The sequence below is a fragment of the Sander lucioperca genome, chromosome 15 (assembly GCF_008315115.2).
Source record: "Sander lucioperca isolate FBNREF2018 chromosome 15, SLUC_FBN_1.2, whole genome shotgun sequence".
In the NCBI taxonomy this organism is placed as follows: domain Eukaryota; kingdom Metazoa; phylum Chordata; class Actinopteri; order Perciformes; family Percidae; genus Sander; species Sander lucioperca.
In genome coordinates, this window is record NC_050187.1 from 26903739 (window position 1) to 27033385 (window position 129647).

General features: G+C 39.3%; 8 protein-coding genes and 1 long non-coding RNA gene across 20 annotated transcripts; 5 read left to right on the plus strand and 4 right to left on the minus strand.

Moving 5' to 3' along the window:
• Nucleotides 1–605: 605 nt before the first annotated feature.
• myoz1a (myozenin 1a) lies at nt 606–5530 on the plus strand. Of its 3 annotated transcripts, none has more exons than XM_031316123.2 (7): nt 606–731; nt 865–900; nt 2735–2821; nt 3079–3266; nt 3757–4036; nt 4404–4566; nt 4653–5530. In XM_031316123.2, the coding sequence occupies exons 3-7, from the start codon at nt 2737–2739 to the stop codon at nt 4882–4884; spliced, it is 948 nt and encodes a 315-aa protein (XP_031171983.1). In that variant the 5' UTR covers nt 606–731; nt 865–900; nt 2735–2736; the 3' UTR covers nt 4885–5530. The 3 variants fall into 3 exon arrangements, 2 of the variants coding, with proteins under 2 accessions (XP_031171983.1, XP_031171984.1); XR_004895250.1 differs by having other exon boundaries at nt 652–900; nt 4653–4940; nt 4971–5530; XM_031316124.2 differs by having other exon boundaries at nt 652–900.
• A 1418-nt stretch (nt 5531–6948) lies between these two features.
• hhat (hedgehog acyltransferase) lies at nt 6949–24491 on the plus strand. 8 transcript variants are annotated; one of them, XM_031315973.2, is made up of 13 exons: nt 6949–7104; nt 7152–7191; nt 8573–8719; nt 8817–8881; nt 9182–9295; nt 9391–9585; nt 10844–11056; nt 11443–11620; nt 12492–12642; nt 14019–14054; nt 17353–17554; nt 18090–18234; nt 21773–24491. In XM_031315973.2, exons 3-13 carry the CDS (start codon nt 8599–8601, stop codon nt 21856–21858), a joined length of 1506 nt encoding a protein of 501 aa, XP_031171833.1. In that variant the 5' UTR covers nt 6949–7104; nt 7152–7191; nt 8573–8598; the 3' UTR covers nt 21859–24491. The 8 variants fall into 8 exon arrangements, 6 of the variants coding, with proteins under 6 accessions (XP_031171833.1, XP_031171837.1, XP_031171836.1 ...); XR_004107766.2 differs by lacking the exon at nt 6949–7104 and adding an exon at nt 14369–14463 and having other exon boundaries at nt 7121–7191; nt 21773–21872; XM_035992136.1 differs by lacking the exons at nt 6949–7104; nt 7152–7191 and adding an exon at nt 7200–7322.
• A 2053-nt stretch (nt 24492–26544) lies between these two features.
• kcnh1a (potassium voltage-gated channel, subfamily H (eag-related), member 1a) lies at nt 26545–69046 on the minus strand. 2 transcript variants are annotated; one of them, XM_031315971.2, is made up of 13 exons: nt 68807–69046; nt 65975–66001; nt 63746–63869; nt 55670–55776; nt 55195–55323; nt 53706–53824; nt 53059–53451; nt 44596–44753; nt 42185–42453; nt 36833–37032; nt 34937–35189; nt 32641–32837; nt 26545–29873 (listed from the first exon to the last, which is right to left on the minus strand). In XM_031315971.2, exons 1-13 carry the CDS (start codon nt 68877–68879, stop codon nt 29007–29009), a joined length of 2916 nt encoding a protein of 971 aa, XP_031171831.1. In that variant the 5' UTR covers nt 68880–69046; the 3' UTR covers nt 26545–29006. The 2 variants fall into 2 exon arrangements, with proteins under 2 accessions (XP_031171831.1, XP_031171832.1); XM_031315972.2 differs by lacking the exon at nt 65975–66001.
• A 3886-nt stretch (nt 69047–72932) lies between these two features.
• On the minus strand, nt 72933–74958 carry mrpl57 (mitochondrial ribosomal protein L57). 2 transcript variants are annotated; one of them, XM_035992011.1, is made up of 2 exons: nt 74808–74958; nt 72933–73952 (listed from the first exon to the last, which is right to left on the minus strand). In XM_035992011.1, exon 2 carries the CDS (start codon nt 73935–73937, stop codon nt 73626–73628), a length of 312 nt encoding a protein of 103 aa, XP_035847904.1. In that variant the 5' UTR covers nt 73938–73952; nt 74808–74958; the 3' UTR covers nt 72933–73625. The 2 variants fall into 2 exon arrangements, with proteins under 2 accessions (XP_035847904.1, XP_035847905.1); XM_035992012.1 differs by having other exon boundaries at nt 72933–73955; nt 74792–74956.
• A 674-nt stretch (nt 74959–75632) lies between these two features.
• On the plus strand, nt 75633–84096 carry LOC116061623 (cytochrome P450 3A40-like). Its single transcript, XM_031315927.2, has 13 exons — nt 75633–75914; nt 76073–76166; nt 76858–76910; nt 77261–77360; nt 78656–78769; nt 81478–81563; nt 81677–81819; nt 81925–82049; nt 82205–82289; nt 82962–83122; nt 83250–83476; nt 83574–83736; nt 83827–84096. Exons 1-13 carry the CDS (start codon nt 75844–75846, stop codon nt 83899–83901), a joined length of 1497 nt encoding a protein of 498 aa, XP_031171787.1. The 5' UTR covers nt 75633–75843; the 3' UTR covers nt 83902–84096.
• Nucleotides 84097–86334: 2238 nt separating this feature from the next.
• desi2 (desumoylating isopeptidase 2) lies at nt 86335–107645 on the minus strand. The gene is made up of 5 exons (XM_031315929.2): nt 106976–107645; nt 95288–95360; nt 94959–95052; nt 93341–93482; nt 86335–89413 (listed from the first exon to the last, which is right to left on the minus strand). The coding sequence occupies exons 1-5, from the start codon at nt 107021–107023 to the stop codon at nt 89138–89140; spliced, it is 633 nt and encodes a 210-aa protein (XP_031171789.1). The 5' UTR covers nt 107024–107645; the 3' UTR covers nt 86335–89137.
• On the plus strand, nt 101757–103235 carry LOC116061626. The gene is made up of 2 exons (XR_004107754.2): nt 101757–101796; nt 103155–103235. It is a non-coding gene; the product is annotated as an uncharacterized LOC116061626 (long non-coding RNA).
• Nucleotides 107646–108017: 372 nt separating the features above from the next.
• Nucleotides 108018–114374, minus strand: mtrf1l (mitochondrial translational release factor 1-like). The gene is made up of 8 exons (XM_031315928.2): nt 113216–114374; nt 112681–112760; nt 112345–112449; nt 111920–111998; nt 111275–111438; nt 110644–110761; nt 109239–109375; nt 108018–108812 (listed from the first exon to the last, which is right to left on the minus strand). Exons 1-8 carry the CDS (start codon nt 113643–113645, stop codon nt 108603–108605), a joined length of 1323 nt encoding a protein of 440 aa, XP_031171788.1. The 5' UTR covers nt 113646–114374; the 3' UTR covers nt 108018–108602.
• Nucleotides 114375–116079: 1705 nt separating this feature from the next.
• fbxo5 (F-box protein 5) lies at nt 116080–121379 on the plus strand. Its single transcript, XM_031316148.2, has 6 exons — nt 116080–116232; nt 116812–117455; nt 118665–118835; nt 119160–119250; nt 120240–120461; nt 120856–121379. Exons 2-6 carry the CDS (start codon nt 116836–116838, stop codon nt 121114–121116), a joined length of 1365 nt encoding a protein of 454 aa, XP_031172008.2. The 5' UTR covers nt 116080–116232; nt 116812–116835; the 3' UTR covers nt 121117–121379.
• Nucleotides 121380–129647: the final 8268 nt, after the last annotated feature.

The following is a 129647-nucleotide window of genomic DNA, read 5'->3' on the forward strand; positions in this document are numbered from 1 at the left end:
TCTTTAATAACTACATAACCCAATACTTGTACTTTTACTTTCAGTACTTGAGTAGTACATTTTAAAATAAACTACTTGCAATACTTAAGTACAAAAAATGTTGAATACTTTAGTACTTCCACTTAAGTGTGGTGCTTAAAGAGCACTTCTACTCTACTCTACACTTCTACTCAAGTCACTTTTTTGATAGAGCACTTGTACTTTTACTCAAGTCTGGGTCTCTAGTACTTTATACATGCAGTCTGTGCATCTGCTTTAATGTTTATTGGCATTTGGATGCTCTCCAATTTATTTGCATGTGTTTGCACCAGTTGTTTTAGCCATGCAAACACTGTTAGACTATCTGACAGCTCTGTTTTCACGTCCATTATGTCCAGTAACATGATGCTTCAGATAAACTGAAAATGTGACAATCTAATGTCAGGTTAGAGTAATTTAGGGAGTGAAGGAGCTAACTCTGCACTTGTGTATACCCCAAACACACCCCAGAGTCCTTTGAGGTTATCTTATAGCTGAGTTCTGTTCCACTCGTTCTTTGCTACTAATTATAGGCGTCTGAACCATCTGTGAGAATGATTCTATTCCCTTAATGTCCCCATCAGCACTTTCAGCTGCCCCCCCACCCCTATTCATACTCCTACCCTACCTCAACCTCGTCCTCCGGTCTTGACACCAACACTGCTGCTACCCACACCCCTAACCCTCTGGAAGATCTGCCATCTGAGTGTAGGGTGGGTTTTGCACTTCCAGGGAACCTGGGTCCAGCCATACGTAGGGTCAGAGGCACTGAAGGATTTGTAAATTTGTGATCCAGATCACCACCATTGAGCCCTGGGTCTCTTTTTCTCTGTTTGGTATTTATAGGTCTGTCTCTCCTCCCAGGATTGCAACAAAAACCTGGTGAGTGGATATGCATCCCATTGGTGTGCTTTATTGTACTAAAACAGCTTGGATTTAAATTCAAACTACTATAAATATGGGATGAGGGAATAAAAATGTGCAACATGTTCCCAATCATAACTTTTGTGGCGTGTGCAGCTGATCTAAGGAAAAAAATGGAAGAGGACCTCATAAACTCAGTAAACATTATAACTTTGGTTGGATGCTTTTGATTCTACCAACGATTAAAGTAAAATGGCTCTGGGAGTGACTTTGCTGCTTTTAGATTTTCCCCGTACATCTTAAAATGAGCAAAGGAATGACTAAATGTGCTGACCATCCCTCTCTGTGGGCGTTGCAGATATTTTATATGGTGTTACAAAACCCTGACATGGGGGAGGTAAATCTGAGCACAAGAGGTCTCTAAGCTTGTAATTATTTAAGGCAACTAAAACAGTGTCTAAAACCCTCCTCGTTAACATCCACAACTACTCCAGATCTCACTTGTGTTGTGAGAGAGGTTCAAACATACATTTAGAATCGATTTCTGGAGGTGTGTATTGTGTCCTTAAGGGTTGTGTCAAGCCCATTTGATAGTTGAATGACGCCATTACATGTCGCTAAAATGTCTTGGCTGGAAATGGCTTTTAAAAATAGCTGCAGTGGGTTGAGTTACAGTCAGTGGCTGTGATGTGATGTTTTGCCACTTGACTGGGTCTTAAGGAAACTGTTGAGAGCTGAAGGTGCTGATATGCATGTAGCAAGACAAAAAAACGGTGTAAAATACAACACATAAGATAACGTAAGAACCAGATACATATCCTAGACTAGGAAGCCATTATAGGTTGTAAGAAATGTGGTTGTTAATGTTAATATGCTTCAATGGTGAGTGATATCTCGACCGATGAGACGGAGGAAAGTATTACTCCCACTTTCCCCCGCCTACATGTTCCTATGCAGGCTGCAGATTGGGGAATATGATCAGCTGCTATTTTATGATCCTACAGCCTTCAATTTTACTGCAGAATAGCAGCACATTGTTGACCAATACCTCCCTGAACCACAGCATTCTTCTGTTTATGTTGACTTAGCCTGTGTGCAGATCTTGTGTCCCCAAACAAAACTGAAGTACACATTAAGCTATATGTTTCCTTTGGGGCAGATATCTGTTTCGTTGGGGAATGTAGAAAATCTGAGGGCACTGACATCCCCCTTGAACTTGAAAAATGAGGAGGGCCCATGTTCTATGTCTGTCTGTCTGATACATTCAGGTCCCGTGGATTCACTTTCAGGGGTTGTTGATGGCTATACAACACCTACAGAACAGGCTTTACTGTAGGTGTTGACGGTAAAGAGTGATCTTGATAAGTTGGAGATAATCGCAAAGCAGTCAGGTTTCTTTCAAGTGTGTGAAATCCTAAAACTGTAGGAAAAACCCTCCCTTTAATGCATTTCATCCTTTGTCTGAACCTGCAGCTATGTAGATTTTGAGTAATATCACTGTCAAAAAGTTTTTTTGAATAGTAACAAGGTTACGTGAAATATAACTATTAATAATATGATATAATTCATGACATCAAGCAAAACTTCCTCAAGATGCTGCATTGAAAACATTGTTTGCTTTAGTTTTATTATGTAATAAACATTCTGAAATAGAAACAATGTTATTCATATTAAATTTATAGTTCAACAACTAAATGTTTTCTAAAGAAGTTTGACATTACTTTGTTTTTGTCTGTTGTGAGAAAGAGGTTCACTTCAATTACTTAATATGATCAAAAAACATATGTTCAAATGTACGTTTGTAACCATAATATGGTTACTGCTAACACTGAGTTATTTTCTGAACCTGCAGTCATGCCTCTGGGAAAACCTGCCCCGTTAAACAAGCGGAAAAAGCTCTCCAAGATCATAACTGACCTATCGCATATCAACCAGGATGGTAAGGCTGGCATGAACATGTTCATATAAAAACAGAATACATAAATAGATGGATGATAGGTTTAGATACTGTAGGTGGGGAACTTATCTTACAAGATACGTGGGGTTTTGTCTTCAGTAAGAAAATAACACAAAACAACAAAATGTTATTAACATAACTATTATATATTACTCTGGGTTGACTTTGTTTATTTAAAAGAATTCATGTATTTTGCACAATCAGGATACCGTACGTATGTTCGAATGTCCCTTACCTAGAGTATGACTCGGAGCCAGAGGCATCTGAGTTTGACCTGGGAACAAAGATCAGGACTCCCAAAGACATCATGCTGGAGGAGCTTTCCCTGCAGAACAACAAAGGCTCCAAGATGTTTAGGATGAGGCAGAAGAGAGTGGACAGGTTCATCTACGAGAACAACCCCGACGTCTTCAGCAGTGAGTCTATGGTAAGAGCATAGTTCATGGAGAAAACAAAATCACTTTTTGGGAATTTCAAAGGAAAATTGATGAATTTTATCAAATGTAATGGTACAATGTGAATAAACCAACCAGAAATTCAACATAGGAACTTGTGGCAATTTTTTGAAGAAAAAAGTGTCACTGTACAATCCTTAATCCGACCCTAAAACACTAATTTCCATTCATATTATAACCATTTGAAAGAAACACAGTACTAGGACTGAGAACAGACTTTTAAATTTTGAGTCATCTGGACCCATGATGTTTCAACCCTTTGCCTTAGATCTTTACTGATCAATCAAACCAGCTAGATTTGAGTTTTTTAATTGTCTGGAGGAAGATAAAGTCCTCCAATACACAATTAGGACTCAGTGTTCTCAGTAATGCTTGTCAGGTGTAACTTGAACAAGAAGATAAACATGGTCAATCATATGCTGTGTGGCATATGGTTGATTATATTGATCATATTTCTTTCAGGACAACCTCCAGAAGTTTGTTCCCTCTCTGGGGGCTCAGATGGGAGGTGACATCATAAATGTTGGTGGGCATTTTGTTAGCAAACAGCTGCATTTTGGAGGGATCCTTCCCGGAGGGGCCCCTGTGCCTCCTCCGAAACCTGGAAGCAAAGGTGCAGGAGCAGGAGGAGCAGGAGGAGCAGGAGGAGCAGAAGGTGCAGAAGGTGCAGGAGGACTGGGTGGGGGTGACCATGGGAAAGATGGAAAAGGAGAAAGAGCTAGTGGGTGGTCTCCACTAAAAGGTTGGTATCATTTTTTTGGCCATTTTTAAGAGGATTTAGTTTAATGGTCCAGCACCTCTAAAGCTAACTCACACAGTCTCTACACACACATTTTGAAATAAGGGGACAAAGTCTGGCTTGCTATTTCCCTATGTTCCCAGTCTTTGTTCTAAGCTAAGCTAACCAGCTGCTGGCTCTAGATACATATTTAGCGTACACACATGAGAGTGGTATTGATCTTCTCATCTAACTTTTAGCAACAAAGCAAAAAAGGATATTTCCCAAAATTGTCAGATACATAAATGATCAGTCCACAGACTGTTAAATATATTTTACAACTTTATATCGAGAGTGTCTTATGCTCTAGACTTGGATGTTTTCTTCACAGGAGGTGGGGGGGATTATGCATCTAAGCTGCTTCATCTGAAGACATACGTGTCACCATGGGAGAAGGCCATGAAGGGTGATGAAACTCTGATAGCCACTCTGAAAACTAGAATGCCTGTTCCCACTGAAAAAAAGGATTCGCGCAAGTACAAATGCTTTAACAGGTACTTCCCTCAAGGCCATTGCAGTACATTGTAGGTGCTTTGTGACAAACAGGGGCTTTAATAATCCACTTGCCTTTCTCTGCCAGGTCTGCCATGCCCTTCGGCGGCTTCGAGAAGGCTAACCAGTTCATGAAATTCCAGTTGCCCGAAACTGAGATCAAACAGGAGCCTGAACCCACAGTCGTGTACCAACATGACATCGCCTGCCGGCCCTCCTTCAACCGCACTCCTATTGGCTGGGTGGGCAGCAGTGAGCCCGGCACCATTAATATGGAGATAGATACTGTGCCCTTTGATGGAGAGACTGACGAGCTGTGAAAAAATACACTGTGCACATGCACACCTGTATGCATGAATGCATGCATATACTGTATGCATATACTGTATGTTAGCATGCATACGCACATGCACACACACACACACACACACACACACACACACACACACACACACACACACACACTCATGAGCTTACATTTAACTTATATTGATGAATTTGAATCTCAGTGTGGTTAACTGAAAGCGTACATAAAATGTGATCATGTTCTCCTTTTGCTCTGTATCTGGTTGTAAGGCAAAGAAACAAGCTGTAGATGTTGTCGGAGGAATGAAACATCAAACGTTTATTTGATGAATTCTTAAGTGGAGTTTAAACACTCAATATGTCAGAAAAGTTTTTGTTCTTGGTGAAGAGTTGCAGATTTTTGTCAATGAGGAAAGAATGAATCAAGTGTGACGGATAGATTTATGCATGTTACTGTTGTGCACACTGTTTTGATGTTGTTACCATATTTGTTATTGCCCATTGCCTTTTTTGTTATTTTGTTGAGCTGTGAAAACCCTACACACCTGTCTGGTTCACAGTGCATGCATATAGTTAGTTGCTGATCAATTAACCTACTAACTATACCAACGCAGTTTCTCCACATTAAAACCAGAGTGATTAAAATGTCAAGGGAAATCATTTTGTGTGTGTGAAAATTCTTACCAATTTAATTTCCAATGTTCAAATATATGTGTACAATACAGAATTTCAGCAACCTTTCAATCAGAATAGCTTCAAAGTTAAAATCAAAAGAGGGACTATTTTAGCAATCAATGAGAGATCAGTCATAAATGCATCATATTTTAAAAGTTGATCATATTTTTTGTTTGAAAATTCTTCAAAGTAGCTATAGCTTTCAAATACACCTAGTACTTTAATGAGGTAAAAGTATAAGGTAGCAAAATGAAAGTAATTAATTACAGTACTTGACTTTCCACCTCTGGCTAAAACCTACAGCATATTAGTAGGTCTTTCTGTCATAAACTGACAGCCACTCCTGCACAGTTGGGGGCAGTCATGCTCTAAAAGTTGTTTGCCTGTCAAAATGAATGAAACCAAGAAAAAGAAGAAGAAGTCAATGAATGTTATGACAGGGTGTTATGTTCCTCTAACAGCATTGGGATAACATAATAAAAGGGAGATATTTACACTTAATCCAAAAAGGAGTAACGTTAGGTATGTTAAGAAGTAGGGAAACAAAGCAGACAGAGCAAGTAACAATAAGCAAGCTGAGGATTAAACATAGCTATCTGTGATGATGATCACACAAACCAGTTTGATGCTTTTACTATAATGAGTATAGGAAAGCATCCAACTGTTTTTTGTGATCATTGTGTACCAAAAAACTAGAGCATGCTTGTTAGTTGCTCTTTATAACAGATGGTTAGTTGCAGGAAAGATGTATCAGAAAGAAAGGACATGGAAGAAATGAGACGATTTGGGTTAACGTATGAAAGTGGACAAGGCAGGAGATGCTTGGCTAGTTTCAGTGGTGGAATGTAACTAATTACATTTACTCAAGTACTGTATTTAAGAAAACATTTGAGATACTTGTACTTTACTTGAGTCTTTTCTTTTAATGCCACTTTCTACTCCTACTCCACTACATGGAAATATTGTACTTTTTACTCCACTACATTGATCTGACAGCTTTAGTTAGGTACTTTAGAAATTAAGATTGTTGCACACAAAACACATGTAGTTTGTAAAATATGATGTTTTATTATAAATTAAACTAACGTTACCCAACAATATAACGGCCTACAAGTCTAGCTGAAATGATTAGACCATTAAACACAGAACTGTTTTGATCATTTTCAGTTTCTAAAATGTGAGAATTTTTCTTCATTGAGTACTTTTACTTTTAGCTAATACTTTAAGTGCATTTCCCTGGTGATACTAACATACTTTTACTTAGAAACATGTTCAGTGCAGCAGTTTTACTTGTAACTGAGTATTTTTTAAGTGTGGTATTAGTACTTTTACTTTAATAAAAGATCTGAATACTTCTTTCACCACTGGCTATCTTACCTTATGAGAACAGGACTGATGAGGAAAATCCGACATACTGGACACTGTAGGAGTTAGCTGGCTAACGTTAACTCCAGAAGATGGCAGTAGTGCAACATTAAGGATGCAAGATGCCTAAAACCTAGCTAGCTAAAGAAGAAGAAAAAAAAATCATGTTCCTTTGGTCCAGGCGCAGAGGCTCTATCCATAGACAGTAAAAGAAAGGCTCTATCAGACAATGCAGTCTACAATTTACAGCGTCGCAATGGACACCGGCCCAGTAATATTAGGTAACACTGCAACTTGTTCAAGAGGCTGTCTTATGTAACGTTAGCTAACTGGCATTCGGAAGTTTTCAGTAGCCTTACAATGTGGGAATAAAACGAAAGACTGAATTAGCACCAAAACTTGAACACACACGGTGACTTGGTTTTACTGGTCTTGTAATAATCTCAAATGCCAAGACGGTGCTGAGGAATGGTAGTATACTGGTTTGGTCACTGAAGTAGCTAGCTAGCTAGCTAACAGCAAAGATCCGCGCAGTGTTACCTAGCAACGGCAGTGATTGCTATTTGCCAACTGTTAGGCATAACATCACGATGTATATGATGCATTCACGTGCTCCTAGGATGGTCCCTTTTCCCGATTTGGGAAGTTGTTCTTCCGACTTAGGTGTGTTTATAAGCTTTAAGTCGTAATGTGGAAAAACAAAGTGACTTGGTTTTACTGGTCTACAAAGAGGATGTGTTGCATTGCATTGCTCAGAGCTTAAAACAATATCTTTTTCCAGTTTATTTCCACTTTAAAGCTTTATAGTAGGCCTACTGATTTTGTCCCAGACCTGTTGCAGCTCCAGTAACAACTAGCTAAAATATCTAACGTGATGGCTAACGTTCCACCATTGATGTATTAATATAAGACCTCTACACCAGTAAAATAACACAATACATTGCTTTACCTGACTTATCAGAGTTAATGCTAACAAATTTGTCACTCTACGTGCACGGTGCACAGCAACCTCAATACCACAATGCCATATTACAAATGACTGTATATGCAATACGTGAGTTAATAAAATGTTTCTTATCATTAACATTTACTTTCGTACAAGTGGTGTAGCAAAAATGTCGCCGACTTCCGAGTCATTCCAACTTGAGGGGGCATTCACGTAAATGTTCCCACTCGAGAACTCATTTTTACGATTATTCTGAAACCACGTCATTAATGTTACTTCAGTCAGTACGATGAAAATAATACCAAATATATAGGTCTAATTTTAAATTAATTTGTTCCGTTACTTCTGTCAACAGTAGCGTACCTCAATTTGTTGTTTGATGTGGTCAGATATGTTTCCAGACTTTATGACGGAGCTAAAGACAACAAAAAAACTGGACAATAATTTAGTTAAATTGAGGCTATTTAAACATTGCCTGAGCCCATGGATGTATTAAGAGAACCTCTAAGTGTTGCACCCTGGTTGCACCATTGTTTCATTTGATTTAAAAAAAAAAAATCTCTGCAGGTGGTCTTGTCTTAATGTCCCTAGGATCACTTTTTCAAAATTAGTATTATTATTTATTGAAAACAGACATTTTAAAATAGAGTTAAATAAAGTAATTTCAGTTTCACATCCAGATGATATTTTATGTTTTTAACCCAAACACACTTTAGGTGTACTAGGACAGTGACTTTGCCTGATGACATCTAAATCAAAGGCCCAGTTGGCACCTCTGCCATGGACAGAGATCCTTGCATATTGGGTGCTGTCCTTTGGCTCTCATTTGTACTCTTTCTACCAACTGCACAGGTTCTCTAAAGGTAAGGTAGATATATATAATATCTGTGGTTTAATGAATTGAGCAGGAAAGGTAAAGAAAAATGAAGCTGTCATTTCCTGTTTTTTGTTTTTCCTCAGAGCATGAAGCAGGATTAGAGAGAGAATTCCAGTTGGGAAAAGGCCTTGTTACAGGTTTTAAAAGGGTAAGTTTAGTGTGGAAATGACTAAAAGCCCAATCTAAACCAACATTATCATGCATCTCACTGAAAACACAGGTTTGTTTTAAGCACATAGTCTATAATAATATCTAATAATATTTTGTGTCACAGAATGCTTTGAAATGGGTTTTTTTCTTCAGTTATATAAGTTTTTTTAAAATACTTTATCCATTTGATTGATACATAAAAATGTATTCAAAACACATTTTGACTGTTCAAAGCCTCTATATAACAGACTTCAAGTGTAATTTAAAGGCCCATGGTGATGTTAGTTGTTTTTGTCAGGACCTATCAGACTTTGAGTGGACTTTCTGGACAGAATGGGCTAAGAAGTCTTTGCTGTGGACTCTGATTGGTCATGGCTTAATATCGAGATTGACCAGCATCTTTTACCCCAAGGTACAAAGCAGCTGCTACAGTACTGTTTAAGTGGAATATTGCTATCAGGTGGGAGATGTTTTAATCCAACATTTTTTTGTATGTTTCTCTAATAGTTTAGGGTGCCAGCACTCACGACATATGGCCTCTTAGCAGCCAGCAGTGTGTTGGGGATTAAAGGTGTGAGTGTGCTGCTGGTACATCTGGGCCTGTCCTTTTCAGTGGCCCAACTGCGAAAGCCTGCTCTGTCATGGGCCTGCAACCTGCTGCTGCTCTCCACACTTCACATCCAACCACTACAAGAGATCCAGGTGGGTTGTATCACTGAATTATATCTGTTCCTGATTTTGGAGTACTGTCCTTATTTTCTGTTAAGGATAAAAACATGTTTCAAATTAAAGTGAAAGACAAATTTAAAATGCTTTTTGCTATGTAAATATGAATCTGTTAAGTATGTTTAAAACTGTTTGTGGGTTAAAAAAACTAGAGTCACAAAACTATAAAGATTTAGGTTGACCAAGGGCCAGCATCTCCACTTGATGTGTGTCTGTGTCTATACTAGCATTGTACAAATTGACCATTACTTTTATGTTAAGAATAACTGTTTGATCAGATTTTATTAAATTTGATTATCACTCAATGTAATTTTTGCAAAGAACACAAGAGGGCACAGGATACCAAGGAGACGTACAACCATTTAGCGACTCAGTTGCAGTGTGTCCATACCACAAGAAAGTTGAGTGAATTTATTTGAAGCATACATACTAAGCATGCTATTTCCAGTTTTTCCTATTAGAGGATGGGAAAATCACTTCCTATAACCAACATTTGAGTGTGAGGCAATGGAAGACATATACTACCAGACAGTATTCATATTCTTAAAGTCAAACATTTATTGCAGTGGAAATTAAAGAATGTCAACAAAGTGGCATTTTACTTAACTGCCTTTTCTTTATTAATACAGCATAACGATGACAACAAGTATTTCAATTCAGTTTTAATATGACTTAAGGAACACTATTCCATTCCTGTCTATACTGATTGTTTTTTTATGGACATTGGCTCTTAGTGTTTCACTACATTTGGGTTTTCTTAGCATCGTCTTCTTATAAACCTGCTCACACATGAAGAATGTTTACAGCCAGGAAAATATGCTCCAGTTACAATGGTTGGAAATTTGAATTTAGTAAGTGAAATAGACGTGACAGACCTGTGCATGCTTATAAAAATCTGCCTCTTTCACTCCTGTGCTGTGCTCACTCGCAATTGCATACAATTGAGTCCTGTGTTCACACACAATTTTAAAAGCAGTGAAATCCCCAATGCTGTTAAGCAGACCTCATTAAAAGTTGTGTTAAGCATATGTTTATTAGTATGTGTTGACAGATTTTCATAACCATTTGTCCCAATATGCTGTGACCTGCTAATATTCTCATTTTAAAGTCTCATATTTAAAAAAAGAATGATTTTAAAAAGCATATCTAAATTTAGTGTCAGACTGTCACTACTGATATAAGGATTCCTCAGAAATGGTTTGGAAATAATTGGCCTTCCCACTTTATTACACAGAGAGGCTGGTATAAGACCGAGGAGGAGTACTATCTGCTACTGTTCAGTGTTGCTGTCTGTGGTCTACGCTTCATCAGCTTCAGCCTGGAGCATTGCTGGTGCCCTCCAGACCATGGTGGAGTTGTGCAGCTTTGTTGGTTGTTTTCATACACCTTCTATCATCCTTTTTTCTACAATGGACCCATCATCACGTACAAGGACTACGTTGAGCAGGTAAGAGAGCCAACAAAGGCTACTCCTGAATTAAACTGTGATTTAGTCTAAAATCTCCTCTTGTTTTGTCAGGAGGAGGCTAATTGCTGCTACAGATGATCTCAGGTCACATTTTTACATAGTAGACATCACATACGTGGTGGGCTTTTTACAAAAGGATAGTGACTTGAATGTTTTAGATTTGTAGAGAAATAGCTATCTGACTGTCACTTTTACATCACTAAAAGGTGCAGAACCTTTTATGCCTGCTTGTTTTTTTAATACCCATCTTTGGAGTAGGTTTGTACATATTCATATAGTATGTGTTTGCTCTTTTATTACAATCCTGTTTATTTTTTCTTTTAACCAGCAACTCTTAACAACAAGCTCACTTTCTACACTTGCAGATGCGGAGGCCTGCTGAGGAGTGTGACAGGGAAGAATCTGTTTTTAGTTACTCGGTGCTAAGATCATTACGGATCATACTGTGGTGGTGCATCGCAGAATACATGATCCATGTAATGTACATGCACTCCATCCAGTCTAATGAGACCTACTTAGAAATCCTTCCTCCCTGGGCCTTGGGTAAGTCTTTATACTGTATGTATGTTTGGCTGTTATGTACAGTATAACATTGACTTGCAGCTTTAATGTTTCTTTAATGTTTCCCTGACAAACTTTGAACATGTTTTCAAGATGCAGAATTTGTTATCCCCACAGGATTTAGTTGGTTCTAAAACTCTATCAGATATGCTAATTACTGTCTTACTCATTGTCCTCGATTCATAATGCAGTCATCATGATCTGTGGTGTGATTTTGTTTATATTTTAATAAAGTGACAGAATTTCTGTCTGTTAAGTATTTATTTATTTACTTTTATATTTTCACAAATTAATCAGCCAGTCTAACCCCTGTCTTTGCAGGACATTTGAGTCCTAAGTTTTGGCAAGTATATGCAATTTACACAGGTGGTCGCTGTGCATGCACAGCCTCAAGTTTGATCACTAATCATTACTAGTCATTTACTTACCGTTGTCCTATCTGCCCCCTAGTTGCCATAAGCAGATATAGAAACGGTATCATTATCATTTACTGGCCTCTTTTTCGCAGTTCTGCTTAGCTTTTCTCAGCAGCGCTTTAATGTCAGCAGCAAATAATGTTTGCCGTCATATATTGATTCCTCCTCTGTTGCTCCTCCTGAGGTTTTCTTCCCTCTTTCCTAATTAAAAGTTTTTTTTGGGAGTTTCCCTCTTTTGAACAGAGGGTCTAATAATAAAGGGTGTTGAATGCTGTACAGATTGTAGAGGCCCTTTGAGGTGAATTTGGGCTCTATAAATAATAATAATAATAATAATAATACATTTAATTGACTTATAACACAGGAAAGTTGTCTTTGGAAAGTAAAGAACTTTGCTTAATCATTCCAACAACACACCTTTTTTTCCTCCTTCACAGGCGGTCTGGCCCTGGCCCTCGTCCAGTTCTTCTATGTTAAGTATCTGGTGCTGTTTGGCCTTTCATCCATGCTGGCTACCTTCGATAAACTAGTCCCCCCAAAGCTTCCTCGTTGTGTCAGCATCATGTACAGTTTCACAGGGATGTGGAGGTAAGATCATACAGTGGAACCAATTACAGTTACCACTGACATAAATACAGTATTATATTAGTCTAGCAGCATTCGTTAACACTTCAGTGTCTGGAAAAGTTAAAATACCTGGTGTTCTTTAAGGAAAAGGTAAATCGAAGGTGAAGTACTGAACACCTTAAGTGCATTAGATTCAGACTGGGCACAGTGAATTGTCTCATCTTCTGTCATTACTTGCAATCAGAACAATAGGTCACCTCTGCACCAAGAACATTATGTCATTCTTCAGTGCAAAAATAGATGCAATTAGGCTGAGGGTAGAAGAATACTGTATATAAGGGGTGCTGCAAATTAACCTGAGGGAGGAGAATAGAAGTGTGGAGAGTTGCAGGAAAGGAGATGTACACGTAGCATTTGTAGTTCCAACAAAGACAAGAAAGTCCACATCTATTTCCGAGCAGGTCAAAAAGGTAGTTGAACCAGAATCATACATGCTACGCACGCACACACAGTTTCTGTCCTACCTACCTTAAATGGCATGATGATGATCTCTACATTTATTAAGCTCATTTAACACTTCTGCAACCAAGCAAAGGAATAGACTATGCCTGGTTTATGCTGAAGGGGTCACAATTGCTCAAGTTAAATGAACACACACACATTGCAGTGCTTGTTACATAGTGATAAAGCCCCTTAATCAGCAAGACTTAAATATAAAAAAGCCAAAGGCAACAGCATTTCTATTGCTTGGAAAAAAATATTTCAGGACATTCAGCTATATGCAATGGTGAACATTTTGTGTCACAGTGCCATTTGTGTTTCCCATTTAGGAAAATAAGAAATATACATATGGCTGATACAATGCAAAGTATGCTGTAATTTAACCATATTTTTTGGTTTTGAAACCAAAAGCTGATGCCTAGTTTTCAGCCTGGCAACCACTTTTAACTCTTCTCGCAAAATCACTCTGTTCCTAAATGTAATTAACAATGAAAAAATGCTCTCTTAATTCAGACCACATACAATTAGATAGCTTATGTTTGGTTTTGCCATAAAAATGCACTGGCTGTAGACCAGCTCGACCAATGTGCTGACACCAATGGACTCCAATCCGGCCTGTGTGTGCTGAGCTGGGCAATGTTGACAACATTGATGGAATGCATAAAACTGTCCGCTGACATCACAAAACAGCTTCAGTTTACAGGCATCACAAAAAAAAAAAACAACCCAACAACCCTTTTTCTAATCTTCTTAATGATAAAGAGTGTGCACACATCCATCATATATACTGCATATGTTTATATGAAGCCCAGTGCTCAGGTGTTTCTTACTCGGTGCTATATTAGTATGTAAATTTGTGACTCAATATTCATTTCTTTTTTTTTGTTCACTCTCAGGCACTTCGACGAGGGCCTGTATCGATGGCTCATCAGGTAAGAGGCACTTCATGAGCGGTGGACAGACTAATTCAGATGTTAATGCTTACTAAAAATGTGAAATGTCATCTAAATCAAATAATAGCTCTATAATATATATCACTGTCTGTCTGTCTGTCTGTCTGTCTATCTATCTATCTATCTATCTATCTATCTATCTCTCTCTGTCTACCTATATAGCTATTTACATGTACATAGAGTAGCTTTTTATCTATCTATAGTTATATTGCCTAATATGTAGAAAAGTGTGCTTAATCATACTGTATCTGTTATGTATTGCACACTTACTGTAAAGAGCTCATTTCCTGCAGGGCATTGAAATTGTTGAATAACCTTAAAAAGGTGCCATTCTCCAGCTGCCTGCCCGCATGTTTTATCATAATGGACAAGGATGCTGCATTTGCATGTAGGCTTTCTCATGAATATTGTTCCCTAACCCTGGAGAAATGCCTACTTGTTTAATATGTGCATATGTAATGGCAGCGTTATGTGTTTGCTCACTTGTACTTTGGACAACGCACATTATCAGTTTGTCTGCTTTTTAATGATGCACACTTCGCTGAATGCAGCCTAATGGGAGGTTATGTTCTGCTTGGTAGACGTGGGTTGCTACATTAAGGCAACGCTGGAGTTGCATGGTTGTCAGTAAACACACTGATATTCTGTGAAAATGTTCCCTTGTCTCGGTTATTGTTTGCTAATTAATTTTTGTGTTGACACGTATGATGGCGTACATGTACACCTGCTTTTCAGATGTTAAAGATGAGTTTAGAATGAAATCAGACTGCTAAAGAGGCTCCACATAATTTGCTAAAGATACCTGAATTTAAATTGCAAATGCAAGTTTCCATTTTAATCTGTGTCCAATGGACATTATTTTCTCCTGCTTAATGGCATCACTTGCAATTATCCTACTGCAGATGCAAGTGATACCCATGACACAATGCCCTGGCGTTCCTTCTTGTGAAAGTGCTTTTAAAGAGGTTTTAATGCAGTTCTAAAAATCTGTTGAAAATGGTCTGAAAAGTGCTAGATGAGTGCGTAGGTATTAAATGATGAGCAGCTAAGTGGCTCATTCTTCACCATTCCATTACGCTTTCCTTGTATGCCACTGTGTCTGAGGTTCTCTGTTTCACACTGTAATCAGCCAACAAAAGAGCTCTTACTAGTTTGCTTGATTGAGTTATTGCTGCTACATATGAGGAGGAACATTTGATCCCAAATCATGGAGAAAAATAGTAGTAAATAAATAATTGGGGGCATGGATTAAGAAAGAAAGATCAAGTACACTGTGTGTCTCTATAAGAGCACAGAAACCAACAATAATAGTTGCCAGTCTGATTTCTACTGTCAGTCTCTAAACCTTTTACTATATGCATGTTGTCTGCTCCATCTGCTTGCAGTAGTCAGGTGTTATATAAAACCTTGATTACTCAGGTATTAATGTAAGTAATTAAAATGATCATATCTTGATTAAAGGAAACTACTGTTTTTGTCAATGTGGAAAGTCCTATTTTATATATTTTCCTATGTTTTTGTGTGTAAGTGACTGATGGGAACAACAATCTTTGAAATTAGTCCAGTATTTAGCCAGATCACAGCGGCGAAACATGTATATAACAATGTAAGTTAATAGGGCAATTGTACAGCTTGTATTTACCTTCACAAAAGTGCTCGTTTTACCACTAACAGTCTCATATTAATATTCTAAGTGTCTGACAACATTATGGAAAGGATTTCTAAGGAGTAAGATCCTTTTTTTAAACATAAAAACATCCGCGAAATTGCAAAAAATTGCGTTTTCATTCAAAGTCAACAGAAACAAAATAAAACTACGAAAAGCTGTTTTGTGTCGACTTTTCCAACCATCACAACTCTAGTTTTGGTTGAAATAAACACATAGTTTACCGATTTACATGTGAAAATATATGTTGGCTCTATACACGCTATAAGTATTGCTTTTTTAAATGGAGTCTGGTGGGTTTAGCGCTAGCGACTTCAGAGCTGTTTCTGGTTAAACAGAAAGGTCTCAAAGAGGTTTTAAAGGTCTATCTCTGAAGGGATCATTTCCATAATGTTGTCAGACACTTAATCACTCAATTGTGATTGTGAATTATGATTACTCAATTGCCCTATTAACTTACATTGTAGCTTGTTTTGGCGCGGCCGACTGCAGTGATCTTGCTTAATACTGGACCAGTGTCAAAGATTGTTGTTCCCATCACTAACTTAGACACAAAAACATAGGAAAATAGGGTCCAGGTTGAAAAAAACGGTAGTTACCCTTTAACATCTGTTTAGAATCCGTCTACACCTAAATAATTTAAATAGACGGAAAGGTCCTCAGTATGTTTATGTATTCAGTCAGCTCTTATTTTAACACTCTGGTTCCTCTCCATCTGTTTTTGCACCTACTTTCGTGCTCCAATATGACCAAGCTGGCCACTCTATTTAAGGCTCAGAAAATGCTGGCTCATCTTTCAGGAACATTGATTATCCACAGGGTGGCTGAGATAATTAGTTCCCAGCTCAGCAACACTAGACAGAATGTGATGTTTGTTTCCAAGTGTGTTGGAGTGATGTTGAGACTCTCGGTACCTCTGGGACAGACGAGGCTCTCACAATATCTGAGGCCATTTGTCTTCACAGCATGCACCACAGTCTTTACTGATTGGTGGGATATTATTCACATCATGTGGGCTATCACATGAATACACAGCTGCTATTTTTATACCAGATGCGGTGTAATCTCATTTGAACCACAGTAGAATTAAATGCATGCCTTATCTGCTAGATATTTGCTGTTTGTTTCAACCAAAATGTTGAAATCAGACCTTATCCAACCAAAACAAGAGCAAGCTGAAGTGATGAATAACAAAGTCTATTTGACAAAGAAAGTGGGTTAAATGTGTGTCAAGCATTATTAACAACTTGGTAGGATTGATATTCCCTCTAGTGCCTCTATTTTTGCACTGGGCGTCAGAGCAGCGTTTTATTTGATTAAAAATCATTGAACATCATATGATCATTTGTGTGACAGGTGTTCTTTGCAATTCATTGCTGCATTGTGGTGCCATTTTTAACACCCCGTTGTTTGACATGTGCACTATTCACTGGCTGCAGTACATCTGTGTCCATGTCCTTACAAAATATCTGTCTGTTATTAATCACTTATTTATGTACTGTTTTCTTTGTGTCAGGCAGGTTATGATCAAATTTAAAGAGCTGTAACATTTTATTCATTCTGAATGTGTCATTTTGACAGATTTTTTCATGTTGTGTACTCATGTTCCAGATACATCTATGTGCCGTTGGGAGGTTCACACCATGGTTCTCTTTACAAAATATTATCCACTGGCCTTGCATTCGGATTTGTATGCCTCTGGCACGGTGGCCATGACTACTTGCAGTACTGGGCCCTGATGAATTGGGCTGGAGTTCTGGTGGAAAATGGACTGAAGTCTTTCTTTTCCTCGTCTTTTATTCACTCCATTGTTGTAAGTTTGAAATTCAAATCCAAGTTTACCTCTTGACAGTGCAGAGAAAGGATGTCAAAGAGATTAAAATTGTACATAGACATAATTCCCTGGTTATTCAATCAATTAGATTTTCAGTTAAGATGCGTGAACATAATGAAATCTTTCCTGTAACTAGAAAGAAAGGGGTCATGTAATCTGATTTAATAAGAGATCATGCCTGGAGCTGCTACAGTAAGTACAGACTGGAGACAAACTGGTTGGAACCTGTCACATCTAATTGGCACAGTACAGTTAACGGCCATCATTTATGTGAGTAAAAGTCTGTTTCCAATACATTAACAATAGAAACGTTGCTACTTTTGCCTTGGGAGAAGGTTCATGTTCTCAAAATAGTAAGTAAAGTAAGTCTGATGGCAGACTCTGTAATCCTCCTAGTTTATGTTCACACAGTTCATTAGTACCAGGTGCTTTGCTGCTCTTTGTTTCTCAGATTTATGATGAAAACCTCTTGTGGTTCTCCTGCAATTTACTTATTTATTCCCTGATTTCCCAGGAGCAGAATTTATCTGCGGCGATGGAAAGGCGTTGTGTTGCCCTTCTCTCTGCCTTCTCCACTGCCATGCTCATCCTCTCTAATCTGGTGTTCCTCGGGGGGGTACATGTTGGCAGAATCTTCTGGAAGCGTGTCTTCATTCAAGGTACATTGCCTCCCTCAACACTCACACATATAATATAGTAGGTCTGTATATTTCATAGTGTTTTCAGTGGATACTGGGGTATTTTATGCATTTGCATGGGCAAAGTCTCCCCAATAGAGAGACTTTCTAACAGGGACTGGTTGTGCCAGTCCCTGTTTTGCTCTTTGTGTCTTAATGTGGCTAATTTGGTACCTAAAGCAAGATGGCAGGCCCTCCTGATAGTCTGTCTACTCACGATAAGTAGTCTGAGCTGCACTCGCTGCTGGGTTGGGCGCAGAGTCAGTGCCGAGAGCTTAGCTCAGTGCTGATACTTCATCATATAATATAATAATATAAATTTAAAGAACATATTTGCTCATTTTTAAAGCAGCATTATCTAATTTTTTGGCCACTTGGGGGCAGTGAAACAAGATGTAAACACAACAGTGACATTAGTCTGTAAAGTTAGCATTATGTGCTAGCAAACGGTTTGCATTTTTACACATTCAGCAGACCCAGAACAACATTAGCATTTTCTGATGTTAATGTCGCACAGTCTTTGGGCCTCTTAAAGTAGCTATATGTAACTAACAGTGACGCTATTTTTATATAGTTTTTATTTATTCCTTTGCCTGGATCCGATTTTTCCTGCAAAGTTTAAGTTTCATTTAGCACGGATGTATTATTCTTTTCAGTCCGTGTTTGTGTTGGCCTACTATTTATAGGCCCCCTGTACTTGTGTAAAGTGTCCTTGGGTTTCATCCATCCATCCATCTTCGTCCGCTTATCCGGTATCGGGTCGCGGGGGTAGCAGCTCCAGCAGGGGACCCCAAACTTCCCTTTCCCGAGCCACATTGGGTTTCATGAAATGCGCTATATTAATCTGAGTTATTATTACGTTGGTTGCTACATCAAACTCTTAATGCTTTGGCTCATGACACAGTGACAGTGATACCCGGTTTATCTCATGATACATCCAAAGTAGAATAAGTTACCGTATGCAACACTTGAAATGCAACGATGCATCTGTAACGTATTCTCATATTGCAAATACATTTTTTTTGTCTCAGCAAAACATTTGTCGCAACTCTATATGACCTCCCGGTAACGCTAACTCAGTAATATACAGTGGGTAATATAGTAGCACCGTAAATAAAAGACGTTTACGACAGCAGGTGTGGTAAAAACTCTACCGCTTTTGTCCAAAGTGGCCGCTGGAATCAACACAAACTGAAAGATACATATAGCCACTTTAAAGTCGAGCTTACGCAGCCTGACAAAAGTCATATTCTAGTCACCAGTTAAGCTTTGTTGTGACAGTAACAATTTGTTGGAAGTCCGGCAGGCTCACAGCAAACTGTGTGTAACATTATGCTTCTTCTTAGTAGGCTTGATGTAAATAAGTTAATAGAAACCCAAAAATAAGAGCAGAGTGTTTTAAAATACCATTTCTGTTGTGAATTATTCAGAGTAAGACCTAGAAACTAAATGGAGAATCTCAGTTTTCCTTTACGCCGGTTAGTTTAGACCATTAAAATACTAAAAAGTAAAGATATAACATGGCACTGCCTGATGCTTACTTAAAATGTTTAAATAGATAATTGAACAAACCACTTCATGTTATTGCTTTCACTGAGTACTTGTGTTTTTGTACTTTAAATTGAAATATAATGCCTGAAGCTTTTCCTTGTGTCGTTAATGTGTCTGCACAATAAACCACGGGGGGGGGGGGAATCAATGCTTTTAAATCAGTTGGGATTTTTACTGGTGCAGTAGTGTAAATGCACTCTTTGACCTTTCTTACACTGTGTCTAAGTCGTATATGTTGACTGAGGATGCGTGTTTATTATATTCAGATGCCACCCAATAGCCCCCATGTAAGATTACTCTAAAGTCATAGTGCTGAGTGACATAGAGAGTTGTTAGAATTGTAACACACCGGTAGACAAACTGCATAGTATTAATTAAAAATTTTAATTTTTAAAATAAAATTAAATTAAAATTAATTAATTAAATTAAAAAAGTAAAATAAGGTATGAGTCATTACATGAAATCATATAGTTATAATGAAAATGTTTACTGTCTGTTTAAGTATAATATCAGTAAAAATACAGTAAAATTAGTTTGACCTGATGATGGCGCAAGATAAAAGGTTCAGTGGTCACCAAAGAGACCACAATTTATCCTGAGTGGAACATGTCTGTACCAAATTTCTTGGCAATCCATTCAATATTGAGATATTTCAGTCTGGACCACAGACAAACAAACAGACAGAGCAATCCCTAGAGCGATGCCACTAATTTGGCTAAAAAAGAAAATTATTCTTGTTCCTATCAGTTTAATGATAATGTCTCCAAAAAGATAGAAAAGGAAAATCTTGACTGACAAGTTTTCAGTTTCTACTTCTGATCACTAATCAGTTTAATAATTAGTTTTAAGTTGCCTCTCTGCAAGTGTTTTTTTCACCTCATTTGAACACGAGGCATTCTATTAATCAAGTGGCAGAAGAAACTGTGGTGTAATTATAGCACTGATTGATTAGACCCATAGTAACATGCAACTGGAGGAGATAGGTTATTCATTTGTTTTTTTCCTCTCTCTTTGCCAGGACTTAGTAATTAGTAGTAGCAACAAATTAATTCATAACGTTCCAAAATGGCAAGTAGATGGGACACATTTCTCAGTTGTGGCCAGAAGTTTTTCTCGTTTGACTAGTGGTGTATGCTTCCTTTAAGTTCTGCTTTTTACTCTGTTGGTTTGAAGTCAGTATCAACAAAGATTGAATTACTGGTTGGAGAATATATTTCACACTGAGGGCGTTAATGAAATGTACATACCTACAAAGACAAAACGCTGGGACATCTTGGAACAGCAAGGCTTGCTCATGGTGCATGCAGGGCATGAGCTGAAAGGCTTTGTGTGATTAATTTGGATGTCAGAAATACATAATATTTCAAGTTGTGCAAGGCAAATTTCTAATGTGATTAAACCAACATTAATAAAAAATTAAATAAATCAACATAAAATTATGCATATTTTCTACATACTAACATTTAATGTTGTTTAAACTTAAACACAAAACTTCTCTTCAGAATATAGACATTTTAACTGCAAAAATATGTCTTTTCTAGCCATAGCCCATGTAATCTTTCTCTTCCACAGACAGGAAACGAACAGTACAGCTGTGCATAAAGCAGCCCGTGTGTGTGAATTAGATTTTGACATGAATGGAAAAGAATAGACCATTGAAACGCATTGTGGGTGCAGGTGCAGGTTACTGAGATAATCTGGAGGCAAGCCAGTTGGGGAGGAGATGCAGACAGCTGTCCTTACCTGCCTGCTCGACCCTCTAAGAAGCAGCTATAAATAGAAAAAGAGAGTAACCGTACACTGTACAGTATAGAGAATTAACCAACTACTGTATCTACTACCCTCTGTATCTCTAGCTCTTGTAAAAGAATGCAACTCGTTATAGTAGTTACCTTAAAAAGCATCAGTGCATAGCAGTATGAATATCTACAGATAAAACAGATGAGTACAGATTTTCTTTTAATTTCAGGCTGGTCCACCATGGCCCCGCCTATGCTGGCTTTCCTCTACTGCTTTGCTCAGATTGGACTTGAGTGGACTTCTCACCCATCATGAGTCACCTTGACTTTGTATCGGCGCGAGAATACCTGCTACCAGACAACCAGCACAACCTGCTGAGTCCAATGCCTTGTCTTTACCAGCCAGAGTCTCTGTGGCGAACCTGGCTCGCAGCCACAGAACCTGTCCAAACCTGGCTGAAGTGCAGCTGAGCAGCCACTTTTCACAACCTGCAAGACTGGGCAAAATCTGTCTGTAAGCTGAGACTTAAAGGATTAGTGCTGATTCTCTCTAAGGAGAGAGTTTCCTACTTTGTGAAAAGTGCACACAAACTGTAATAGAATGATATTCAGGGCAGTGTCTAATAGGAGCCTCTGCAGTGTTTTCTACCCAATAAGCTACACAGAATCACTGTTATTCTAAGAAACTGTAAAAGAAAATATGGACCCTGCATCTGTCTTGGTTTTATGACTCTGATATGGTATTGCTCAGTGGTGCGGTAAGAGAAATGCTAATTTTATATTTACGTCCTCCTCTAGCTCACCACAAACACATTTGTGTTTTCAGAGATAGACAAAAGGCCCAGAAGACTGAATAAAGCAGCAGGAACCTGATCAATGTCATTATTTCCCCTACAAATGCAATTTGGGTGAGGTAGAATGACACTTAATATTAGTAGATGTAGCGCTAAAAAGCTTTAGCGGAACTATATACTAACTTTTCATTCAGCAAAGTAACAATGATAGATGACATTTATCCATCGGAATGCAGGGGAAAGCTATTTTTTTGAGCAAGAATGTTAAAACAAGCTGTTTGTTTTGTGCTAATGTGTTGTTATATAATGCCTCATATTTCCAAAATGTCAACTGTATAATACCTCAGTCTACGTTTGGATTAAAACCTTGTATTTCACGTTTTCTGATTATAAATATCCATCCATGTTATAATGAATAACCATACTGTACCTGATGCAAGGCATCATTCACAGTTTCACTGTTCAAGCCGTGTGTATGTCCTGATACATACAAGTCAGGAGTGTTTGGGTTATGTTGAAGGGGTTAATCTGATACCCCACAGACTGAGAAGCTCCTCCAACATAGACTTATAAAACTCTTTCAGAACTTTTTGTCTACTTTTGAAACAAGTTCTATGAGTATTGTTTAAAAGATAACACTGGTGTAACATTTTTCTTCAAATCCTGTGAAAAGACCAAATCCAACATGTTTGTCTGTTTCCAACTTCCCTACCCTGTCTGTGGCACTCTGCCCTCAGTCTCAGTTTTTAGCAAACGTTACTAAAACAATAGTCAATAATGTATTTTCAGCTGCAGATTGATACATACAGTATTTGGTGCACTTATGTAGGACAGTTTTATGTGAGATCAACACAAAATACTCATACTTATGAAGGACCATGTCAGCCAGTGTAACAGTGACTCATTGATAAAAACAATCATGGCGCTCTATGACAGAGGAATAAGCTATATCAGACAATACTTAGTGAGATTGATTTAGTTGAATTAGTTGTTTTTGGTCTTTTCGTAAAATAAGTAATATAAGAATATCACCAGACTTTTCCTTTAAGAGATGTTGAAGATGTTTGTCAAACTATTGGAAAGCGTAATGAATTCATTCATGCTCAATAAAGGCAAGGCTTTCCCATGACAACCAGCTTTAGTAAAGGGTTAGAGCTGCAGCGGTTAGCCAATTACCAATTAGTCGAACAGAAAATGTATCGTTAACAATTTTGAAACTTGATTCATCGTTTTACGTTTTTTTAAGCAAAAATGCTATATCTTTTCTGGTTCAAGCTTCTCACATGTAACGATATTCTGCTTTTCCCTACTCTTTATCATTGTAAACTGAATATCTTAGGGTTTGGACTGTTTATTGGACCAAAACAAGACATCTGATGACCTCACCTTGGAGTCTGAAAAAATGTGGACTTACTGTATTCTGACATTTTATATCCTAAACAATCCATGAATCGAGAACATAATAGGTTGATGAATGGATGACAATTATTATTTGCAGCTCTATTTAGGGTCATCAGGTTGAGGTTGTCCCACATGAATGATGAGTTGACCTGATGTAATGGGAGAAAAGTTTGACCAATGAGCCGCAGTTTAATCTCACACCAAAAAGTACATTACACACAGCTCTTTGTGATAAGTTTCCAATCTCAAAAGTGTTTGCATTTTACATTTCAGATTACAATGAATAGTTCACTTTGTAATCCAGTAGGAGATGACTAGTTTGTCACCAGTTTCTAAAGACAAACTTCATGTTCCAGGAAGTAACAGGAAGCTGCTTTAAAAGCTTATCTGTGCTTATTTGTCTTTTGAGCTTAAAAGTGTGATGTGGCAGAAACAATCTGATCCTCTGACTATTCACTGTGCACAGCAATGAAAGCAAACAGCTTCAGGGTATGGTTTCCAAGGAGATTAGTTTAAGACTGAGTGGATTTTAAATCAGAGGTGTCATCGCTGACTGATTCATCATTAACATGAAACTCTCATGTTGCCTTTGGTCCTCTGGTTGTTTATTATTGCGCCGTAACAATTATGTTCCCAAGGTTTGTATGTTCAGGTTCTCAATCAGTGAACTGTCTTAACTGTGCAGGTTTGTAATTTGTCAATCAAGGTACAGTATAATAAACAGTCTTATAATAAAATAACTGTGTAATCTATAGTCTGTTGGTTGTGGTGAGCTTCGAGTGTCTTCATTAGTTGATGTCTGTTCTTGGGATTATGACATGGCACTGTGTGGCACTAAGTAGGATTAATGTGAGCCTAGGGTCAGTGAGGAATCCTCTTAAATGGGCACAAAGTGTGAGGTTTATCTGACATAAGAAGATCAGCAAGAGAATAGACCTGCTGAGGTACACTTTCTCTGTAAAGTGCCCTTATCACTGGCAGGGTAGCTAAAACAAAGACTCACTGATGAATGGATTATATACGCTGCCATGCATTCCCCAAAGAACAGATGGTAAAGTATGTATAAAATATTTATTATGAATAGTACAGTATGTCACAGTTCATAACAAAGAGTTCCCATTGTGCTTGAAATAGTTACATTTCTCATCACTTGACATGTGTGAACATAGAGGCATGTGCATATTACATAAACCATACACCAAATTCAAACTTTTCTCTTAAGAATCTAAACATTGCAATATAATGTGTGCATATATATGTGTGTGTAGGGTTTTATAATTAGGCAGCTTTCTAGAGCTGACCACAAAAATAGTTCTGTGTTCAAATCGTTTCAAAGGATTAATTTTGATTTATCTCACTGCAGGCCTGGAAAAGGAACATGGGACAATATTATGAAGGCACAGTTTTGCATGCTTCTCAGTAACAATAATAATAGAAAAAATCTTTAAATAAATGTTACAGCACAGAACTACATATTGCTTTCAAGAATCCTGTCTAAGTTGTAGAGTGCATCTACATCCCATTTTAGTACACATATGTATGGTGTTGGTAAAAAATTCCGCCTCTTGAAACAGGAGTAGGTGATACCCCTCCACATGCCATATCTTTGTTGTCGGGCTGCATTCACTTAGTGGCGCAAAATCAGATTTGTAGCTGAAACAGATTTTATCTTACTGATTTTAATATGAAAAATCAATTGTTCTGTTCCCATTTGGTACTGTAAATGTAAAGAAACTAAAATAATTGTACATTTACAGTGTAAATATAACATGGGAGAATACAGTACTTTCAACAAAAACAAATTAAAGTTTAAGATTCATAGTTTGTGTCATTCAAAATAACCGTTTAAAATATACTTTACAACTGTTACCAATTATGTCATTCATCTGTGTCATTGGTGAAGTGAAAGAGCAGTTTATTTTGGCTGAAATGAAAATATTCCACCATAAGTAACTTCAGTGAAAACAAGTCAATTGTCATCTGTTGAAGAAAATAAATATTATTTTCCATGCAGGTTTAGTATGGTTGAATCACATAATAAAATGACAAACAGCACCTCATTGTTGTTAGCATTATTTAAAGTAAGCAGGCTAAAAAAAAATATTTGTTTGAATTTGTTTTAAACAGTTTGCTGTGATTAAACTGTTGTGTAACATTCAAAGATTCAGACCTTTAACTCTACATAACGTGACTCAAAGTGTAATCTCAAACTGTCATTCATACTATTCCAGACTAAAGCTCTTAAGCACCAGTTTGTGTTCAGAAAAAGTCAAAGACATCAATTCAGTTCCAACACGTTTTTTCTCTCTAAGGAAAACATTCTAAAACTAACTTTCTGGCCTACAAAGTCAATAGTTTGACATTTATTCACTTTTTTCCAGAGAGTTAGATGAGAAGATTGATGCCACTCTCATGTCTGCATTATATGGAGCTAGAGCTGGAAGTCAATTAGCTTAGCTTAGCATAACGACTGGAAGCATGGGGAAACAGCTAACCTGGTTCAAAAACACCTACTGGCACATAACTCCCAATAAAACCATTCATTTGTTTTATATTTCTGACTAAACAATGGTTTAATGAACGAGCTTTAGATTACCTGGTTAGCGCTTATGAACTTTGAGCCAGGCTGACTGTTTTCCTCTGCTTCCAGTCTTTATGCTACGCTAAGCTAAGCTAGTCAACTCCTGGCTCTATCACTGCAGTTGACGTAAAAACATGAGATTTCTCATCTCATTCTCGGCAAGAAAGCAAATAAGCATATTTCCTAAAATGTCAAACTATCCCGTAATATTGTTTTAAAAAAAAACTTTGCATGCTATTTATGCGCTGCACAATCCTTACGTGTACTTAGTTGAGCTTCTAGTAATGTATTAATTTGACAGATTTGACTGATGCCAAGTAGCCAAATAAGAGCCTCAAACTTGCCCAATTATCATAAAAGTAACCAAAAAAAAGAAAGTTTCCACTTAAGAGTTCTTTGTGCATTAATATTTACTGCAATACTTTGATACCTACTATGTAGGTAGGTGTGTGTGTGTGTGTGTGTGTGTGTGTGTGTGAGATAATTTATAAAAAATAAATAAAAATAAACACACAGCTTGGTTGCAATTACAACAATAAACATTATAACTGCATAACATTATTGGATTTGTCATGTGGTAATCTCCACCAAGTCTTTTGAATAACGTTATATAATGAATTGACATTTGTCAGTCAGTTTAGTTCATAAGTCAGTGTGCCTGAACTAAGAAGAAGTGATTGTGTCATATCAATGTAATCCCTTTTTACCAATTTTATTTTTTAATATTTAAAGATGTCAAAGATAAAGGCTGTGTCTATCATTACATTATGTTTAGATTCTGTCTTTCATAAACGTGACTAAATTCCTCAGATACTGTCGGCCCTCTTTTAGCCTCCTTTTGATTTCTGAACTTGTGTGTAAGCAGCAGCTTTATGAATTATCTGATAGAGAAGTCATAGTCAGATGATTTTAGTGCTTTTCCCTCTGTAAGATGAAAACTCTTTGCGAAAGCAGACCCATAAAGACCCACAAACACTGGCTCTAAACCAAATGAGTTCTCACTTTTGTGATGACATGTCCATTTATTTTTAAGCAAGCTACATTTTTAATGGAAATGGAGCCACAAAATGTGTTTGAGAGAAAAACCCTGTCGTTTTTTTTTTGTGTCCTTCTCAGCTTGTCTTTAGTCTTGATAAGAGAAAAGGCATGCAGGGAACATAAATTTTCCATATGAATAATAAATAATATAGAATGGTGGTTATTTTTTGCCATGTGAAATACTGTATAGAAGCAGACCAGTAAAGCTCATGACTAAGACTTGCAATACATTTGTTCTGGATTTTACTAAACTGCAAAAAACTGTTTGGTTTAAAAAATAGTCACATTTTTTAAATATTAGTTTTAAAGTTCTACTGTAGCAAATACATATGCATACTTATTGCCTGATGATCATGACTCTGCTTTACTTCATGTTTAATTCATCTTTTTCTGTGGACATTAGGGTTCTGTAATAAATGAAAGTTACTACAAAAATGCTCTAAAGCACATTTCCTTCCTGTTGACTGATGTCTATTCTCGGTTTTGGGTTAGCAAGTAGATATTTCCTCCAAATATTGGCCTCAAATAAAGCAAAGCAAGAACTGCATTGCAAACACTTAGCCTTAACATTTTCATCATCTTTGTCCTTTATTAATAGTTAACTTGTGAAGACAGACGATTAAATCAAGCATGCTAACTGGTAACAAATGTAAACATGTACCTCAGTGGCCATTAAAGGCAAAATACATCTCTAAAGCATGTTCCATTGATTATCTAGGTCAATTTACGTGAACAAACCTGCACTTTGAAGTTTTACTTTAATTATATATAAATTTTATTTTTGAAATATTGTGCAAACAGTTTTAAAATAAGGTAAGGGGTGCAGCCATTATCAGTACCATCTGCATCACCTAAATATGCATCACCAAAACTAAAAATGTACGGCTCTAATACAATATATGTATTGTGTGTGTGGTTGTAGTGTTTATATATGAGAATAACAAATACTTGATATCAGAAACGATGGAACTCTGAATGCTTGTTGAGTTAACAGTTGTATTATTCATAATAATCCTGTCAGTTGATATAAAAAGAAGAGTTCATCAATTACTTGAGGAATTACTCTGAGACAGTTTCAACATCTGGAAAAACCGTCTTTTCCCACCGTCATGGTGAAATACTGCAAATGAGTCGCTGTGTGGCCTCAATTAATAAAAAATGCACCATCTGCAATTTGAGTCACACGTCTATTTTACGTGACATGCAAAGAATCTCTTATAAATGATTCAATAACAAACCAGTGGGTCATGCTGTTTCTATTCTCTTCCCAACAGAGATACAACTATGTTCTTCTGTTGACACTCGCAAAATCGAGATAAAATCAAACCGCTCAAGCTATTTTTCCATCATAGTGCGATGGAAAAATAAATCAAACTTATGTACAAACATAGAGCTGTCAGTGTTTTTGTAACCTTCCAGTGTTCAATGTTACAACAACAGAATCTGGGCTACGACCTCGACTTCTCAACATGACGTTCCCTTGTTAGCCAACAGCTACACCCCTAGGATAAAGACCGGTGCGTCTTCAAGACCACACTGTTGCCTAATCTAAATGGTGTGCCCAGTGCAGACTCAGCTCTCCAAGTAATGTGGATATTACTGGATTCCAGCTGAGTTCACAGTTAACCTGATCAGTTAACCTTCCACTCTTCAAGAGAAAATGTCCTCTTTGTCCAGTTCTGGTGAAGCAGGTCTAGAAATGTCAAAAAGAGGCTGCGGAGAGCCAGCACTTGATCTCCTCACTTTGAGGAGTTGAAGTGCTTCTGTGAGTTGCGCCTCCAGGCCGGACATTCGAACATTCAGGTTTTTGAGGTCGTCCTTCAGCTCTAGCTTGAGCTCCTGAAGCGAGGCCTGAAGCGTTTGCTCTTGGATGGGGTAGAAGGTGCGCTTGGTCTCCGGAGGCTGGACGGGACTGCGGTCCTGGGGCGTCATGCGGAATTCGCCCACTTTGTCCAGGCGCAGGTCACTTTTGGTGATACCGCTGTCACATGAGTCTGTCTTCTTTAGAGACATCTGTGACTCATGCGCCTTGGTACGTTCAGGTAATGTCTCCATGGATTCGGCTTTAGACACTTTGTTCCAGTTGTCGGCTTTGGCCATGGACTCTTTGAAGCGACCCCAGCCTTTGACTTTGACGGGTTCGGCAGCCCGGCCTCCCACCAGAGAAATGGGAGTTGGGACCTGCAGCTTCGCCTTGTTTGAGGGATTACAGTTAGGGGACGTTGAAGATGAAGGCCTTGAAGATGAGGGTGTTGCTGGGCTTTCCGTCACTGTGACGATGCTGGTAGTTGTGATGGCTGTAGTTATCGGGATGTCCACGTACATAGGGCCCTTTTCGATATCATGGTCATCTAGTTCTGGTTTGTCGGTCACTAGGCGGGCTTCCTTCTGCTGTCGAAAGCGCTGGAAGAGTTTTCGTACCGGATGATCTGGTGGCAAATTTAGAGGGGCTTCATTTTTACGTCTCTGTCGCTCCTCTTCCTCTCGTTTCACATCACTGATCTTTCGGAAGACGATCTATAAGAGAATTTAGAGTTCTCATGACTAAAACACCATCATAATAACCATGAGGTTTGTTGTGAATGCTACATGCACAGAAGCAAATTCTTCTCAAAGTCAATTTAGTCTCATGAAGTGAAGAATTAATGGTCTAAAAATCAGTTAGATGAACAGGTGCATCTATCTAACTGATAGTATAGTTTGTGTGAGGAAGTCAATGTTTCAAAATGTGTGTGCTTTTTTTTCACCTTTAAACAAGCTATTCCCATGACACAGAGGAGAAGTTCATATCATGCCTCTGGCTTCAGTGGGTGTAGACACACTGTTATGCCTTATTTCCACTGTATGGTTCGGCTCGACTCAACTCAGCTCAATTTTGAAACCAGGTCCTTTTCTCTAATTCATTTTACACTGCAGATAGTACCCTGTCAAATGTAGGCGGGATTTTCAGCTGACTGCAATAGAAACGTTGTGTGAATCTGCCGTGACATAATCCTAAACGCGGCACTCGCTGAATCCAACCAAACAGAGGAACGTCTGCACCTTGTCAATTGTACGCCATAGTTTTGCGGGCTGCCATTTTTTTCAAATCTGGGGTGAGTTAAAGGCATACTATGTAACTTTTCCCACTTTGGTCCCCCTACAGGTTGTCTCATTGGAACTACAGCTCGCACGGCTGTAGTTCCAATGAGACAACTTGTAGGGGGACCGAATAGGGAAAAGTTACATAGTATGCCTTTAAAGAAATTGCGGTAGCTTGGTTAATTCAAAATGGCAGGTTTATGCAGAATGTCCCGTGTCCATGACAATTCTAGTGACAATACTCAATGTGCAATCAGTGGTCTGCAGTGTTTTAACTCCACCCTCTAGTATCGGCTCAGCTTGCTTGGAACCTTAAACCAAGGTGTTATTAAAAAAAGTACAAGGTACCAGCTACTATCCACAACTTTTGTCAATGGAAAACCAAAAAAGAGCAAGTTGGGTTGAGTAAAGCCATTCTGTACCACGCAGTGGAAATGCGGCAATAGACTGATAGCTTAATTCATATTCTTTATTTTTATGTTCTAGGTTTTTGTTTTATTTTGTTTTTAACAAAAAATAATTGCTGTGCATGGTAGTTCATTCTTTTTCTTGGAAACAGTAGATTGACAAAACAATCCCAATTTAAGATCAATTTACTAGATTTTTCTGGAGCAATATCACATGGTTTTCAAGACTGTGATAAGTAATTTTATTACAGCTGAGGGTAACCGTTTTTTTTCTTCAGAAAAGCCAATAAAGAATCCCTCTATGATTCATGATAATGTATACATTGTCTGGTTAGAAGAACAGAGGTTAGCTGAAGATTTTTGTTTTATCTATCTATTTTTATCTTTTTTTTGTCATCTACTCGAATGTCGTTCCGGGGCATAATGCTGAAAGGCAATAAACACAAAAGCAGTCATTATTAAAAAGGTAAGACAAACTCCATTTTTCTTTTCAGTCTCATAGCAACATTGTTTTTACAACTTTAAACTACTCAAATGTGGAACATATCGTGTGCTGGATTTCCAAAATCGAAAACACAACCTCCCAAGCTCCATTTGAAGACAGCGCTTGGCTCCTTATTCAATCTATCTCTGGATTTCCCTGCTGTATACATTCAGAAAGTATGGGACCCTGGTGAATAGTGAGTTCAATGCAGCAGATGAGATTGCCTCTTCATATGCTGGCAATTTAATCTTACATGCACTCTTTTGGGCAGGCTTAGCTTATTATCAATGAGGTAAGGATTGGTAGCCACACTTGAGTTGTTGATCGCAGCTGTTCATTTTTGAATGAAGGATGTAAGAGTGGCTTTAGTATGTGGTGGCTGTTAATGGAACTGTGTTTTTGTTTGAAGTGTAGCATATGTTGTTTAGATGGGCTTGTACGTCGACATTACTGTTATTAAATCTAGAAAATGTACCTTTTTCTAAAGGATTTGCATGTGGAATGTTTCTGGTAGCAGCCACATTTTGGGCTTTCTTGCTAAAAGTTAGATGATAAGATCGATATTACTCTCATATCTGTCTTTAGAGGTGCTGGTAGGTGGATTTTGTACGTTTAGACAGAGCCAGGCTAAGCTAACCATCTCCTGGCTGTAGCTTCATATTTAACTGACACAAGAGTGGTTATCAATCTTCTTATCTAACTCTTAACAAGAACGCGACTGAGCGTGATTTCCAAAATATCAAACTATTCCTTTAACATGAGCAGCAACAGCAACTGTGGCTAAACAGAGAGAGAGAGAGAGAGAGAGAGAGAGAGAGAGAGAGAGAGAGAGAGAGAGAAACAAGCTGTACCTGTAGAAACTGTAGAAAGAAAAGCACACGTGTAGCCCACACACATTACCATGTGACCTCTGGTAAGCATAGTGCAAAAAACTACACAGCAATTATGACTCGTCACCAAAAATAAAAACAGCACGCAGGATGTCTAAACGCTTAAAGTTCAAGCTCTTATTTAAAAAAAAAAAAGGGTCTGACCAGAGAAGGAGTAACAGGTCAAAAAGAGTTTTTTCTAATTGGTAAGAAACATGGTAATGGAAACATCTACATATTTTGACAAATTGTGCTCCGTTCTTAACATATATATTGTGTAAAACTTGAATTTACTCAGTTCAATAAATTATTATGTATACAGTTGTTGTGGAAACGAGAGAGCTGAAGTCTTCAGACATTCAAAATACCATGTAAAACCCAAATCTGAACTGAGTGAACTGTAACTTTTTGTTTTTTTAGGTGCTCTTTGAAGAGTCACTCACCCTCTTTCGCAGGTTGTAAGTAAGCAGCAGATTTCTTGAGAAGTGGTTGGAAAACGCTGTGTAGAACTCCAGCACCTTCTGCAGGGCGTCACGTTTAATGACGTGGAGGTCGCAGTAGGTCAGAGCTCGGACGTTGGCACAGGCTTGAGCGAGAGTCACTTCTTTCCAGAAAACATCCCCAAACACATCTCCCTTACCTTTAGAGAGAGGACACAGTTTAAACCAGGTAATTCTTCCAAAACGTAAAGAAATAGAGAAATAAATGACCTGTTAATTCAGTACCACTTCTTTTTTTATAAGGCATGTTTTATAAAGGGTTTAGAAGTTGTAATGGCTTTAATTATGGTTGATAAATAATTTACTAACTATAAATGAGTTATACGCCATTTATGAGAACAAATTTTGGGTAGCCAGTTTTTAAAAAAAATCCCATTTGCAGTTCTTAAGGCAGGTCTCCGGTTGAGAGGGTATTTCCATACAACTATACATCATTGTGTAGATACAAATAAATACAATTTATGAAAACTTTATACTGTATAGTGCTAATAAATGCTAAATAAAGAACTGAAAGAACTGACTAAAGAAACTAAGTAATGGTGTGTTTTACAAGCTGTCGACCTGAAAGTTCTTCTTTTGGTTTATGACAGACTTACGAAGCATTAACATTATTTATTAACTACTATAAAAGCTATTAATTATAGCTTATTAACTTAGACAAAAAGCTTATTAGATCATTTAAGAAACTTAACTATTTATAAGTGCTCAACATGCTGTTATTTGTGCAGCGCAGTCAGAGCTGACCAAACTAGATGCAGAGAGAGCACTATTTTCATGTGAGTTCTATGTTTGAAAAGCTCAACTTGACCATTATAACTATAACTATGAAGTGTTATGACTCATTGTAATCAAAATTGAAATCAACAGCTTCTCATACACTGTGGCTGCAGAATATTCAGGAATGTAATTTCACAAGACTGAAAACATCTGATTACTTCTTTGAACTGCAGGATGAAAAACTTTATACAATGCAGCTTATTAAAAAAAGACCAAGTTGCAAAAGCAATAATCAAACTATCTCTGACATCCAGATGAGTTTCAATAATTAGGCTAATAACATTTAGATCTCCTGTATGTAGAGCGGTCTGGAAATGAGAAGTCAAACAGCACCAGTCTGAGGATAAAATTAGATAGTGTGTCTTGTACTTTACATGTTGTTTCGATTTTACAGTGCCATTAGGTTAATGAGAACCTGGTTTAATAGTAGTAACTTGTTTATCACTTCAGGCTCCATTACAGTCTCCATCCGGCCAATGATATTAGCCGGACAGTATATTGATCGTTGCAAAGAGGAACCGATAGCAGGTTATTGACGAAAAACAGCCAACAGCCCACACTGGGCCTGCCAGAGCAAGCGATCCATTATTCACTAAATCAATTATCTGACAAATTAAAATTAAGATGTAAATTGGAAATACTCTGCTGGGATTTAACCAGACCAGCATAAGCAAGGAAATAATTATTTATTCTGTATCTTGATAAATAAAGAGGTAGATCACATTGTTAGATCACATCAAGGTGCAATGGAAGAAAAACAGGGCTCACAAATATCAGAAATGTCAAGGCAGTTAGTAATTGGCCTGGTTCTTTCCTGTTCAATATGCATTAGACATGGGTTACTACAGTTAAGAGTACTTCATAGAGTCAGACAGCATCCAAATTATACGCTAGTCAGGTCGAGAAGGGTCTCATTTTACTCCCACACGTCTCAGGTCTGCAGTATGTGTCCATATATCTATAATCCAGACCATATTCAAAATGTTACTGAGAGGGATCTGTGACAAACAAGTTATTGTTCAAATCCTGAGTTCATGACTCAGCAGACAATGATCCCCAAACATCTATTTTCACTGCAGTCGGAAACAGCTTGTAAAGTGAATAAAAGAGGATTTTAAGTAAAAGGAATATATTGTTACTATGACGCAAAACCGTTTTATTAGAACAGTGCTGGAGGCCAGTTTAGCTGAAATGTTTTTCCACCATCATCATCACTGCCAGTTTTTTCTGCATCTTAGATCTTAAGAAGAAGCTTAAGAAATCCATAACTTTATGTAAAGAAAAAGTTGAGCAGATCTGGGGCAGGTCTGTCAGTTGGGGGAATGGGAAGCCTTGACCGCCTTGTTCATGAAATAAACACAAGTGGTGAATTGCATTATTAATTATGTCATAAATGCTCAGTGTAGTTTGGTGAAAAGACAGATATGCATCAGAAATTGTTACAAATGTACTTAAAACTCACCTAAAATGGCCACCACCTCGTCATCCTGAATGACCTCCAGTGATCCAGACACCACAAAACAGAGACTGTCCACACTTTCACCAGCGTGGTAGATCAGGTCACCAGGGGCGCAGTGGATGGTCTGAAACTCCATGGCCAGCGCTCTGAGGCACCCATCGCTGGCCAGCCGGAAAGCCGGGTGCTCTTTAAAAACCTTCCGGTTAAGATGAACACAAATATCTGCTCTCATGTCCTTTGGACAAATCTGCAACACCTGAGAAGAAACAAGAGTAGAGAGAAAAACTGTATGATGACTCATCATCACATAATAATGAAATATACTTTAGAGCTAGTAGACATGGTATAATGCTCCTAACCAGAGGGTAAATGGTTAAAGGTTCACTGACATTAAATATAACCTCATTCCTTTCTTGCACAGAAAAGTGCCCTGTGCTCCTATTGGTTAACGTCATGAAAGTTGTTAAGGCAAGACATGCTAGTCTGTTTTTGCATCGATGTATTGAACTGGATACAGCGCGACAGTGGTAGGTGGGTATACTGTGGCTTCTATGACCGATAATGGGACGACAGCAACTTAAGTGACTTGAGCATAGATATTCACACATCTGTAAAAGGCTTGTGTTTGAGAGGAAAAATTGCTTACCTTTGGCCTGGCACGAAAAAGATGTCATATATTTTTGGGAATTTTGCAATATAAATGTTTGTCTGAAACTTAAAGTCAGTTGAACCCTACGGTCATAAAGAGGACAAAATATAAATGTTCAGAGAACTTAAAAAAGCTCTTTTGAATCTTAATGATGTTAAGGTCCGTCTGTTATATTTGTGTGTTTTTATACTACAGATGATTCAGAGCTTCTTTCTTTTTCAGTAGCTGTAGGAAATACTTCACTAGGATACGACTTATCTATTGGTTGGGACTGAACATGTCCAGTATGAATTACCTCGCCTATCTGCTGTGTGTCACTCAATGGTAGCATGTTGTTCAAGCACACCTAATCAACAGGATGCCAGGCGGTTGCAGGGCTCTGCTTTTAAAACAAATCTCTATGAAGATGAATGTCAAGCAGAGAGGGATTATAGGCCATTTTTAGACACTGTAGTGTGGCCTGAAGCAGACAAATAAATAATACATAGATGCAGTGCACGCTTAACATATACAGTAAAGAGAACACAATAAGTATCACATTTCGATTTTGACTACATATTTCCAAGTGACAAAATCCTTGCCTTATTAGAAGTTATGTTTCTAATTTGAGGTGAAACTTTTTCCATGATTGGATTTTTGGACAGGTGGATTTAAATGGGACAGCGTTATGAATGCTTTCTGGCTTCGAAACAATCAGAGCACCACCGGTTCAATCTATCTGCTGCCAGCTTTTAATGCTTAATTTCCACACTCAAATCATTTCAGCATCATCTGCTTTCAGTGGGATGGCTGGTGTAACTGTGACACAAAATAACCATATGACAGTTTTTACAAAACCAATTAACAAAAAACCCAATTTATAGATAGATAGATAGATAGATAGATAGATAGATAGATAGATAGATAGATAGATAGATAGAGAGAGAGAGAGAGAGTGAGAGCGAGAGAGCATTAACGGCATATGTTTGTTTTTTTGGTTCTGCAGCCAACAACCTCAGAAAAAAAAGAAAGTGAATTCTATAATATACAATATATAATTTATTTATATACTATTTATATCAAACAAATGATTCTGCATTTGTATACATTATTAACAGTCTTGTAATTAACACATTAAGTCAAAATTGGTTTTCATTCTTTCCATAATAATGGTAGTCTTGAGGATGATAAAAAAATAGCAGGATTACAAGGAAACTACCAGTAATCAAATGCCTTAACAGAGCCCTTAAAGATGAGGCAGTCTGACATACCTTTTCAGTGTCTATACCCCGTGACATGGACCAGGTGGAGGCAATGTAATCCATAACTCTTTCACTCAAGCCTTTGGGCACCTGGTAAAGCTTGAGGAAGTCCCGGACACTGTTAATCATCTCATGGTAACGATTTGTGTTGGCGTACATCTGCTGGAAGATTGTTGTCACATTACCAAAGATGGTGGCGTAAAGAAGAGCTGGGGAAATACAGAGAAGAAAAGGGAGAGGTTTAATTTTGATACAAGTTATAGATATCCACCAAATTTTTAGCTGCTTGTATGGGCTCAACTTCAAGGGGAAAGGTAAATTATGTGCTAAAATAAATCTGTGTAAATGCAAATAATCATCAATTTATTGATTTGATAGAGACTGTGCACTACCTGGAGTGCCTACCAACCCACCATCTGTAAATTAAGACAACCCAGTTCGTTTTATCTTTTTTATTTTTAATTTTGGGGGGGTGCCAAGATCAGAAAACATGGGAATCAACAAACTATTCAGATTGGGCCCTCCTTGTTATGTCACATGCAAGCTCATTACAATCTTCACCCATGGTTTGAGAACTGTGGTGCACCATGTTTTTCTAGCAAGCCAATAAGAGCCGAGTGGGCTTTTCAGGAGGAGGGCTTAAAGGGTAAATGCTAGATCAGATCTGCTAGACGTGTCGACGTAGTTAGGTTTAGGCATGAGGAGTGGGGATTGGTTAGGGTTAGGGTAAGAATAACAGGGTAAGCCAATCAGAGGCAGAATAAGGCAAAAATATACGTGGGCCACAAGGCACGTCCTGCGACGGCGACATGTCTAGCAGATTCGATCTAGCATCTATCGGCTTAAAGAGTCAGGCGCTAAAACGGAGCGTTTCAGACAGAATGAGAAAAAGAATGTGTTTTTTTCAACATGAAATCATGTAAACATGTTCGATACAAAATACAAGTATGAACCTGAAAATGAGCATGATACATCTCCTTTAATAGGCTTATAAACCCAGGGCAGTACATTTTAAGAATAAACATGAAAATCTTTAAATCAGGGTTCAAAATGACATAGAAATTACAAAAACCTGGTTTACGAGGACAAAAGTCTCAAAAACTTGGTTAACAAGGATATAACATTTCCAAAAACTGGTTTAAAAAGACAAAAATAAATCTACAAATCTGGCTTCATAAGGATCTTCAAATTGTGGTTTATGAGGACATAAAAATCTCCAAAACTTCACAACACTGGTGGCCTCATTATACATCACATGATATATCAGACCAAATGCGCATTAAGACTTAATATTGTTTAATGTGGTGAGCAAAACTCACTTTAATCAGTCACATGGGAAATTAAAAATTACAACTAATCATTGCCTCCAAACATAATACACAATACTCTTGTCAAAGGGGAAAAAAAACATTAACTACAGCTTCATATTGAGTCTGTGTGTAAGCATCCATCCCAATGCAGTTACATACTAAAAACAGGGTCACATCACACACAGCCATCTTCTAACTGTATACATACTGGGAACTATATTCTCAGAAGGCGAAGCACTGCTACTTGGGCGGAGTGATTAGCGCAAAATCTGAAAAGCACCGTTACTCTCTGCTCCTCACCACGGGGCTTCTCAGGTGCTGCGAGCAAATTACTCCGCCCAAGTAGCAGAATTAGCAGTGCCTTGCCTTCTTTGAATATAGTTCCCAGTATGTATACGGTTAGAAGATGGCTGTGTCTCATGTGACCTTGTTATTTGTACACACTGAGACTATACAAATCACAACATGTAAATAGGAAAATGTTGGCGTTATTTTGTCACTTATTGGGAGCAGTAGGCTAGATGGAGCCGGTTACCTCCAGGATCTGTGCTAAGCTAGGCTAGCGGTGGGTGCCTCTGACAGAGTTACGACACGCACAGAGATGAGAAGGGTATGTATGGACTTATCTAACTCTGGGGGATACGATAAATAAGCTAAAGTCCCAATAAGTCGGCGTGTTCCTTTAACTTGTCTTGTGATAGAAGAATTAAAGAAAGAGTACAGCAGTGCATCTTTGAGGCGGTTGAACTGTTGAAACAGCTGGCGTGTGTGTGTGGATCAAAGCTATCAGATGTCTGCTCAGAGTCTGTAGTGTTCTCTTGGCAATGGGTTGCCCTAATTAGCCCTGCTAGAAGGGACGGAGAAGAAACATGCCAGCCACACATTTCAATTATTCTCAGATGATGACAGTAACCTGTACATGCATTTGTCTGTTTGTTTATTTCACAGCACACAATCAAAGTGTTGTAAAACTGCACAGGGAATAAAACTAATTAAAAAAGCGCTCAAAAGTCCTCAAGGGCGAGGATAACCACAACTTTCCCACTTTCATCACCATCGCTCACTTGTACAGCCATGCTATCAAGCCCTGCAGTATGGTATAATATTCTTTATCACCTAAACACCTGTTTGTAACACACTTGCAGGCATCGAAATCAGCATGTTAACAGATCAAGAAAGGTTTTGCAAAAAGGTCTGAGCCAATTAAATCTAAGATGATTTGACAATCATCTCCTTTTGAAGTTGCCAAAGTTTTGGGATGACTGCTTCCTCGAGCTTGAGCGCAGATGGCAACGCTCACTTCTCTCATAAGCAGAAAATGCCGTAACAAAGGAAACTCAATCTGTCCCTGTGGAGTGGTGCTTCGTTTTGTCCCCAGCATAGCTCTGTACTTGCTGACGTACACAACTTCGTCGCAGCGTTGTTCGCCATTCAACACCTGGCTTGTTTGAGGTTAGTTAAAAAAACAGTTGTCAGAAACTCAGTCCCCAGGCCAACAGTTGCTATAGAAACAGGAAATATGCATAGTGCCCCCCTACCCCACGCCACCCCCCAAAATCCCTCGTCACACTGTGATCTTCTACTGCCAGCACCGATCCAGTGCTGGTGGTAAAAATAGAACAGTATCAGAGCATCCATATTTCATAGAGAACAGCTATGGACTACAGTAGATTACATCTACAACTGAGTCCACCTGAGGCTGTCTGGTTTATTAGATATTCAGTTGTGTATCTCACAATGAAACATTTAGACAATTCTGCAGATGAGTTTTGCTAGTTTCCCCGAGAGTGTATACATAAACCTGAGCATCAAAAAGGTAAAGAGAAAGTTGGGGGGGGGGCAATCATCCCCTCATCTCATGGTCGAGATTGAAACTGAGAAAAGTACACTAGAGGTGCAGGAGTGATTGCAGAGGGATCACTGTGCAAAATTGATCCGACGGTCAGTTATTGCTACAAGGTGTTGCTGTCCATGCGAAGTCACACACAATGGCACCACGCTGTACACTGTATTGTGAGCCACACAAGCAATAGATACGTTATAAATGTTTAATATTGATATGTGGAAAGAAGGGCAATCTATGGAAATATCCCTCCTTCCTATCAGATTAGATGTATTGTAAGTTAGTGGGGGCAGGTATCTTAATTAAATTATAATGCAGTCATTGTTACATATCTGCTGCATTGGTAAACCACATTAAGTGACATAAATAAACATTGTTCATACTGTTAATGTCATGTTTTTACCCTTTTTCAGATTTAATGTATTTGATGGCTGTTTTGTTCAGATTTATGACTCATATGTTTCATTGTACCAAAAACATATACAGACTACAGACAAACTGCCAGTAAGCCACAGAATTCGTGAAAATGCTCCACTAAACTCCAGCCTCTGAGGAGAAGCTGTCTTATTCACGGTTTCGATTGCTTCTCTGAGACATTACAGAACGACTGAAAACTTGTGAGTGATGCATCACGCTCCAGAAAATCTCAACAGTTCCGCACAGAAGACTGAAGTAATGAGTCTATTGTAGGCAGGAATAACAGAGCTCCCGCTGTACTGTATAATGTCACTGTAGACTGGAGTTGACAGCAGTATTGATGAGACTGAAAAAGAAACTGGTGAAGGCTAGATAACAATTTGAAACTCATTACAGCTTTCTTTATTTGACATTATATGAATGTCACATACAGTGTTATACTGTTATTGATATACTTTAGTTTTACTACTTATAGTAGGCCTATAGTTACTCAGTATTTCCACTAGAAACTGTTAATCTGTTCTGAGAATGAGAATGCTACCTCTGTGTGTCAGACCCAGAAAAATACCTGCATTCAGGAAAAATGGCTACATAAAATTGCCTCAAAAACAGTGCCACACATGGGGGAGATCAACACAGCTGTACACCTCAGTCACACCAGAAGTGACACAGTGAAATTCATCTGTGCATATTTGAAAAATATCTAGTTGTAGAAGCTTGGTGACGTACGGACCACTTGCAGGGCCACTTGGTAAACTACAGTAGCTGCCGGGCTAACTGATAACATGCTAACCAGCCTGGAACATGATTGCGCTACTCAGTCAAAAAAGCTCTCAAAGCTTCTATTTTTTCTCTACTGTGCTGTTTACTCCCACTGGCATTTTGTTCTTAGGATTGTCCATCATTGCATCCAGTAAAGAATTAATAAAGGGGGATTTAAAAAAGTAACTGTCAGTGGCAAGCTTGTTTTTTTCTTTGTCTTTCAATCTACATATTTCTTGGATATGACAAATGTTAAGTTGACTCAAGTCAACTAAAAATGACTTAGATAGATAGATAGATAGATAGATAGATAGATAGATAGATACGGATATAGATACATTAGTCACTGCTGATTTCTTAATGCAAAATAACAACCCATCCCAAAGACCCAATCCATCTCCACAGAGGCCAGAAAATGTGAACAATTATTTTTAAAATTCACAAAATTAATGTCACAAGTTTTTAACTGGAATAAGAGATTAACTATGCAACCATCATTATCAACAGACGTTCACATCAAAATGCAGCCGCATTGACATTCACCTCCCCACACTTGAAAGAAACATGAAAAGTCACAAATATATTCAACACACGTCATTATTGAACACAGTTTTTAGAATTTAAACATGAAAGTTCCAGTCTCTCTATTATATCATTGCAGGTGAAAATGGGAATAAAAACAGACATTTGTAAACAAAAACTGTGCTTTAAACATTAAAGTGTTCATGTTTTGTATGTTGTTGGAACATACAGAGCAGTAAATAGAGAGAGATGAGAACACAGGCCTATGCTACCATAGTTCTGGCACTAAATAATATCCAACCTGAGCAGCATATTCTGGGTTAAAAGAGAGTTACGAATATTGCTCAGCTAATCATCTGTAAAGTTCTATTTTCTGAACTTTGTTGGCTCTATTCATAATTCATTTATTCATCTACCTCAGTGGATTGTGGCTTTAAAGAGCATATTTAACGTCTCATGTATCATGTATCTGCTACACTGGATGAAAGATAAAACGTCTCCACTCACATCCAATCATCATCATGGCCACTGCAAAGATTTTCTCACAGTCTGTCGTAGGGGCGATGTTGCCGAAGCCGATGCTCGTCAGGCTGGTCATGGTGAAGTACAAGGAAGTGATGTAGACAGAGTCTTTGTTCGGCCCGCCTTCCCACTTGCCTAAACTGGCGTTGAAGCGGTACGGTGTGCCCGCCGTCTCAGCCAGGATGTAGAGCCAGCTGTCCATGCGCACGATGTTTGTGTCTTCATCGATAACCTCATAATCACCGATGCTGAACCTGGAGAGCCAGAAATGGTCAAGAAATAAATAAATCAGTGATGTTTTAGAGATTGCATTTCATTACTATTAGTTTATATGATGGTTTAACTTTTCCCAACTAAATGCTGTTGCTCAGAGTGTGACTATTTTTGGAGCAGCACCAGCTTCAATTCTTAAATATAATTCTACACTTATTTTATATAAACATTACATTTTACTTTAGGTATGTCCTTTGGATGTGCTTTTTAATATAAGCCATTACAGGTTTCTACCACACTGTCACATGTATTTTATATTTCTTCAATGTGAGTTGTAATTAATTGTGTGTGTGAAACAAATAGACATAAACAATTATTGACATTTGATTATACTGTCTGAGCAAATAAACAATGTTTATAATATTGGTTAGAGCCTCTTGTGGGATCCAGACTCCTAGTTTGTTAACCATGAGAATAAACAAATATGAAATCTTGCATATATCAAACATTGTTTGAAATCTTTTAGACGGATATGATGTTGTAGTTAGGAATATATTACTTTAAGATGCCTTCTAATGGTTATTTTGTATTGTTGGAAGTACGACACAACATAAACCTGCAAAGGAAAAATTGGTGTTCATCAACTATCAAACACATTCTCCCTGTTTTTATGTATGCAGGACATTAAGTTGTCATGCTGGTATATGTGTGTGAGTGAAGAAATTCCCATAAACATAATAAATCAACATGTAATGGAAACTCGATGCTTCCACCACACTCGCCCCCTGAAGAGTAGATGATCTGATTAGACTTTGGAAGCCTGTGTCATAAATTTACATCTTAATGAGAGAAAAACGAATTCTCTAGAAACTGCTACAAATCTTTCTGGCTTTAAGGTATTAAAAACATACAGTTTTGATGCGTGAAAACAAGTATGTTGACAAAACATAACTGCTAATTAATGCATTAATTAGCTCAATCAATGGCCTCATTATATTAATTGGCTTGGCTGTTAATGTATCACAGTGATGACAGCAGTCTATCAGAATGTGTTATGTAAATATGCAAATACAGTAACCTCTGTTTTTATTCCCTTTTTGACAACAGTTACTGTATAAATGCAAATTTCATAGTCTACATATTCTGTAATATATATATATATATATATATATATATATATATATATATACACACACAGTATTGGGGAGTAACGGAATACATGTACCGGCGTTACGTATTCAGAATACAAATTATGAGTAACTGTATTCCGTTAGCTACAGTTACAATTTAAATAGTTGGTATTTAGAATACTGTTATATTGTTGAAATCAACGGATTACATGACGATACTTCTCTGTTTCACGAGTTTATTCCATCACTCTCTGAATAAATTAAGGCAACTCCATGCATTTCCCAGAAGCCCCAATATGAAAACGAAAAAACTAGCTATTTGCGTGATCAGTCATAATGGAGTCGGAACCGGCACAACAGAGCCAGGGCAGGAATGCGTTTCTATCTTGGAAATTCAAACAGCATTTCACATTAAAGAACGAACAGGTAGAACGAAATATAACTGTACAGTGCAGCCTCTGCTTGCCAGCAACCAACCTCCTTTCAGCGTCCAAATTACTCCACCTCCAACCTGAAGAAGCATCTTAAAGTAAGTTATTTTTTGAATTAGCCATGGGTAGTCGTCTGCTGTAGTTTTACTGGTCACCTTGCTATTTTGTGCGAATTTACATTCTCCTATGTGCTGATTTACTAGCTCCAGAGCCGTTGAAAGACTGACTAGCCCCGTTTGACATGCTAGCTAACGTTAGCTAAAATTAGCTCGTGGTAGCTTAGACTGCGGTTAGATTTTTGTAGTATGCAGTTCGGGACTACAAATACAACAATCTATCTGCTTGTTCAGGTACACATTCAACCAGTTGGAACAGAAGAACACACCAGAATAGGCCTGTTTAGTAAGCTGTATGTGATGGCATTCCTACACTTATAAAATGCAATTCAATGTGGAAGTAATCCAAGTATTCAGAATACGTTACTCAGATTGAGTAACGTAACGGAATACGTTACAAATTACATTTGTGGGCATGTATTCTGTAACGGAATACGTTTTGAAAGTATCCTTCCCAAAGTAAAAATTAATAATAAATTGATTATAAATAAATATCATGAACATACCAAATGCAGGCCAGCCAGTGAGCGGCCAGTCCAAAAACACACACCAGCAGGACCAGTACAGCCGCCCCGTACTCGATGTAGTGATCCAGTTTACGGGCAACCCGACCCAGACGGAGAAGCCTGACCACCTTAAGAGAGCTGAACAGACTGCTGATCCCCTAAAACAGAAGTGAAAGAAGAGAGAGACAGAAAAAGAGGCAGACATTAGAAGCAATATTTATACAAGACAAAAATAATAAAAGGTAAAGTAGAATGTTACCCAACACCAGAAAGTATATTAATAACACCAAGAATAATTCACAGTAATACTTGACTAAGTTCCCTCATGACTATATTAACATTTAACACAGTTTTATAATACACTATAATGTAGTTGTATGCAGTTATAAGGACATTTATAAAAGTAAAAGTGTTCATTAATGTACAGTATTTGTCATCAGTTGGGATTTATAATGTGCGAGCTGGATAAAATTTACTTTTTTCACCTCAGTGGTGGTAATGAGGGAGGGACAAGCGCTGCTCTTTCACTATCCCCACCCAGAGATAGATAGATAGATAGATAGATAGATATATACAGTGCCTTGCGAAAGTATTCGGCCCCCTTGAACTTTTCGACCTTTTGCCACATTTCAGGCTTCAAACATAAAGATATAAAAATGTAATTTTTTGTGAAGAATCAACAACAAGTGGGACACAATCATGAAGTGGAACGAAATTTATTGGATACTTCAAACTTTTTTAACAAATAAAAAACTGAAAAATTGGGCGTGCAAAATTATTCAGCCCCTTTACTTTCAGTGCAGCAAACACTCTCCAGAAGTTCAGTGAGGATCTCTGAATGATCCAATGTTGACATAAATGACTAATGATGATAAATAGAATCCACCTGTGTGTAATCAAGTCTCCGTATAAATGCACCTGCTCTGTGATAGTCTCAGAGGTCCGTTTAAAGCGCAGAGAGCATCATGAAGAACAAGGAACACACCAGGCAGGTCCGAGATACTGTTGTGGAGAAGTTTAAAGCCGGATTTGGATACAAAACGATTTCCCAAGCTTTAAACATCCCAAGGAGCACTGTGCAAGCGATAATATTGAAATGGAAGGAGTATCAGACCACTGCAAATCTACGAAGACCCGGCCGTCCCTCTAAACTTTCAGCTCATACAAGGAGAAGACTGATCAGAGATGCAGCCAAGAGGCCCATGATCACTCTGGATGAACTGCAGAGATCTACAGCTGAGGTGGGAGACTCTGTCCATAGGACAACAATCAGTCGTATACTGCACAAATCTGGCCTTTATGGAAGAGTGGCAAGAAGAAAGCCATTTCTTAAAGATATCCATAAAAAGTGTCGTTTAAAGTTTGCCACAAGCCACCTGGGAGACACACCAAACGTGGAAGAAGGTGCTCTGGTCAGATGAAACCAAAATCAAACTTTTTGGCAACAATGCAAAACGTTATGTTTGGCGTAAAAGCAACACAGCTCATCACCCTGAACACACCATCCCCACTGTCAAACATGGTGGTGGCAGCATCATGGTTTGGGCCTGCTTTTCTTCAGCAGGGACAGGGAAGATGGTTAAAATTGATGGGAAGATGGATGGAGCCAAATACAGGACCATTCTGGAAGAAAACCTGATGGAGTCTGCAAAAGACCTGAGACTGGGACGGAGATTTGTCTTCCAACAAGACAATGATCCAAAACATAAAGCAAAATCTACAATGGAATGGTTCACAAATAAACATATCCAGGTGATAGAATGGCCAAGTCAAAGTCCAGACCTGAATCCAATCGAGAATCTGTGGAAAGAACTGAAAACTGCTGTTCACAAACGCTCTCCATCCAACCTCACTGAGCTCGAGCTGTTTTGCAAGGAGGAATGGACAAAAATTTCAGTCTCTCGATGTGCAAAACTGATAGAGACATACCCCAAGCGACTTACAGCTGTAATCACAGCAAAAGGTGGCGCTACAAAGTATTAACTTAAGGGGGCTGAATAATTTTGCACGCCCAATTTTTCAGTTTTTTATTTGTTAAAAAAGTTTGAAATAGCCAATAAATTTCGTTCCACTTCATGGTTGTGTCCCACTTGTTGTTGATTCTTCACAAAAAATTACATTTTTATATCTTTATGTTTGAAGCCTGAAATGTGGCAAAAGGTCGAAAAGTTCAAGGGGGCCGAATACTTTCGCAAGGCACTGTGTGTGTGTGTGTGTGTGTGTGTGTGTGTGTGTGTGTGTGTGTGTGTGTGTGTGTGTTATATATATATATATATATATATATATATATATATATATATATATATATATATATATATATTCTGGCCTGGGAATTGAACCGACGACCTCCCAGTCACAAGCTCGCTTCTCTAACCTGTAGTAGCCTGGGAAAACCCTGACGAACTTACGGCAAATTTGCTCTGCAAGTCAGTCTGGCCAAGAGCCCATTCAAGCCCATTTCCAATTTTTCCAAATCGAGGCACCAATCACAACCGTTGAGGCGGGCTTTACATGATGACGATAGTGCAGTGACGGCAAGCAGCTTTTTGTTTACATTCAACATAACGGCCACCGAAGCACAGCAACCCGTTGATGCCGCTGTTGCCGCTACGTCACCCGGATCGTTAGTCTGATTGGTTGAAGGACTATCCAATTGCGCCCAGAGGCATTTGAGCGGCGTCCGTTGGTGACGCCCCTTTGGAAATGGGCTGTGAATGAAGCTTTCCCAGACCCACTCTCAGTTACAACTGAGAAGGGTCTGGTGTCAACCAGGCTAAACCTTTAGGCCACCACTGTCCAAACTTGGATAGCTTTGTGTAAAGAAATACTGGGCTAGAACTTATACACACATATGATATGCAGTATTTGTTTTTTGCCGTTTATTTATTTGTATTGGATTTAAACTAAAAAAATGTCAGATTTAGCAAACCTCAGTATAAGGTGACAACTGTTAATTCACTCCAAATGAGCTTTTCTATCATACAAAAGAAGCAATGAAACCCACTGTGGACATAAAGTATGATGAAGTGATGTACTCCTGTGTTTGCTCAGGGTCTCACTTCTACATCAGATAAACTAAACAAAACACACATCAAAACACTTGAAAGCATTTTAAAGACTCACTATGAAAGTCTATGAACCTACAGTAAATGTCATATGAAGATAACAGCAAACACAGAATATACAAACAAGACGAGGAAAAACACAAGATTCAAAGAGTTAACATATGCTGAGTTGATTTTTAAAACATTCCTGTGCAATGTGATGACATTTTACAACTTTTAGCGGTTCCTGCCGCCTGCCTGGCAAGCAGCTAAACGTTGACTCAGCTTAACTGACACCCACTCAAACAGACAATTGCAGTCCCATCAGTTTGCTGCTGGTATTCAGTGTGTGTGTGTGTGTGTGTGTATGCGCGAATGGGAGGGGAATTGATCTGCTAATATGCTGTGGTCTGCAATACGAGTACAACTGCAGTGCTCGCTGTCACTTGATCTGATCTAGCTGCCTGCCAGACACCTCAGCTTCTTTAAATTCACTTTACAGACCTGAGCTCCAACACAATTCAATCATCAGTGCAATCGTGTTTTTGAGTTCTGCTGCAAACTCTGCAAACACAAGTTGGGAGAAAAGTGAATCACTCAATAGATATAAAAATATTTCATTAAAAGGAATAGTAAATCATTTTGGAAAAATATGCTTATTTGCTTTCTTGCAGAGGGCAAGATGAGACTCTAGTGTCCACATGCCTAATGTGAATGACAGGGCCAAACAAGCCTCTCAAAAGTTATATATGTAAAATTATAAACTTTCTGGTGTGCAAGAATGTTTATGTTTTGTAAGCCAACGAGTTCTACAATGTCCAATAATGGTAAACATCATAATGAAAAGTCATACATGTCAGCTTCTAATACCCAATGTGGCCAAGTTAGCCAATTAGGAAACTCAAGAAAAGATGCTGTCAGGGTGGCTAAAAGAAAGAGGTGGTTTTTATAATGCACAAAACACTATGTTCAAAACTTCCTCTATTAAAGCATATTTTCATTGCCAGGATGACTTTTATTTGGAAATTGTAACCGTCTTGTTGCTACAGTCAATTTGTCACAATTGACATGTTTGTTACTGCTGACGTTACGACTGAATCAGCTATCATGCAGCTTTAATGATGCTGTTGTTCCTTTTCAAATTGTATTGCAGAACATAATCTGATAGACGTTACCTCCTGGCAATTAAAAACTTTAACAGGAGAAAAAAAAAAAAGCATCACAAATCTTAACTTGCTTTCTGTGACATTTATTTCATGCATTGATGCTTCTGCTGTCGTACGCTCATCGAGCACCACAGCTGAAATGTTGGTGCAAGAATAAATGTCACAATGTGGAGAGTGTGTGACTATTGCTGTTAAAGCTTGGAGAGTTTATCCATCAGGTCTTGCACTGATTTATTTACTGACTAGTGGATGTGTCAAACACAACGACAAATAAAGGAATCTTGAATATGGAACGTGTTCGTCAAGGGTGCATGTGTACAACACAAAACTGTTCATAATCATATTCTAATCAAACTGAAGCCTACTTGAGTGACAGCTCGGTGGTTCCAATTCTTCCCATCACGTCCCATGCATGAATACAGGCAGGAGGGGAGGGGAGGCCATGCAAACAGAACGGATGAAAAAGAAGAAAACAAAAACGAAGCACAAGTAAGAGAGAAGACACTTGATCAGTAGTAAGCGATGAATAAACACATGACAAAATCAATATTCAATAAAGGCTTCAAATAAAAAGAAACATAAAACCTCATTTGTGTTTGTAAAGTGTGTGCAGTATGACCAAAGCATGCACTAAAAACTCTGTTAACTTTGTCAGCTTTTGTAGCAAAATAAAGTGAATCATTAGTGTTTTTGGGTTATCAGTCATTAGTAACTCAAATTACATGTCTCAATGTGACGTGCGGAGCGCTTTAAGATTGCCAAGAACAACTTTGACAGCCGCTCCTTGTTAATGATCTTCCCCTCCCTACTTGGAAACCTTTTGGGGAAAACAGCCATCAAAGTTATTCATGTCAGTCGTTAGGGTCTGTGGCAGCAGCAAGATGTTTCGGCTCCCGGTTTAATAGCACGGGCGATTGTTTACCCGCTCTCATTTACCCTTGCCATGGATTGCCTCAAAGCAATTTGGAGCAAATTGGAGTCACTGAGTTGTTGCAGAGACACACTGGAAGATGATCCTGGAAGTGGATAGTCATCTTTCATGTTAGTTTACCACCACTGTGTCCATAATCTTACCGTAGGCTAAATGTACACTTGAACCTCACTTGTATGAAGCTGTACTGTAAAGTGTAGGGCTGGAACTAACAATCAGTTTCACTGTTGTGAATTCTTTTTTTAATTGATTGCCGTTAAGTCTATTAAAAGTCCCAGAGTCCAAGGTGACGCTGACAAAATGCTTGTTTCAGTCCCAAAATAATCAATGTACAATTATATAAAACTGAGAAAAGCGTCAAATTCTCACATTTGAAAAGCTTTGTGAACCGTTGGATGTTCGATAAATGACTTTAATGACTGCAACTTTAATAACTGATAAATCATTTCTCAACTAATTACATAAATGACTTGTTTCAGTGGACAAAAGCCACTGCCTGACAGAACAATGTCTAAATAATCTCTTTTCATGGGATTTGTTGACAATAAGAAAACATATCTTACAGGATAAAGCTGATGATTAATCTTTTATTTTTGCCAACTTTTATAAAAAAAATAAATAAAAAGACCAAACCCCAAAAAATCTATTATGTAGTCAAAGCCTGATATAGCTTAATATTCTGTGACATAATGCATTTAAGAGCCATACTGTTGGACTGGGTGACATGTTATTTCATTACAATTACCACATTTTTATTCTGAACAATGCCATGGCTGCAATTTCAATTTCTGGAAACCATTGATGACATTTTGATCAACATATTAAATCACTGACCCGCAAATTGGCAATGTTTCTTTCAATTAAGAAACATTGCCAAACATTGCTGTTGTTCCGCATTCTGAGCTTGAGATGATCATTCATGGTTTTATATCATGCAACTCAGTTTTCACTTGTCTCAGCAAGTCGTCCTAGGACCATCTACAATTGGTCCAGAACTCTGACACAAGGCTGTTGACCAGGTCCAGCAGGATGTCACACATCACTCCTGTTTTATCCTTGTTACAATGACTTCCGATCAAGTTCAGGATCCAATTTAAAGTTCTTGTTCTGACTTATAAAGCTTTGCATGGACAGGCACCTGTTTATATCTCTGACCTGCTCCATCCGTACACTACTAACAGGTCCCTCAGGTCTTCTAACCAGGGATTACTGGTGGTCCTGCGCACTCGCTTAAAAACTAAAGGTGACCGTTCCTTTGAAGCGGTGACTCCAAACCTGTGGAACCCCCTTCCAATTGTGCTTTTAAAAAGCAGCTGAAGATGCACTTGTTTAAATTCGGTTTTGACTCATGTTTGTAACTTTGGGTTTTAGGTTTTAATCTTTTAAATGATTTTCATTGGTCGTTCAATTATTTTTTTCCTTGCTTATTTTCTGTTGGATCCTACTGTATTTTTTTTTACAAATGTTTATCATGTGAAGCACTTAGTCTGTAAAAGGTGCTATATCAGTTTATTAAAACTTTATTATTGTAAACACAAGCTATACAGACAATCCCTTTTTTTCTTTTTTTTTTTTCTTGATAAAACTAAAAAGATCAAATAAGACCAGCCTCATCTTTTAAATTCACAAGAGCTTGTTGTTTTTCCCCTCCTGCTGACCCCTGACCACTTCTGCTCCAGCCACTTGAACTTGTCAGCGTTTAGGATGCTGAAGCATTGAAAGACTAGAGGCCAAAATGCTGGACCTGCAAATACAACTCTCGGCCAACCAACAAGCCTCTTTTTCTAAAGCTTTACCACAGTATTTCATATTATCTTGTACTGTGTGAGCTAGCCGACAGCCCCTGAGAGCCGACATGCAGTGTGCTGCTCGCTGTGTGACGCGCCACGTCGTTTAATGCTTTCACAGCATTTCAGAGTGGCAATAACACACACACACAACATGAGACATGACACATTTAAGCACACACAAACATACAATGATGCATTATTAGAATGAAAACTGGCAAGTGCAGGACCCTGAGGCTCCATTTAATCAATTTGTGTGTGAACATTTGGACCTGACTCAGAAGCTGTGGTTGCACCCTAAAATATATTTTCAATCAGACGCAGCTAGAGATGGATGTTTTGTAAATAGATTTTATCTGCCAACATACAATATTTTAACATGATGTAAGCATTCTGTAAAGTTATTCTTCTCCCTTAATGAAACACATTTAGGTAGACATGGTTATGTCATACCTGAACAACAAATAAACAACCTGTTTTTCTTTCCCCTTTGTACAAGAAAACTGAGTTTCAGTAAACCTTAAAATACCCTCATACAGTTACATTTATTAACGTATGAGTAGATACTGATAGAGTTGAAAGTGACTAACTCAAAATGCTTGTTTGGTAACACAACATGCCTTAGTTTACAGTATGATTCAGTCCCTTTGTCAGCTGTCATTAAGTGTTAATGTGACACAGCAGAGTGCTGAAGAGTGGCTCGGTTTAATAATGGAACCCTTCTTCCCCAATTAAAATGTGCCAATTATCTCAAGATCCTGTGATAGCTCTGCAGCAAACACTACTTATTTTGGTCCAACATTTATAGATTCACAAACAAGCCTATCGCTGTATTATGTTGCTCATTCCCACCTCGTTTTTTCACTGCCGCTATACTTAACAACAACCAGTGAACAGGATCTGATCACCACTGCCATGTCATTATTAATGTGCCTGTGTGGAAACCTAATAACTTGTTAATTACCTTAGAAAGGATCATCTCTAGTATTTTTAATGCTGTCTCAATTTATTGGCAAAAAGACAGACAGAGCACATGTGCACAACGCTAACAATTTGTTAGCATTAAGATACCTCTATTTTTTTATTTATTGTAATTGTAAAAAGCAGCCACTATTTGATTTTGACCTTATCTTCATTCTTTTGTTTGGTCTGTTTCTGGCTTTGTCTCTAAAACGTCCGCTATTGCTAGTATAAAGTAAAATGTCATAGTCATGTTATGTCATGTTTGGCCTTTTTTTCTTAACAAATGGCTTAAACAACTAATCAATTATCGAAATAGTTGCTGAACGTGATATATTCTAATTGCTTGTTATGTCCCACTAACAGTCCAAAACCCGAAAATATTTGGTGTACAACCACCTAAGAGAGAGAAAAGCAGCACATCCCCACATCTGAAAAGCTGGAACTAGCAGACGTTTGGCATGAAGTCTTGAAAGATGACGAAAAGGAATAACAGATTATCAAAATAGTTGCTGATTCTGATTCCTTTCGATCGACTAATTGCTTCAGCACAAACACAGAACCACCGCACTCACCTCATCTACATTCTCGAAGGCGTTGATGACGTCGTACGGCAGGCAGGACAGCAGGTCGATAACAAACCAGGTCTTCAGGTAGTTCATACGGATCAGCTTGGGGTCTGAGATGACCTCGCCGGCGGGTCCGACGAACGTGGTGTGGAAGTTCAAAACGATGTCCACCAGGAAGATGACGTCCACAATGCTGTCCACCACCAGCCACGTTACGTTGTTCTGCTTCGTCTTGAAAGAGACGTTGTAGGGCACCATGATGGCTGTGTAGAAGGTGAGGATGAGGATGACCCAGTCCCATGTGGTCTTGAAGAGACAGTAGTGCAGGATGATGTGGGGAGGGGTTTTGGGGGTCTCCTGTTTATATTGAGGTAGGATATCTGAGCCTAGCTGCAGTACCTGACGAAAAACAGCAAGTCAGGAAAACTCAGCAGACAGATGAATGTATATGCACAGCAGAAGGCCAAAAATAATGTAGCTTGGAGTTTAAATTATGGCGGCCTGACTGTAACTATAGCTCAAATGCAAGTCTTAAAAGTTGACCTGATCTAAATGACTTACAATTTCTCAGTGTCTATAGTTTGTTCCCTAGTATACAGAACTGAGTTTTACTGAATCAAATCAGAAATCAAAATCACGTGTATCCTTCGTACCTCAGCTAAGCGGGAGTGCTTGTGGACATTCTCTCCTTTGTGAACTGTGGGCTGCAGCTGTTGTAAGACTCCTCTACTGCTTGTTAGAGCTCGAGTCAGTCGGGCAAACTTTCCCCAGCCTGAGGATTATAAACACATACAGTACGCACAATCTTTAACGTGATGTTTTTCAAGATGTTTTCTGGTACTGTATATTTCCTGGGGCTACAGCATGTTTTCAGAGCTTGAGAGAGTTGTGAAAAGGAAAAGACTCACAGAATAAGGTCTGAAAATACTTTTTTAAAGTATTGAACAATTGCTAAGGACTCCAATCTATAAAGCTTTGTAAAAAAAAAAAAAAAAGCATACATTATAAATTGTAACGAAAGGAGTGTAAACCTCACAGATGTTAATGGTGCTTGATTTTTGTTCTTGTTCTTTTTCTTAATAGTTTGATAAAGTAGATGTAAATTAGTAGTATGTATGTATTGTTTAAAATGGTCTGTTTAATTTATCTTGTTGGACTGTAATTTTGTTTGTGGTGAAGACTCGGGGTAGGACCTGATAAGATGATGGCTTCTACTATATCCCTTTTTGAAAGGGTGTGTTATGTTGACATTTTTTGCTATTCTTTTATACATTTTATATATATATATATATATATATATATATATATATATATATATATTAATCGTGAGTAATACATATTTAATTCATTCATTTATTCATTAAAGAGGTGATAATATGTCTATAATGATGTGTTTACAATTTGTTTCTGCTGCCCCAAAGTGGCTAAAAAGTCTGCTGTTGTAGGTTTACACTGCTTGGTTGAGGTTAAAGAGAGAGTGTGAGCATTGGTTAACTGGACGCTGTACAAATGTCATTTGAACAAAAGGCTAATGTTATGTTTCTGGTGAGGACAGTCCTAAGCTTTTGTAGGCTACTGCATTTTTTGTCTTCATAGGATTCTTTTCCTACAGTCTCCACTCTCTACTCAGACAGCGCAAACCCATGCTTGGTATTGTTGCCTGCAGGCCATGTCCCATGGAAGATAGAGGACTAAAGCTAAAGTCCTCACTGATGCAACAGCCTTCCCAGCGGAGCGCTGCCTGTTGATGCAGAACTACAATCTCAATTTTATTCTAATTACACATCCTATTTTGGTCACTAGTCGCACTAATGTTTGTTCTATTTTGTCTGTCTTCATCTTATTTGACAGAGTGGGTGTTTGCCAGAGCAGATGCACCATGCACAGGGTCTGATCATGATCGCTGGTAGACTAATGTTACCTCTGCCTCTCTCACTTGATAATCTCTGAAAAGTTTTAGATTGCGCGTGTCTGCCGCGCAAATTGAAAAACATTTTAACGGTTTTTTTTGGGCCATTTGAAGTATGAAGTATCTGCATTTTTCCTATTTTAATCACTCCGGAGTACAATTAACTTTTATTGGCAGCTTCAGAGAGACATCCTTTTAATAGAAGGAAATAAATGAAATTGGTTGACTCTAACCTTTTGAAGAATCATCTTCAATTGGCTGTTTAAAGGCTGTGATGTCACTAAACGTGCAAAGAAACAGGACCACTTTCTCTTGTTCATTTCGAATGGGAGCAATCTTCACAAAAAACCAAACAGGCGTCCCTGAAAGTATAAAAAGAACAACACACATATATTTAGCTGCATCATCTACTTATTTTTAGAATAAATGACAATGAGTGCACATAGAGCAGAAATCTTGATTGCATAGTGTAAACTGTTAAGTTCTGGGCTTTCAGAAAGGAAACAAACATCGCTACCTTTTTCTGGGGAAGGTTTCTTTTGCTCTGGCTCTCTACCAATTAGCACATTTTTACAGAAGCAGAAATGTTCTGGGCTGCCTTTGAACTCCACTGTATGTTACAGGAGCTCTGAATACATTTGCATGACAAGAGAGTGGAAAACTTCCCATTTTTCTCTTTTCCTCACATAATATGGCACTGCTACTTACTGTTCTTCTTGTACATCAGTATTTCAAACGAGTTTATCTCATAATTCTCGAATGTTAGTCGCACTTTTTCCGTTGTGTCCTTGTCCGTGAGCTCCCCGTACATGAAGCTGGAAGACACAAAGGAAAACAACAATTTGAATATTTAATAGACAGCGGCACATTGGACAAGCATGCTGGTTCTTGCACTTAGAGTGTTCCGAGGAAGGCTCAAATGTGTGAATGTCTTAATGTGTTAGTTCCCAAGTATTCCCTGGTTACATTGTGGTACTTTGTTCTGTTCTCCCATTTCTTTGACAACACCTTTTTACTTCTTATTCATGTTTTCCTCCTAAATTTAACTGTATATTTTCTAAAAACAAAACAATATGCCATTTATCAGGAGTAGACGCCTAAACTGTGCAGAGCAGCTACTGAGGGCTATTTAGAGATCTCTAGAGACCTACACTGCAGAATTAGGCTGTATTAAATATAGAGCAGAAGTAGATTAAAACTCATTGAAATGTATCCTTAAGCATAAAAAAGATAAATGTAGCCTGATGTCTAATTGGCCGAATGCAAAGTACCGCTCAAAAACAAATGGTCAAGCAACCATGCACACATTTAACCACGCTGCAGAGACATTCATCTCACTTTGCTTGTTACTGCCACCCTCAGTAACAGCTTGTTCCAGCATGATCTAAATATAACTCCCGAGTTTGTTGTGAAATAATAAAAAAAAGGAAGGCTAAATTTAATGAGACTACATCCTGATGCTGCAGAGACTTTTCAGACCAGTGCTTGATGTAATATCACTGAATCTCTCTCTCTCTCTCTCTCTCTCTCTCTCTCTCTCTCTCTCTCTCTCTCTCTCTCTCTCTCTCTCTCTCTCTCTCTCTCTCCCTCGAAATGTGACTTGCTTCAAAGACAAAACAATTCCTCAAGTGACTTTCTTGCCATGCATGAAAAATTCCCACAGGTTTGTCACTGTATGTTTACAGGATCTAGCAATGGACAAAAAACAAACATGCATAATTGAGGAGACACAGAACACAGTAAGAGCAGTTGAGATGGAAATAACATCTTTGATCCACACACACATCTGCAGCAAACGATGCTCAGATATTAGACTTAAACACTCTGGGGAGATGAGCATACATTTTATGTTTGAGTCATCTTCAAAAACATCAAACATCCCTAACCTTAACCCATCCATACAGTGAATGTTTAATGGCCTCATAATCAGGCTCATGGGCTAAAAAAAGACCAAATGATTAAAGGTATAGAGGTATATTTAAAGAATATAGAGATGAACCGACACTGTAGCACGGTTTGTAAGTTAGGCTTTGAGCTAAATGATAACATCAATATCTACAGCTGAGGGTGACACCATTAGTTCTGCAACTATTTGGTCATGAATCAAAGTATTAAACAATTTAAGATTTTGACCTGATGATGCTGCTACATGGAAAGTTAAGGGATCACAAAATGATTACCATTCATCCTCTGGGGAAAGAGGGAGGCCCATACTCAATCACTGCAGATCTACAGATACATTTTCACCTAAAATCTTTAAAAATAAATAATTGATACAGTAAACTACGCTTAAATAATACATGTATTTCTTTTACTTTTTTACATGGTTACAACCAGCTTTTAGTCAAATCTGTTACAGTGTATATATTGACAAACATCTCTTATCTGCTTTCCAAATGTCCTTGTTGGAGTATTATCTGCATTCTAGTCATTATAGAGGTTTTGTGATGGTTTTGTTTTCAATTTGTTACTTCATTTTTTTAGTTTACTGCTAACCAAGCTAGCCTAGCTGTATGGGGCTAATGTGTCGTTATATAACAATGAAATAATGAAATCTTACTGTTACGGTACTTACGATATTTTACTCTGTTTACTCTTGTGGACTATGTATACTGTATGTTTATTGATTACTGTGTTGTGCTTTCAATGATAACCTAATGTTAACTTTTCACTGGCAGTACTAATTCATTGGGTCTAGCTCTTATTTGAGAAATATCATTGTTTTCTGTCAATGCATTTGCTGTCCAATACTGTTTTCATTTTCACTGTTGCTTCCAGTAAATACAACAAAGGCTTGTTTGCTCACTGCATAGCTAATTGTCATTTACTGAAATTGTTGTAATATTTAGCCATACATAGGATAAAACCAACTGCATATAAACTATTTACGTGTAGACAAAAAGAGACAATAGATAGACAATAGAGTTTTCTCGAATTGGATCTTGACTACAGAAGATTTTAGTTCTGTTTTCCTTCCTGTTACAAAGACAAGACTTCATTTCATCTAGCATCCTAAAAATAAACCTAAAACAAATCGTCACACACGCTGTTCAATATTTGTATTGGCAAGTGTTCTAAAGCTTACGCTTAAGGACCTGAGGGTCTAAATCAGTAATAGCTGCAGTTCTGGCTGTGACAAACGCCTTCTCCCACAACACAACAAATGTCCCACGGTTTTCAAATCTGGCAGCACCAACTGTTTCCATGTGATCCTATTAATATAGTGCTTACTGGCATGCTTATTACTGGCACAATAAACACAGGTCCAGAAACTAGTCAATAAAATATGTAGTTCATTTTATTCTTTTATGTGAACAGTTTTGGTGCCTTCTCCAAAATTGTTCACATAAACGACCCCGGGTACACAGTTTCACGGTTGCAGTCAGTGATGTGGACGCAGTTTCAGTTGTTACTACCTGATATTAACCTGATATTATTAAAGATTTGTGTCTTAGTTATGTGGTTTCTACCACTGACTGTAAATATTAATAGACAGAGCATGTGTGACGTCACCCATTGATTTGTGGAGATCTGCTATGAGCCGTCGAGTTTGCCGTTACGGGTGCAGCCATCTTGGTTGCGGATGTGACGATTTTAGACGAGAGGGAGGAATCATAGACTGTTGGGCGCTATCTGACTGTAACGTTAGCTGAGAGTTGGCAACGCTGCTTACACTCTACGTTACACACTTTCACTGGCAATCTGGATGCAACTGCTGCTGAAAGCTAGCCTACATAATTCGAGGTAAGATTTAGCTTCGCTAGGTTTTAAATATATCTTTGTCCCATAGTTATATTACATATAAGACAGGCCGCGGACTGTCAATCACATCATAGCCACGCCCTAAAACACCTTTATCGTCGATTTTAAAATCAACAAGACCATAATTCAAAAAATTAACATCATTCTATATTGCAGAACACTTAAAACTAGCGATTGAGACCATAAACTCATTATGAAAATGTTTACTGAGGTAATAATCAAGTGAGAAGTGGGTCACTTTCTCATAGACTTCTACAGAAACCGACCTCCTTTTGCAACCGCACGTGTCGCCCCCTGCTGGAATTCAGATAGAATGCAAGTTTAAGGCACTTTCGCATTTGCAGTACTTCGCCGAACCGGATGCTTTGTCCATTAATATTAACAGTCTATGGTTTCTACTCTTGCAAGAAATTTAACAAAACAACATATTCTTAAAGCTATAATGCATAGTTTCTGTCTCCTCCATGAGGAATTCTAAGTAATGACAACAACACTGTCGGCGCGCCCACATGATACAAGCCTTATATGACTGCGCACGCGCCCCCACGCAGTTCCTAGTAGCCAAGGTTTATTATCTTTTTGATTGATTATCTTTACTCAAGTTTCTGCGCTCAAACATCACCGGACAACACAATCTTCTGAACATAGCCATACTGAGAAATACAGAGAGAGTTGTGCTGATGAGCTGATAGTCTTGATTAGCTTTGTAGCAACTCATTTGGCAATGGCTTGAATGTAACAGACGTTCATTAATATCAAAAAGTTACGTACTAAAGCTTTAACTGTCTTAAATTATGGGAAAATCTGTTGAGATGCTTTGCTGAAGGGATTTGGAAGATGTAGTTGATCCAGGATCTCCTCACAGTTGGATCTAGTATAAAGAAAGGCCCCTGAAACTAGAAAACTGAGCTCCTCATATTGACCATGAGCACAGCAACCCTGTGGACAGGCGCGGATTAATGCACAGGCTTGCGTAGGCTGCAGCCTAGGGGCCCCACGTGTGCAGGGGCAGGGGCCCCCGGATTGGCCAGACAATTTATTATTATTTTAAATTTACTTCAGTGCAAACAAAAAAAGACCCTAATTGGCCCATAAGAAGCATTTAAAAAAAAAAAAAACAAGCAGGTGATTGGATCTAGATGTGACTTGGGGCACATCTATCCAGTCATAGGAGGGAGTCTGAGACAGTCAGAGACTCCAGCCACCCGAAATGGAACATTCTCTGTAATTTGGCGGGAACATTTTTTGCGTAATTCTGCATTAAGAAAAGCATTAAATCTTCACATTTAAGTAAAGAATGTCAGGAATAAAACTCAAACAACATCTTGAAAACATTAGATGAGACTTTAACATTAATCATTTAAATAATTATTAAAAGGTGCCGTAGGTAGGACTGTGAAGATCCAGGATCTAGCCAAAGAACCTGAACATCGACAACTTCTGCTCGTGGGTCAGCCACACCCCTGACAGAGATGGAGGGAATCCCCGCCCCCCCCTCCACCTGTTGCTGCGGAAGAGAGGACACAAAAAGAGGCCGAAAAATCCTGCTACCTATAGCTCGGATCCTGCATGTTGGGATAAAATTGATGACTACGTGAGGGCATATTGGATTAAAATGGGACCTAAAAGTTGCCAGAACAAAGATGCAGATGTTGCTTCCTCAGAAAGACAATATAAACACCAAAAGAGGTAGGCTACTTTTCCAAAACCCTGTTTAAAATGAAATGGCAAATGGTGAAACGCAGCCAAGAGAATGGCTGTTGTATTCCTCCTCAAAAGGCATCGTGTTATGTCGCGCAAATTATTTGGGAACAGTGATATTCAAGTGACTGGAAAAATGCAGCTGTACGCCTAGCTGAACATGAGTGATCTGAGTGCCACAGAGAGGCAATGCTTGCGTATGTTACGCGCTGTGCTGACGATGGGCGGATAGATTTGGAACTAAAAAAACGAGTTGACAAGTTGACAATGAATGCGAATATTGGACCGAGGTTTTAAAGAGGGTGGTTGCGGTGGTGAAAATCAAGAAAGAAAAAATTCTAAAAGGTAGGATGATTATGCAACTATGTAGCCTACATATGTATTATTGTGCTGCTGTTTCATTATTGCTGTTAATAACAGTGTTATTATGTGCTGCTGCTACTGTTTTTTTTAATTTTATTCACAGTTTAGTGTATTGCATAGTGGTACTCAAGTACTGTACAAATTGGAGGTACTTGTACTTTACTTAAGTCTTTTTTTTATATGCCACTTTCTACTTCTACTCCGCTACATTTTAAAATGTGTACTTTTACTCCACTACATTCATCTGACAGCTTTAGTAATTAGTTACTTTACACATTAAGATTTCTGCAGACAAAACACATATAGGTCTAGTTTAAACAATACAATGTTTTATAATAAATTAAACTACCCAACAATATTTTGGCCTACAAGTCCACCTGAAATGTATAGCTTATTAGACACTTAGTTGATTGACAGAACTGTTTGGTTTGTTTAAAAAATGTGAGGATTTTTCGACATTCAGTACTTTCACTTTTAATACTTCAAGTACATTTTCCTGATGATACTTGCATAGTTTTACTTAAGTAACATTTTCAATGCAGGACAGTATGGTATTAGTACTTTTACTGAAGTAAAAGATCTGAATACTTCTTCCACCACTGGTAATGATGTTGTGATTCTGCCTCAGTAAAACCGAGTGTTCTGCACTGATGCAGATGCTGTAGCCTAACTGTTGATTTATAAAGCTAAAAGTGATTACCAGCTTGCTGTTGAACTGTGAATCCAGGGAATTCTGCTGCTTTGCTGTTTATAGTTACATTTCAATTGTTTTGGTGCTGTGGCGGCAGAGGATAATATCTGGTATTCTTTCCACTTACATCTCTGTTGATGTTAGTTTTGGTTGTAGTGCAAGTATTTCTTGATCATAATTAAAGGGCTGCTTCTAAGCACTGGGCCTTATGCTTGTTTGTATTTATGTTTTGTTTGTATGTTCAATTTCTCATTTTACCTATGTGGTGTGGTGATAATTGTTTGCTGTGTCTGTGTGTCTGTGTGTGTGTGTGTGTGTGTGTGTGTGTGTGTGTGTGTGTGTGTGTGTGTGTGTGTGTGTGTGTGTGTCAGTTCACCTTATTTGCGTGTGGACCATGTATGGCACTAAATACATTTTTCCAGTAAAGCACAATGATTAAGGGGGGGCCTCACACAAAGAGCAGCCCAAGGGGCCCCTGACCACCTTAATCCGCCCCTGCCTGTGAAGGAACATCTCTGTATCCATCTAAATGTTTTTGAAGCTTGAAATGCAAGCATGTTAGCATGTAAACACACTAAAGTAAGATGATAAACATGCTTAACATTATTTCTTCTAACATCAGCATGTTAGCACTAACACTGTGAGCATGCTAATGTTAGCATTCAGCTCAAAGGACCGCTGTGCCTAAGTAGAGCCTCACAGAGCTGCTAGCATGACTGTAGACTCCCTTAACTACAACAGACTGATTCAAGGACCACATTGCTTCAGCCGGTGACCACAAGCAAATCTCACTATTTGATTTGAAAATAATAGTTAAAATCTTTCTGCTGTACTGCTGATGCATTAAAGGAGAATTTCAGTCGATTTCAACATGTAGCTCTGTTGTTTGGAAATTGTGAGTGCTGAGTGCTGTCAGTAGCAAGAAAAACTAAAACAATCGGTGCTGCCTACACCGTGTTATCCCCCTGCTAGCGTTAGCACCCAACAGGCTTAAACAGGGCAAGTTTTAAACATGTTTTTAGCCTCTAAACATGCTCGAAATGTCATTACAAATGCCTACCCGTGTGCAGTGATTCCTTCCGAGGAAACACAGCAAATTTGACTGGAATATTGGATTGTATGAGTTCGACAATCGACTAGTGTGGACTTGACCGGAAAACAGGAAATAAACAGAGGTATGTGCGCTGGCTGGATTAACACAATGTTTATGCCTTTCTGTCACATCTACTGCAGTCAGATTCGCTTTGTTCCCTCGGAAGGAATCACTGCACATGGGTAGGCACTTGTAATGACATTTTGAGCATGTTTAGAGGCTTAAAACACGTTTAAAACTTGCCCTGTTTAAGCCTGTTGGGTGCTAACGCTAGCAGGGGGATAACACGGTGTAGGCAGCACCGATTGTTTTCGGGTTTTTTTGCTCTACGTGTTGAAATTGACCGGAATTCTCCTTTAACTCTCCCTCTCATCCTGCTAATGAATAAGGAATTATGCAAAATAATCTGAAAACAGTGCACACATGTTGAGTATGTGCAGTATTGTTTCTCTTTCTCTTAAAAATAAGTTCAAATGTTCCAAACCACAAACATGAGCATGAACACCGGCACACTGTAGACACCTGCAACCGATTACATTATCCTCCTCAAATAAGCCTCTCCAATTACCTCAAAATAAGGATGCTTTGCCTGGTGGTAGGTCTAAATACAAATAAACACAAGTAGATACAGTACATAGAGTAGAAAATGTCTTCTACAGTGGCATAAAATAAACTCAATGTATTTTCAGATAAAGTAATGTCAAACCACTACAAAAGGTCCATGACTATATGATGCAGGGTTCTAAGTTAGAGCTCCACACAACTTCTTAGTCCAGGCACATTTAAAAAAAGGTTATCCTTTCTCACACTGTAGTATAACTGCAGCAACAGCATGATTATTTTAGGTTCGCCAGCCAAGATGAAGCTCATCCAAATTAACAAGAAAGCTGTTAGCCCTCACAAGTTCTTGCATTGTCACTTCATCTTGTACTGTATCTGTAAAAAATAATCTGTAAAATAATTCAAATTATGCCAATTCCACAATAATAAGTAATTATCTTAAAATTAGTTTGGTATGTGGATGAGGTAAAACACAAAATGCTGTGTTTGATATGTTCTCTCATTATGTTTCTGTAATCGATGAACACAAATGTGAATATATTTATAAAGGTATCTTACCCCTTTAGCATTTGAAAACTGTAATATGGTAAGACACACTGATCCTCTTGCCTACCTGCAGGTGCTGCTTTTCTGCATCACCTCTGCTCTGTGGTAGCCCGACAACTTGCAGAAACCATCATTGCTGTAGACGATGGGCCAGTCTACTATCTGAGCATTTCCCAGGACAAAGTTGGTATCTGATGGAAAGTAAACAGGGAAGATAGTTGCAGTATTTCCTAAAAAAAAACCAATATACAAATACAACTACTTAAACTAGTATACTTCTATAGCTTGGGTTGAGAAAAGGTTGAGGCTTATTATATTTGATCTAAATCAAAGTCAAGGATTTGTTGGAGCTGCAACTGAAAAAGAAATTGCAAAAAAAGTTATTCAAAGAGTTACAGGACACAACTACAAAGCAAATGTTAGGGCAAAAGTAGATTTGAAATTCAATTTTTAAGTGTCTAACCCTGGAACACTTTATTGTAAAGCACAGAATTATTTGTAGACTATTTCATAGATTCTCAACACAAATTTACAAGGAAGAGAAACATTGAGGATAAGAGTGCAGTTATAAACAGCCATTATGGGCTGTTCAGTGACAATATAATGGAGGTAATCTCCTCACCATGGACACAAAAGTATGATTTAACGTCCCTTCATGCTGTATATGTCTATTTAAAATGTGTTTTGAAACAGATGTCTTGTTAAAAAATGTGCTTTGTCTTGTAAGGCTCTCCCCAAAGACTTAGCAACCCAGCCTTCAGGAGCTAACACACTTTAAAGATTTTCATTAGTGTCCATAATGGTCTACGGCCCATTACACACTCCACACGGGGCGCTTACACACAAATAGGCCAAACACAAATTGTTGCTTATGTAGAAAACATCCAAATATCTGCTTACTTTACTTCTTATTAGTAGTTAGTTGCTTGTTAGCAGTACTTTTCACAAGAACAGCTTGTGTTGTATTTTTGTTGCTTATACAGAGTGTAAAGGCTTAGTTAGCTGTTTTAGAGGTGTTTGGGGGTTGGGAGGGAGAGAGAGAGAGAGAGAGAGAGAGAGAGAGAGAGAGAGAGAGAGAGAGAGACAGTGTTTTTCATTAAATGGTCCAGTTTCTAGCTAGTGATTATTATGAGGATGTATTCCTTATTGGCAAGTACACTCTTCAAATATTAATATCTGCTGTCATCGATTAAATGTCATGGCAAACAGAGTAATTCTCATGTAGCATTGTTTGCATATTCAAATGTTAGCAAAGCCTCCAAGCAAAACTTATTAATGGTCAAAATGTTGATAAACCTAAGTAATCATTGAATTGCATGTACATTTGTAATGGCCTATTTTGCTTCCGTTCTATTTTAAAACATTAGCGATTTTATAATTAACAGTCACATACTGTTACTCAGTGTCATTGCTTAAACTCCTCATGTCACAATACATAAAAACAATGGACAACAGGTGTTTTTCATTTTCACAGCTGGCGTGAAAAGCTCCTAACTAAGGATGATTGTAACAAGCATGCAAATGTTGCACTGTGTAGTAATTACCATGGAACAAATATGCAAACAATTTGCCTTGGCTTTAAACAAATGGCTACAAAAAGAAAGTTTGTTTCAAATGTGCACAAACTTTAAAAGCAAATTATTATTTTTTATATTTAAAAATGCTTAAGAGTAAAAAAAAGCCCAAATCCATCCACATACTTTTGGCAAAAGGCAAAAAAGGAGCAGATGTAATGGTTTTAAATGGGACAGGAGAAATGATAACTGGGGTTTCACCCTCAAAAAATTAAAATCTCTCTGTATGGCAGATCTCAAAGCAAACCACTCTACTACAGTATGCACACAGACTACAACAATGTGACGATAGCAGTGAAAGAGCAGGAGAAGAAATAAAAAACACCTGGCACAAAACAAATTTATACCACATATGAACACACCCACACAAAAGATTCTTGATCAAGACAAAATAAAACACCTTGAAATGACAATTAAAAGGCATGAGAACACCGACAAAATATGATGCACGAGATGTTCCATGCCAACGTGTTATTTTACAATGATCAGATGAACGTTAATCTTGCGAGTAAAGAAAGTCCAAAGCTCCATTATTGTTATTAGCCCTGGATTTGCTATGTTGCACCAAATTTTCACAAACATTTTTAATAATCTCAAAATGTCTAATTTGTTAAGTGCTTTGCAAATAAACAGCATTTGGTATAGAACATTTAGTGGTAAATTAAAAAGAGATAGATACTGTAAAGAAAACAAGCAGCACACCAAACTAAACTGTATAGTACCTGTCTGTCTATGTGACAATGTCCAAACTGAAATGTTTGAAAAGGAAAAAAGGTTAATATATTACAGTGAGAAACATCTGTTGAACCTGAATGGAGGCTATAGGCTAAAAACAATGCAGCTAATTTGTAAATAAACTATTACATTTAAGTTATACAGAAATGGGTGTTATTATTACTGTTGGCTCATGCTAATTAAAGCTGCATTAATCAATTTTTGGCCACTAAAGGAACAGATAAACTCAGAAACAAGCTAAAAGACACATAGCTGGCCTTAACTGTTGTGGATAACATATTAGCATACAGTTTACTTACACATGCAGCAGACTTATAGCCACTTAGCATTCATTTGGAGTCATATTTCTGGCCATCATATGCATTTATGTCAGCTGTTCACTCTACTTTTAGCTTTCTATTAGTCTCTACCAACTTCTGAGAGAAATATGTGGCTCTTTAGCTGCTAATATATTCAGCTTTCTTCAGGTAACATTAGTCACTAACTTTGTCTGCCTGTCGTTTGATGCTAGGCAAATCAAAAATATTGAGCTAAATTAAGATAAAAATCACCATAGATCTACAAAGTTAAAAGTAAAGAAAATGTAGTCATTAGATTCAATGTAAATATAAATAATGTGGATTAATGCAGCTTGTTTAGCTGTCCGGCCCACAACTTTACTGTTTTGGTTCACTCTCACCACTCAGCGTTGTTTTTGGCAGCAGGCAGCTGTTTTCAGTGAAAAAGCTATAATCCCTGTACACTACCTGCTCAGCAGACACAATTAGTGACCAGCTGGTGAACAGAGTGAAGCATTTATCAGCTAAAGAGATATATATTTCCTTCAGAAGTTGTTAGAGATCAAAAACAGAGGCATTGGCTTTTTCAAATATGCAGCAGAACCACAGAGGCCAATAGTGCACAACTAAAACCAGTTGTGCACTATACAACTTCACCAGCAAGATTAACTGTGCCTACCTGCCTACATTTTCTTTGCTGCTCCTCACCTCAAAACATTTCAAGGAGGATTTCGGGGTGTACTGTACGTGTCAATTAAGTGGTCCAAGAACCTCTTATATTGCATTATTGGCTACATTTCATGTTAGAGTCCTAGTTGCAGCCAGGTCTATGTTATTGTCCATGTTTTCTTACTGGCATTAATTACCGACACTCAAATGGAACGGAGTCATCATTATGATATTAGTTGCACCTGTGCATTTCCTACTATGACAGGTTTAAATGTAGAGAAGAATGTTATGTAAAAACAGACTTCTGTATGTTATTCCTTGTATTTGAAGTTAAATTAAGGTGGTGAACTACTAGACGTGAACATTACATTTGAAATAGAGACAAAAAAGTACACTCTAATCTTGAACATTGAAAGTTAGGTAAAAAAAAAATATCTCATTGTTTGTGAACGCCGCCCACCCACCACTGTGTCTCTCACAAGTCACTGGGTCTCAGTGGCATCCTGCAGATTATAGCCTTGGCTCTTTTCTTCCTAGTCTGGGAGAGACTAACTGTTTGCTAACATGGACCCCCCTCCCCCCAAGATTAAATTTTTTTTTTTTCTTCTTTTTTTTCTTTTATATATGATACACCTTAGGGATCCAGATTCTCACACTGTTCATCTAAATAAAGCCTCACTCTGGAGAGATGTATTCACCCTTTCTGAACAAGTTGTTCCCTTTCGTCATAAAACATTTTAATGTTGATACGTGCTACATGGGGCATACACCGACACACAAGTTGGTTTGGGGGAGCCGACCATAAATTATAGGGGGAAAAAAACCCAAACCTAATTTTAAACAAACCATTTAAAAAAAAAGTCATTATAACTCATCATTAGCTGGTGTGTATGCAATATTGTCTTCAAATGTGGTTTGTTACAGAAACACAATAATGTTGGCTCTGTTTTACAGCTAGCTGTCCAGTGTCATAACTCTCCAGTCTGTCCTGTCACTTCCTATTGGATCTAAGAAAGGCCCAAAGGATTACTGACACCCAAATGTCCAAAAATACTGTAAGACCTACGTGAGAGTTTGGTAAGTTTCAGTTTATAAATATGGTAAACTGTCCTCATATCTGTACAGCATTGTGTGCATTAATTGGCTTAGTGAATCCCATTTGTGTCAGTAACAAAAGGTTGGCCTCTCCTGTTCAACACTTATTCAGATACTGTTGGTTAATATTAGCCATTAAATGATCTTTAAGGGCTAAGACATTAGCAAGAAAAGCCTAATAGTTACATTTCAAAACTAATCTGTAGCTTAGAGGGGACTCTTGCTGATGTTTTCCCACCAGAGATCATGCTGCGCTGACTGAATTCTACATATCTTTAAAATTCCATTAGTATATTTACACTTCGTGTTCCTGCGTTCGCATTAGGCCTGTAGAAAATATCCAAACAAGATATTTCTGGTCAATATAATTTTTCAATTAAGACTTTCAGAAGCCTTATGACATCAGTAGGCTATTGAATGATAGTAACCTGCTGTGACTTTCGCTCTCCATGCACTCCTGCAAGGACTGGCAACAGGAGCTCTGTCCGAAAATGAATTCAGTCATTCTGAATATTATTACTAAAATCATTTGACGTTTTTAACACCTTTTTTTTGCTACGTCGCTCAATGAAAATACGAACTTTTTGATGCACATAGAGGTGAGGGCTTTATCACTAATTAGCCCCCTTTGTTTTTTTTACGTCGTTAATTAGCCTAATTGATTGGCTTGATTAGACAGGCTGATGGTAAATTAATGTGCTCACATTCTAAATACAGCTTTAGTTTTAATGTTTCAATTCTTTAGTTCCATGTACAATATTAAATCCTCACTCTTACCGTTCGACCGTCTGACAATATTCTCCAAAAAAGTATTCTGTGGGGCCACAAGTCCCCTCCGACCCCCCGCCATCCTGCCTCTTCACTCAGTCGTCTGCAGGTGAATCTTTACTCCTCGATCTGCCGTTTGTCTTCATGGTCTCTCCGGCTCTGAGACGCTGCGTGGATGTCTTAGTACGAGCTGTTTGTCTGGTCTGCTCATCGTCTACCTCCTCAGCCCGGTGCGGCGGCGCCTCCTAACGCACCTTATCATCCAGGAGACAAAAAAAACGCATGGGCGCACCGCACAGGAGGGGCCGGGGCTCTGCTCCTCCGCATGTGCCACTAACACGACCTGGAGCTCCATCTGCTGGATCAAACAATGTGTAAACTGACAATTCTGTGATGTGGTTCCTGCACATGTCCTGCCTTTTACTTGAGCAATTTCATAGGCTACTTGAGTAATTTCATTTTGCTACTTTATACTTCTACTCCACTACTTTTATTTTATATATATATATATATAGGCTAGGTACTATACTTTACAGGTTAAGATTTACATTTGTTTGTAAAAACACTTTATAAAATGCATTGTTCAACATTTTTTAGCCATTTTCTGTCATTCAAGAGTATCTTTTCTGCAGAACAAGTAGGCCAACTTTACCTTTTGATACTTTAATACATTTTGCTGATACTATTTCTGTATATTTACTTGAGTACGATCTTGAATGCTGAAGGGAAAGGTTCGGATGGTTTAGGACTGCTTGTCAACAAGATCTTCCCCTTTATAGTGCTATATGTATTACGCTGATGCAATAAAAATCTTCTGTTTTTAAGAATTCAAGCTGGTTTAATATTTAGCAGAGTGAATATGTTAAACCAAACTGAGAAAAACAGTAGGCTACAGGGAACAGGGAAAGCTTTCTGCAGTCGACCCAGGAGGATTGTTATTTATTTTTAAATGTATTAATCGCTTACAGTCAGGTTTTTGAAATGGTTGTCCCAAAGTAGCAGCAACACTGAGACGTGTATTTTTTACCTTTTGACTCCTGCAGTAGAATTATCTCTTTCAAAGACTGCATTTTCCCTCGGCTTATTAATCCTGTTCAATTATTTTGGACCCTGCAGTTCCCATACTAAGACAGACCTCAAATAATTCTTCCGGTAACAACACTTCCATTATAATCAAACAAATACACAAAAAAAGACTAGGAAAAAACAATAGTAAAAAGGTTTATCACACCTATGGTTTCTCTGCTTGTTTTCTATCCTCTGTTCATTGAGTTCATGTGTTGCCAAAGGTGTTAATTAAAACTGGATGGCTACTACGGAAACCAGCATGGCTCTGTGTGCTGCAGAGAAGCACAGGATATCACAGTTTTATGCCTAACCAATTAAAAAGGTAACAAATAATACCTGAGCCATGCTGTTGTTTCTTTGTCCACTTAGTAGTAGAGCACACATCAGTTCTGGCTAGCAAGGGAAAGTAAAGTGTTACCAATAAAATACCAAATAGCCCCATGTCAGTGGCTGTATTTAATGGCTGAGGATTGCTGAGTCAGTGTTTGCTCTTTGTTTTATGGTGCACACACCTTCTAGCTTTCTAAGGGGCCATCCACACGGAACCCTAAGAACCCTACAATGTCATAAAAAAGGTGCAAATGACTATTTTAATAAGACTGCCTGCTGCTTTACTTTATTATTTAATGATATATTGACTAAGCAGTCTATGCCACTGACTATGCGCCAAGCCACAATTTCTCTGCTGCCTAAGCCCAGTAAGGATCATTCTGAAATGACTAATTTCCGCCCTATAAGTATGTTAAACAATGACTATAAGCTATTTACTAAAATCCTTGTTATGCGCATGGAGACCGCCCTTTCTTCTTTGATACATATTGATCAAGCAGGGTTTATTAAAGGTTGACTTTCCCACTCCATGTAATGGCGACAGCAGACACTCTACAGCATCCAGCCATTGCCATATTGCTGGATGCTGAAAAAGCCTTTGATAGGGTAGAATGGCAAGACCTGTTTTATGTCTTGTCTAAATTTAGTTTTGGACCAGTCGTTATCAGCAGGGCGAAGAGCCTCTATAACAACCCTATGGCTTCAATTAAAACTAATGGCATTATATCTGAACCTTTTCAACTGCTAAGATCTACCCGGCAGGGTTGTCCCACTTCCCCATCCCTCTTCATTTTGGCCCTAGAACCTCTAGCATGTGCAATCAGAGCAGAGAGGAAAATCACTGGCATCAAAATTGGGGGTTGTGACTTTAAGGCCAATTTATATGCCGATGATATGTTTTTTAACATTATCACAACCACAACCACTGCAGTCAATTACACAAGTGGTGAAATTAGTTGAGGAGTTTGGAAAGTTTTCAGGATATAAGGTGAATTTCAATAAGAGTGAAGCCATCCCACTAAACCACTTGACCCATCTGTCACATCTTGGTTCTGTTCCCATTCAATGGAAACCACAAGGTATGAGATATATTGGAATTAACACAAAGACTCCCATAGATGAGATTTCTGATTTAAATGGTCCTCCCCTTCTTAAGACAATTAGGGAGGATGTCAAGAGAAGGACAGTCCTACCCATTTCGTTATGGGGCAGAACAGAAATGATTAAAATTAATATTTTACCTAGACTGTTATTTCTTATATTAGCGATACCTCTCAAATTCCCTCCTTACTGGTTCAAAGAAATTAATAAGTTAATCACAAATTTCCTGTGGAGGAATACGAAACCAAGAATTAGCTACAAAATATTAACCAGACCTAGGAAAAGTGGAGGACTGGGAGTTCCAGATGTTTTTTCCTATTACCTTGCTTATAATGCTAGGTTTTCTTTGATGTGGGCTTATACATGCAAGAGCGAATTAGGTAGTTGGAAATGGATTGAGGAAAACGTTTTATCTGAACAAACCAAGTCCATCTCATTATGTGCTTAATGGTTTTACCCTAAAACCAACTTGAAACTAGTCAACCCGCTAATCAAATTGTCTTGCGAGGTAGTTAAGTTGCTACAAAGGGGCATCCCTACCATCATGCCAACTGGGACAGATAGTAAAAGATAGTGAAATGGTACCATTTAATGAGTTAAAAATCTGCTATGATTTAAGAGATGTCGACATTTTTGCATATTTACAACCCCAATCCTGGGGTTACTTATTTCAAAAGAAACCTACATAGGGTGCAACAATGATCTGGACAAAAATCTGAGGGAGACTGCCACAGGGAGGAGAACAGTTTCAAAGCTATATACATTATTGTCCACTGCTTCCTTTGACTGCTTATCCTCCATTAAACATCAATGGGAGAGGGACTCGGGCATATCTCTGACTAATGCAAAGTGGGAAATGGTTACTAGAAACAAAACAACTGTATCTAAATGTGTAAAATACAAAATTCTAAAAGTAGTCTACTACACAGAGCGTATATAACCCCAAGTAAATTTAACAAAATGGACAACTCCCTCTCACATCTATGTTGGCATGGTTGCAGTGAGACAGGGACACTGATACACCTCATGTGGCAGTGCCCCGCAGTGAAGAGTTTTTGGAAAGAAGTTATATCTAGATTGTCTTCCATTCTAATTGTAAAAATACCACTCTGCCCACTCATCTGCCTTCTAGGCAGTAAGGTAGATAATATACAGTCAACACGTATTCAATGCATCATCGCTTTGGCCTTTTTGTCTGTTAAGCAAATTATTATGATGAACCGGAAAACTCATAAACCCAATTGCTTTAACAGACAATTGGTTAAAAGACTTTCTAGACTTGCTGTCAATGGAACGGGCTGCATTAGCCCTCTATGAATTTGACCGAGGAGATGAAGGACCCTGGATCTTTATAAGGCTATACTTGGAAACACTGGACATATAAATTAACTAATGGTTCTGCAGCCCCCCCCACCCCACCCCGTCTGTTGTACTTTGTATTGTAATGTTTGATGAGTTTGTGGTCTTGTGTTGTATGTGGTTTGTGATTGTCAGAAAAAACAAAAATCTAAATGAATAAAAAATAAGACTACCTGCTGGCTTGTAGTTATGTATTAGTGTTAGAATCAAAAAGGGTTATGTAATAGCAATAACTGTTATCAGTCAAGTCATAGACCCAGTATCTTGCATGTGAACAGATTGCAGATGTAAAGTGAGGTTTAATTGAGGGTCAAATTCCTGCACAATGATCTAATAGCCACTGACTAACAGGTATTAAAATATCAGCAGAAGCAAATTACTAAGATTTAAGAGAATCACAGTGCTCCCCATACAAAGGACTTACATTTTATGAGAATCTATTAATGAAGTGAGAGCATTTCCATAAACCTTGAAATTGTATTCCTTCCTGGTTTTTCTAACTTCAAAGGTTCAAAAGGAATTGAACACTCCAATTTCAGCTACACGTGGGCTTCGTGACAGTCGCAACGCTTCAATACATTAAATGTAAAACAGCAGAATGCATATTAGAGTAAAATTAACATTTCATAAAATGACAATTTTGCCCCAACCTCTCCTGACTACTCCTCATGGAACACACTTCAGCAGTTCATCTACTTATAGAGTTTTTATGAATGGAGGGATGCCTGGTTTTCTCAACTTGAAAGCGTATTTTGTTAAGGCGAGCGAAAGTAAGGTGTCACAGATCAGGTGTAGAATGTTAAGCAGTTTTTATCCAATGAGCTGCATTTGAACTTTTCACGGTAGCTTTTCAGTTGACATACAAACTCCTGCTCCTATAAATACACATAAAGAAACCAAACTTTCTTTCATACAAACATGTGATATTGTCACATTATGAAGATAGTATTTGGTAATGTCTCTGCTCACATTAACTTGACCATGTCTTAGTGATTTTCAGATGACTCAAGTGATCTGTGATGTGCTTGTGTTCAGGAAAATTGGCGAATTTGGCCTCCTTGATCTTCAGCCAGTTCTGGGCTCTGCGCTCTGCGGCGTGGCAGTACTCCTGCTCCGGAGTCATGTATGGCCGGCTGATCCAGTATTCGTTCTCAGCCTCACGCTCCAGATGCTTCAGCGTATTGCGTGTCATCTGCCACGTAATCTGTCGTGGGCGCCGATACTTTCCGATCCACTGCTTCCCAGGAATGCCTTTCCGCAGCAGGGTGAGGGTGAGGAACATGGTGGCAAATTATTTCTGAAAAGGCAAACCCGTTTAAAAGAAGATCAGTGATTGATATAACAGAAAAAGGTGTTCAACACAGGTATTGTATACTAGTCATATTCCCATATCACAACAGTACAGACGCGTTCAGTTTTATAGACCTCATTTAAAGAAGACATTTTGACTTCTGCATCAATCAGCAGCTATGTAACAAGGATCACATGATGTGACGTATGAGAAAGAAGTGTTCAAAAAAGATTCCGTTGGCCCAAAGTTGCTTAAAAAACAATTATTGCAGATTTAACAAATAGTTTAAAAAAAAAAAAAATCTGTGGCATTACTAAATGCAATTGTAACACCATAGAAATCACCTGTAGATACAAAAATAATCCTAACAAAGTTAAGTTTGATCTAAGTGGGCTAATGAGCAAACATCTTTTTTCACAGCAGACATTATGACTTGTCATAGCAGGAGAAGCACAGAAATAAATTGTAGTTTCTTTCCACCACTGATACAGTATACAGTGTGCATAGATTTATATTAGACAGTAATATTTACATGTTAAAAAGTGTGTATTTTAAACTATAGAAATATATAATTTAAAGGTACAATGGATGTTAGCGTTACAGGGTTATTGCAACTGTTTTTTTCAAACTGTTATCATTACATCTTCTACTCTCCCAGAAACGCTTTGTTCACCTCCGCGAAGTCAACATATGACCCCAAAATTACAGCTCGTGTGCAGAAGGCTAAATAACAATGTGAAGCTAGCAGGCTATCTTAGCCGTAGGCTAACGTTACAAACCAAGGGCAGCTTAAAAAAGGCACCATTTAATACTAATAACAGATATACATTTGTAATACGCGTATTTTGTTCGTTACTTCACCTTCTAAATATGATAAATGCAATTCACTTTACGACGACAAGATGCGAAAAAGCCCCAAATCAGACGAAAATCACCGGGGAAATGAGCCACGGTTGGTTGGGGGGGGTCGTTGATCGAACATCCGGGTCATCTATCTACGGTGAAAGAGAAGGCTCAAACATTTTCAAAACGAAGACTTTTAGCGATTCTTTGCCACTATTTAAAAGTGCAACATTGTGTATGATTGTGTTATTAATACAAGGAGGGCATATTGCGGTACTTTGAGCTCCGACATTAATTTATTTGTATTTTATTTTTCTCTTTATTGACACAAGTCAGGTTGAAGCGGTTGAACATAGTAGCAGAGAAGGTTTAGAATTATAAATCTATCTGTTCCAGCGGTAAAAATGAAACGTCTAAAATAAAACAATAACAAATAAGAAGAAATAAGAAAATAAGAAGTACATAAATTGTAAATAATGAAAACAAACAAGATGATAAACAAAAATGGTCTTCAATTTAAATTAAAGGTTACTAGGCCTACATTCAAGTTGTATTAATGTGTACAGTGTTACACCTCTTAGCAGTTATTTTGGACATTTCAGGGATTTACAATACGACCGAAATGTATTCCAAAAAGCATTAAAAAACACTTTTAGCATATTTACAAGCAGTAGGCCTTTAACCATCAAAAATAAATTATTGTAAATATTGAATTCATGTTGAATTTAAATGTTTCCACATGTCTTTTGTTTGCTAGCATAATGAGGTAGAGCTCTGTGGGCTCCACTCATAGCTCCACCCAGAGTCTGGCTCCACCCATCACCGGGGTAAACAGTTACTTGTTTACCACATAGATTGTATAAAACACACCACAATACATCCATGACATTTCGTCATTATTCATGTAGTTTAAAGCCCTATATGAAATTATGACGTCATAATACAAGCCTCTTAACCACTTTGCGAAAAACTTCCTGGATTACTCCGCACACGCTCTGAAGCCTCGGTACAGCACAGTAACATAACATATAGTTTGTGTCAATCGGCAGTCAAAATGGTTGTCTTTACCTTGTTTTCAGCAACCACCTGGACTTTGCTGGCTCTCTTCTTCACCATGTTTATACTGTGAGTAGTTTCTGTAACTGTCAAAGTAGTAGTATGAGGTTGTCAGTTTGGTCGATTTACTGCACCCTACCATAACGATTGCTCCTTAAGATGTTGCAATATATTGAAACCTGTTCGAGTATAACTCTTTTTTTCTTTTTCTATTTTTTATAATGTAGGTATGGCATTTGGCCATATAGGTTTTTCAAAAAACTGGGAATACCCGGACCAAGACCTTTGCCTTTCATTGGAACACTTCTAAACTTCAAAAAGGTATGGAGCACACATACACACAAACCTTAAAGACTGGTGTACTGTGTAGGCTAAGGAGTTGATACTGTGGTGTCTTAAATAGTAATGCTGTGATGCTGTATGAAGAGGAATCCGCCGACACTGTTCTTGATTATAAAAAGGTTTATTACAAGCAAAGATTCAGCATCAATTTTACAAACTCCTGCAGAGAGCTTGGAGAACGACCAACCCAAATTCTTCCAAAAGTCGTTCCGCCTTTTCTTTGTGTGAACAACGTATATATCCTATGCATTGTATCAACATAGGACGTGATATGTGTGAGTATACCATTGGACGGATAACTGACCAATCAATGCATGTTATCTGGCACAACTCCAAAAAAGGTCTCTTCTGTCTTGGGGGGACCTCTGCTCATGTTAACAATTTCCAGATGCTCCCTTATAACAAACCTTTAAGCAAAGTTTATAGAAAGTTATAGAATGGTCATATACTACAATACATTTAAGAATTGAGGGTGTTCTTAATGTTCTTATCATGTGTAAATTTGCTGACAATGAATGACTTTTTTATTACTTAAACATATCTCTGCAGTCTCCGTAACCTGCCTGGCACTTATACTTTTCTTATCTGTACATTTGAATGAGTGTACGTTACCTGTTGGAAACTCTGTGGTCCTTTTTAACACGTTTTTTTGTAATGACATTTCTTGTAGGGAATGATTTCTTTTGACCGTGAGTGCCAAGCCAAGTATGGGGACGTCTGGGGGTAAGTTTCATATTTCAAGGCCAACACCTACAGAAGACATCAGTGGTAAAAGTAGTACTCAGATAGCCTACTTTACATAAAAGTACCAGTTGGCTACAAACTAGGAGCCGGGCCCCCTCTTATGGTTACAACATAAATCAGAAGGGTTATGAGATGATCAAGGGGACAGGACAGAAGAGCTTTTTAAAATTAAAATATTTCCTCTTTGGGCTTTAAATAATGAAATTAAACTATCTGAAAGCGGAAATCTCTCATTTGGTGGAAACATGATATGACTACATGTTTTTTTAACATATTAATATTTAATCAAAAGCTCATAGTTTATACTGTGATGTTGTGTTTTTGTGCAGGTTGTTTGATGCACGGTCACCAGTTTTAATAGTGGCAGACCCTGAGATTATTAAAACTGTTATGGTGAAGGAGTGCTACTCTGTGTTTACCAACCGCAGGGTAAGATAATCATCTTGTTGCATGTTATTGCACACCAGAATGTATGAAAACTCAGCATATCATGTTCAATGACATGTTAACATTTGCAATAAGATTTGTATCATGTTATCGTATTTGATATTCATCAAATTACACAACTCTGGGTCCAATGCAGCATTCTGCCAGGAAAGGTGTGGCATATTACAACACCGTTTCCTGCAATGTTGTAAGAATCACAAAAGTGAAAGCATACTTATGGAATGGCGAATCTGTATTCTTGGTTCGATATGGTTAGAAAAACAATTTTGTCCACTCTATCAGGCCGAGGTGTATCCTATCATTTTAAAGTTCATATCTCAAAGTTATTTTACTGAACCATAAGGGAGGAATAAGGCAGCTAAGTATGCCTTGTTCAAGTCAGGATGTTTGGATTTGTAGTAAAATCCTGTATATTACACAGAGACTCAGATATTTATGCTCGAGGATTACACCAGGCTGCACACACAACAGGCAACTGGGGGGAAAAAACCTAACAGCACTCTTCATTGTTTCCCAAGTGACGAGAAGTAAGATGCATCTGTGGTTTTAGTAAAAATGTACAACAAAACTGATTCTGCTGAAAATCCCTGGGGCTCATTTTAAAGTGAATGAGTGCTGTATGACTGCTGGCTGTCTTTATGTTAGTCCTATGTCACCTGGCTAGGGACTGCAGATGAAAAGTAGTTATTTTTACTAATTCTGGCATATTTAAATGGTGTTTTTTTATACAACAATGTTCATAAATATGCATGGTCCCTATCATATAAACCAATAAAATATATATTTTTTTTAAATAAAGTCAAAACAAGGCATTTTGACATATCCTCTTGTGTCCTCCCAAACCTTTGACTTTTGTCAGGATTGATACAGTTTCATTTTGTTTGAAACCACAGAAAGGAAGTTCATTTTATGTGCAGTATGATGATCCAGCTCTGATATGGAAAGTTACATAATTAGAACAGACAAAATTAGTTGTATGATATGAGAAGAGGATATTTTGGAGGAAGCAAACTGTAAAACTCTTTTGTACAAGAATGTAAACATTCAGTGTAACTGTTCTTGTGTTCTTGTGTTATTTTACTATTTATTTAAATTTATTTTATCTTTATTAATACGTACTGTGTGTATATGTTTATACTTATATTGTTTATATCTTTTTATCCTTCTTATATTTGTATGTGTGACATGCTCCAACAACACCATGACAAATTCCTCGTATGTGCAACGTACTTGGCAATAAAGCCCTTTCTGATTCTGATTCTGATTCTGATTCACAGGAAAATATGGTTTCAGGACCTTTGTCTGATGCAATTACAACGGTTAAAGATGAAAGGTGGAAAAGAATGCGGAGCACTTTATCACCGTGCTTCACCAGTGGAAGACTGAAACAGGTCAATACTATGTTCCTGCAATCTGCTCCCTTTGACCTAGTGCAGGCAATACGTTTATATTAGGGCTGCACGATATGAGGAAAATATGCAATGACATTGTTGAATATCACTATAAGGATATTACTTGTGACAAACCGGTTTTAAAGTGTACTCAGTTCTGCCTTGCATTGCTTGTTGAGTTAAAAAATGAAAGGAAATTATGTCCAACATTCTTTTATTATCCATCTTCTTCCGCTTATCCGGTAACGGGTCGCGGGGGTAGCAGCTCCAGCAGGGGACCCCAAACTTCCCTTTCCCGAGCCACATTAACCAGCTCCGACAGGGGGATCCCGAGGCGTTCCCAGGCCAGGTTGGAGATGTAATCCCTCCACCTAGTCCTGGGTCTTCCCCGAGGCCTCCTCCCAGCTGGACGTGCCGGGAACACCTCCCTAGGGAGGCGCCCAGGGGGCATCCTTACCAGATGCCCGAACCACCTCAACTGGCTCCTTTCGACGCAAAGGAGCAGCGGCTCTACTCCGAGCTCCTCACGGATGACTGAGCTTCTCACCCTATCTCTAAGGGAGACGCCAGCCACACTCCTGAGGAAACCCATTTCGGCCGCTTGTACCCTGGATCTCGTTCTTTCGGTCATGACCCAGCCTTCATGACCATAGGTGAGGGTAGGAACGAAAACTGACCGGTAGATTGAGAGCTTTGCCTTCTGGCTCAGCTCTCTTTTCGTCACAACGGTGCGATAGATTGAGTGTAATACCGCACCCGCTGCGCCGATTCTCCGACCAATCTCCCGCTCCATTGTCCCCTCACTCGCGAACAATACCCCAAGGTACTTGAACTCCTTCACTTGGGGTAAAGACTCATTCCCTACCTGGAGAAGGCACTCCATCGGTTTCCTGCTGAGAACCATGGCCTCAGATTTAGAGGTGCTGATCCTCATCCCAGCCGCTTCACACTCGGCTGCGAACCGATCCAGTGAGTGCTGAAGGTCACAGGCCGACGATGCCATCAGGACCACATCATCCGCAAAAAGCAGCGATGAGATCCCCAGCTCACCAAACTGCAACCCCTCTCCACCCCGACTACGCCTCGATATCCTGTCCATAAATATCACAAACAGGATTGGTGACAAAGCGCAGCCCTGGCGGAGGCCAACTCTCACCTGAAACGAGTCCGACTTACTGCCGAGAACCCGGACACAGCTCTCGCTTTGGTCGTACAGAGATTGGATGGCCCTGAGAAGGGACCCCCTCACCCCATACTCCCGCAGCACCTCCCACAGTATCTCCCGGGGGACCTGGTCATACGCCTTCTCCAGATCCACAAAGCACATGTAGACCGGTTGGGCATACTCCCAGGCTCCCTCCAGGATCCTTGCGAGAGTAAAGATCTGGTCCGTTGTTCCACGACCAGGACGGAATCCGCATTGTTCCTCTTCAACCTGAGGTTCGACTATCGACCGAACCCTCCTTTCCAGCACCTTGGAGTAGACTTTACCAGGGAGGCTGAGAAGTGTGATACCCCTGTAATTGGCACACACCCTCTGGTCCCCCTTTTTGAAAAGGGGAACCACCACCCCGGTCTGCCACTCCTTAGGCACCGTCCCCGACTTCCACGCAATGTTGAAGAGGCGTGTCAACCAAGACAACCCCTCCACACCCAGAGCTTTAAGCATTTCTGGACGGATCTCATCAATCCCTGGGGCTTTGCCACTGTGGAGTTGTTTAACTACCTCAGCAACTTCCACCAGGGAAATTGACGACAATCCCCCATCATCCTCCAGCTCTGCCTCTACCATAGAGGGCGTATTAGTCGGATTTAGGAGTTCCTCAAAGTGCTCCTTCCACCGCCCTATTACCTCCTCAGTTGAGGTCAACAGCGTCCCATCCTTACTGTACACAGCTTGGATGGTTCCCCGCTTCCCCCTCCTGAGGTGGTGAACGGTTTTCCAGGGGCACCTTGGTGCCGACTGAAAGTCCTTCTCCATGTCTTCTCCGAACTTTTCCCACACCCGCTGCTTTGCCTCTTTCACGGCAGAGGCTGCAGCCCTTCGGGACCTTCGGTACCTTGCAACTGCCTCCGGAGTCCTCTGGGATAACATATCCCGGAAAGACTCCTTCTTCAGTCGGACGGCTTCCCTGACCACCGGTGTCCACCACGGTGTTCGTGGGTTACCGCCCCTTGAGGCACCTAAGACCCTAAGACCACAGCTCCCCACCGCAGCTTCAGCAATGGAAACTTTGAACATTGTCCACTCAGGTTCAATGCCCCCAGCCTCCACAGGGATGCACGAAAAGCTCCGCCGGAGGTGTGAGTTGAAAGTCTGTCGGACAGGGGCCTCCTCCAGATGTTCCCAATTTACCTGCACTACCCGTTTGGACTTACCAGGTCTGTCCATTCTTTTATTAAACAACGTAATAAAAGGCTCCAAAAAAAGAATGATAGGTACATTTGAAAGTGCCATTTACTACTGATACTCTCTTTCAATCAACAAAAAAGTGCAATATCGCAATCTTTCAGGGTATGGTTTATTGCGCCAGTTAACATCACAATGACAATTAAAAAAACCTAATATATTGTGCAGCCTAATTTATGTCTGTAGTATGTCTACCTCATGTGTCTACAGTATGCTCATATGAGAGAAGTTGGCATCAATGATAGAAATACCTACTGTATATGTACAGTACATTATCAACATTTCTTCTTTTTTGAAGATTTTTCCGATTGTTGCTCGCTATGCGGACCAACTCACAAAAAAACTGGGACGAACCAATTTGGATGAACCCGTCGATGTCAAACAGTATGTTACTTAATCTACTTTATGCCACCATATCATTACATTTGTCATAAAATAAATAAACATTATAGCATTTAGTCCATGTATGTCCTTAAAAACCCACCTCTCTGCTGTAGATTCGTGGCACCTTATAGTTTAGATGTTGTGACCAGTGCATCTTTTAGTGTTGAAGCAAACTCCATAAACAATCCAGATGACCCACTTAATCTACATCTCAAGAAGATTCTCAACTTCAGAATGTGGCCTTTTATTTTAATAAGTATGTAGTCCTTTTACCTCTTTTATACACAGAGATCATTTAATCATATGAGTACTTTGGGATCACTATTGTGCAAATAATGGTAAACAACCCTTCTCTTTTCAGTGATATTTCCCTTTGGTGCCAGCCTGATGAAGCTCCTGAATATTGACATTATGCCCAGACTAAGTGTGGATTTTTTTTACAATATCATCAAGAGATTTAAAGACAATCATCGTGCAGAGAAATCTGTAAGCATTTCATCTGTACCAAAGTGAAAAGAAAGTTAAAGGAATAACTGTCATTTTGAGAAATACTCTTATTCGCTTCCTCGTCAAGATTAAGATGAGAACATTGATACTAATCTTCAGTTTCTTTGTTGAATGTTCTCTCTGTGCTGATCTAGAGTCGAGCAGACTTCCTGCAGGTGATGGTTCAGAATGAGATACCAGAAACGGAGATAAAGAGTGAACAAGATCAGCCAACTAAAGGTATGTTTGCATTACAGTTGTATTTCATGAAAGTCGAGGTAAGACTGAGTTGAAAAACTGTCCTCAATTTAAATTTAAATTGTTCTGTACCTTCATTAAGCTTAAGAAAAATACATGAGTCTATTTATCAAGGCCGTAAGCATGAAGTGAACTTTTGGGGGGACTAAATCTGCACCCAAATTTGCTAATGATTATTCTGGACAGCGGTGCATAAATGTCTGACGTAGAATAGCAATATTTATTAGCCTATCAATATATTGGGGGGGACATTTTGAGCATATTTAAATATTGGGGGGGCTCCAATATATATTATGATTACTGCCTTGCTATTTATGAGGCGATCATATGACGGGCATTTTTCCACAATTTTCTGACATTTTATAGACCAGATGACTAATCGAGAAAATATCTGTCGGATTATGTGATCCTGATCATTTTGACGTTGGCTTTGATAATGTCAGACATACACATTCAATTTGTGCCTAACAATATTTCTAAACTATTTTTTAAATTTCTTTTGACATTAAAAGTAAATGAAGTAAATGAATATTCAACAATAATGACACCAGTAGTAAGGTAGCTGTGAATAAGTTTGGTGCGAAGAAACATTTCAAAAGGTCTCCGCTTGTAAAGTAGTTTTCATGCTGAACATTTAGCTCTTTGTTGTTGTAGGTTTGACTGAACACGAGATCCTTTCCCAGGCCTTCATTTTCATCTTTGGTGGCTATGATACCACCTCTGTCACTCTCACTCACATCCTTTACAATCTGGCCACCAACCCTAAAGAACTGCAGATCCTGCATCAAGAAATCGATGCCAGCCTACCGAGAGATGTACAGTCATTTTGAATGTGATGGGTGACATTTGTAACTTACTTTTTTTAATAGCTGACATCATGTATTGTTCTAATCCTTATCTGATTCTATTTGTGTTGATGCCTCCTTTACCTTTTGCCTCTAGGCTCCCGTTTCATACGAGGATCTAATTGGTCTTCAGTACCTAGACCAGGTTATTTGTGAGTCAATGCGTTTGATTCCCACTGCACCACGGCTTGAGCGGATGTGCAAAAAAACAGTCGCGATCCACGGCCTCACCATCCCTGAAGGAACCCTGGTTGGGATTCCTGTGCACATGTTACACATGGACCCACGCTTTTGGAGCTCACCTGAGCTTTTCAGACCAGAGAGGTAAATACACACTGTACTGAGGTTTCATTCATTCCATGCTCTCACAACGATGACTCCATGACCTTAAGAGTATCTGTGTGCCCGTCTGTATGTGCAGGTTCAGTAAAGACAGTGGGGATGAGGTGAACCCGTGCACGTACATGCCGTTTGGGCTCGGTCCTCGTAACTGTGTCGGGATGCGCTATGCTGTCCTCACCATGAAGATGGTTCTTGTCAGTCTCCTACAGAATTACACTTTGGAAACATGCAAAGACACTGTGGTAAGACTAACACTCACATTCATGTGTATTCTGACTGCCCTACTTCTCTGCTGTCCTGTTGCTGATTTTATTTTACATTCCTTTCATCAGATTCCGTTGGAGTTGGACTGGATGTTTCGGCCGAAACAGCCAATAAAACTCAAGTTTGCTCCCAGACAACAGTAGTCTGAAAGAGCATCTCAAAATATACCTTGCCTCTAAATTATAAGATAATTCCTATCAAACTCAGATGTATTTAAAATGTGGCAAATGCTAACAAGTTTAGATTTAAAGTTTTGTCAAGTTTGTCAAGTGTTTACACTACTGACACTCATATACTCAGTACTTAACTCAACGCACCTTGAACATCAGATTTTTCTTGTAATGTTAACTAATCTAATATATTTCATTCACTTCTCCACTTTTCATAAATTGTCTTGAATTTTTATTTTTACTATAACTTGATGTTTAAAAAACACAAAAGCACAACCTTTTCTTTATCTTTTTATGGTAGACTACAGGACATACATTTAATAATGTGAAGGTGTAAACAACGACTCACCTCAACTGTCTATTGTTAAAGAAAATATACATATATACAAAGGACAATACCTGCGTAACTCCTTTGCAATTGAAACATATTCCTAAAAGACCTTTTTTGTAAGGGGCAGATTCGAGACAATACAATGATCCAAGCACCCATTTAGTTTTTTCTCATTTTGCACTAGCTTTGCCTTTTTTTAAGGTTTCTTGCATCACAACAGACACTATACCAGTCATTTTCCCAATGTGTCAATGTAGAGGATGTTGATGCAAAAATGTTATCTATTCACACTTAACTGTATGAGCTTCATAATCTAATACTATAACAACATAAGAAGCTGCTGGTCATTGACAGTAACATACTTCACTGATGGTTGTAGCTGTATTATTGATGGGTATTAAGTCTCCCCCTAGTGGCTGACTCGGTCTCACCGGAGACAAACGCTGGCGACCAACTTCACATGAACTATATTTTACTGTCTTAATTAAAATGTAACCAACTTTTCATGTTTTGTTTCAACGGCTGTGGTAATATCAAAATGGGATGTCAAATGCAAATATTTAATTGAATTAGCCTACTGATTAACACTGACATTTGAATGTGTTGTGAATTTAGAGCCTCCATTGAGTACCTGCAAAAAAACTAAAACCAGACTGACACTGAAAGAACATACAAACTACACTCACGGGTCAGGACCAGGAATTAAACAGCTATGTTTAAGAAAATCCAGTGGGTCACATATTGCATTCATTTTGTCCACTTAAAGATATACTTCGACCAACTGCTCGCTTTTTTATTTTTTTATTATATACTCTCATCTGTCGTTTGTGCCAGGGTTGCCATTGTGACCTCAGCATTCCATACGTTAAAAGTTTACTCCATAGCGTTCCTTACACAAACTTTAAAGGAAAAGTCAAAACATTAAAATTTTTATTTAACCTGTTATCCACCAGAGGGTTGTATCTTCAAATTATTTTCATGATCTCACAGTCACAGATGTATACTGTCTGCCTGGAATAATACATTTGCTCATTAGCAATATTTCCACGGACTGTCCACCATTTTATTTGAGAGTTTGAATGCAATAAACTAATTCATCAAAACAGCCATGGCACAGAGTAGGAGTCACAGATTGTATACCTTTCTTTAATAACTTTACAACAGGGTACAAATCAGGTCCACTCTTCTGAAGGCTTTGTGAAAGTTCACTGTAAAACAGCTGGAGTCAGTTTTTATGGGGTATGAATAACTGAGGTTTCCCAATCTACATTCATAGCTTACACAAGTGATGCAAATGTCCCACAAATAATTATTTGAAAGGACATTTACTACATTTACTATAATGATACCACATGCAATCAAATAATGAGATTTTCATTCCAAAATGACGTGTGATGAAAATCCAAAGGCTGTTAACAAAAAAAGACTGGTGAATTTATAGTTATCTTTGGCCTCAGTAATGATTTGTGGTACTTTCAATGTTGAGATATTAACATAAAGTAACTATGTTCTCCCCCAGCATTTGGAAGCTGGTAGAAATTAGTGTTTGATGAGATATTGTTAATTTGTCAATAGAAAGAAATGATCTTTTAACAGTAGAAAAATATCTGAAGCTGTGGTTAAGGGAAACCCCGTTGTCTGTGTGTGTGTCTGTGTGTGTCTGTGTGTGTTAAAAATAGTTCACTTTTTCTTATTCAGACTTACTAAAACGTATAAAGTAACATTTAATATTAATATGATATTCAGTAGAATCCTTTTAATCCAAATCACAAATACACTGGTTTCGTGAGAAATGTCACAGTCTTTGCTTTAACACTGCTTCTGTACTGTTTATTTGTTAGAAAACAAAGTCCTGAAAGTAACATTTTAATCAGTAGTTTTAATCTACAAAAGTATCTGCCACTGCACCAAAATAATGTTACTGAAAATGTAGCTTAAGGACAAAAGGTTTACAGAAATACAATATCTTGAAGATGTGGCAATATTTAAAAAAACACACACACACACACACACACACACACACACACACACACACACTGGAATTTGCTACATTTGTTAGGATGGATCTCTCTTGCAGACTGTGTGTGTTTGATGTAGGGAAATTTGGCCCAGTTGGCAGCTTGTTGATACTAACCATTTATAATACAAGTGTGTGTGCGCACACATACTCACACATTCATGCACAGACAGGAAAACAGAGAGCAGCACAGGCTTACATCCAAACATCCAGGTTGTAAACAAAAGCTCTTTTTTTTAATCAAAGAGAGGAGTATAAAACTGTGCTTCCACAGTGTGTTCTTGAAAAGCTCTATGGAGTGACTACTGCATTAGAAAAAGCAACAACGCAAACATAAAATGTGGGATAAAAAAAAGTTAAAAGGATTTTATTACAAAGCCTTTTATAGTCCTGAGTTTATCAAACAAATAAAACAGACATAAAGGCCAGAGTCCATATATCATAGAAATACAGGATTTAAAAAAAAAGGAAAGAAAGTGACAGTTTTCCTGCTTGTAGTTCAGTCTTCAGACTTTCAGCAAAACAGGTAAATTCTACTTAGAAATGTGTTTTCAGTACATCCATTGCTCTTGTTTTGGACGATACACATTATGCAGCATATGTGTTGTTGTTGACAGCATATAAAGAGTTTTTAAATGAGGTGCTCATCACATGGGAAAACCAGCATCTTCTTGTAAAGTGTAACATTATACTGCTATAGATGATTAAGGACAGTAATGTAAGTATAAACCTAAAATGTGTTGCTGTGATGATGCTCCAAATAACACCGATGTGCATCATCCGTAACTGAACACAGATGTGAGGAAAAGGACTGTCAGGAGTGCAGACTGATGGCAGGTCAGTTAAAGAGGGTTGGGTTAATGGGTCAGTTCCCATTTAAGACACACTCTTCCTCAAATTCCCTTCCTTGGCTTCAACTGCCTGTCGTCTTCAGACATTGAATGTAGATTACAAACCGCTATGGGCTGACATCATGCCCTTAATGTAAACTTGAACCTTGATTTACTCTGGTGAGGATATAACATTTTTGCTTAATGCTTACAAAGAAATACACTGACAACTGGGAGCAGCCCAGTACAACCACAGTCTTCTACTGTTGGCCACTGGAACACTTGTGGGTTAAGTACCTTGCTCAAAGGCACCAAGGCAGTTGCTACTAAGAAATAATTCACTCTCTTTTACTCTGGAATTTAAACCAAGAACCTTCTCATAACAAAAAGTATTTTCTAATTCATATGTCACTGCCTGCCCTGAAACCTAATTTCTAAATTATTTAGAATTTCTTTAACAAATATTACATTATTGGTTAGGAAATAACTTGCTTTTTCAAAATGATTACATTACAGAATGATACATTTAAAAATCTGCTTCGTTGGGTTTAAGTTTCTCAAATCATGCGTGGTTATCCCATGATGGGAGGTAGGAAGAGCTGCTACAGATACCCCACAACTGCTGATACAGACTTGACATAAAAAAAAGGAACAAAGGGACTTGGGAAGCAAAAATTACCTGGAACTGAACCCATCCAAGGTGTGTTAGAAATGTTCACCCATTTAGTCGCTGGTTCTGGATGTGTATGGTGTTTGAGGAGCGTGAGGCTGATGGTAGTTTTTATCTTAAGTCTATCCAGCCTGCTGTTTGAGAAAAATAAAACAAAAAGGCTGAGGCCCTGATGCGCACACAGCATGTTGAGGCAAAGTGTATAGCTCCCGAAGTCCAGCTGCTGCTTTCAAAATTTTACCAGCCAAATATGTAGGACATCTTAAAGACTGTTGGCTGCAGTGTAAACATTTACCAGCCACAGATCAAATTATACCAGCGCTTGGCTAGTGGTAATTTAAAACTAAAATGACGAAATGTTCCAGTCTGATTCTCTACAGATGGTGTCAGATTGCAGATGTTCAGGATTCAGTGTCTCGTTGTGGGCCAAAATGCAACCACCATGGCTGAGTGTTGACACCATTGCAGTTGTGCTTTATTGTCCTCTACCATCTCCCAAAAAAGCACAGATTGTAAGGATGTTCAATATGAAGAGACCCCTTAAGGCGTATTCACATTACAGCAGAAAAACAAGGGTCTTGTGCAGCGTGTTCCCCATTAGTTTCTTGGAGTTTTTAACACTCTGGAACTCCCGGTGGTGCTGTGGTAAGCAGTGCTATCTTAACAGTGTTTTTGTAAAAACCTGCTAGCCTGAAATCTATCCAGTATTTCACAAGAATAAAGAAGAAAAAACAGTGAAAAGTTAATAATAATCATCATTTTCTTTCTTATGCTTTCAATCAATCATCTATACTCAATCACAAGTGCTTGTTGGATGGTCAAAATAGTTTTGGAAAAGTCTGAACATCTAGGATTACTCAAATCACATCGTTCAAAGTCAGTCCTTATAAACTGAGCCAAACCAATGCTCCTTTTCAGCATCTCCTCTCACTGGTTTCCACTACAACAAGGCGGGGATTAGCACCATCCACCAACTAGCTGCTGGTTAAAATCTTGATGTGGCTGGTAAACTTTGAAACACTTTGATGGGTAAACAACCGGCATTACTTTTATTCTGTTGGCTGGTAAAATAATGAAAGACACTTGAGGGAAATAGTTTGGATGGGATGTTGGAATCCATCAGCCATGTTCAGAGAGATGATCCTGCCTTTGTCAGCAGCAAGAGTTCCTTCCACTGCTCTGGATCACTGTAGAGATTTGGCTGACATTTAGAGCAGGTAGCAGTTCAGTGCCTTGCTCGAAGACAGTCTGACCGGACTTTTGGCTGCAGCTGGATTCATCAGCTGCTGCAGGTATTCTGTTACCTGACAGTCTCTATAACCCCAAGTCCAGCCCAAGTCTCCCAGCAGACCTTGCAGCTTCTACCGGCGGGGCTGGTGGCGGGAATGACGAGGCAAGGAGGAAGGGCTGGAGGAGGATGAGGGTGAGCAGGGCGACATTGATGCCAGGGAGGCTGTGGCAGCGGCGTCCTCGGCCTCCTCCAGCTCTCCTCCTCCGTGGAGCTCCTGGCTGACGCTGGACTGTAAGGCAGCCGGGGTCAGCCACTCTTTGGGCAGGCAGCTTTGGAGGAATGGCACGCAGGAGCTGAAGTAGGCCAGGCGGTTGACCCAGCGAGGGATCTCCCTGCCACACAGGATCTGAGGAGAGGAGACAGGGCCAGGGAGGAGTGGAAGACGGAGAAAATGTTGTTGTAGTAGTTCTTATAACAGCTATCACAAGCTTCTACAGTTTAATATTATCCATATGTTAAGGCTGCATTTATATGCGCTTTCATCATTTACCCATTCACACACAGAGTGTATTTATTTCTGTATAACAGACCTATTCTGCTAGGTGGCACATTAGTATTGCTCTTAAAACAAAGACATAACATCAAATAAAACACAGACACCATGCCAAGCTTGAGGGTAGTAGCATCAGTGAAAAATAATAAATAAAAGTGATGCATTGTAGAGGAAATCTGTTTCTAATAACAGTTGATTCTTCTGTTAATGAAGTTACAGCTTTGAATGTGAAATAAGAACATAATGAACATAATTTGTGTTGATAAGCATGCTTCTCCATTTCAAAGGGGTTTTCTTTTTGCTTTGCTCTCTAAACTAAAAGGCTTTTATGATCTACACATTTCCTTCTTCTTTCTGATGTGTTAATGTTTTCTAGGTCAAGAGAGATCTGAGTGGAGATAGAAGAGAAAAGACATTCAGAGTCTTTCTATGCATAGCTGAGCTAGCTGTGGAATAAATTTGAAACAATGAACGTGTTAACTGAAAAATACATCCTGCCATTCTCATGTGAATGTGTCTAAAATGTCAAAAATTTCCTGGAAACTGTATTACAGTTCCTGACTTTCTATGCACACAAAAAAAATCCCATGACATTCCAGAAATCTCATCGCTGCTTTTTGCAGATGATGTGATCCTGATGGCATCATCGGTACATGACCTTCAGCACTCACTGGATCAGTTCGCAGCCGAGTGTGAAGCAGCCGGGATGAGGATCAGCACCTCTAAATCTGAGGCCATGGTTCTTGGCAGGAAACAAATGGACTGCCTACTACAGGTAGGGAATGAGTCTTTACCCCAGGTGAAGGAGTCCATGTATCTCAGGGTTTTGTTCGTGAGTAAGGGGACAATGGAGCGGGAGATTGGCCGGAGAATCGGAGCAGCAGGGGCGGTATTGCATTCGCTTTACCCTATGGCTTTACCGCACCGTTGTGACGAAAAGCGAGCTAAGCCGGAAGGCAAAGCTCTCGATCTACCGGTCAATTTTCATTCCTACCCTCAATTGTCCAGCTTTACCTTCACAAAAGTGCTAGTTTTTCCACCGACGGGCTCAGATTTATATGCTAAGTGTCTGACAACATTATGGAAAGGATTTCTAAGGAGGTCGACCTTTCTGTTAAAGAGAAAGATCCTTTTTTTTAAACATAAAAACATCCGCGAAATTGCGTTCGCTAAACCCACCAGACTCCATGTAAATAAACAGTAATTTTAGCATCATAAAATACACTTACTTCAAAGTTGACCGAAACAAAATAAAACTATGAAAAGCCGCTTTGGGTCGTCTTTCCACTTTTCCAACCATCACAACTCTAGTTTTGGTTGAAATAAACATAGTTTACTGATTTACATGTGAAAATATGCTGTATAAGCAGCCGAGAGGAGTTTCCATCAACTTTCTAATGCCTCGTTTTATAAGTACAGAAACTATTTGTACTACTGTAGAAGTTTGGTATCATTCCGGGCATTATTAGTGGGGTAATTTACGAGATACAAACGTGGATCCATGAGCGCCTGCACTAAGCTAACCAACTGATAACGCTAACTCGACCAACGTTATAACAAGGGAAAAAAGCTTATGGGGGGTTGTTTGGCTCGAGGTCAAGGTGCAAAGCAGCCTAGGGTGAAATTACTCTGAACCATCACTTTAAGCTTCAGCAACTTCCTCACCTCCACCTCAGAGATGAGTCTGTTTTGACAGGAAGAAACCCAGGCTCTCTTAACATGCAAATCACTCTGGCTTGCTCTGACTATGCAGATGATCTCACAGATAAGCACAGCCTCAACTAAAAGGAAGAAGTCTCGATCTGCTAGAGAGAGTACATCTAATCCATAAAAAGTCTCCTTGTGTAGTAGACATAATAATCATCTGTAGCTGCAGAATTCACACTGCAGAAAGGCATTTTCAGAAATGCCCCTTTACACTCACAAGATAAGCTTTCAAATCACCAAAATTAGCTTTTCGTAGCAGATCAGCCGGCAGACACTTGAGTATGATTTCTAATAAAAAACACTGACTAGCAGGCAAGAGAAGATAAAGAGAAGAGGCCTGACGCTCTTCTTCAATCCTTTTTAAACCCTTCCTCCGTGCAGGCCTCCATTCATAGATTTTTCATCCAATTGGGAGCAGTGCACCAAACTGTAAACATTTATATTTTATTGTCTTATAAAGTTGATCTAATAAACAGTGGCTCACCAATAATCTTGCTCTCATTTTAGTTCTATTTTGCACTCCATCAACTTCTAAGAAAGCTTTAGCTGCTAAATGCTCCACTACGTTCACATGCTAGTGTCTAACTCTGTCTGCAGTTTGGTATTCAGCGGCCAATGGCGATGCTAAAGAGAACGGAACTAAACAGTGAAGTTGTGGGCCATAAAACCAAAACAATAAGCTCAAAGACGCAAAAACTCTCTGCAGAGCTGAGGAGTCAGCTGATAACTCTCTTTGGGTTTGTCACTGCCAGCGACCCCTTTTGCACTGCAGATGTTTATTCCATATTAATATGTAAATATGGATCAGAGTACCTTTAAGAAGGGTACCAGCATGTGACATAATCAAAAGATCAAAAGCAAAAGATTAGCATCTAAATAATAATAATAATGCATTTTATTTATATAGTGCTTTCTATTACACTCAAAGACACTTTACAGAGTTTTTAAAAAGAAATCCACACACTAAAATCCACACACATTAATCAAACATTAAAAGCAGCTCTAAAAGGGTGAGTTTTGACTTGTGATTTGAATGTGGACAGATTGGTGCAGTCGTGGATGTGTTTAGGTAGAGTTCCAGTATCTGTTGAGTCTATTTGAATACCATGCAAAACGAAAAACAAACTGAAATCTAATGCCTCTCTGAGTTTAATAAGTTACATAGCTCAATTCTTTACGACTGATAGCTGCGATGCACTTTTAAGAGCCAAAATTATGTTCTACCTTCTTATATACTCAACACACAACTTTATATGACCCAGCTATTGCCGAACAGATAATCTACTTACACAATGAGACGGAGCCAAAGTGTTGATTTGCCTTTTAAGAAAAGGTCTGACAGAGTCCTGCGCATCAAACGTTCTCTCTGGAGAATTAATTGTTATGCTTGAGCTTTCAAAGCTGCAACAACCATCCATGTGTCCAATCATGTTCTCCTCGGTCTCTCTTTAAGTCAACCTTCCATATTAATGAGGTTACAGTAAACATGAGAATTGAATCCTGAGGGCAACACTGCTTCCCTATGGAACCAGCTGTGTTTTTGTTTCTCCATATTCTTGTGTAATGTGTGTTTGTTTGATTTTGTGTGTCATCATATTGATGTGATGTATTTTTGTGTCCATGTACTATATGTGTGAATGTCCGCATTTTAAACTCTATGTTTTTACATGTTGTATGTACATCTGTGTATGTGTTGTATCGGCGTATGTTTTGTTTTGTGTGCGAGTGTTTGCCAGTTGGCTCTGCATGTCTGGGCTTGTATCAGTGTGTCTTAATCCCCATCTCAGTGCTAGATGCTTACTGTAAGACTCCCTGCTTATTAGTCACACCAGGATAAGCTGATTGAAAGTACGCGCACACGCACACGCACACACACACACACACACACACACACACACACACACACACACACACACACACACACACACACACACACACCTAGTTCAAGTGATTACACTCAGAGCAGGAGAGACAAAATCAAGAAACGGTTATTTAATTTAGTGAGTTTTTTTTCTGCCCTTCATGTGAGGTAAGATCAGTTAATCAGCCATCTTTGTGTGCACACACACCTACCTCTGACAGTGCTGAGGAGAAGTGATTGCAGTTCTTGTGCATGAGGTGGTAGGCGTTGCCTTTGTACTCTTTCCCCATCTCCTCCACAATCCGTTCCACATCCTCCTCTGTGAAGTCTGTGCTGCCCAAGACTATGGCTTCTCTACAGAGACAAAGGGTGCGGAGGCAGGTGTTACTAGACATTATTAGTCACTGACAAAACATCAAGAATGACTTTGGGGCATTTTGTTTAAACCTCTTTTGTGCAATCAATGGGCCTCATCCAAGAACAGCTTAGACGCAAAATATAGCTGAGGCTGAAGAGAATGTCATTAGTTTTGCAAGCTATTTAACCAAAGTATGGGACAAACAGAAAAAAGTCTGGGTATCTTCGATGTCCTTAGGGTTCATCCTCTTGGGACCATGAATGTCTGCACCAGATTTCATGGCGATCCATCCAATAGTGGTGGACCCACAGACTTACCTTGCCATCCATAGAGTCAAGCTGCAAGCATGGCTAAACAAGTCAAATTAAGTTGGAATGGGATTTACCGGATCTATTCAATAATGTGTCACAACTTTTCAACTCGATTCAACTGGTTTGTCTCTTTAAAGTGTAAAGGAAAGAATATCTTGATAAAATGTTTTGCACTGGGAGAGCGCTTGATTGGCTTTGCATTTGGCAAAGAGACATCTCAGTGGGTGATATGCTGCCATTTGTCCCAGATGATCTATACTTATGGTCATGTGGCCTGCTTGGAGACAGCAAGTGTGTGTGGTGCGTGTGTGCGTGTGTGTGTGTGTCAGAGTCTGTCTAAAGCCACAGGGCAGATCAACTAGAGCAGAAGTAATACACAGCAGCACAGTAGCTCTGTGTAGACGCACACACAAACAGACCCTGGGCTGATTCTGGGAATCCAAAAATGTATTGAACTGACTGGGTGCTCTGCTGTCTCGCCACCACAACAGACGTGAATTTAACTGCAGTCAAAAATAAGACAAAATGGCACAACACAGCGCTGGTGTGAAAGGAATATCACACATTTACAAGCCCTTTAATTCCTGCAGTTAAGCGGTCTGACTGCCTGCACAGTTAGAGTGTATCCAGCAGCTTGTGACTGGGTGAATAGCTTGCTGACTAGATTACTCAGTATGTTTACATATGTTTACATGTAGAAGAGAGGACAGGCAGAGCACAGCTCTTCACAGCGCCAAACAGTCTGAATTTCACAAATAGTCAAATGTTCAGCGGTGGAAATATCTAGAGGTTACTTTGTGTTCGTTTCAATTTAAGTCAAACTTTATTTGTGAACTGTGACTTATTGACTGAGCTACTGAGTGTGTGTCTCAATGATGAACTGACCAACTGGACTTTGAATAAATCCAGCTAGTGGTTGTATGACAGACAGACAGACGGAGTGACTGGTTACAGGAACAATTAACACACAGACTCACTGTAAACAGACTGACTGGCCCAATATCTGACTAGCTCTCTGGTTTGTTGTGAACTGTCTGACTAGTTGCTGACAGGCTGGATGACTGAATGATCTGGCAAAATGCTGGATGCACATTTGGGAAACAGAGAACACATGTATACCTGTGATTCTGTGCATATAAAAACTAAATATTTCATACTTACTTGAACTTAAAGGTCTCGCCAAGTTCGGTTGCATCACCTGGTGTAATCTCAAAGATCCCTGAGAATGGGTACGGGTGTCCGCCATAGGCAAACTCTAAACACACATAACATTAAAACACACATTTGAGCACCAACAATTCTCATGCAAAAAGTCTCTCCTTGCCAAATACAACAATTGAAACAAAACAATTGAAAATATTCTTTTTAGCCAGACGTGCTTGACCTAAGCATTATATTCTGAGTGTATTAAAAAAAAGACGTCCTTTCTGAAACCCCATCCACAGGAAGTCAACTGACAAATGTGGTGTCAAATTTCTGGGTAATCTTACCTCTTCCATAGATCTCAATCCCTGAGTGAAAGACTCCGATGCCCAGAGTGCTGGTAAACTCATTGATCCAGTACTACAGACAGAAACAGACACTGAATAAGATTTCTTTTGCATATAGTCAACACTGCCTGGACGGACAGTTTTAACATGCTGCATTTAAATAATATACTAAAGTATGTAGTGTACACAAAATGTACAGTATGTCTCTGAAATGGGTCAACACAAACAGAAACTCCTGTGTATTTATGACACTTGGGGCTTTAAGCAATTTGGATCTTTCAACGAAACATATCAGTGTTATCCGATTTTATCTAAATTATTATATGATTAGCAGTGGACTATAAAAAAGTAATAGTGAACAAGTGATGGTCACTAACCAAGTGCCAACAACCACTATGACCTGAAAAGCGTTCAATATTGTTTTGTTGTTGTTGCTTTTTGACACTAACACACTACACGGTCAGCCAACATTAATCAGATTAGGTCTGCAACTAATGACCATTTTCATTACGAGTAATCTGTCAAAAACGTTTAATTAATCCTTTAATCTATAAAATATCAGAAAATAGTGAGGTCCATCACAGCTTCCCAGAGATCAGAGTGATGTTGTCAAGTTGCTCATTTTGTCAAAAATGCAAACTTATGTAAAAAAGAGAAGAGCAGCAAATCCTCACATTTGAGACGCTTTGACCAGCAAATATTTAGTATTTAAGTAATTACTCAATTATGAAAATTGTTAATGATTTATTTTATGAATTTTCTATCGATCGACTAATTGTTTCAGCACTAAAGCAGACCACCGCATAAATACAATTCTTATTATTTTTCTATTAATATATGAATTAATCTGAAATGTGTGATGTAACCTTTACTTGGAAATAATTTTATCACTGCAATTACACCACAGATGGATGCTGAGGAGGCAATGAGATCTGTGAGACTGATGTTTACACAAGATCCTTTATACACACAAACAATGAAAGACAGGCCCACATACAAACACAAGAAAGGGCACACAAAATCAATAACTGCAGCAGCAGCGATCTCTGCATTATTTGAGTGTGTCTGTATAAAATCCTGTGGCTACAAGGTGATTGGTCAGGCTGTTGCTAGGCAGAGTTCATTTGTGTGAAAAAGATCTGTTATCATAGAGGATGGAGCAGGGGAATGTGTTAGGGAGCTTGATTTGACATCTGCGGAAGGATGCCAAATAATAACTCAGTAAATGTATAATATATTAGATTCCATTTTTATTACAGGTACCAAAATCAATCACATAAACAATATTCCATATAAAAAGTGTTTGGCTCAGCTGCCTTTCTACACATGCTGCACATAAACAAAGAGTCACACCCATGTCCAGTGTTTAACACACTTAAAAATGACTTGGCATAGAAATATTGCAGGTAATCCATTTTTATTAATCGATGATTAATATTATCGACAGTTACAGCCCTACTAGCTAATGTTTGATATTTTTGCTTGATAAATAACTTAAAAGATTCATGGATTTTCAAAATAGTTGGCAATTCATTTTCGGTTGATCAACTAATCATTTAATTGTCTAACAGTCTCAGCACTAGTGATGATTGAAGTGTCAGAGAATAGGTAGTGACAGGTAAATACAATGTTCACAGCTTTTATTTTTCTTCTTTTACAATACCTCTGAGCCACTGCACACCAGAAATCCCAGAATATGATCCTGATGCAGACAATTTAACACCAAACTGATCACAGGCAGACATCTCTCCTTGGTGTTAATGGACCATTTGCAAAACATGTTTAGCAGCCTGATAACCACAGCAAAGTATTTTAAAACTATTATCATACTTCCGGTCTAGTGTTATGCAGTTACAGTATGTGGCTGCACACAATCAGTCATCTGCATTGCAAATAGTTCTCTGCACACTGTAACACATGCACAAACTGTGATCATCAGGTAATGAGGACACTGTATCGCCCTCTGGCTGCTTGCATTACATTTCAGACAGAGCAGGTCTTCTTTTACTGTATGAGTTCAGGGTATGGTGACTTGTGAACTCTTAAACTACTTGTTGCACATCATGTCAGGTAATAATAAACTGGTAGATATACAAGTGTATGCTGTTGTACTGTCAAGTGAGTATGTAACGCTGAAGAGAAGTGTCACCTTTCTGACTTTCTGAGCAGAAACATGAGATGCAAATTGTGAAGGGTAACATAACCAGTGTAACTGCTTACACTGGTTATGTTACCCTTCACAAATAAAGTGAGTTAATTGAATGGCTAAACTTTGACCATTGGGATGGATTATTTATCTCAATTAAGTTTTGAGTGTCTGAATTCTTATTTTCATACTATATTGATTAATAAAAGGGTAGGGAATGCAATCATTAATCTTAAAACAATAGCAGAGACTTGATGGTAATATTAAGAACATGCATGCAGTGGAGCTAAAGCATACAAAATATAGGTGTGTTTGTTTCAGTTCATCACATGCTAATCCAAGGTAAACACAGCATCAAACGTAAAGATCCCATGAAAAGAAACCCTTGAACTTCCTCAAAAAACAGTGCCTCTTCAGCAGTGACCTCACTAGTGGGTGTAACTGTGACGGCCCATCTTTCTAGCCCTTCTATGAACTCAAACTGCCTTTCTCTACATATTAACAGCCCATTGGGTTACACTTAAGATTGACCGATCAATGATCTGTTTCAACAGAAAATACATTAAGGAAGAAAGGATACCAACAACACTTTTAAAAAAAGGAATTATACAGTATGTTCTTACAACTACTAAAGAATAAGTCAGTAAAATCATTAACAGTAACAATTTGCACTACTGTTTACACACTTTTGTTAACTGTATTATCAGTATTCTTTTCTCAAGTTTTCAGAACTGAATTGTACATTAATTTCACTACAAGTGAACACATTCCTGTAAATAATTTCTTTCTTTTTGCCAAACTGAATCTTGTTCATTGCCTCCAAGTAACCTTGATGAGCAAAAATAACAAGCATGGCTTGGAGTCAAAGTAGGTAAAGGTAAGTCTGCTGAGTTGACTGCTCAGCTCTCTTTGTCTATTCGTTCAAAAGAAGAAAGAAAAAAGATAAATGTCTGTTCTTGGTTAACTGCATTTCTATTCTGGAAATGTACTGGTAAAGTACTGAACACATACCCAGTTTATTCAGGGTAATGACTAATTCACATTTGGATATTTATCCCCCATTCTTATGTCATTTTGACAAATAAATGCAGTAAATTGGAAAACATTAGCGACAACATAAGACTGCTGAGCCAAGGTGGTTTTCTTTCTTGTGCAACATCTCAGCACAATGTCTCACACTGAAGAGTACGTCTGTTTCCTGACCTACATAAGGTTGAAACATTGCACAAAAAAGCTACTGCAAGAATCAGCGAATGGCTTGACTTCATGACAGGGAAAAATCCCCTTTCAGATCCGCTTTATTTGACTTAAAAAAAATCTTTCCCCCGAGTTTTGTAGAACATCGATCTCAAATCAGCTACCACTTATCATTTTATGTATACCTAGCTTGGATGACTCATAAGAGGGGGCCAAGTATGCGTCACAGGATATATCTACTGACAACCCCATTTCATTTAGATATATTAAGTTGTTGACAATTCCAGGAGGATCAGCATTTCACATCTCACCATGCAATTTCTGACATTGCTGTTGGCAGGGTTTTTCCAGCAGAGATAGTTTCTCACATCAGCTGATCACTTTTTATAACAGAACTTAACAAAACAGCATTATTTAAATCCTGCTCGCATCAGTTGTGTGGTTGTTTCTCTGAGCCTAGTAATAAAAACCATATCTGTGTTTACAAGAGCTGGTTCTCAAAAACTGAGGAGAAGCCTTGGCTGCTATAGTCTGCTGGCTTAAGAAAGTCTGCTCAGAAGTTCAGACACTAAATGTATGAGCTTATTCTCACTGCTTCAAGTCTATGCACGGCTTTTGCTAAGAAGTGAGAGCTTTAAGTGGATCCTGTTCAAAAATCTGAAGACTAGGAATCCGTAACAGCATTTAAATTGCAAAATAAACCCACAGCTACGGGAGACCCCAAAAGCCACAACTGATTTCATACAAACGAACACCAATAAGCATGTATACAAGCTTGCTCTGTAGTTGCACTATATTTAAATCCCTCTGAGTGGAATGTCAGTTAGATGACCAAACATGTAATTGCAAAAGCAGCCACAGGATGAGTCTCTGTGTGTGTGGGAAATATTTTAAGTAAACTAATCTGCTAGTTTAGTACGCTACTCCCCCACCTCGGTGGTGCAACAAGACTATTATCTGAGCCCTCTTTACTTCAAAGCTCGTTAAAACCCGCCTCCGCCACAACACAGACAGTGGGCTGAGTGTGTGTGTGTAAGCATATACATTTGTGTGTCTGTGAATGAATTAAAGACAGAAAAGTGGAGGGAGGGAAAGAGAGATGGATGAAGAGAAACTGGGTGCTGCAGTTAATGCCTGTATACTTAATCATCCCACCATGCTGTAGTGCAGTGCTGTAATTTTCTCTGTTAAGGATTGTAATCTCTGACAGTGTTAAACAGAATAATTAGCAGAGAGATATCAAATGTCTTTAGTTTTAGCATGTGCAGTGCATCACTGCTTTGAAACTCTGTAGCAGATTGTCTGCTGACTGAAACCAAACTGAAAACACAAATTGAGGGAAGGAAACGGCTACCAGCTCGCAGCCACAACTGATACAGTTTTGCTGCGCTGCAATTAATAGTCTGCTCTGCTCCACCAAATGTTTATTGCCTACCCTGTTCCTAAATTGTTAATCAAAAAGTTAATTTTGGACACTGTGTGGCTAAAATGACAGATGACTACCTTAATAAGGTGATTTACTTCAGTCATTGATCCCAAAACTAGACTTAAACAGTGGACATGTTATGTCTGTTGTAGTCTTGCTTTGCCAGACATTCCTCCACCGCGGCGCTGCAGAGGAGCGTCTGGCTAGTCCACACAACATTCCGGGATGGGAGAAAAATGTGCTGGGGTTTATTTGCATTTCTTTAAACCAATCACAATCGTCATGGGTGGCGCTAAGCACCAGGAAAATCACAGGTGCCTCTGCAAAATAGCCTCAGGAAGGAACTTGTTTTGGTGGAACGTGTACGTTCAAAAGTTGTTTTAGTCATGCAACAGAAAACTCAGATTGGACAGATAGTCCAGCTAGCTGTCTGGATTTACCCTGCAGAGATCTGAGGAGCAGTTAACCATAGTCCTCATTAATCGACCAGAGTTTAAAATTTCAACAAAAGGTGCGGACATCCAGCTGAAAAGAGAGAAATCCGGCAGAATTTCCGACGGCAATGGAGCAATCCCGGAAGTGGAACGTCGTGGATATAGACTGTTGCTGAACTGATGAAAGCAGTAAAGTGTGAAGGGCTATATTAGGGTGGGTGATACAGTAGATATATACAGTCTTCTACCACAGTATGTATATTGTTGTATATTGATACACTCAGTGGCCACTTTATTAGGTAAACCTGTACAACATAATGCCATCAACAGCTCTGCCATGAATTCTACCTTTAAAAAGCTTATCATGTTCGGGTTCTAGTGACATTGCTGAAAATGTGTTAATTCAATTGCTGATGGATTTTCATTGGATAGCATTAGATTGTACAGGTGTACCAGATAAAGTAGCCACTGAGTTTATATCGTGATATAGCAAAAGCTCTAGAAATACAACTGAGAAATTCTTAATACACAAATAAAACCCCAGATTGGTATTTTATCTAAAAGTTGAGAAATTACTATCATCTTAAAGTATATAAAGTCTTAAACAAACCTTAGCCTATAGTACTAGGGTAAGTGGTAAGGGGTTCTAGCCGACATCTGTGTTTCTGTATGGTGCAAGATTTTGACAGACATGCAGGGGCTCCAACCATTTTGCTACAAGATACTACACTGTCTTGCAGTGGATGCTGTGGTGTCCAGAAATGGCACCGCTACACTGTTCACTCACCAATTTACACTCACCTAAAAGGATTATTAGGAACACCTGTTAAATTTCTCATTTATGCAATTATCTAATCAACCAATCCCATGGCAGCTGCTTCAATGCATTTAGGGGTGTGGTCCTGGTCCAGACAATCTCCTGAACTCCAAACTGAATGTCAGAATGGGAAAGAAAGGTGATCTAAGCAACTTTGAGAGTGGCATGGTTGTTGGTGCCAGACGGGCTGGTCTGAGTATTTTCCAATCTGTTCAGTTACTGGGATTTTCACGCACAACCATTTGTAGGGTTTACAAAGAATGGTCTGAAAAAGGAAAAACATCCAGTATGCGGCAGTCCTGTGGGCGAAAACGCCTTGTTGATACTAGAGGTCAGAGGAGAATGGGCCGACTGATTCCAGCTGATAGAAGATCAACTTTGACTCAAATAACCACTCGTTACAACCGAGGTATGCAGCAAAGCATTTGTGAAGCCACAACACGCACAACCTTGAGGTGGATGGGCTACACCAGCATAAGACCCCACCGGGTACTAGGCCTGTCGCGATAGTCAATAAATCAATTAATCGCACGATAAAACAAATGAGCTCGATAATTTTTCCGGCCGCGAAAATTGCCATTTGCATGCTTGTTTGTTTTCCTTGTCTCTCTCTCTCTCTCTCTCTCTCTACCAAAGAGACTGGATGACCACTCTTGGTTCCTTAGCGTAACGAGGAATGAACCCTCGTCAGTCGCATGGTCTTTGTGTGGTGAGGCGGGATTCGTGGCGGAGAGAGAGAGACAGAGAAAACGTTAGTTGTTGGAGCAGGGTTTCCCGCAGCACTTTGCAGTTAAGGCACCGTGAAAAAGTATATGAGCGATATCCGCCGTGTTACTCGGCGTCCCGTTTTCTCCCTTTCATTCCAAAGCACACAGTTGACAACCTGCAGGTGGAGACAGACTCGGACATACAAACCGCTGTGGACTTGTCAGTCTCGCAAGTTTCAGGAAAGTGGCTGCATGTGTCCGACAAGCCTACAGCTGTCCGCAGCACGGAGTGCGGAAAGTGTGTCAGAGGCTCCCAGATGGTGAACTGAGACTCTGCTTGTTGGTCAATGGTTAATGATCGGTTATTTAATTTCATTGTGCTTTCTTTTGGAAGGATGGCTGCCAGAAATCGCCACTTACTAGCTAATTAATTAGCCTGGGGTAAACGATAGCTATCAGTAAACAGAAGTGATGTGGTGGCTGGTGTCTGGTGTGTGCGCCAGTTTTTGTGTGTGTGTGTGTGGGTGTGGGTGTGGGGGTGTGGGTGTGTGTGGGTGTGTGTGTCGGCCCATCCCCGCAAAGCTCCGACCTGCAGACAGCAGAGGAGCAGAAGAAAGTAGCTGCACTTTCGCCAAAATGAAGACTAAAAAACAGAACTATTTTGATACAAACATTTACTCGCCGTGTGGCAGATAGCCACATAGATATAATTTATTAATTATATATTATTTAAATTTAATATTTAGTGTTTAATAAATAATTGTTAAATGCAGTACAGAGTCTGTAGTCTATTGCACAAACAAACACTCGACTAATGCTGCAAACATTTGACAGCCAGTACGAATTGCCTGGTAGAACATACGTGTCACAAACGGCAATTCCACAACTGTACAACAGCGTGAAAGACGACATACTAAAGGAGATCAAAGACATATTGTGGATATTTAAAATGTCTTCCAGTTCCAGTGTTAAATATTCTTTAGAAATAAAAGTGTATTGATCTTTGAAAAGGTGTACCTGCATTATTATGCCATTATCATTATATTAGATGAAAATGGTCTCAGAACGACAATATTATCGTTTATCGCAATCATTTCTGGGACAATTTATCGTCCAGCAAAATCATGACAGGCCTACCAGGTACCACTCATCTCCACTAAAAATAGGGAAATGAGGCTACCATTTACACGAGCTCACCAAAATTGGACAGTTGAAGACTGTTGCCTGGTCTGAGGAGTCTCAATTTCTGTTGAGACATTCAGATGGTAGAGTCAGAATTTGGCGTAAACAGAATGAGAACATGGATCCGTCATGCCTTGTTACCACTGTGCAGGCTGGTGGTGGTGTAATGGTGTGGGGGATGCGATCTTATCAATATGGGCCAACATTTCTAAAGAATGCTTCCAGCACCTTGTTGAATCAATGCCACAAAGAATTAAGGCAGTTCTGAAGGCGAAAGGGGGTCAAACACGGTATTAGTATGGTGTTCCTAATAATCCTTTAGGTGAGTGTATTTCTCATGTCTTGACACACGTTACCTTGTAAACTAGACCTCACAAAATAAGAACTGGATTCATGACTGATGCATGTCCCTAATTGATCCAGAGCAGCAGTCACAACCTGCTCTGCTGAGTATCTGGCTATGTGATGCTGATGTTAAACCTTATAGCCTAACACACACACTTTCAGATACAGTAAACCACGGTGGTGGCTGGCAGGCAGACAGGTGGTGTGCAGATAATGCTGTCTCATTAGAGCAGCATACTAAAGCACTCAGAGCTGGCCAGGAAATCCACTTAACAGAGATGGGAGCAGGACGGCGGGGAGGACCCGAAAGAGTGGGAATTGCGGAAGAAGAAATGGTGGTGGTGGGGGTCTGTACTTGTGTCTGCACAGATATTCCTGAAAGTCACGTGACAGCATTGATCGTCAAATGCAAAGGGGAAATTGTCTTTTCAGCAGTCTTTTTGAGCAAATGTTCAGTGTCTTACTTACACCATAGTGCAGGCAGATTCACATGTTGCCCAAAATGACAGATACTCTCACCATGCTGCCCCTCAGCCCCAACCAGGCTGCACTTCAGTTAGCACTCGCTGCCACTGTTCATTACAGAGTGTGAACAGCTGAGATGGCGGTGGGGATCCTGCAGTATGTGTCGCCACGGTCTTGACCTCTGCCATTATCTCCTCTTTGCAGTTTCCCTACTTCCTCTTAGACAAACAGCCAATCACCTAACCAGTCATTCAACCGGTTGTTAAGACAATAAATAAGGCCCTGTTCAGACCGTCTGATGACCGTGAATTATTTCTAAAGTTTAGCGGAAGTGCAGCGTCATACAGAAATGCACTGCTGTGGCAATTAAAGGTCCAATATGTAATATATTTACTGTAATAAATCCAAAAATGACCCCAATGCGTCATCAGATATTAAGGAAACATGCTAAGTTGAAATACTATCTTTTCTGACAACAATGCTAATTCCAGTATTTTCTCCTTTTGAAATTTCCTTTCCGTGACAGAATTTCTGTTTATGTTTTGGCCTGTTTGTTGTTATCAACTGCCCAGTTTGTCAGCCAGGCCGGGTTGCCAGATATACCTGTAAAAACGTAAACCCAGCGCGCTACAGCTGTAACGTTAGTACAGCCATAAAAGCTGTACTATGGAGTAATGTCTGGCTATGTGAGACAAGCGTCTATCAACATTGTTGTGGATGATACGGTATCATCCTGGCAACCAACGTCAACTTCGAGTCTGGGGAGACGACTCGCTCCAGTATTTTGAATTTGTACTGCAGTAACTATTTTAAACACTAGCTGTCAGTATTACATATTGCACCTTTAAAATGCACATTGCAGGTGCAAACGTTGTAGCATGTACCATGTTGCACTGTGCTAACTCTACTATTTAGTAGAGTGGCATGAGAGTGGCATCTAAATCTCGGCGAGAAGGTGAATACGAAAATTTCCCAAATTGTCAAACAGCTCCATTAACCCTAATCAATCAAGAGTCAGATGAGACATTTGGGCATCATCAATCCCTGCTCTTTTGTTTTCTGCAAGTCAGTTAACCAACTAGCCGACAGCGAGTCTACCAGTCAGTCAGTAAGCACGCAGCCAGTCGTAATCCCCAGCAGTCAGTCGGTTGCTTTTCCTACTCAGTACTCAGGTCAGAACAGCTTAATCAATAGACAGAGGAAGTGTTTAAGGTAGAGGATTGAATGAATGGACCGCAGCCATTGCCTCATTGTCTTCAGTGAGCGCTCGAATGCCACCGCAAACAAGCCAAAACCTTGTTCCCACAGTAGCACACACAAAACACCAAAAATATACATGGTGTGAGTTGCACAAGCAAAACTACAAACCACAACATTTTAATAAGTAAAATGTGCACACTTTTTCTGTATCTCACAGAAAAACACTCCCACGTACTCTTTTACACACTAAAAATCTTAACCTCAATATACTAGATGACAACTGAAGCATCAACGAATCAATGAACAGAAAACACAAGAGTGACCATAACTGTAAATTCAAGTTACACATGTGTGTGTTAGAGTAGCTTTTGTAAGCCCTTGCATGTGAAAGAGTGCAAAGGGCAAGGCCCCTGCAGCCATTTACATGGATGGATGTGAGACAGAGATAAAATCTCTTCAGTCTTTTACAGAGAAGAAACAAATGTAGACTGCAAGTCAAGTGGAAAACCAGAGTAAGTGAAAGAAAGAGGGGGAGGAGAGGAGAAAGAGAGGGGGGAAGAAAGAGTAGGAGAGAGGAGACAAGGGGATGACATAATGTGAAAAGGAAAGGTAGGAAAGAAAGAGATGAAGGAAAGTAGAGCGTGAATCGATGGATGAGGAAGGAAGGAGAAAAGAGTGGAACATATACAGTAATTTTGCGGATAAATATGAGTAGGAACAGTACTTACGTTATCAAAGCCAAGTTCTGATTTCACACAGTGTTATGCTACTATAGATAATGTACACTGTACTAATTTATACTACAAGGAAACATCTTTGTACAGAGTCAATGTCTGTTTAATGACTGTAGCTCTCATTTAAACAACCTTCAACCTTCTGACCTCAGGCATGTGATGATAGATGTACCATCAGCTGGAAGGGAACACAACAGCAATAAATCAGATTTAAAAAAAGAGGATTATCTCCCCGATATCTCTTGATATCTTGTAGACTTTTACAAGGGAGGGGAAGCCATCGAGATAACGTTCTCATTCCCTAACCCTATTATCCTAAAAACACTACCTTTGCTTATTAATCTATCCACTATAGGGAATCCATATCAATCAATGATTCATCAACAGATCAGTCGATTTCCAGTCCCCCTCCCCACTGACTCACTCCTTCAAGGTGACAACATAGTGACTCAAATTTAACCTCTGGCTCATTCTGTAACTGTTACAAAGAGACTGCTATGAGTTTCAAGTTATTTTTAAAACTTTTTGAGCTGCTTTACCTGGTGGCCCCATTTGAAAACACTTTTACAGATGTCTTCTACTGTACTGTATGTGTTTTGCACTGAACCCTCAAACAAGCTCTGGGTCAAATATTATCGGAATAGTGAGAAGCCTATCCAAACGCACATTATTTCAAGAAAACTTTTTACAATTGATTATGCCTCTCGCTGCCGTGTTTCATTGTGTATTTTGCTGGAAAACCGATGAAGAACAGGTGAAGCAATTCCTAAAGGTAAAATTGTATTACAATAAGCAGTCTGTTGTTGTGGGCGTATGCCGAATTGAAGAGTGGTTTATATTTATTTGAAAAAAGATCTTCAGTCTTAGCTGTTGATAACTAACGCATCATTAAAACGCATTTTTTTATAATGGAATTGGGCGTTACGTCCTGGCTTTGACGAGAAAGCAATACACGATTGAACCAGTAACGTCACTTGGATAAAGTAGCAAAGAAGTAATAAAACATCCATCTTTCTGGTTCTCTTAACCACTTACCATATCATAAACGTTCAGGATGATCGGCTCGTTTGCCATTACTGGCATCAGGCTTTTGTCCCCCTACGTCCCTTCTTCTCTGCGGGTCTTCCTCCTCTGCACACCCCTTACGATACCCCTTCCTTCGGAGCGAGCTCCAAACTCTCGGACCTCCAAAAAATATACCTCACTCCTCCCCTTATTCCTGGCACTTTCACGACAGATGACCAGCTTGATAATTCAATTTCACAATACGGTGTAGAAACGTTTTATTTCCGAGGATATTTTTACCGTCCAACATCTGACTGGCTTTGTCCAAACCCCCCCCCCCCCGTTACGGAGCAGCAGTGGCGGATAGATGAGCCACTCGTCTTGTCAAAACGAACTGCCTTGCTATAACGTTACCCGTTCAGCTAACGTTACCGAGGTCGAAGTGAAAAAGTGGACTTTACGGAGGGGGGGTTGTCTTCTAGGAGGCGTGTTGGTACGGAAAAATCGCAAATTCATTTTCCCAAACGAATTATTCAGCAAAAAGACACAATGCTGAGGTATCAAAACAGAATTCCTCAGTGAGAATGAATTGCTACTCCCCTATTAGCTAGCTAACGGTTGCGCTGGAGCTGGCAGACAGGATGAGACTGCTGGAAGAAAAATTGGACAAGAGTGGGCGAGCACTCAGCAGAGCGGTACGATGAATCCACACTCATTTAATCAACCTTGGTGCTCTGAGCATTATGGGTGATGTAGTTGAATTAAAAACAGCCTCCTTCATCTTGTATATAGACAGTAATGATCTTGTACTAAACCAAAAAGAAGAAACTACACGTTGTAGCCAAAAGTATGTGGACAGACTTTTACATTTACACTGGGATTGTTGGACCAGGTTCCTTAATTGCATTAAGGGAAATTTGAGTCATTTATTTTAGCAAAATTGCCAAATAATTATGTGGTTCCAGCTTTTCACATGTGAATATTTGCTGGTTTTATTAGTTTAACAGTTAACTACATACTTTGGAGTTGTGGGCTGCTGTTGGGGAAACAACCAATTTGACCAACCAATAATTTACGGTTTCCTGATATTTTAAAGACCAACAAATTAATCTATTATTCACGAAAATAATCTATAGATTAATCTATCACAAAAATAATCATCAGTTTCAGCCATACATGATAATTTAGACATTAGCATGGTTTCAACTTTCCCCTTTTCTTGTTTTAACATAACAGAATCAGAAGCACAAAACTGGCTTTATAAAGATATGGTTTTTCCAGTTTAGTTTGAAAGAACTTGACTGGCTTGCACAGAGCCCTGAACTCAACCCCATCCAACACCTTTGGGATGAACTGGAACACTGACTGCGATTCAGGCCTTATTACTCAACATCAGTGCCCGACCTCAGTTTGAGTGTCCATATGCAACATTTGCAAAATCTGACGATATTAAATAAAGGCTCAATAGCATAACATTGTCTGCATCTGAGAGGCACCCGCTGCTGAATAAATGTAAACAGAAACTCAGGTGTTGGTAGGAATGATCAACTAAAAAGAGTAGGAATTACCAATATTACAGTGTTTAGCATGCTTTGCTAAAACATGTAGCAAGAAGTTTCCATTCTATCACAATCCATATTTGTCAGATCCAAATTCATCAGCTGTCCTGGTTGTTTTCTCCCAGCAGTTCTGCAAGCATCTCCTGGTTGGAGAATTCCTGTAGCGCGGAGTTCATCTCGTCCAGCAGATCCTCTCCCAACAAGAAGCTCTTAATGTCGTGCACTGTCATGCCGATACGGTGGTCTGTTATACGGTCCTGGGCAAAGTTGTAGGTCCGAATCTTCTCTGATCTGCCTTTGGTGCCAATCTGGAGGTGAAAGATGAGGGTGAAGAAGAAAAGTTTCCAGGGGTGCAGGGGTTGATTTAGGATTTAAAATATGTGAAACATTATTTAATTTTCATATTGTACTGTATATTCTATCTTTATTTTGCATGCTTTTGGTGCATGCTTGCTGCCTTTACTTTGCACTTTTTATTCCTTCCACTTCTTTTTAGCAAACAATATACAAAATTACTTGAACTTTCAAATATGTGGAGCTTTTTATAATGTATTAATTTACTTGTTTGGCTGGTAATAACATGTTATTTAATTAAATGTCCTAGATGTTTCACAAATAAACGTTATTCATATTTTGAAAAGAAAGCATCACTTCCCTCACCTGTATTTTATATTATACTTTAATGTCTCCACCTGTAGATCACATTATACTGTATATATCTCACTGTGTCTCACCTGTATTTTACGCTGGTTGTAGCGTTTGCTAGTCTCCTCCTCTAGCTTCATGCTGTACAGTTTTGCTCTCAGAGCCTTCATGGCTTTCTCCTTGTTCTTTATCTGTGACCGTTCCTGCTGGCACTCTGCAACCACACCTAACGAACACACACAAGTATAAAGTACTATTCTTATGTGGGTAAGTTGTACTCATTTCATACCCACTCTTCAGAGAAAGACAGACCCATGCAGACAGACAGCACTTAAACTAACTTTGATTGTTAAACATATGACATAGAACCTCATGTGAAGAAACAACAATATAGTAACTCCTAATAACACCTCTGATAATTTCTTTAGCTGAAAGTGAACTGACTTGACTTCAGGCTAGGGCTGGGAAATATGTCGATATTGATATATAAGGCTAGATATTGTCTTACATTTTGGATATCATACTATCGTAATGTGACAGAAGTGGTTTTAAAGGGTACATTACAGGAAAGTAATGTCATTTTCAGAACTTACAAGAGCGTTCTAGCAGTTGTATTATTTTCCTTTACCCACCTAATCATTATATCCACATTATCAAAAATCTCATTGTGTTAATATTTTGTGAAAGCACCAATAGTCAACCCTACAATATCACCGCAATATCGATATTACGGTATTTGGTCAAAAATACAGATTCAGGCCACATCTGCCTGCGTGACACGCAGGTCTCAGGCGTGGCTCGTGCATGCTAGAAATAGGACCGACGCCTATTTTTCACGCAAGCGTGTTAGAAGGGTTACCAGGCAAAATAGAATACGAAAAGATGTTTTTGTTTTTTTGGGCATTTCTGCCTTTATTGGATAGGAAAGCTGAGATATGAAAGGGGAGAGAGAGGGGGGAAGACATGCAGGAAAACCGTCACAGGTCGGATTCGAACCCTGGACCTTCTGCATTGAGGAATAAACCTCCGCATATGTGCGCCCGCTCTACCAACCAAGCTACCCGGCCACACGAAAAGATGATCATATGTCATTTTGACACAAATACATTTAATAAATTACATTTTGATGTTTGAAAGTCTCTAGGTTTTGACATAAATGCAGATATAAATGTAATTAAAAAATAATTATCAATTTTCAAATATTGCACCTGTCAATACAGAACAAAATATTCTGTAGCCTATTTTGCCGTCAATACTGCCGACGTTGTCTTTGCTGTAATCAAATCAGTCTATATTTATGTTTATGTTTATGGGAAACATACATGTGTACAGACCAGGCTAGCAGCAGCAGCGCCGCATCAGACACGTTTCTGGTGTGCAAAGACATAGAAAACGCCACGCAGCCACCACACAACAGAAACGCCACGCAGGCAGCGTGCAGGAGCCGTAATGTATGTTCTATCTATTATAACACAAGGTGTTTACAGTTTTTACCTGTAGGCAGATGGACTATTCTGACTGCACTGTCTGTGGTGTTGACATGTTGACCTCCAGCTCCACTCGCTCTCTTAGTTTCTATCCTCAGGTCCTTCGAGTTTATAGTGAAAGAGATCTGACAGGAAAACACAAACACTCGTAGTTTACTTACAGTACATCTAAATTAACAGCAGATGAGTAGAAGAACAAACCTACTCCTATACATCCTACCTGCATGGTAAATCCGTCTTAAAATTAGGAATGGAGGCTAAAACAAGCACCATCATTTGAACAAAAGCCTTTTTTTTTGCGGTTTGATTTCATGATAATGACAGATTTATCAATAAATGCCAAAAATATAAAACTTGCATTTTTGTATTTTTGATATCAAAATGCATCACGAGCAGGTTGAAATATAAACAACCAATGAAACCTCCAATGAGTTGAGTGCTTTTGCACAAACTAATCTTCACTGCGTGATATGTGATACATATATTCCATTAGTGCGCAATTCAGAAAAATTTCCATCCAACATCTCATTTCATATTAAGGAAACAAGATACTCTCCAAATGTTTTTGTCGTGTAGGAAAACTGGTTTTTTTTAAACTGGTACTGTTTGTACCATCCATCCATCATGTAAAGCTGTACCTCCGTGGGTTGGGGCAGTACAGCCACAGTCATGGTGCTGGTGTGCATTCTGCTCTGTTTTTCAGTCCTGGGAACCCGCTGAACTCGATGGACTCCAGACTCAAACTTCATCCTCTTGTAGCTCTGAGGGCCGCTGATGCTGGCCGAGGCGTGACGTAGTCCACCTGGTCATAGGTTAGCAATAAGTACCTACTAAAATGTTACTGGTAACTGGTAGCAATGACATGTAGTTATTTCAATGTCTATTTAAGTGTTTACATTTTCAACCTTTCCTGTGGTTGCAGCAGGGGTTTGCATTTTTTGTTGACATAGATGTAGCTCTAATTATCATCCCATTCTTACTTTCAGTCTCTAGATAAAACACAAAAATGTGTGTTTGTCCACTATGACTCACCATCTGTCTTAAACACACTCTAACCCAGTTAATGTGTTTACATGACAGTTGCATGAATAGTATTGTCTTTAAAAAGCCACAAATTGACCCAGTTTCAGTTTTACTAAGGTTTTAAGATAGCAATCACTATGATGTCGCCACCCCAATACAAATGAGGTGACAACTGAAATGTGTCGGGAAACTGTTTGGTCTGCTCTGGGTAAACTGAGCCCTTAATGTGGCTATAATTACAAGTGTCTGTGTCCGCTGACCTATTTCGCTGGTCATGTGCTCCAGGATGTCGAAGGACCAGCCGTGGTGCTGAGCGTAGCCCTGGTACATGTCAAACACCTTCAGAGGAGACAAGTCGGCATTTAAATACACAGACAATGTACTTGTTTTGTGTTGCTTCATTATGAGCACTCTCTCTTCTTCACATCTTGAATCCCTCTTTATTCATACTAAGGTTGTTTGTGTTGTCCTGATGTAAAATCATATGGTGTTTCTGAAAGTAGAGGCTAAGACTTAAAAACATTTCTGTTTGTTGCAATTGCCAATTTACATGGGTATTATTGTTATTGTTCTCTCTCTAAATAAATATGCGTTAACTTTCTTTTTCAGGTATTATTTTAAAAAGTCCATAATCTTAACAAGAACTGTTTAAAATGACAAATATTTTAAGGAAGTACTCCCAGACCTCATCAGTAAACAGCATGGCCTCCTGACCCCCGACACCTGCTGTAACTTCCAGGACAAGGTCACTCAGATCGGCCTCCTCTTCAGGGATCAACAGATCCAGGATCTGATTGGTGAAGTAAGTTGATTTGACAAATAAACAAACAAAATAGATACAATGTGTGAATAACTGAATATCTGAAGTGCAGCAAGTACAGGGACAAAAAAACAGCAAATGGAAACATTTTTGCTCATTGGTTTAACATTAGCTCTGGTAAATTTACTATGACCATACTAATCCTTCTTTTGCGTTCTGCTACTTTATGCTCCAGCAGCAAATGAAATGTCACAATTCTACCTTTTGTCTAAGATGTTGAATATCTTGCAAACATCCTTCACTTTCCAGCTCAGCCAGTTCTCGCAGGGCTGGGTCTTCATCTTTGAGGCAAATCATAAAACATACAGTGAACTAGGGTTGTATATGATATGATGATTATACAGAGACAATATCTTATTTGTCAACCATCAGAAAGTTTGCCAAAATGTTTATACAGTGCTACCCATTCCTTTAATTTCTCTGATGGTACTGGACTGATCTATGACAAAATTGGATTTTTACATTGATGTGAAGTACCTTGATTTGTCAGGTATTTAAATCACTGAATAAGCCTGAAACAGTTATTACCATCTGGGTTGATCCATGAACAGTTTCAATTGCAATATATTTTCCTGAAAAATTGACTGTGCCACTATTTATCACTATGTATCAATATAGAGTGATGGAAATGTTATCCACAATTGCCTTCCCTTACAGTAACATTAATGTTTGAATCCTGTCTACTTTTATTAAAACTATGTCTTGTCCTTGTGTGGCAGCAGCAGAGCAGTCTCACCTTTCAGGAGTGTCTCGGTCTCAGCCATCTCTTTTTGTTTGGTGTCCAGCTCTCTGATGCTCTGGATAAGAGGAGCCAGCAGGGACACTTTGGTCCTCTTGACCCTCAGTTCGTCCTCACTGTACAGCTCCTCTGTCACACTGCTGTTGACTGCTCTCAAACATTCACTGTACTCTGTCTCCATCTTCTTGAGGTATTCCTGCAGAGACCTCTTGGCAAAAAGCTCATCCACAGAGAGTAACTTGGCCACCATCAAAGGTGTACCAGTGTGAAGACTTCTTGTAGTTCTGCCACAGTAGTTATTGGCGTGTTTATGAAATCTGACAGTTTGCCTGATGACATTTGGTGATTTTTGAAAACAAGGTATCCACAGACTAAAGACACACTCCTTTCCTTTCGGAATGAGGTTTACGGCTCTTCTGTAAGCCATTGTGTAAGCAGATTTGTTTGGAAAATTTTACTGTGTAGCAGAAAAAACATATCCCGATATGACTTGGCTTTGGCACATGTTCCTCTAGTTCGGAAGAAACATTCGGCCAAAATCGATTCGAAAATGTTAGGATTTTATATTTTTATTACTAACAAAATGTATGCCCCTGTAATTGCTATATTAAGATATATTATGTATGCGACAAAGGCATTCTTTAATTCGGCATGTATGTATTACGACAAGCAGTGCTTTATTTTGATGAAATTTTAAAAATAATAATAATTAGCAGGTTTAGCTACATCACCAACCACAATCAGTTTTGTGCGGTATTTCTGTTGAAGACGACTACCACAACCTCACCGGATTTTTTTTTAAACGTAGAATCACAAAATCCTAATAGCTATTAGGGCTGGATTTCAGCCCACTAATTCAAATGAGAGCATTTGAGAAAATAAACAACTCACTGAGTGTTTCTAGCTAGCTAGACAATATGTGATCTTGAAATCAAAAAACAAACGACCAAATGCCTCCGTTAGATATATCCTGTTATCGAAAACATCGCTGTAGCTATAACTAACCCGGTCTCAGTCATAAATTGTGTAAAGACTGTCTAGCAACCAATTATTAACGCTTGTTATACAAATGTTGTTCCTTTACCACCTTGTTGAAGGGCGCAGACATTTTGAATGTGACACGCATGCGCAGTAGAAAGACATCTTCTTCTTTTTGTAGAATTCCGGTCATACTACCTTACAGTCCATCCGGCAGCGTAGACGCTGCTAAACATAGGCGTATGACTGCCCTCCAGAGGTCAAGGTTTGAACTACATTCTTACAGTCCTGTGTCATTCAGGAACTGAAGAACTGCTCTGGAGATCAGTTGATGTTTCTCTGTGTGTCCAAACAAAGATGCAACAGAAAAAGTCCTGCCAGCCTAACAAAGAATACTTTTCTTTCTGTCCTATAATTTCTTCTACATTATAGGAAAACATGACTACTGTCTCTAGACTAAAGACATATTTGTCTGCAGACAAAATTACAAGCAGGGCCGGCTAAGGATTGTTCCCACCCATAATTATTTCACTTACCAACAAAATAGAAAGCCCACCAGTGAAAGCAAATGCAGACGTCAAGGAACATTAAAACGAGGTTTGTTGTGTGTCCCTTAGTTTTTGGTTATTTCAATAAAAACATAATTATAGGCTCATTTAAAAATATGCACAGTGTGAGTACAATGTCAACAAATACAATTCTTAAGGGATAATGCAGGACTTAAGGCCTAGGATTTCAGTTGATATTTTGGTTTACTGGTGCATATACTCATACCTAAAATGCCTTATCTGCAAGCATTGTAGCAGGCAGTGAGGGCTTTTGGGGCAGTTGCCCGATTTGCCTGTTGCTCTTCTGTAGTTTTAATTGGAATGACTGTGTGGACAATTGGATTGATGCTGGGATCATTATTTAATTAGCATTATGCATATTGGTATGCAAAGATATTAAACGTCGGTGCTCAGAAGGTGCCCCCTCCCCACATCTACATACACAACATTCACACTTTCTCTGTCTCTGCCTGTCTCACTGCTGGCCTCAAATAGTTTTCTTATTTCCCTATTTCACTGTTTTGTATATATATATATAAAAAAAGACCTAATAAAGTTTGGTTATATTTTGGGTGATAATTCTGCCACTGTGTATGTCGTCTTTGCCTGTCATGCACAACAAATACCATAAAGTGAAATGTTTCCAAACTACCACATCCTGCAACTTGCCCCCTGTCTGGTTTCAGTGAAAGAGCCACTTCACACATTCCAGGCGGGGGTGGGAACTGAACTGTCCTGTGAAGACCAGTCTTTTAGCTCTTTTTCTCAAACAGTGGGAGTCTGTCATGACAGAAGTTAGAGGTGGACAGCTAAAGACCTTAAACTCTATAAAGCTGAGGCGAGCTGCAGATTCAAATGATATTGTTATTGATAATTGTTGATAATGTTCAGCCTAAAGAAAATAAAACGAATAGTGAATGTGCACTATTTAAAACTAAAACTGTATCAGAAATATACACTTACTATCTAAAGGTTGTTGTGTATTTAACAATCATGTCGATTTACCATGAACTCCTTTATCAATATTAAGCACATATGATATGATTTTGATTTTTGAATGTTCACTGTTCACTACCTATTCAATAGCCCTGCTTATATCGTTGAGAACCTAACATTTTATTCGGTTGAGGTTTACTAGTTTCAGATACATCAGTACTGTAGATTTGACACAGTTTTACGCATAGACAGCGATAGACAGACAGTGGGAAAATACCCATAAACCAGTGGGACCACGTTGACTGCGCGCTGACATCACAAACGTTGCAGTTTCAGCTCCCATTGGTTGATGGTTTAAAAGGACAAAACCCCACTTCGCTGTGATTGGTTTGCGCCTTTTGCGCACGGATTTCAAATAGCTGCAGCAACTGGCGGACTTTCAGTTGTGGAGTATTTTATTTGGGTAGAGCTGGTGTTAGTCGAAAGTTAGCTCAGCGCCTGAAAGGAGGGAAGCAAGGGTCTGCTTTGGATAACGACATTACCAAACGTCAGGTAAGAAGCTTAACCTAATATCTTCCATCCTTTCAACTGCTAATATTAATATACAAGTATCAGGATCAATGTTAGTAGCTTCTTATTTACAAGCTACCGTCACTTCCCATACACCCCACAGTGCTAGCGTAAATGCAGTTCAGTAACGTTAATTTAGGCTTTTTAACATTGAAATATTCACCTGTTAATGTGCAACAGATCATAACCCCTGAGGGATTTCATGAAATAACCCACTTACTTATTATGCATTTAAATACTGCAAACCGGGCTGAGTCTGAGTATGTTCACGTCACTGCTACGTTTCCGCCAAATCTAGCTACATCGCGCCAAAATCAATTATTTGAAAAAATAGTTGGCATAAGAATTCCCAACTATATTCAAAGTTGCTATGTTAACAGTTGAATAGCATTATAGTCGTATGTCATTTTTCCTTCATGTCAGGGAAACGTACTAGTTTACTACGATTAGCGATAGCTAGCTAAGATGGCTTGCATGAGAGAAGCCATGTTATTTGGCAGGCTTGACAGTCACATTCAGTGTTTACCTAACGTAACCTACTTATTTGTCTCCTTCATCCAGAAATATACATACTGCACAGTGTATATGTCCCACTGTAAGAAACCCATCATGAAATTCCCTCGCTACGAGGCTACCATGGCAAACAAAATGGAGAAAAGATCTGCTGCTGCAGAGTCCAGGGTGCTTAACCTCAAATCTTCCCCAGTGAAAGAGCCCATCCCCATCAAACCTCAGTGTCCACCTGCAGGAGTGACTACAGTGTTGTTCTCTCTCAACAACAACAACACTACAGCAGTCCACAACAAGGAAAACAGCACCAGCAAAGAGCATGACCGGATTCTGGATGAAGGGTTTGAGGACAGCGGCTATCTGTCTCTGCAGAATAGTCACATCGATGATCATCATGGGGATACAGAGGATGAACACATCCAGGGAAAACCTACAGTAACCCAGCTGCCTTCTGCTGCTGCACACCAAGAAAAGGCAATATCACCAAATAATTCTCCCTCCAAATATAAAGGGAGGACAGACTCTAACCCTCTAGTGACAGCTTCCACTCCTGTGGATCGTCATAATAGGAGGACAGCAGCACACTCACTATCATCCACCCCGTCAGACCATCACAACGACCCCAACCTACCTATACTGAATTTCCAGCAGGCCGTGTGTGAAGAGCTTGCCAAGAGTTATAAGAAGAATAAAAGGTAGGATTACGTTCTCAACAAAGGCTTTACTCCATCCTTGATTCAATTGTAAAAGGGAAAAAATAAATTGTTTTTTTAGTTTGTTTTCCATCATTGTCCTGTATTCATTGAAACCATATTAAAGTGCTCATATTGTGCTCATTTTTAGGTTCGTAATTGTATTTAGAGGTTATATCAGAATAGGTTTACATGATTTAATTTTCAAAAAACATCACATTTTTGTTGTACTGCACAATGCTGCAGCTCCTCTTTTCACCCGGTGTGTTGAGCTCTCTGTTTTAGCTACAGAGTGAGACATCTCACTTCTGTTCCATCTTTGTTGGGAGTCGCACATGCGCAGTAGCTAGGTAAGGACTAGGGCTGCACAATTAATTGAATTTTGATCACGATTTTGGCTTCCCACGATCAAATTCACGTGATCGAGCGATATTTAAAATGCTTCATTCCGTTCATAGAACGCTCTGTATCAGTGTGTTTTTTTTTTTTGTTTTTTTTTTCCCCAAGCTCCGTAAACCACTCTCTGATCACGTGCCTCCATGAGCCAATCAGAGTTGTTCCCTGCACCACACTGCTTAGTTTAGATGTAGACAGTCACAGAGGGCAGAGTAACGTGAGGAAAATTCCACAACAGATAGCAGTCGGTCATAAGTCGTCACAAGTTTTACCAGTAAACGCAACATTTTGTCCCGTCTGTGTTGTTTTTCAGACAACAGCAGTGACCAGTGCTAGTTTGAGTCTTTTAGAGATGTTTTTGTTGCCTCTAACGTCTGTTTTGGAGCATCAGAGCGCAACGCAGACATTTAAGTGGGACCGTAATCCGCATTGCTATTTTGTCCGGTAGATACCGGGCACCGGTGCCCTATTGGCACCGCATTTTAACATGCACCGTTGACATGAACTGAAAATTGCGTTGCCTGTATCTTTTGAGCACTGAGCACTTTCAGGGTTAGTACCGCAAACGTCACCATAAACATCCACTGTTCCCTTTGTAAAATGTTAACAAATCCTACCAGACTTAACACTGGCACACATGCTTAAGAGAAATGTTGGGCTCTCATTTTGCTGGGTAACTCTCAGGGCAGTGTAGCCCAGCCACAACCAAATTCAAGTTTGATTCCTTGTTTCAGTTGTACCTAATGTGTTTAGACTTGCATCACTACACAATGTCCAGTAAATAAGTGAAATCACAATTGCTTTCCTGTGTCTCAGGTATGACTGGAGCATCGTCACAAAGGTAGCAGAGGATCATCTTTTGGACCGGGTGATCGGAGGCCAGATGGGCCGGGAGTACGTTGACATATTTTTATGTCTTTTGTCCAGGAACATGAGAAGCATCCTGACCAACATCCTGGCCCTGCTGGGAGACATGGACCTCATTAGGTAAATTACAAACGCTTCACTATGTGGAGAGGGTTTTTATTCGCAAGGGATGACCAATGTGCAATTTTAATTCCGGGTGTGTAAGGTGGCGGGTTGTTTCAGTCTGCTTAAAACCAAACGCAACTAGCAACTGCTGTAAAAAAAATAAATAAAAAATAAACTAAACTAATTAGTGTCATCTTGTTGATTAAATGTTTATGGAAGTAAACGTTTAGAGAGAAATGTAATCAAGATACTTGTCAGGAATTCTACTTTCTCTTCATCTTTTTTTTTTTTTTTTTGTGTGTAATATTAACAATAAGTTCACGTTTTCTCGCCTCACAGCTGTAGGAAAGTGAGCAAGACATGGAGGAGGATCATCGGTGAGGATACAGCAGCTCTGAGCAGGTGTCAAAGGGCCGAGCAGGCACTCAGGGTGAGGAAACGCACACAAATCCACACAAGTGCACTCACTCTAAAGAAACATAAGCTGAGTTAGTTGTACAAGTCACAGCATATGTACAAGATTTACAGGCATATTTGGTTAAACAGCTTTAAAGTGCTAAATGTGTCTGAAATAGGGCTGAACGATTTTTGAAAATCTAATTGCGATTTTTTTTTTCTTATTATTATTATTATTATTATTATTATTATTATTATTTCCTACTATATTGCGATTCGATTATTTTTTTTTAAGCTCTTTGTCTTCTGTATTATTCAAGAAAGACAAACAATAAATCATTTTATAGTATGAACAACACACAATTACACACTAGACAGTTAAATAACTAAAAATATAGTATATACACACACACACCAGTGTATTTTTTTTTTTTACTTCTTCAGAGAGGCTATCGTTACGTTAGCTAGTTGCTGGTGTTCTTGCCGTGGGATTAACTGTACTAATAAAACCGTTGAAACACCGCGGCCACGCTGCCGTGAAAGCTCCCCGAACGTCATTAATCAGTCTGCTTGTTACCCCTCTCAGTGGCAGCTCCTCCACTCATATCTTTATAACGGAGCTAGCTAACTGCTAATCGGAGCTAATCGTTGCCAACCGAGCCTTCAGTTCTGTGTGCCTGTATTCATTAACTGCATGTATGGACTCGAGCCCGAATAAAACCCTTAATTTTATTAAAATGGCTGTAAAAGTTTTAAACTACAACTCAGAGTTGTTTGAATGACAGAAATCTGCTCAAGGTACGACGTAGCGTTAGCGTGCTAAGTTGATGCTTTCTCTGTGGAGTGCAGACTGATTTGCTCTCGCGAGTCATGTGACCAAATCGCAGCCTTTGCGATTAGGAAATCGCATTTTAACATATCGCGATATTATCGCAAATGCAATTAATCGTTCAGCCCTAGTCTGAAACTTACTCCATGTGTCCTTTCATGTTCTAATATGTAACTCTTTTTCTATATTTTTAGGAGTCAAGGAGCTCTTTGAGTCAAAAGAGTTTTAGTCTGACAAGGGACGTAGCTGTGTCCAGGGTGGTGCTGTCCTGCATGCAGACACTGGCCTCCTCAAGTACTCCTTCATCCTCCTCTTCCTCATCCACCCCGAGCTACAGGGTTAACAGACTGAATACCCACTCTAAGAAGCACCGACAGGCCAACAACCAATGTACACGGTTCAATGAATACGTGCAGGTGAGCATTTGTGTATAAATGATTATTTTCATTATCGATTATTTCCCTAATTAACCCATTGGTCTTTTAATGCATCAGAAAACGCTGAATGCCCATCACAATTCCCTAAAGCCCAAGGTGATGTCAACAACTGTTCTTGTTGACCCACAAACTCAAAGATATTCAATTTAACTCTCATGTAAGACCAGAAAAAGCAACAAATTCTCACATTTGAGATCCATCAAATGTTTAGCGTTTTTAGTTGAACAACGACTAACAAGTAAATGATAGTTGCTAGCTGCCCTACTATAAAGGTCGTTAGAAGAAGCCCCAAATTCACACCATGAAAAAAAAAAAATTTCATTTTTTTGGGCCCTAGCTTTAACAAACCTGCACGTTTTGTTCTTCTGTCCAGGCCGCCAGCAGTCTGAAGCAGCACGAGTCTCTGCGTCCCTGCAAGCGCTGCGGCTCACCAGCGACACATTTGCCCGAGGTTCAGAGGGCCACGTGCACACGTCCCAGCTGTCTCTTCGACTTCTGCACCCACTGCCAGGAGGCCTTCCACGACTCGACCCCCTGCAGAGTGGTGCAGCCCCGACCCTACTTCACCACCCCTAAAACCACCCCCATCATACCAGGCAGCGCTCGCAGCAAGAGGAACGTCCGGCGCCTATAATGGAGCTTTACGGAGTTTTTATTCACTGACTGTTTTTAAACTAAGTGGGTCATGTTTCTCTTGACTGATAGCTGCTGGCTCAATCCAAAGCTCGGACAGCGAGGAACATTTTTTAACACGATCTCGGCTGGAACGGCTTCTGTATGTACTATGGCACACACTTACTGAAGCACTTGTGGTGATGCTGCTGGGACAATCAACCAGAAAGTGTCCTCTGAAAAGTTGTCGTTTATGAGCGACCAACACATCCGATGCCAAAAAAAGATAAGAAATGCAGACTGATATGCTTTATGTTGTAAAATTTTATTATGTTTTAAAATGAAATGGATGTAAATATATTGTATTGTCACTTTTTTTAAATAGTTTTGTATGTTTTTAAATAAATGTTGGTCCTCAAGAGGTTGTTACATGTTCAAATTTACTGTATTTCCTGAAAAATAGACATTTCATAAAACTTACCTTGTGTTTTTGTGTTTCTTCGACGTGACATTTATCCCAGAGTTGACTGCAGGCTCAGTTTTAGTTTGACCAGTAAAATAATGAGAGGGCAAACAAATCAGTCACTTCAGTTAGTACATCAAGATATGAGTTTTATTTTCTCATAAGAAGTGACGAATTATTTACGACGATTGTTTAGAAATTAAACCGAAGACGTTATGCCAATTTCATACATCTGAGGAAAAACAACTGCCTGAGACCTGGTGATATGTTATTTTAAAATACATAGAGAAAGTAACAATGCATGACATTTTGTAAGATTTTTTTTTCCTCTTGTAGGTATATTGTCTGCAGTTTAAGAATAATAACATGCAGATTAAAGTGTGTGCTATTTGGATTATCTGATATCCCATTTAAAGTCAATATGAAAGTCTAAAGCGCTCAGACATCAAGTCACTTTTTCATCCTTTTAATGAAGTGATTTATTCTTTTGCATATTTTATGGTTTAGATCTTATTGAACTATTTAAACTTAAAGGAAAACAGTTATTTTCCACCAATTGCAAATGCATACAGATAGTTGTATCTGTATGCATTTGCAATTTTTCTCCTTTGACTGGATGCACTTCTGCTAATTGTTTGAATACTGAACATGCATTCACTTAACTTTGATTTCTGTTTTTTTTCACACTTATATAATGTGGTTTGCAAAACCCTTAACACAAGTGCAGACACTTCGAGGTACTTTTCAGATAAGTGTCATTTACTCTACTTGCAACATTTATAATCTTCTTCCTAATAGAGAAAAATGTGTTTCTACTGTGTGAGAATATGCAGAGGTAAAAAACCTTTTCTATAATCAGTATCATGTCACTTGTAAAGGGACAAACACTGTGTTAGTCACCTAGCCTGGCTCCGCCCTCCTACGTACTTCCGCTCAATTTTAATTTTCCTTCAGTACTCTCTGTACAAATGAAATGTACGAGAGTCTGGTAGGACCAGGCTATTAGTCACCTGGTAATTGCTAAAATATAGAAGCAAAGGGAGTATGAAAGCAGCTGTGATGCCATTGTGCGTAGGAACAAGAATTGTCCAACATATTAGACAGCGGGAGGTTCCATCAGACTGCAGGGCAGCAGCTCAGGACTCTTGCAGGGATGACTGCAGGGTTGAACGTATGATTTGATTCACTGTGTTGAAAAAAGTTTGAGGGTTTATCTGTGACAGTATTTTCTTTTTAGATACAAGTCTGTGATTTTGATTATTGTGTGAAGAGAACACAACATGTTTTGGAGCTTGCATTTGTTTAAAAAAAAAATGGAAACACAGTTGTGCTCTGAGTGTCACCCCCATTTTTAAAACTGTTAAGACAAGGTTTGTTTCTGAAATGAATGAAGGCAAACTGTAAGACAAGGTCATGTCTGGATTTTCTTCAGCAGAGGGCAGCATTGTTTCCTCCTCATCTCTTGATTAACTGTACTGTGTCTCACCACCTTTTCTTTCTAGTCAATAAATGAGCTAATGTATGGTTTTCACTGCTGCATATTACAATACAAGTCTTTTTATACTACAGCCACATACTGCAACAACTAATATCATTAAAGAGATCAGACCATAGAGACAATATAAACAATTTCCTTTTCAATAGTTAGTCAAATATATACATAAAAGGATGAATTGACAAATCTAATAATACATTGGACTCAACAGAAATTTGAAAGAAGAAAACATTTCCATTCTCTATTGTGTATACACAAGCAGTGCTGCAGAAAAAAAGGAGTTCTTAGCTGCACTCTGACAGATTCATACTGAGTGATTCAAATGTTGCTTCCCATACAAATACAGATAAGTAAATATCACTAGCAGTTATTGGTATATACTGCTGGAAACACTAAAGAAATGTGATATAATAATAAATAAGCCAAGGCCATATTGTCCCTGCTGGTTTTCCATCATACTTTCATCCTCATCGAACAGGTATTAAAATGCATCCTATGTGGTATTAAAAAGGTCTTTAAAAGTCTTAGGGGCGCCTGGGTAGCTCATCTGGTAGAGCAGGCGCCCATATATAGAGGTTTACTCCTCGATGCGGTGGCCGCAGGGTCGACTCCAACCTGCTGTCCTTTGCTGCATGTCCTTCCCCCCCCTCTCTCCCCTTTCATGTCTTCAGCTGTCCTATACAAATAAAGGCCTAAAATGCCCAAAAATAATCTTAAAAAAAGTATTAAATTTAAACTTTGCAGAAACCCTGCTCGGCCTCTGCAGCATCAATTCTTTTTGTCACGTTTGCCCCCAACTTTACGGAGACTAAATAGCTGGAACACTGTTTTACAAGCAGATCATTAAAGACAAAGAGGAACTTTTCTTCCAGTAAATCATGGCACAAAGGTCCGTAAATTACAGTAAATTCAGCATGATGTTGGTCCCTGATAAAGGTTTTCACATTATATTTGATCACTCTCTACTCGCTACTAGTTGTCATGCACTCACAGTGTGCTTTTATTCTACATTATAATGAATTATAATGCCTTGTTATGAGCAGCACCAACTTGATGACGTGATTTTTCATCCATCCATCCATCTTCTTCCGCTTATCCGGTAACGGGTCGCGGGGGTAGCAGCTCCAGCAGGGGACCCCAAACTTCCCTTTCCCGAGCCACATTAACCAGCTCCGACTGGGGGATCCCGAGGCATTCCCAGGCCAGGTTGGAGATATAATCCCTCCACCTAGTCCTGGGTCTTCCCCGAGGCCTCCTCCCAGCTGGACGTGCCTGGAAAACCTCCCTAGGGAGGCGCCCAGGGGGCATCCTTACCAGATGCCCGAACCACCTCAACTGGCTCCTTTCGACGCGAAGGAGCAGCGGCTCTACTCCGAGCTCCTCACGGATGACTGAGCTTCTCACCCTATCTCTAAGGGAGACGCCAGCCACCCTCCTGAGGAAACCCATTTCGGCCGCTTGTACCCTGGATCTCATTCTTTCGGTCATGACCCAGCCTTCATGACCATAGGTGAGGGTAGGAACGAAAACTGACCGGTAGATTGAGAGCTTTGCCTTCTGGCTCAGCTCTCTTTTCGTCACAACGGTGCGATAAATTGAGTGTAATACCGCACCCGCTGCGCCGATTCTCCGACCAATCTCCCGCTCCATTGTTCCCTCACTCGCGAACAAGACTCCAAGGTACTTGAACTCCTTCACTTGGGGTAAAGACTCATTCCCTACCTGGAGAAGGCACTCCATCGGTTTCCTGCTGAGAACCATGGCCTCAGATTTAGAGGTGCTGATCCTCATCCCAGCCGCTTCACACTCGGCTGCAAACCGATCCAGTGAGTGCTGAAGGTCACAGGCCGACGATGCCATCAGGACCACATCATCTGCAAAAAGCAGCGATGAGATCCCCAGCTCACCAAACTGCAACCCCTCTCCACCCCGACTACGCCTCGATATCCTGTCCATAAATACTACAAACAGGATTGGTGACAAAGCGCAGCCCTGGCGGAGGCCAACTCTCACCTGAAACGAGTCCGACTTACTGCCGAGAACCCGGACACAGCTCTCGCTTTGGTCGTACAGAGATTGGATGGCCCTGAGAAGGGACCCCCTCACCCCATACTCCCGCAGCACCTCCCACAGTATCTCCCGGGGGACCCGGTCATACGCCTTCTCCAGATCCACAAAGCACATGTAGACCGGTTGGGCATACTCCCAGGCTCCCTCCAGGATCCTTGCGAGAGTAAAGATCTGGTCCGTTGTTCCACGACCAGGACGGAATCCACATGGTTCCTCTTCAACCTGAGGTTCGACTATCGACCGAACCCTCCTTTCCAGCACCTTGGAGTAGACTTTACCGGGGAGGCTGAGAAGTGTGATACCCCTGTAATTGGCACACACCCTCTGGTCCCCCTTTTTGAAAAGGGGAACCACCACCCCGGTCTGCCACTCCTTAGGCACCGTCCCCGACTTCCACGCAATGTTGAAGAGGCGTGTCAACCAAGACAACCCCTCCACACCCAGAGCTTTAAGCATTTCTGGACGGATCTCATCAATCCCTGGGGCTTTGCCACTGTGGAGTTGTTTAACTACCTCAGCAACTTCCACCAGGGAAATTGACGACAATCCCCCATCATCCTCCAGCTCTGCCTCTACCATAGAGGGCGTATTAGTCGGATTTAGGAGTTCCTCAAAGTGCTCCTTCCACCGCCCTATTACCTCCTCAGTTGAGGTCAGCAGCGTCCCATCCTTACTGTACACAGCTTGGATGGTTCCCCGCTTCCCCCTCCTGAGGTGGCGAACGGTTTTCCAGAAGCACCTTGGTGCCGACCGAAAGTCCTTCTCCATGTCTTCTCCGAACTTCTCCCACACCCGCTGCTTTGCCTCTTTCACGGCAGAGGCTGCAGCCCTTCGGGCCCTTCAGTACCTTGCAACTGCCTCCGGAGTCCCCTGGGATAACATATCCCAGAAAGACTCCTTCTTCAGTCGGACGGCTTCCCTGACCACCGGTGTCCACCACGGTGTTCGTGGGTTGCCGCCCCTTGAGGCACCTAAGACCCTAAGACCACAGCTCCCCGCCACAGCTTCAGCAATGGAAACTTTGAACATTGTCCACTCGGGTTCAATGCCCCCAGCCTCCACAGGGATGCACGAAAAGCTCCGCCGGAGGTGTGAGTTGAAAGTCTGTCGGACAGGGGCCTCCTCCAGACGTTCCCAGTTCACCCGCACTACCCGTTTGGGTTTACCAGGTCTGTCCAGAGTCTTCCCCCACCCTCTGACCCAACTCACCACCAGATGGTGATCAGTTGACAGCTCTGCCCCTCTCTTCACCCGAGTGTCCAAAACATACGGCCTCAGATCAGATGAAACGATTATAAAATCGATCATTGACCTTTGGCCTAGGGTGCTCTGGTACCAAGTACACTTATGAGCATCCCTATGTTCGAACATGGTGTTCGTTATAGACAATCCATGACTAGCACAGAAGTCCAACAACAAACAACCACTCTGGTTTAGATCAGGGAGGCCGTTCCTCCCAATCACGCCTCTCCATGTGTCTCCATCATTGCCCACGTGCGCGTTGAAGTCCCACAGCAGAACTATGGAGTCCCCTACTGGAGCCCCATACAGGACTCCATTCAAGGTCTCCAAGAAGGCCGAATACTCCGAGCTCTTGTTTGGTGCATACGCACAAACAACAGTCAGAGTTTTCCCCCCCACAACCCGCAGGCGTAGGGAGGCGACCCTCTCGTCCACCGGGGTAAACTCCAACGTAGCAGCGCTCAGCCGGGGGCTTGTGAGTATCCCCACACCCGCCCGGCGCCTCACACCCTGGGCAACTCCGGAGAAGAAAAGAGTCCAACCCCTATCCAGGAGTATGGTTCCAGAACCGAGACTGTGCGTAGAGGTAAGCCCCACCAGATCCAACTGGTAGCGCTCCACCTCCCGCACAAGTTCCGGTTCCTTCCCCCACAGAGAGGTGACGTTCCACGTCCCCAGAGCCAGCGTCTGCTGCCCGGGTCTGGTCCGTCGAGGCCCCTGACCTTCACTGCCACCCATGTGGCAGCGCACCCGACCCCAGCGGTTCCTCCCACAGGTGGTGGGCCCATGGGTTGGAGAGAGAGGTGCCACGTAGCTTTTTCGGGCTGTGCCCGGCCGGGCTCCGTGGCAAACCCGGCCACCAGGCGCTCGCTGACGGGCCCTCCATCTGGGCCTGGCTCCAGACGGGGGCCCCGGGCTTCCTCCGGGCAGGGTCACATCATCTTTACCTCGTTTTTTCATAGGGTTTTTGAACCATTCTTTGTCTGGCCCCTCACCTGAGACCACTTTGCCTTGGGAGACCCTACCAGGAGCACAAAGCTCCAGACAACACAGCCCTCAGGTTCATAGGGACACACAAACCTCTCCACCACGATAAGGTGATGGTTCCCGGAGAAGTTATATATAATTTTTCATACCAAAGCTAATAAAATTGTGTCTCTGCATATTACTCAATTTATTATAGGTTTGCTTTTATTTTCAGAAAAAGACCTTTCACATGACTTGGAGCGTTTGGGAAAATACCCAGGTAAAACAAACACTCATCACCCTTTGAAAAATTCCGCCCAGGATAAAAATTAGCCTCAGAGAGTTTTCCTTAAAAATGAAGTTTGTATTTGTCATTACTTTTTAGAAGTTTTGAAGTTTAGCATCACTGACATTTGATAGTTACCTCTGACATTTACAGGGTGACCCATTTGTCTCTCTTCTCTCTTGTAGCTGAGTTCATGTGTGTGTGTGTGTGTGTGTGTGTGTGTGTGTGTTTTGATGTGATGACACATATAAAGATCAGTCAACTTTCAATCATGTGTTACCTCTTGCATGAAAATTATCTGTTCAGCCGGACGTCCTGTGACGTAAAAAAAACCCTGCTTGTTCTAAGAAGAAACTCAAACTGCAGTAGTTGTAGTACAATGTGTCACTCTGGGAGTGGACTTTTTAGAGCTCATCACAAAATACTGTATTACCTAATGTTTAGTGTTTAAATTATGTGGGTTAGTGTTGTCACTTGTTTCCAGTTGAGATTTATTTGCTTCAGTTGCAGGTGTAGATGAAGCATAAAAGTTCAGGACAAGCATAAAAATTTTGCCTTAGAACAAAAAGACCTTGTAAGTGCCTCTGTGATATTTACCCTTCTCTTCTGTCACGGTTTAGTAGTTTCAATTATTGTGTCCATCGTGTCAATTGAACTACTGGGCCTGAAAATATCGTGACTTGGGAGTGACTTGGAATCTAAAAACATTTTGTGACTGGCTTTGATTACAAAGACAGGCTGCTTGTCTGGATAGCTCACGGTGATGACAAGACTCCAGAAAGAAAGTAATTCTTTAATTTACATGTCTGTGTCTCATGTCTACATTGTCTCATAATCTGTCCATGAACAAGAGCCTGACTGATGCTGACCATGTTCACGTGAAAAAACTCTTTCAACTCGCAAACAACAATCAACTGCAAAAATCCACTAATGTGCTCTTTCAAAACAACGCACGCCAAATGACTTCAAATGTTCAAATTTAAAGCCACAAATCTGTTGTCTGAAGAAGAGCGACAGATGTGCCGATATACAGGAGAGAAGAGCAGCAGCTGTACACCTAACCTGTAAGAAAATGTCATGATGATGGAACTAAATGGACTATTTTGTAAAACGTCAGAGGTGCTGATGTCATTGTGGTAAGCAGCTGCTGATTAATTTGTGCTGTGGCCTTTTACTCCCTTAGAGACTCAGGATAATTTATCTGCTGATTTATTGATCGGCTGCTGAATCGTACAAGTACACAATCAGGATGGCTGCTAATTGTAAAAGTAATTAGAGCTGGCTCCCTCGGTGTGTGTGTGTGTGGTAATAAACACGTGTTTAAGGTGAAGTTATTTCATAAAATACGAGACCCGCATCTATGATTAAGTATTGCACATGAAAGGCAAGAATTTTATTTTTAATTTAATTTTAAAAGTGTTTTCCTGACAGCAGAGTGAATCCATATCTCTCTTTTCCCCATCAGCCATGCTTCTTCTTTTCTGTCACTATTATGTTTTTTCTGCTCATCCTTCGAAGTTCACTCTTTCTGCTTTTTTGCATAAATAGCTCATTTCAGCCCACGGATAGAGGATGGGGGTTGTTGTAGGACAGGGCAACATCCGGACCATGTGAGCTATATGTGTGTGTGTGTGTGTGTGTGTGTGTGTGTGTGTGTGTTTCAGGTTGATGATCTTGATGCACAGTGACTTCTGCATGTCATTCGGCCGTGTGTCACCAAAGTTTAACTGTAAAAAACCCTGAAATGAAGCTGTCACTTGAGCGCCTGCAGAGAAATGAAGCAGGAAGTGAATAAAGTCCTCAGACTTAGGCTGAGTAGGGAAAATGAAGCCTGGCTGGTGACTTTGTTTTTTTGATCTAAAAAAGTTCAAACAAATATGCCACGTAGCCTACTGCTGTGGTGTGAGCAGGCTTCTAGCGAATGGTGGAAAGTTTACATTCTCCTTTTTAGCAACATCTGTCAGGTTTAGTCAGGAAAGACTAGGCTTGGACCCAAATGCAGTGAGAGGATTTATTAAACAAAAGAGTCTT

Bases quoted from the DNA above. Each gene is read 5' to 3' on its own strand.
- myoz1a (XM_031316123.2), top strand. From the start codon at position 2,737: ATGCCTCTGGGAAAACCTGCCCCGTTAAACAAGCGGAAAAAGCTCTCC. The intron at 3,267-3,756 runs GTAAGAGCATAG...TATTTCTTTCAG, and splicing joins TCTTCAGCAGTGAGTCTATG to GACAACCTCCAGAAGTTTGT. The intron at 4,567-4,652 runs GTACTTCCCTCA...TTTCTCTGCCAG, and splicing joins AAGTACAAATGCTTTAACAG to GTCTGCCATGCCCTTCGGCG.
- LOC116061623 (XM_031315927.2), top strand. From the start codon at position 75,844: ATGGTTGTCTTTACCTTGTTTTCAGCAACCACCTGGACTTTGCTGGCT. The intron at 83,477-83,573 runs GTAAATACACAC...CTGTATGTGCAG, and splicing joins GAGCTTTTCAGACCAGAGAG to GTTCAGTAAAGACAGTGGGG. The intron at 83,737-83,826 runs GTAAGACTAACA...TCCTTTCATCAG, and splicing joins AAACATGCAAAGACACTGTG to ATTCCGTTGGAGTTGGACTG.
- hhat (XM_031315973.2), top strand. From the start codon at position 8,599: ATGACATCTAAATCAAAGGCCCAGTTGGCACCTCTGCCATGGACAGAG. The intron at 11,621-12,491 runs GTAAGTCTTTAT...CCTCCTTCACAG, and splicing joins CCTTCCTCCCTGGGCCTTGG to GCGGTCTGGCCCTGGCCCTC. The intron at 12,643-14,018 runs GTAAGATCATAC...GTTCACTCTCAG, and splicing joins AGTTTCACAGGGATGTGGAG to GCACTTCGACGAGGGCCTGT.
- kcnh1a (XM_031315971.2), bottom strand. From the start codon at position 68,879: ATGGCGGGGGGTCGGAGGGGACTTGTGGCCCCACAGAATACTTTTTTG. The intron at 53,825-55,194 runs GTTAGAGTCAAC...TATAATCCTCAG, and splicing joins TGAAGATGATTCTTCAAAAG to GCTGGGGAAAGTTTGCCCGA. The intron at 35,190-36,832 runs GTATGTCAGACT...GTTTCTTCTCAG, and splicing joins GGGGTATAGACACTGAAAAG to GTGTTGCAGATTTGTCCAAA.
- mrpl57 (XM_035992011.1), bottom strand. From the start codon at position 73,937: ATGTTCCTCACCCTCACCCTGCTGCGGAAAGGCATTCCTGGGAAGCAG.
- desi2 (XM_031315929.2), bottom strand. From the start codon at position 107,023: ATGCCAGTAATGGCAAACGAGCCGATCATCCTGAACGTTTATGATATG. The intron at 95,361-106,975 runs GTAAGTGGTTAA...TTCTGTCTGTAG, and splicing joins TCCTGAACGTTTATGATATG to TACTGGATCAATGAGTTTAC. The intron at 95,053-95,287 runs GTAAGATTACCC...ATGTGTGTTTAG, and splicing joins GATTGAGATCTATGGAAGAG to AGTTTGCCTATGGCGGACAC.
- mtrf1l (XM_031315928.2), bottom strand. From the start codon at position 113,645: ATGGCTTACAGAAGAGCCGTAAACCTCATTCCGAAAGGAAAGGAGTGT. The intron at 112,761-113,215 runs GTGAGACTGCTC...TTTGCCTCAAAG, and splicing joins GACCGAGACACTCCTGAAAG to ATGAAGACCCAGCCCTGCGA. The intron at 111,999-112,344 runs GTCTGGGAGTAC...TCTCCTCTGAAG, and splicing joins CCATGCTGTTTACTGATGAG to GTGTTTGACATGTACCAGGG.
- fbxo5 (XM_031316148.2), top strand. From the start codon at position 116,836: ATGTCCCACTGTAAGAAACCCATCATGAAATTCCCTCGCTACGAGGCT. The intron at 118,836-119,159 runs GTAAATTACAAA...CTCGCCTCACAG, and splicing joins GGAGACATGGACCTCATTAG to CTGTAGGAAAGTGAGCAAGA. The intron at 119,251-120,239 runs GTGAGGAAACGC...CTATATTTTTAG, and splicing joins GGGCCGAGCAGGCACTCAGG to GAGTCAAGGAGCTCTTTGAG.